The 144,179-nt window shown below is 40.7% G+C and overlaps 1 protein-coding gene and 1 long non-coding RNA gene across 6 annotated transcripts; one reads left to right on the forward strand and one right to left on the reverse strand.

The window, feature by feature from the left end:
* Positions 1-10,289: 10,289 nt before the first annotated feature.
* Positions 10,290-111,473, forward strand: LIN28B (lin-28 homolog B). 5 transcript variants are annotated; one of them, XM_056566208.1, is made up of 5 exons: positions 10,846-10,907; positions 13,253-13,443; positions 15,504-15,561; positions 72,494-72,678; positions 105,762-111,473. In XM_056566208.1, the coding sequence occupies exons 2-5, from the start codon at positions 13,427-13,429 to the stop codon at positions 106,129-106,131; spliced, it is 630 nt and encodes a 209-aa protein (XP_056422183.1). In that variant the 5' UTR covers positions 10,846-10,907; positions 13,253-13,426; the 3' UTR covers positions 106,132-111,473. The 5 variants fall into 5 exon arrangements, 4 of the variants coding, with proteins under 4 accessions (XP_056422182.1, XP_056422183.1, XP_056422181.1 ...); XM_056566207.1 differs by lacking the exons at positions 10,846-10,907; positions 15,504-15,561 and adding an exon at positions 10,290-10,456; XM_056566206.1 differs by lacking the exon at positions 15,504-15,561.
* Positions 50,267-76,714, reverse strand: LOC130362157 (uncharacterized). The gene is made up of 3 exons (XR_008891296.1): positions 76,598-76,714; positions 63,781-63,848; positions 50,267-50,443 (listed from the first exon to the last, which is right to left on the reverse strand). It is a non-coding gene; the product is annotated as an uncharacterized LOC130362157 (long non-coding RNA).
* Positions 111,474-144,179: the final 32,706 nt, after the last annotated feature.

The following is a 144,179-nucleotide window of genomic DNA, read 5'->3' on the forward strand; positions in this document are numbered from 1 at the left end:
CAACAACAGCATGGTCTAAGTTCTGCTATTTAAAAATCATTAAAAAAACAAAAGGTGAGCTTTTCAGCATTCAGACGCAGGTACGCAGGTAAGTAGGCGTTATATTGGAATTTACTGACATCAATATGTTTGCAGGTACTATGTATGTGTTATATGGTAAAAAAGAAAGAGATAGTGAGATATAGAATATTTATTAGTAAATTTATAAAGAATATTAAAGATAAACTATCAGCATGTTCACCTGCACTAAACTCAATATATTGGGTTAGAGTAGGGGTGAACAGGTTTAAAAAGAGTCATCACTTACATTAACTGGTGTATTAGTTGCAGAGTAATGGCCGTTTATTCTTTCACTGCTATTGTGTTGCTGTGCGCAATGGAGGTGGGAGGCAGCTTGCCGAGCACCCTGCCTCCTCAATATTCACCGCCTTGTCCAGAATATGCAACTATCTTCACTCTCATGTCACTAGGATGTGAGAGCTTGCTGGGGGTGAGCGCTCTGATCTCTGAGCAGAATGCAGGTGCCGCTGCCTTCAGGGTGCAGTGAGGCAGTGTCACCTGCACCTGTGCTCTGCTCATAGAGCAGAGCGCTCAGCCTCACAGGCTGGTGAATATATCTGCATATTCATCAAGGGAGCAGGTTGGGCAGGGAATATTGAGGTGGCAGAGGAGCTTGGCGAGCCGGCTTCCAACCTCCATTGAGCACAGCAGCGCAACTCTGCAACTAATACACCAATTTAAGTGAGTGAGGTCTCTTTTTAAAGCTGTTAACTGACACTATAACCCAGTATATTGGGTCTAGTGAGGGTGAACAGGCTGTCAATTTCTCTTTTAGTTTTACACAGATAAAAAATAACGCTACAGTATGTGCACAAATACAAAAAACGATGTGCCCCGAAAAATGTATAAAAATATTCATAAAATAATGAATAAAAATTATACATCACAAGACAGCATAGAATATATTGCTAGCTGTCCCAATATATTTCTATATACAGCTTAGCCTTAGGACAGCATGTGAAAAAGTCCAGCAGTCTTTGCTAGCTAGACACTTTATGTAAGTAATTAATAAGCAATCATAATCGATAAGTGTTATCATCCAATTTTGTGCAAAACACCACATCATGTTCATGTGACACTGCAACACAGAGTAACCAATGGGTATTCAACATATTCCCGAAGAGATTGTAGCGGTTCAAAGACTCTACTACACTATACTAAGTCTTTTTTCTCTTTTGCCTTGCTCTGATGACTGTTCAGCAACAGAAAGTGTGTCTGGATGAAATGTGCGTTACCGCCATAACGACTTACTTCTCTACGCATGTGTATAGTGTTGGAGATGCTGAGACTTGTGGTATGAACACAGTAGATACCAGCAGATATGGATGTATCGCTTGGCTGTTTTTGTAGAATATTCAGCCCTTCAATCTATAACCTGTGTAATACTTGCATCAGCCTTGGTCCAACACTTAGAACTACAAGGCTCAGCAGGTACAATACTGTTTACCCTGCATTTGCAGAGAAGTTGTTATGGCTGAAACGCACAATTCATCCAGATACACTTTCTGTTGTGGAAAAGTCACCAGAGCGATCCACGAGGCACAATAAAGAGACTTGTGAGCATAGGCAGGTTCCTGAACCGATATAACTTCTTGGGAAGTACATGGTACCCATAGGCTAGATACACTGTGTTACAGTGTAATATGAACAAGCTGATACACAAAATTGGATAACACTTACTGATATGCATGACTAATGATTACTTGTATAAGAGTGTCTAATTCTGCATCACTATCAGAAGGGACGACCTAACAATGACTTTTTTACATGCCATCTAAAGGAAAAAGCTGTATAAAGAATATTGGAAAGTCCAAAGAGAAAGTCAGCACACGACCTGTTATGCAAGCGACCAGCCAGCATGCCAATGCTAGAACAGCAATCCAACAGAAACTGTATAAAGTTACAGCACAACTCTAGAAATCCGGTGCTCAAATCATTTTCAACCCTGATTTGAACACCGCATCTCGAGTTGTGCTGTAAATTTATACAATTTCTGTTAGAAATATATTGGAACAGCTAGCAATATATTCTATGCTTGTAATGCACAATGTTTATATATATTTTATGAATATTTGTATATTTTGGGGACACAATGTCTTTTATTTGTATGTTTTGGTATGTGCACATACTGTAGCATTATTTCTTGTCTGCATAAAGTTTAATTATCTTTATACATTTATTCATAAATATTCTATATTATATAGCCTAGAAGTGTCAGCATCTATATATATTTTGTAACTTTGTATGTATACTTGAAGTATACTAACATTAACTAAAATAAACAATTTTAACATGACATACTTTATAGGGCAATAATGTGTTTACTTCACAGTGTGCTAAATTATGACCATTTTGCCATTAATACACACATAGGCAATGGAGTTATTTTGCTCAACTACTCAGAGGTACAGTACTAACCTATGCTAACATGCCTTGTTATCCTAGGTTAATTGAACTCTTCTGTATGGGAAATATATATTAAAAGGTGTCTTTTTGCTATCTGATTATTTACAGTTGTATCTAGGGATAATAACCACTGCATGTAAATTATCTGTTGCAATTGTTTTTAATAATCAATGCATTTACATTTTAGTCTATATTCAAAAAATTGGTATCAGTCAAGCCAAATGAAATGGGAGTCTTTTTATTTGTTAGCATAGGAATGAATGGCTTTCCAATGGTGGACTTTAGTGCTATGAATTCATACAAGCAGTTTTTGAGGCAGGTTATTTGTTATGTTTTTTTTTTCCAGTCAAAGCAAAGAAAAACTGCATATCTGAATCCAGCCTCATAAAGGAATCACTCAAATCCAATAGTATAATTGCTAAGTGTAAATGATCTTTGCCCATACATAATCATTGTTCCATCTTAAGGTGGATCTTCACAAAATAGTAGTTTGTTAATTCCTCTTTATTCTCTACTTTAAACCAAAAACATGTAAACAAGTAACAATTGCCCAGCAGCCACATGCTACAGTCTATAGCATTAAGATAAACAATTATTTAATACACAATGCTTATTTTCATACCTCCTTGTCATTCTGAAAAATATACAAATTTTTGTACTTTTCTATAGATATTGATGTTTTACACAAAATAAGTCCAGCAACTCTTGGATGAATTCTTCTATAAATACTCACCTGGATGGATACTTTGCAGTATGTTATTTTTTATAAGTTATTGTACCTGTGGATAATCACTGAATATAATGATACGTTGCATTTGTTTTCAAATCTCAATAACCAATGGTCGGCATTTATCACTGTAGGTGTATTGAAGCCTTTTTCTACACCTTTTTTTGTGTGCTGTGTAGGAGCACCACATTTATTAAATGGTCACAGAGCATTTGATAAATTTTGTGCAGGTCACATTTTCTGAAATTTCTCTCTTCACATACACCAAAAAGCTACACCAGGTCTGGGCTGGTGTAGTTTTAGAGACTTTTCAGCAGCTTTGCGCCTTTTCATTAAAAAGCGCAGTTCATAAAACCTTTCCATATTATGTGTATTGCCAAAATCCGTGGATTGCAACTCAAAATCAGCAGAAATGTGTAAACCAAAAGGTACAAAAAAGGTGCAAATAAACCCTGCTTGTGCCTTTTTGCGCCTTTTGTAGACAACAAATAAACAGTCTAAAGACAATGATAAATGTCAGCTAATGTCTTCAAAATTATTTCTATACATTAAAATTGGTATCAGTCAAGGCAATTTATATCATAAAGTGACATTTTAGTGTGTTTTTTTTTTTTTTACCACAGTAAGTGTGGTATGACAATTATAATATGAACAACATAATATGTAGTGTTTTGTATGTTTTATATTCTTTCATTGTTATTTTTTTCTGCTAAAGAAATGATGATTGTATAGTTTGATACAAAATGTATAAATATATCAAGCTAAAAAAAAAATTTTCTGAAGCTGAAATTGTAATTAAAGATGATAAAACAAAGAATTCCTGTTTTAATGAGAATATGTACTGAAATGTAGGAAATCCAACACAGCTCAACTTTGTTTAGAAAATATTTGTTTCTTATTGAATTTTTATTTTATTTTTAAATATTTCCGAAGCTATTACTAATTATTTTATTATGAAATACTGAGAATCACTGAAAATAATGTAAGACGCTCCAAAACCTAGACTATGACTAATAGGATGACAACTGTACTTAGTAGTCACATCACATGTGAACTACACACACATTTTATTGATCACTTCTATCTCAAAGGGTAAAACAATAAAATTCCATATATTGTCAAAAAACCTCGTTTACCTTGAACATGCTGCTGACATGATGTAACCAACAAAAACTGTAATCTTTAAATTGTTACAGAACTGCTACTGACAATAAAAACCACTATAAAAATATGTGACTTTTAATTTACATATTCTGTCAATATGATGTGAAAATCCTTATAAAGCAGCTTGATAAGAGCACTGTATACATAAACAAACCGTAGCTGAGAAATATAAACAGTATGAAATTACACTGTTGATTTACTGTAACATTTAAATATAATTTCACAAATCCCCTGTCCCTATAGCCTTTCCTGACCCTGACATTGAAACAGGACCTTCATACGGATCTACCTAGAAACTTGATTTTTGGCTATTTTGTCAACATATCTTCATGTACTTTAAAGTGGCAAAAAGAGGTTAATTTTTCTCTTTTTGCAACAAATTATCCCGCAGAAAAGTTGTGCATTTTACTAGTGGATCTGGGGAAGAAAATTTTGCAGTGAATTACTGTACCAAAACGTGGATAAAATGTATACAGATGTTATGAAATATTTCTTCACTGAAATTGACCTGCAGTGCAGATTTTACACAATGTGAATTTTGTCAGATTCCTCATGCATGAAAATAACCCCGTAATTCAGAGCTGTATTTACAATTATACTGTACATCATTGGGAACTGTGACAGGCTGTACAATTTGCTTTAAGAGCCCCCCCTCCCCCTCACTAAAGTGCCCACTGAACTATGCTAGCTACTTGTAAACATAGCAACACAGCTCAAATATGTACATGGGTGCCCCTCTCCCCCATTGTCTTTTCAATGCAGGTGTCACAGCTGTTTTAGAGCCCCTTTGTGCAAAGTATGGGTGTCCCATACACTGCACAAATAGTAAGGAATGTGATCAGTGTTTACATGCAGCTGCACTCAGTGGGCATCATAGGTTGGGATGGCATTTTGTTTAGAATTATGTTGTAAAGCCCTGTCATTTTTCAGGAATGAGTGGACTATATAAAAAGTTAAAGCCTAAACAATTCCTCTAACAGCTTAGCTGAAAGGGGTTATCCCCCATAAGGTGATTTTTAGTATGTACCTGCCAGACAGTAATGAACATGCTTAGGAAGGATCTGCACTTGTCTTGGGGCTAAATGGCTATGTTGTGAGATTACCATAACACTGTGAACTGGTATTTCCTGTTTGAGTTATTTTTTTTTTGCCCACAAATCCCATAATTCCATATTCCTCCCTTCCACACATCAGCCACCCCACCCATTGAAACATAAATGAGCGGCATCCATTCAAAAGACCTGTGGTTTTCAATCAGGGTGCCTACACCTGTTGCATTAGTTGCAGTTGATCTCTCCCCCACCAAGCGATCGCTCCACCCATTGAAGCAGACAGGCTCCCTGTCATCAGACGACTAGTGAGCCAGGTCTCGGCCGTATTGCAACCTGGGGAAAATCTGAGACAACAGTCATTTTGTATGTTGTTAAAAATAAATATTAGAGTGAAAATCACAGAATTGTGAGAAAACCGTCACACACAGGTACAGACACTATATTATGAACTACAGTAACTTTACAGCCCCTGTAGCATAGTCAAATAAAAAAAATTCCTGGAATACCCCTTGAACTACTATAATGCAGTGGGACAGTTAGTTTAACGTATATCAAATTACTATACATTGCCTGGTGTAAAGACAACACTTCTCATAGCTGAAATCTGAAGACAAACTCTGTGTAAAGCTAGCAGAGAATGCTGGGATATGTCAGACTTTAACTCGTGAACAATGTAATTTACTCTTACACTTACTATACATTTCATTAAGCCATAACATTAAAACCACCAGCCTAAAATTGTTCAGATCTTTTAGGTGCCATTAAAACTCTGACCCCTTCAGGCATGGACTCCAAAAGATTTTGAAGGTACCCTGTGTCACGCCCCCTCCATAGGCTTGCATTGAGGGGGCAGAGCCGTGACGTCACTATGCTCCGTCCCCGTGATAGCTATAATCAGACCCGGAGCGAGCATGCTCCGGGGGCTCATTCTATCGGGGTGCGGCGTGGAAGATCACGGGGGTCCCCAGCTGCGGGACTCCCACGATCAGGCATATTATCCCCTATCCTTTGGATAAGGGATAAGATGTCTAAGTGCCGGAGTACCCCTTTAATGGATCAGTCTTGTTTGTCCATAATATTTTTATGATGTTTGATCAACTTGAGATCTGGGGACTTTGAAGGCCAAGTCTTTGTCATGTTTCTAAATCCATTCCTGAAAATGTTTGCAGTGGCAGGGCGCAATATCCTAAAGCTAGGTGTACTTGCTCTACAGCACTGTTTAGGAAGGTGGTATGTAAAAATATTATCAACATGAATGCCAGAACCCAAGGATTCCAAGCAGAACATCACGTGGAGCACAGAACTGCCTCCCTGGGGCATGCTGTCTTCCCATACTGCATACTGGTGTCATCTCTTCCACAGGTAAGTCATGCACATACACCTGACCAATCACATCATGTAAAAGAAAACATCTTTCATCAGATCAAGCCCTCTTCTGCCATTACGTCATGGTCCTGTGCTCATGGTCCGTGCTCATTATATGCACATATGGGGGGAGATTTATCAAAACCTGTCCAGAGTTAAAGTTGACCAGTTGCCCATAGCAACCAATCAGCTCATTTCTTTAATTTTTAACAAGGCCTCTGCAAAGTGAAAGAAGTGATCTCATTGGTTGCTATGGGCAACTTTTCCTTTGCACAGGTTTTGATAAATCTCCCCCATGAAATGTACTTTGAAACCTTTCTATTATATCCAGCATTAATGTTTTTAGCAATTTTTGGTATAGTAGCTCTTTTGTGTGATCACACCAGATGGGCTAGTCATTGCTCCCCAAGGGTACCAGTAAGCCTTGGGTGTCCATGACCCTGCCTGCCTTTTACTGACTGTCCTCCAATAGATCTAGTTGAATACATACTAACCACTGCATACTGGGCTGACCCATCAAGACCTGCCATTTTAGGGATGCTTTGACCCAGTCATTTAGCCATCACCAAGTCGCTCAGATTTTTATAATTACCAATTTTTCCAACTTCAAGAACTGACTGTCCATTTGTCATCCAAGACCTCCCATCCTTTAACAGGCACCATTGTCACAGAGATTTTTTAACATAATTTACCTTGCCTTTTAGCAGTTGTAATGTTATGGCTGATTGATGCATGTAGATTAATTCTCTATGTAAACTGGGAAATGTCTAAGGGTCTATTCACACATACAGTATCCTGGGCATATTTGATGCACAGGATTTAAAGCGGAGTTCAGTCATTTAGTTTACATTAAAATCTGTAGCATAAAATCCTGCGCAGGATACTGTACATGTGAATAGACCCTAAGGGTCTATTCACACATACAGTATACTGCGCAGATTTGATGCGCAGGATTTCAAGCTGTGTTCAATTTACATTGAAATCTGCAGCAGAAAATCCTGTGCATCAAATCTGCGTGTCAAATCTGCACAGAATACTGTAAGTGTGAATAGACCCTTAAGATGGACACTGCATTCAGTGCATGTAAAGCCTAACTTATATTACTGTGGTAAGCATTGTGATGAATGAGCACAATCGCACAATAAACGCATATCTGAGAAAGTCAGAAGCATTCATACTTTTTACCAGTCCTTACCCCAATTATTTATAGGGCATCTATTAACAGATTTTTCAATTTTACATGAATAAGGCTTAGTTAAGTAGAAATATATATATATATATATATATATATATATAAATAAATGTGCTGCTTCTATATTTTTCTATACATTGAGGAACCAGTGGACCGAGGTTCAGAATATGCGGGCACCCCGATTTCTTTTCTTCTACGTATTCCTGGAGGTGCTGTTTTTATTGGATATCTATATATATATATTTATCCCCCTCACTACAACCACTGATTGGCTTAGCAGAAAGGTCCTCTTTGTGCAGACCCTGGCACAAGGAAGCGCCTGCAGTGGGAACTGACACCAAGACAGCTTCCACAGTGAGGGAGCAGGGAGGATAAGTATGTTTTGTTTTTTTTCTATTTAACAGTAACCTAAGTACAGTAAGATAGAAGAAACTTTCTCCAGATTATCCCTATAAGAAAAAGCAGTCAGACAGACTCTGGTTTCTCAATTTTAGAGATAGCAGCGAGGAGAGGAAGGAAATTACACATCAGCTTAAAGAGTGGATAGGGGAAGAAACCTTGGAGGATAGCTCTAACAGACTGGATGAAGGAGAGCCCACAAAGGTTGTTTGCAAGTATAAAAAGAAAATAAAGCTCACTGTACAGACTGGAGAAGCAAAAATAAGCAAAATTTGTAATAAAGAGCTATTTTGGCACCATAATTAACAGAGCAAATATTTTTTAAATGTGCTTTTCAAAGGTGTCAATAGCCTTTAAAGGGGTATTACTAACTTGTAAAGTGATAGTATATTGCTATGATATACCAACACTTTATTATAGGCTGTGGTCTGACCTCTGGGCCCCCCCTGCTAATTGTAAAAATGAAGGGGTTAGTGTTGCATCCCTGTCTAAGAGGAGAATAAGTGGCCAGGGATCTACTGTACGGTTCAGCCCCATTCAAGTTAAGATAACCAGCTGCCTTTTCCTGCACAAGTGGGTCGCTGGGAGTACAGCTGTTCAAAGAAAACTTAGAAGGGGATGCAACACTTAACCAGTACTGCCACTCCTTCTTTCTGGAGTTAGATGGGGTCTCAGAGGTCAGACCCCCACAGATCATAAAATAATGGCATATCCATACAATATGCTGTCACTTCACAAGATCGGAATACCTCTTTAATAACTGTATGATAAAAAGTTATGTGACTTAATAAAATACGTTGTATTTGAATGCAATTCCAGTTCTTAGATCTCTGTTTACTGTCTGAAAAGAAATACTCTTGTTAACATGGTTTGGCTGAATACCAGTGCAAAGTGTGTCACATCTCTGATTTCCAATTTTCCCTTCTGTGATAAGAACATAAAACAAAAAACAGCGTTACATCTGCCACATGACGGACATCGGCTGTGTAATATCGAGTCTAGGCAATTTTTGTATATGCTAAATACATCAGCCACCCAAAGCTGTTCATTCTTTACAATAGATACAATGATAACCAATTCTGGCTTGCACAGGCTTTCAGTTTGTGATAGTCAGTAAGAATATTTCTATTCACTGACAGCATACGATTTTAGGGGTAAGGATCTGAACTACCAAATATATATGAGAAATTGAATCATTCACATTTAAAAAAAGGATATTCTCCGTAGAACTAAACAACCTATTAAGAAATGTGAACAAGCTAGGGAAATGGCTAAAACAAAAATCCCTTTTCCTATAGGATTAGATAGTGCTGGTGATTGCCTCCATTTTGATTAAGTCAGCAAAGACCTGACTAGGTATGTATTTTAGAGTCACGTGCTCCCAGATGAAGTAGGTGAGTGCACAATCCTAAATCTGTAGGGTAGGGCTAAGGCTGGGTTCAAACATACTTTTTTGGGCAGTATATTCAGCCAAAACCGGGAGTGGGACCAACACAGACTATAGTGGAAAGATTTACAGCTTTTTCTGTGTGTAGAGTAGACTCCCTCTTTGTTTTGGTTAAAAATACTAAGCGAAATACTATGTGTGAAAGCAGCCTTAAGATAGAACCGCAAACGTTTTCCAGACTGTATTCCAAGGTATCCACAGGGGTAAGAATAGACACCTAAGACCTATTACACTATATGTAGTCGGCCACTAGTCTCTAGACCTTAAAGTAACACTACTAGAACAACAGATATACTGTGCTATGGGTGGTGCATGACACAGAGAATCCCTCAGGCCTTGCAGATCTCCAGTTTCAATTCCCTGCCCCCACCCCCCTTGTCTTTTAAGCAGTTTCCTAGCATAGTATTTAGAGGACACAACTTCACTATTTACAGTGTTTTCTCTCATGGGTCTTTGCATGTGGGTGTGTAAGGAACCAACCTGTTAAATTGGTCTTGTATGATGACAACCATTTACCACACTGCAAATACCATGAGGAAACAATAAGTGGCAGAGCTCTGTGGGAGGCACTCTCTATGAACTGCTCGCATAGAATCACTCGTTTCTGGTGAGATTGAAGGGACATACCCAGGAAAGGCACATAGGTAGGTGATGGTGTATGAGTGTGCAGCTTCCACAGCTATGACTACAGGGGGGCCACCTCACCCCCACCATGTGGAAGGACAGTCAGTGACCCTGACCAGTGTATGTATAGCCAGCAGATAACTTATCGCACGCGAAATAAAACGCAGCAGTTAATGGGTGAAGACGCGCGGGGACGGAGGATTTAGCGGGAATCTCGGTTCGGGTGGGGTGAGGCGCTGGGAATTCAAATTGAGCGGGAAAGTGCTGCGGCTTGGCGCTGCGCGGAGGATTTGCGTCCTATGCGATGGGTTAGTGTGTTAAGCATCGGACGATAATGGTTGCCCCGTTACGTCACCTCACAGTCTCGTCATAACTAGATTTTATTGAGCAGTGAGGTCACCGTGTGCACATATAATGTACCATCCCAGAACACTTGTGAGACCCTTACCCCACAGTCACACGGGTGACAAGGTGAGAGCCTGGAATCCATGCAGGAAACAAGCCGACTCCATGTGACGCCGAACCCGATAGAGACTCCTGTCGGGGAAGTGTTTTGGAATACAAGGCGGCAGTCACGATACTGTCACTCCGTCAGGGTCTCCAGTGACAGCTCCTCGGGGAGGAGGGGGATTCACAGACCCGCAGCATGCGACAAATAATTACCTGCAGACATTCGGCGACAAATAGCGGACACTGCTGCCAGATTTGTCGGGAATCCATTTCGGCCAGACAGCTGCTGTCGGGATAGCTCGTCCATGTGCATGGGCTATCTTATTTCACGCCGCGGTATCACGACACGGCCGTTTTCACGCAATTGTCGTGGCCAGCGCTATGTCCGTTAATATTTCGTTTGTATAGATTTCGTTTTGCCTGGCTCGCTGTAGACATGTCGGGTTATACTTTGTATAAGGTACAGACTATACATACATGGCAGACATGACAGTGTACTGTATAGGGGCGATCTCCTACAGACCAGATTGTGCCCACAGCTCCAGACTATTACTATAAGAACTGTGCCAAGCCAGTGCCACATCATCACAAAGTGTCACATTCTCCAAATCCTGCAAATATAAGTCATGTGGACGGGCAGCTTCAGATCATGAATTCAGACTGACACTATGTATCAGTGATCGGCCGCATTGCCCCCCGGACCCCAGCGCATCCCCCCCATGTGGGGCCAAGATCCGCCCACGTGATGACCGGAGGGGCCAGCTCCATATAGAACGCCTGAGGCCAACACAACCTAGTGCACATTTACGGTTCAAGACTGCAAAGGAATTTCAGGATTAGGCTTCTGCTTCACTTGTCTGATCGCTGGAATTCTGACCTGTATGTGTCCTCTTACACTTAGTCCAGGAAGATGATGTCTATGGCCACAAGATGCTCTGTCCCTTAGATCACGTGGCACCTCGATGTGTGGTTATTGAATTGTCGCCACTATAATACACTTTGAAGCACTTATAAGCGCCAACTTGTGCTGCCACCAGTTTATAAATACGATCTCCTATTAATCGCGACAAGGTGTTGGGTTGCTGATCCTGCGATCCCCTCTATCTGACAGCTGCTGTCTCATTGATTCTGTCCCTATGAAGAGACTGCTATTTGACAGCTCCCCAGTACAGTCCACTTGTCATAGGGAGAAGCTAGCCTCCCCCTCCTGCCCATACCAGTCCACCATGCCCTAAGGAACAATGTGTGATGCCTGAGGTTCCCTCTCCTGCTCCCTTCCCAATCCTAGGCTCGTATTTAGGAAGTCATTAATCACATCCCCTCCCCCGGAAAGAGATGGCGGAGCAAACCTGTGAAGTTCGATCCAGCACCCGCCTTCACCCCACCCCCTCCCCTAATACACACGCTGAAAACAATCCACGTTTTAACCCAATATCTCACTTCCTTATTTTCTGGTCCTGCTGAGGTTAAAAGTTCATAAACCATGCCTAGTGCTAGAAGACTGTAGCCCCCTGTTCACACGCAGCCGTGATCGCCCCGGGTGACCAGCACTGACACGCGTGTCTGCCATCCACCAGTGTATGTGTAGTGTGTGTAGGACTGGCAGGCGTGTTCAGGGCTTCATTCATAAATGATTTCCGTGCTGGTGCGGAATGAGCCGTCTATTGGCTGACGGCAGCCGCTGCCAGCCCCTACAGGCTCCGTGGTGAGATTAGTAACAAGGAGGCATGTAATTGACAGAGTCACGTGTGCGGGATGAGGGGGCCGGGGATCGAGCGCAGCGCAGGGAGCAGCACAGGAGGGAGAGCACGCTAGACCATGCGAGCTAAATTTGGGATCGCTTCAAATCAGGATGTCACATTGATGCAGATCACCCCCATCACCCAGGAAACTTCTCGTCTGGCGTTTGTGAAGCAGGCGGCGTCATGGCCGAAGGTTCATACCTCAGTATTTTCTTCTCGTCTTCTGTTTATCTGCTAGACAATCGCTGCTTTTGAGTCGGCCGAGCCAGGGGGAGGGAGGGGAGCTGCTCCAACCTACTTGTAACATAACGCGTGGATCGTGCAGACTCCGGCACCGGGCACGGGAGAAGGGCTATTGTCTGCAGTGTCCTAGGTTGCTTTCTGTTTCCTACGTAACCTTGAGAGCAGATGCTCCACCTGTGATCGGTGGATAAACAATGAGCGGAGGCTCCGCGCAATAACAAGTTGTGCAATAGTCCCTGCACCTCACAGCAGCACTGGTCACAATGTACGATCACCTACTGGGTGAGGGGAGGATATAGGCAGCGGGCAGGTAGGTGTCTGGAGATGGTACCCTTGCTGTGCTCGCTAGGCATCATGGTGTGTTTGTGCTCTTTTACCCAGGAGGGGCTGGTAAAGGTGGCCGAGAAGAGCAAGGGAAGCTGCCTGAGGAGGAGGAGGAGGAGGACATCCAGGTCCTGCGTGGTGCAGGCCACTGCAAATGGTTCAATGTGCGGATGGGATTCGGTTTCATCTCTATGACCAGCCGGGAGGGAAGTCCCTTGGAGAACCCGGTTGATGTTTTTGTACACCAAGTAAGTGGAACCTTTTCCTCCCCCTCCTTGCTAGCCACCCACTAGGAGATGGATAAACCACCCACTTTGACTCTTAATACACCAAGCGGTCCAGTGAGGCATCTGTTGTGCCTTTGCTGGGCTTCTCTTCATTCTTTCTCTGGGTAGTAAGGACGCTTTTATAAAGGAATACTTAGGTGGATGTTGACCACTGCTCCTATGGAATATCTTTGAAACAGAACAGGAGGTTGTAACCTTCTGTGGATGTAGTTTGGCAGGCTAGAGGTAGCAAGGGTACTCCTATACTTGTATAGTGTTTGTCTACATTTAATGTAGGTAACTAGTTAACAATTTGAATAACTCCTTCCCTAATTTCCTGGTTAAAGTGCCCCAATGAGTGCAGTGATTGATATAAACATGTGCTGCTTTATTTTATTTAAATCTGAGAACAAGATAACTGACTGAGAATGTTGGTCTAAGAAAGGCCTAACTGCCACCAAAAGAAGAGGAGTCAATAATAAACCTAATGGTAGCCCTGTAAAAGGCATATGTTGCATTTACTCTAGTTGTGAACAGTAGGAGTCCTATCGTTATCTCTTTAAGAGCATTGGAGTTTAGCAAGTTTGTGGCCAGAGGCAGTTCATGTTTATATTCTATGTGTGGACTGTGTACATGGTTTGTACTTACTCCCAGGCCCATGTAAGATGTTTGATACTGTAGTTTTCAACACATAGGTATTTCCAGATATAGTGGTTGGCTTATAAATCACTGTCTTCCAAGTGTAAACATAGGGGACATAGTTGTTCTTACCATTTCTCTGTGTATGGAGTACTAATACTTGGATATTTCAGAAGTGCGTATTCATATTTCAATCTTTTATAATTAGTAAAAAAAAGCATCAGGCTTCACAAACAGCTTGATCACATTTGGTGAAGGTGGGGCAGTCAATATAAAGCTGTTCAGGTATAGAAAATCCTAACTTCTAAATATGCATTGACATTTTTGGTAAGTTCACTTTATGTAAGTTTTTAACTATATAAACCATACACATGATTTCAGTAAGTATTAAAGCTTTTTTTTAGTTATAATGCTCATTGTCCGGTCTATATATTGTTCCAATATCCTCTTGTAATTGCTTTGATTAGGGCCATAATACAGCCCCAAAGAAACAAAGCTCTGGTGACATGGAGCTTGATGGGTCACATGGGGACATCTCTGCTCTTTGCAGTATAGCTTATGCGAAGGCCCAGCACTCTCTTTTTCAACAAATAGGTGTCCACTGTGAAATCAAATGCGTGGGGGATTTTTATTTCCCCTTTCACCCCCTGCCCCCCCCCACACACACACACACAAACACACACACACAGTTTTTGTCCTTCCTGCAGTTTGTGATATGAACCAGAACATAGTATTTTTTGTGTACATTTTTGTCCTTTTAGATCTAGTTAACTCAATCTTTAAGATGAGTTAACCATCAGTCTTTTAGCTTCCTTTTTATTTGAACCTCCCCAGAGTTGTTAAAGAGCTCAAATGCTGGCTGTACAATTTGCCTAATGTATGCAATGAAGATATTTGAGAGGAAGCTTTGGTTATTGGTCACATTACTAGTCTAAGAATGTATGACAACCAAATAGGTTAAGTTGCAGTTATATGCATATAGTGTGAAGCATCTAAGGGCCTGGTGTGTGGGACAGCTGGTATGTGTGTGGTAGTAAAAATGACTTGTCATCTGGTTAAGTTTGTTATAGACAGTGTTCTCTCTCTTTTTTTATTTTTTTATTATAAAATTCTATGCCTATATGTTGACAAATTTAATATACAATACTGTATTTTACTTGTTTAAGCAAGATTGTTTTATATATTGGCAGTCTACATTGTAAGCAACGTTTCAAAGATGAAAAAGGGTTAAGATCACTGGGTTTGGAACTTGTTCCTTCTGCTTGGTGTTTATTGCTATTTATTTCAGAGTAACCAGTTTATTTTTTATGCTGTCAGTTTTTTTTTTTTTTTTTACATTTTGCATTATGATAGAGTGTAATACAAAGGAAGGTTCTAAACGGTATATAATATTTCTGTTGCAGAGTTTGCTTTGGTGCTGCCATGCAATTTTATTGCAACAATTATCAGCAAATGATTACGGTACTTACATTATAGTTGTATCTAATATAGTAAAATAAAAATTTGGTTTGAGTGATAAATTCAATATTTGTATGTTTATATTATCTAGCAAATAATTAAAAAAATATTGTAATCTGCACTCCTATTCTGTTTAAAATTGTTCAATGTATCCAGGTACCATAGATTTTGCAACATTTTATTTAGCACTACTTTTTAATACATTTTCAAGTTTTACCTCCAATGCCATTGCCTTTTCAAATTCTAAACTTGTTTATAAGAACCTTAGTCATTAGACTGTAAGGAGGTTCTTACTAGATACTAGGTTTCTCTGTATAAAGAAAATCTATATTGTGGCCTTTTATTCAGTGTATCAGCTTTTGCAATATTAGTTTAGTAGCTAGAAGCCAGTAACCACAGAGTTAATGTATTAATGCATATACTTATGTTTGTGTTTAATTTGTATGATAATACTAGGTGATTGTGCATGATATATTGACTAGGATTTCAGTGAAGGAGACCACTTGTGTGTCTTATGTATTTTTTTTTACTATCCTTTTGGTGCTGTATCAGAATGACCCTTTTTCATTTTCACAGATTTTATCTTGTTTTGCCTAATTTTAGACAATTAACTTAATTTTAAAGGGCCATGGTACAATTTCTGACCTTGTTTTATTTATTTTATATTGTTATTTAATAAATGTATCAGTAGTATTCTGTAAACATCCTAGTGTATTTAAAATAGTTTATGTAGATAATTGAAACTAGTTACTGTCCTTTAAAAGTACTAACTAAATGGACATCCAAAACAGTTTTCTGGTGCAATGAATGAAGTCAGGATGTAAATAAGAACACGATCTATACAGATGTTTGTTCTTTAAGATACCTGCTTGCTGTTCAATAGGTAACTTGAATGCCTCCAAGTGGACCTTTTATGTTTAAATCTTAAGTTTAAATATAAAAAAAATACATATACTAGTGTTTTTTATTTTAAACATTTAGGAGTGGATGTTTGAGATGAATACTTCTAGAGCTGCCAGTAACACAAATCAGCCATGTTTCTAGACAGGAGTTGAATAATTTCCCAATTGGTATGTTGTGTGTGTTTTTTTTTTTTTTTTTTGTAAGAACCAGATATTCTCCCGTTATTTATAATATATTTGTTGTTCAGGAATAGATGTCTAGTTAGTTCTGTGGTGCTAATTACTTCTTGTTTGTTAGATTTATCTTTGTAACTGGCCAAACTGCTAATTACACATTAATAACACTTCTCTATGCATTTTCCTCTTAGCCAGACAATTTGTTTGGTTTACTGGTGGTGCCATTGATTGAAAAATGATAGCATATACATGAAGTAATGTAATCTACATAACTCTTTATATCCAAGGGAAATGACTTGCTAACTTCCTTGAAGCTGCAAGATCTTTTGACATTTTAATATCGGTAGAAACATCCAGAGCTCCACAGATCTGCCTTAGCCATACAGCCATGTGTTCTGTCATATGAACCAATTTGTTGTTAGTTTGTGCACAGCAGCACAAGGGTTAACATTCCTTCCCCCCACTCCATTGAAGATCTTTTGAATGGGAGGAATTTGCACCCTTTGGCTCAGGTTGCAGACTCTCTTGATCAAACTAGGAAAGTTGAGGGTCATGGCTGTTCATTGCTTACTACTTCCTTGGGCACTTTTATGTCATCTTTAACCATTATTTTGTTTGCAGTTGTAGGCTCGCTGATGCTTTTGGCAATATTTTATATATTTGAGGCATTTCTCCTGAATCACATATTTGATGATTTGCTCGTCCATTAACTATTTTATATATTTATGCAGCCATTCCTTTTAACCTATTAATCAGGTTTGATCAGTGTATAAAAGAACAGCCTAACTACATAAAGGTTAAACATTGCTACTTTTGTTGATAATCTGGTCTGTTTTAGCTGTTATATATTATTAGTTCTTAGATACTTTTTAACACACAGGTCATGTTCAAATCTAGCTTATTTTTTAAAAGGTTTTGAAAATCGCATATTCCAGGTGTTACACATGAGAGATTTATTAAACATACTGGTCCCAGTTTGGTTCAAAGCTTCATCAGAAGCAGAATGCATAAGAAAAATGGAAATGTGAATTTCCACATTTAGTCTGTTGGGTGGAAATTGAACACCTACCAGAAACATGGGGCCTATGGACTACCAATCATCCAAGTTTGTAGAAGCTTCTTAATAGAGATGAGCGAATTTACAGTAAATTTGATTCGTCACGAACTTCTCGGCTCGGTAGTTGATGACTTATCCTGCATAAATAAGTTCAGTTTTCAGGTGGGCTGGAAAAGGTGGATACAGTCCTAGGAAAGAGTCTCCTAGGACTGTATCCACCTTTTCCAGCCCAGGGGAGCACCTGAAAGCTGAACTAATTTATGCAGGATAAGCTATCAACTGACGAGCCGAGAAGTTCGTGCCGAATTAAATTTACTGTAAATTCGCTCATCTCTACTTCTTAACTATAGTACTGCATCTAAGTTGTAAAAATAACTAACAATGTAGTACACACGTGTGTGTGTGTGTGTGTGTGTGTATATATATATATATATATCTCACACACACACACCCACACATGCATATACTTATAGGACTACGAAAACATGTTTATGTCCAACTCTGAATGGGTTTGTGCTTTGAATGCTTCTGTTGGCTTATCATTGGGAACACTAATGTGTCAGGAAACCTGTTGGGGGAGGTGGATGCAGTATTCACGTTTTTGATGCATTGAGGAGTTTAAATTGAGGCCCTATTAAGCTTAACCTCAACCTATTACAGCTTTTTTGACATGCAAGCCCCACCCATGAATGTCCCTGGACAGCTAATACCAAGCTTTTGTTTCTCTTGCAGAAAGGTTTTTTTTCTCCTCTAGTCTGTGCTGAAAGGAAAGAAAACAGTTCTTTCTCAATGTTCTGATCAAGTGACTTCCCTCCAGTGAGTCACAGATAGGGTTGAAGGTGAATCACAGGATGAATCAGACATAAACATTTTTTACATTTTTTTTATCTACAAATAAACTTTACTAAAATGGCTCATTTTTATAAGTATGTAACTTTGTCGAACATATTATTATATATAGAGTTATTTATATATATATATATATATATATATATATATATATATATATATATATATTTACACATATACAGTAGTAGTAGTTTTTTCCCCTGCATGCTTAATCTAAAAATACATGCCCTTAATATTGCAACCTGATGATGAAAGTACATGAATTGTATGACTGTATTTACCAGTTAATTGTTTTTCCTTTACTTTATTTCTTTGTAAGATTTATGTAAAAAAATAAATAAATAAATAAATAAGAGTAGGTTAGAATAAATGGTTATTGTAAATTATTAATGGATGCTGCTATGTAAAATGGTATTGCCCTGGTTTAATACCATGTCATACTAGCTTTGTTTTTGAAGATAGTGAACGTTACCATATTTTCTCTGAACTCACATGGCAACTACAGTGGGGGAAGGGTCCCACCCACCAAGCTTCTGGTGGGGGCTGGGATTCTTGCCTGAGAATTGTGGTGATAAACACTCCAATCTTTAACAAAGCAACATAATTTATAGCCTACATCATGTAACTTTGAAAAACAAGATGGACTTAAATTAACGGTTACCTAGTCGAACCTTTTGTTAAATAAGGCTTATGTGAAAATCACCTTATTTAGACTTGCAATTCTGTGATTAAGGCACCTATCTGTCAATATGCAGTCTTCTACATGTGTGTTACTGAATGTTTATGTCTGTATTTTTTATTTATTTTTTTAAAGGAGGGGGGTAGTGGGAATGTGAATAGATATTCTAAGCAGTTATTTTTATTTATTATTACTGTGTCATTATCACTTACAGAAGTCACATTTTGATATATAGATCTAATGAGCAGCAATCCTGACATGGGACAGTTGTTAATAATGCCCTTTATGTATATAGCACCAAAATAGACAACAGTTTAAGTACACACAATGTGTAAAATGCTGTTTAATTGGATTTTTCTAAACCAGTATGCATGCAGCAGAAAAATACAGGGCATGCTCTGAATTAAAAAAAAATTACTTTATCCTCTATCTGTTGCTGAATGGCTACACATTTGTAAAAAAAAAAATAATAATAATTAACATAAGAAAGAAAATCTACTTGTTTATGCTGCATATTTTATCTATACTGTGTAAATTTGAGCACAAGCAAAGTGTTAAAGGGGTACTCCGGTGAAAACCTTTTTTCTTTTAAATCAACTGGTGGCAGAAAGTTAAACATATTTGTAAATTACTTCTATTAAAAAATCTTAATCTTAATCCTTCCAGTACTTATTAGCTGCTGAATGCTACAGAGGAAATTCCTTTCTTTTATGAACACTGATGACATCACGAGCACAGTGCTCTCTGCTGACATATCTGTCCATTTTAGCAACCATGCATAGCAGATGTATGCTAAGGGCAGCATGGTGGCTCAGTGGTTAGCACTGCTGCCTTGCAGTGCTGGGGACTTGGGTTCAAATCCCACTAAGGACAACAATAAATAAAGCATTATTATTATAATAATGTCAGCAGAGAGAACTGTGGTCGTGATGTCATCAGAGAGCATTCCAAAAAGAAAATAATTTCCTCTGTAGTATTCAGCAGCTAATAAGTACAGGAAGGATTAAGATTTTTTAATAGAAGTAATTTACAAAGATGTTTAACTTTCTGCCACCAGTTGATTTAAAAGAAAAAAGGTTTTCACCGGAGTACCCCTTTAAAGCAATATATACATCTTGAATACTGTAAAATTGTTCTCCTTAGGTTTTATGATGCAGTGTCCATCTGGCTATATATATTAGGTGTATTTACCCATGTATGCCTGTTGGTGATGTTTACAGAAAAAAAAAATATATATAGTACAGACCAAAAGTTTGAATACACCTTCTCATTCAGAGATTTCTTTATTTTCATGACTATGAAAATTGTAGATTCACATTGAAGGCATTAATTAAAACTATGAATTAACACATGTGGAATTATATACATAACAAAAAAGTGTGAAACAACTGAACATATGTGATATTCTAGGTTCTTCAAAGTAGCCACCTTTTGCTTTGATTACTGCTTTGCACACTCTTGGCATTCTCTTGTTGAGATTCAAGGGGTAGTCACCTGAAATGGTTTTCACTTCACAGGTGTGCTGGTGTGGAGGAGGAGGTGTGATGGTGTGGGGGTGCTTTGCTGGTGACACTGTTGGGGAGTTATTCAAAATTGAAGGCATACTGAACCAGCATGGCTACCACAGCATCTTGCAGCGGCATGCTATTCCATCCGGTTTGCGTTTAGTTGGACCATCATTTATTTTTCAACATACCTCCAGACCCCAAACATACCTCCAGACTGCATAAGGGCTATTTGACCAAGAAGGAAAGTGATGGGCTGCTGCGCCAGATGACCTGGCCTCCACAGTCACCGGACCTGAACCCAATCGAGATGGTTTGGGGTGAGCTGGACCGCAGAGTGAAGGCAAAAGGGCCAACAAGTGCTAAGCATCTCTGGGAACTCCTTCAAGACTGTTGGAAGACCATTTCAGGTGACTACCTCTTGAAGCTCATCAAGAGAATGCCAAGAGTGTGCAAAGCAGTAATCAAAGCAAAAGGTGGCTAGAACCTAGAATATGACATATTTTCACACTTTTTGTTATGTATATAATTCCACATGTGTTAATTCATAGTCTTGATGCCTTCAGTGGGAATCTACAATTTTCATAGTCATGAAAATAAAGAAAACTCTGAATGAGAAAGTGTGTCCAAAATTTTGGTCGGTACTGTATATAAGGGTTGTGTGTGTTTTTTGTATTGGCTCAACAGTCTGCTTGTTTCCAAAACAAAAATTCCAATTCATACCACCCAAATGGAGGCCAACAGGGCATGCTTTTGGCCTCTATTGGATCTCCAAGGGTCTATATATATGTTTAGCATATATGCAGTGAGTTTTCTCAGTGCATTTGGGAAGTGGGTACTGCCATAGCAATGTAAAAAAAGATATAAAATGCAAATCTCAAATATATTAATTTTAACAATCTTAATGTGTGCTACTGTGTACTTTTTTTATTTTTTTTGTTACATTTTCTGCTGCAAATACCTACTCTGAGGGGATGTTTCGCCCGATCCTGGTAAATGTTGTAAGCACACTGTGCTGCAGCTTTGTGCTGGTTTTCTAGCTAACCGTACTTAGCGTGAGATCCAGAGCCATTCCATTGTAAGGCTCTGAGTCTTATACTAGGTACAGTTATCTAGGAGACCATTGCAGGGCTGCTGCACAGCATGCTTATATCATTTACCAGGACTGGCTGAAACGTCCCCTTAGAACAGGTATTTGGAGACAGAATTAAAAAACTAAATTAAATGAATTTGTGCTTTGATTTGAGGCTATTCCCAGGTTTTTGTCTTCCTGACCATGCAAGCAGCAGATCAGGGAGGCCCTCTGTCTCAAGATGAATTGTACAGCATGCAGTTATGTCTCTGTCTGATGGATATTTGAGAGTATTCCTGGAAGTACACTTACTATTGAGTAACAGCTCCAGTCCACCAGAGTACATAGACTAGAATGATACTTAGTTTTGTTTTAGACTCCAGCTTGAAATGTCAAACTAAAGTCTACAATTTAGCCTCATCCCTAAAGAGGTCTCATATCTTTACATTTATATCCTGTGGATACGCCCTAAATCTCCAATAGGTGGTTCCACATTTGAAATGCCTACCTATTGTGAAGATTGGAGTCCCTTTGAACCCTTTTCCACCAAACAAAGCAACTGCAAACTTGTGAGAGGGTTCTTGTCATCCTAAAGGTGTATTCCCACGTACAGTATCCTGTGCATACAGTTTTGATGCTGCAGATTTGAAGCTGTGTTCAGTCATTTAGTTTACAGTGAAATTTGCAGCTTCAAACCCTGTGCATCAGATATGCACAGGATACTGTACTTGTGAATACACCCTAAGCGGTAGGACCACTCATGATCTGACACTTTATAAACAACTTTCCCTAACCAAGAGTGCTCTTTTAAGGTTTCCTTCTGTTAATTGCTGTTGTAAAGTAATTTGCAGTGTTTCTAGCTTAAAACTACATTTAATATTTGCTTTGCTTTCCTGTGTCCCCTTAGTTGTTACTGCAGCTTATTTGTGCTGGTGAACGCAACGTTTGGATACATTTAAGTCTTTACTCCTCTGGTAGATAAATGTAGTTCTTTCTTTCTTCCACTGCATGAAAAATCTATTCCGCTATACTGGCATGCTACTACAGGCGCTCTTATTTTTTTTCTGCCCTCCTTGTCAGGGAAGGAACTTTCTATTGGCTGCTCTATAGTGATGAAAGGATCGTTTTACAGAGATCTGGCTGTGAAAAGAGTGACTGAGCATGCGTGTCCACAAACATTTAGCTCTTTTGGTGAACTTGGTCACTGTTTTACACTTTGGACACCAAGTGGTGCCATACTATCTACATGGATTCCATGTTTTTTTTCTTTAACAGCATCTAAATCTATTATGATGTATATAATAAATATCACTTTTAAAGGGAATGTGTTAATCTGTCTAATCTGTTTTCTAGTTTCAGATTGTAATTTGGCATGTACCATCTTGCCTGAGCTGTTTTTAACAGCAGATAGAGATATGCTTTACAGCAGGACCAATTGACCATACATAATAGACAGGACCTGTTGCCATTTTTAGATGAATTTGAGACCCTACGAGGCATTCTCTGTGACCTTTTCAGAGGTCATTCTACAGGAAGTGGGGATGCTGCACTCTGTTGTAAATGGTGGGGCTCCAGCGTTACGGTGTCACCTTTCAGTGTACTCTTGTCTGTGTTAATATGCAGAGCATTACTGGGAAATGATCCTTACAGAAAAGTCTTAGCTAAATTTTAGACCTAGTGGTCAGAATAGAAACTACAAGATTTCAGGATATATTTTATAGTATAGATGTTAAAAAATAAAATAAAAGTTAACCTAAAAACTTTAAGTAATTTTCCAATAACTCATTGGCCCTGATTTCTCAAAATGTGTGATTAGAAAAACTTTAGAGGTTTTGCCCATAGCAACCAATCACAGCTCAGCTTTTATTTTACTAAAGCTTGTTAAGAAATGAAAGCGGAGCTGTGATTGGTGGTTGTGGTCAAAATCTCTCCAGTTTTTCTCTCACACGTTTTGATAATTTGGGACTATTTTTAATAATGGCACAACATCCTTTTTATACTTGTTTTGAAAACTGATTTGAGCGGGATTGTAGGATTTCTTTTTCTTTGCAGTTAGTCATTTCACATTGAAATCAGTGCAAGGTTTAAATGTTTTTGTTATCTACTTTTTAAAGTAAATCTGTGTTCATTTCTGCATTAAACATGAGTTAAAGGGGTAATTCACCCCTAGACATCTTATCCCCTATCCAAAAGGATAGGGCATAAGATGTCTGATCGTAGGGGTCCGGCTGCTCAGTGCAGGTTTATGAGCAACCACCATAGTCACGCCCCTTCATATATCTTCCATAGACAATCATGAAGGGGGTGTGACCACCACGGCCGCCTGAAGCCTAGTACAGCGGGCATTCTGAGCATAGACATTTAAAAAGGACCTCCAAGGTAATATTTACAGAAATCTTACCTGTGCCACACCAGTGAGGCAGTAGGAGATTAGGGAGCTAAACAAGTGGCTCAGGAACTGGTGTAGGAAGAACGGTTTTGGGTTTATAGAGAATTTGGATGACTTCTCTGTCGGATACAGTCTCTATGGTAGGGTCAGGCTGCACCTAAATGGGGAGAGTGCAACTGTGCTCGGGGAGAAAATGGGCAGATAGTTTGAGTAGTGTTTAAAATAGTGACTGAGGGAAGGGAAACAACAATACAGAGGAAGAAGACAGTGTTTATAGAGAGTAGGGCATTGGTAATAAAACTGGCGGAGGGAGGTGTTAGATATAGATAGACTTCATAGGGGAAAAAAAAACATACACCTCTGAATTGCATGTTCACTAATGCTAGAAGTCTGACCACTAAAATTGACAACCTGGAGTTCATAATGTCTGAGGAAAGTAATGACCTTGTAGGAATAACAGAGATATGGTTGGACGATAGCTATGACTGGGCGGGTAATAATCAGAATAATCTGTGAGGGGGAGGAGTTTACTTATGTAAAGTTCAGTCTGGCTTCTCTTCAGGAGGATATACTGTATGTAAAGGGAAATGATCATTTGGAATCGATATGGGTTGACATATATTGAGAGTAAAATAATAAAATGCTGATGGGTGTTTGCTATAAGCTGTCAAATATAATGGAAGCAGCAAGAGAACTATTATTGAGGCAAATTAACAAGGTAGCAAATCACAATTAGGTAGTTATTATGGGGGTCTTGATCACAGTATAAACTGGAAGACTCGGAACTGTAAATCTCACAATGTAAATATAGCTAAAGATAATTCTGTCCCAAACAGTGCAGGACCCGACCAGTGGGGGCGCCCTTCTGGACCTAATCTTAACCAACAGGCCTGACAGAGTAACAAATTGGTAACAGGTAGAAGGACACTTAGGAAATAGTGATCACAATTTAATGAATTAAAATTTGTCCTTCAATAGGGGAATCCTTTGGGGAGACACAAGAACGCAGGAAGGCAAAGTTTAATCAGCTCACCTTAGCATTATAAATTGGGATAATGTCCTCAATAACGAGTACAGACACTAAGTGAGAGTTTAAGATAATTTTTAAACATCTCCCCTTGTGAGAGATGCTTACCTTATGGGAATAAAAAGGTCAGGAACAAGGGAAAACCAATGTGGATGATTAAAAATGTAAAAGGAGCAAAAGATTAAAAACATTTACTGTATATACTAGAGTAGAAGCCAAAACATAAAATTTTACCCCCCAAAAAGTTGGGAAAATGTGTTGACTCGAGCATAAGCCTAGGGTGGGAAATGCAGCAGCAGCTACAGGTAAGTTTCACACATACACAGCCGTCATATATACACAGCCCCATATTCACACATACACAGCCTCCATAAGGAAATACCATAAAAGGATAACTCCTGTTGTAACTAAAAAAAAGATATACTGCCATAAAATAATAAAGGGGACTCGCCTGCCTTCACTCCCCCGTTGTCCCTTAAATGACCTGTTCCACTGCCGGCGTCTTCTTCCTGCTTTTGACATGGCTTGGCGGCCGAGGCGGGACATTGCTGTGGACGGTGATTTGCTGACTGGCAGCGTGATGCACTGAGCCACGTCAGAAGCAGGAAGAAGATGTCGGCGGAGGAACAGAGCCATTTACGGGACACTGGGGGAGCGAAGGCAGATGAGCCCCTTTTTATTGTTTTGTTTTATGGCAGCCAGGCAGTATATTTTTACTCACTCGAGTATAAGCCAAGGGGGGCGTTTTTAACACGAAAAAATGTGCTGAAAAACTGAGTATTCGGTAAGTTACTAAAACAGGAAGGCAGTGAAAGAGCTTTAAGGGTGCATTCACACGTGTATATTTTTGCTGCCAATTTGTTGTTGAAGATTTTGCCCATTGACTTCATTGGGTAGCAAAATCTGCTACAGCAAATCTTCAGAAGATCTGCAGTAGAAAATATGCACATGTGAACGTACCCATAACCCCTTAAGGACCGGGCCATTTTTCATTTTTGCACTTTCGTTTTTTTCCTCCTCACCTTCTAACATCTCATAGACATATATGGACGGGGCATGTCAGGTGGGGGCGAAACATGTGCCAGGGGGTTACACACCCTGTTCTCGGGGAGACCCAGTGTTACGCCGAGCGCTTCGGGTCCCTGCTCCTCCCCTGAGTGCTCGCGGCGTCCCTCTCTCTGCAGCGCCCCGGTCAGACCCGCTGACCAGGAGCGCTGCACTGACATTGCCGGCGGGGATGCGATTCGTATAGCGGGACTCGCCCGCTCGCGAATCGCATCCCAAGTCACTCACCTGTCCCTGTCCCCGGCTGTCACGTCCTGGCGCGCGCAGCTCCGCTCCTTAGCGCGCGCCAGCTCTCTAAGATTTAAAGGGCCAGTGCACCAGTGATTGGTGCCTGGCCCAATCAGCCTAATTAGCTTCCACCTGCTCCCTGTCCATATTACCTCACTTCCCCTGCACTTCCTTGCCGGATCTTGTTGCCTTGTGCCAGTGAAAGCGTTTAGAGTTGTCCAAAGCCTGTGTCCCAGATCTCCTGCTATCCTTATTGACTACGAACCTTGCCGCCTGCCCCGACCTTCTGCTACGTCTGACCTTGCCTCTGCCTAGTCCTTCTGTCCCACGCCTTCTCAGCAGTCAGCGAGGTTGAGCCGTTGCCGGTGGATACGACCTGGTTGCTACTGCCGCAGCAAGACCATCCCGCTTTGCGGCGGGCTCTGGTGAAAACCAGTAGCAACCCTAGAACCGGTCCACCGACACGGTCCACGCCAATCCCTCGCTGACACAGAGGATCCAGATCCAGCCTGCCGAATCGTAACAGTAGATCCGGCCATGGATCCCGCTGAGGTGCCGCTGCCAAGTCTCGCTGACCTACCCACGGTGGTTGCCCAGCAATCGCAGCAAATTGCCCAACAAGGACAGCAGCTGTCGCAGTTGACCGCCACGTTACAGCAACTTCTGCCACTGCTACAGCAGCAACCATCTCCTCCGCCAGCTCCTGCTTCTTCTCTGCAGCGAGTGGCCGCTCCTAGCCTCTGCTTGTCCCTGCCGGACAAATTTGTTGGGGACTCCCGACTCTGCCGTGGCTTCTTGTCTCAATGTTCCCTGCATATGGAGATGTTGTCGGACCAATTTCCTACAGAACGGTCTAAGGTGGCGTTCGTAGTGAGTCTTCTATCTGGAAAGGCTTTGTCTTGGGCCACACCGCTCTGGGACCGCAATGATCCTGCCACAGCCACTGTCCAGTCCTTCTTCGCTGAAGTCCATAGTGTCTTCGAGGAACCAGCCCGAGCTTCTTCTGCCGAGACTGCCCTGCTGAACCTGGTCCAGGGTAATTCTTCAGTAGGCGAGTACGCCATCCAATTTCGTACTCTCGCTTCCGAATTATCTTGGAATAACGAGGCTCTCTGCGCGACCTTTAAAAAAGGCCTATCCAGTAACATCAAGGATGTGCTGGCCGCACGAGAGATTCCTGCCAACCTGCAAGAACTTATCCATTTGGCCACCCGCATTGACATGCGTTTTTCTGAGAGACACCAGGAGCTCTGCCAGGAAAAAGACCTTGATCTCTGGGCACCTCTCTCACAGTATCCTTTGCAATCTACCCCTGTGCCTCCCGCCGAGGAGGCTATGCAAGTGGATCGGTCTCGCCTGACCCTTGAAGAGAGGACTCGCCGTAGGGATAACAATTTATGTCTGTACTGCGCGAGTACCGAACACTTCTTGGTGGATTGCCCTATTCGCCCTCCACGTCTGGAAAACGCACGCACCCAGCACACGTGGGTGTGGCGTCTCTTGGTACGAAGTCTGCTTCTCCACGTCACACTGTGCCCGTGCGGATCTCTCCTTCTGCCAACTCTTCCTTCTCTGCCGCGGCCTTCTTGGACTCTGGTTCTTCTGGAAATTTTATTCTGGCCTCTTTGGTGAATAAGTTCTGCATCCCGGTGACCCGTCTCGTCAAGCCGCTCTACATTTCCTCGGTCAACGGAGTTAAATTGGACTGCACCGTGCGTTACCGCACAGAACCCCTGCTCATGAGTATTGGACGGCATCACGAAAAAATTTTACTTTTTGTTTTTCCCAACTGCACCTCTGAAGTCCTCCTTGGTCTGCCATGGCTCCAACACCACTCTCCTACCCTTGATTGGACCACTGGGGAGATCAAGAGCTGGGGGGCTTCTTGCCATAAAAAATGCCTCACGGCCTATCTGGACTATGCTGTGTCTCCTCCTCATAGCCCCCGTCCTGGTAACACTTTGCCCCCTGCCCAGCTTCACCCTCTCCCCCCCCCCCCCCCCCCACTCCCACGCCTTCTGGTTTGCCCGCTGTTGATGAGGTTTCCCGGGACTTCTCCACCATCTGGAAAGAGACACAAAAATCCCTCATACAGACCTCATCCCGGATGAAGAAACATCCCGACAAAAAGAGGGGGAGACCTAAGGGGGGGGGGTACTGTTACGCCGAGCGCTCCGGGTCCCTGCTCCTCCCCTGAGCGCTCGCGGCGTCCCTCTCTGCAGCGCCCCGGTCAGACCCGCTGACCGGGAGCGCTGCACTGACATTGCCGGCGGGGATGCGATTCGCGTAGCGGGACGCGCCCGCTCGCGAATCGCATCCCAAGTCACTCACCAGTCCCGGTCCCAGGCTGTCACGTCCTGGCACGCGCGGCTCCGCTCCTTAGGGTTTAAAGGGCCAGTGCACCAGTGATTGGTGCCTGGCCCAATCAGCCTAATTAGCTTCCACCTGCTCCTTGTCCATATTACCTCACTTCCCCTGCACTTCCTTGCCGGATCTTGTTGCCTTGTGCCAGTGAAAGCGTTTAGTGTTGTCCAAAGCCTGTGTCCCAGATCTCCTGCTATCCTTATTGACTACGAACCTTGCTGCCTGCACCGACCTTCTGCTACGTCTGACCTTGCCTCTGCCTAGTCCTTCTGTCCCACGCCTTCTCAGCAGTCAGCGAGGTTGAGCCGTTGCCGGTGGATACGACCTGGTTGCTACCGCCGCAGCAAGACCATCCCGCTTTGCGGCGGGCTCTGGTGAAAACCAGTAGCAACCCTAGAACCGATCCACCGACACGGTCCACGCCAATCCCTCGCTGACACAGAGGATCCACATCCAGCCTGCCGAATCGTAACACCCAGATCCTATGCAGGAGATGGATAAGTTTTTCTGCACGATATATCTCCTTTAAAAAGCTATAGGGGAAAAAAAATAAAATGGGTAAAAAGTCAGATAAAAGCAGCAAAAGGGGAGTCAGAGACTCATTGTCAAAGAGAGTAAAACTAACCCCAAACTGTTCTTTAACAGTATATGGTATAAAGGTTAAAAATGAAAGTGTTTGCTCTTTAAAAGGTAATTCGGGAGCAATTATAGACGGTGATGGGGGGGAAAAAAGGGAACGTATTATACACATTCTTCTCCTCTGTATTCACAGAGGAAAATGAAATGCCAGATAAAATACAGCAGGATAAGGTAAACTCCCCACATGTCTCCTGTCTAACCCAGGAAGAAGTGCAGTGCCCCCTAAAAAAGACTGATGCACAGCAAATGTGGTGCCCCCGGGAATTATAGGCCTGTTAGTATAACCTGTTCTATGCAAATTGAGGATTTTCTAAGAGATGCTTTATCAGAATATTTCAGTGAAAATAATCAGCTTGAGTTTATGAGGGATCGGTCCTGTTAAACTTACCTGATCAGCTTTTATGAGAAGGTGAGCTCAAAACTAGACCTGGGTAAATCGCTGGATATCGTATACTTAGATTTTTCCAGAGCATTTGATACTGCGCCACTTTAAAGGTTGGTACATAAAATGAGAATGTTAAGGCTGAGGGGAAATGTGTGTATGTAAGGAACTGATTAGTGGATTATATTTTGCAGGTTTCATGCTGTATTCAGTTATACTAGAAAAGTAAATCCATATAAATAGTTGAACACCACTTAAAATTGCCAGCATATATGCATTGTGTGCACATACAAGAAGAATTTATAGGGGTACTCTGCTCTAAACATCTTATCAGGGGGGGGTCTCGCGGCCTGGAGATTGTGCGGGTCCCGCGGCCCACAGATTTCTGCGGCACCCCTGTCATTCGGTGCATGGAGCAAACTCCGCTCCGTGCCCGATGACTGGCGATGCCAGTTGCCACACCCCCTCCATTCACGTCTATAGGAGGAGGCGTAATGACTATGTACGAGAAGTCACGCCCCCTCTCATAGACATTATTGGAGGGGGTGTGGCGTGAACGCGGAAGCTAATGCCACAAACGCAGAATCTAACATCTTATCCCCTATCCTTTGGATAGGGAATTAGATGTTTAGAGTAGAGTACCCCTTTATGTTGATGCAGAGTTAAGGGTGAGTTTAGGAGGAGGGGGAGCAGTTAGTTTATCAGCTGAACAAAAAAGAATTTGTTCTGGTAAGGGTACACTACAAAGTTTCTAAAAGGTGTAAAGTTTCTAAAAGGTGTAAAAGATAATAAACCAGTGAAAAAGCAATAGCATACCTAAGCCCTTGCTGGGACTCATAGTCCTCCTTATAGTCCCCCCTATACCTTTTTTTTAAAGGGGTATTTCCGTGGAAAACTTTTTTTTTTTTTTTTTTAAATCAACTGGTGGCAGAAAGTTAAACAGATTTGTAAATTACTTCTATAAAAAATCTTAATCCTTCTTTTCTTTTTGGAACACAGAGCTCTCTGCTGACATCATGACCGCAGTGCTCTTTGCTGACATCTCTGTTCATTTTAGGAACTGTCCAGAGCAGCATATGTTTGCTATGGGGAGTTTCTCCTAGTCTGGACAGTTCTTAAAATGGACAGAGAAGTCAGCAGAGAGCACTGTGGTCATGATGGCAGCAGAGAGCTCTGTGTTCCAAAAAGAAAACCAATTTCTCTGTAGTATTCAGCAGCTAATAAGTACTGGAAGGATTAAGATTTTTTTAATAGAAGTAATTTACAAATCTGTTAACCTTTCTGGCACCAGTTGATTTAAAAAAAAAAAAAATTTACCACAGGAATACCCCTTTAATTGTGCGCTAAAATAAGCTGTGCAAAGTAAATCCTTACTGGTAGTGATATTGTACCACTATGTATATGTCCTACACTAAACAGTGTTACTTGCTACATGCAGCAGAATACAGATTGGCAAAACAACACAGATAATCCAATTATGAGGTCAACGATGTTCAAATAGAAAGGTTATGGTTAACAAAAAACTCAGAAATACCTGTTTTCCCACGTCTGTATTCTGTTTTTTTAAATAGAATAATGCTCCTTTCATGGTTCAGGGTTTTCCTGCTGCTATAGTTTTTCCACTGAGAGGAACTGCCCCGGCCAGTGGCATCCACAACCAGTATGTCTAGAAGTACAAACGTATGCACGAGTGATGTCACGTCGGTTGGTTGAACTGGCCAAATAACTCCAACATGTTTCAAAAGGAACACCTTCCTTCATCAGGGAATGCAGACTTATCCCTGATGAAGGAAGGGATTTCTCCTACTAAAACACATCAGTTTTTCTGTTGAATATAGCAAATAACACTGTTTTCAGTAGGACATATACATAGTGGTACAATATCACTGCCATGAAGGATTTAAGATTTACTTTGCACGGCTTATTTTAGCACACCATTAAGGTATAGGAGGACTATAAGGAGGGAATAGAAGTCCCAGCAAGCCCTTAGGTACGCTTAGGCAGGACTCCACTTTTCACCTTATAGCAGCCTGCTGGGCAACTTAATACATTTATTCCTTGTGCCTGTGATAATTCTTCATATAAAAATAATAAACTGCCAATGGGAAGAATTGGGAGGTTAAATAAAAATAAAGAAAACAGCCAAATAAACTAGCCTTTTATGTAGCTGCTCCACAGCCCTAGCAGAAGTGCACTGAAAGCTGCAACCAATTATTGGCCCATGTGCAATTCCTCTTGCATGTGACAGTAGATGCCAGTGATTGCCTGCAGCAGTGTCATGCTGAACTGAGTGACTGAAGAGGTGAGTATTAGTTGTTGTGTTCCCCCCCCCCCTTTCAATTTCCTCTTCCAACCACTGTCCCCTAGCTAGTTTTATGTAATTGAAAAACTTCCTTTAAATTAAAGGAGGATCCTAGCCCTTAAAACGTATCCCCTATCCACAGGGGATATGTGTCTGGGACTCCATGTGTTCTTCAGAACAGGGCCCTCTCCCTACTGCATGGAGCTGTGTGTTGGATCGTGTGTGGTGTCCAAGCACCAAAGGCTGTCCTGTGGGCTGTGGATTTCCTTGGGCATGCCTGCTGCTCTTGTGTTGCGCCCAGTGTGAAAAAGTTTAGTGTTCATTATGTTTAAGCACTTTTATTATATGCACTATATTTGTTATATTCATTGTTATTTGTGTACTGTGCCTTTAAAGGGGTTCTCCACTGGCAAGCGTTCAGAAGTAAATGTTTCAAACACAGTTTTTGCCCTGCGGGGGTCTGCCACACCCCTTGTGACATCACAGCCACGCCCCCGCAATGCAAGTGTATGGGAGGGGGCTTGACGGCTGCCACGCCCCCTCCCATAGACTTGCATTGAGGGTGTGTGGTCGTGATGTCATGAGGGGCGTGACCAACCCCAGCAGCACGAAAACAGTGTTCGGAACATTTACTTCCCAACACTGGCTGTGGAGTACCCCTTTAAGTAAGAGATGCAGTGATAATCAGGTGACCCTGTCTGCAATAGTGTAGGGGGGGGGGGGGGAGGAGTTGACCCAGTTGGAGCCTAGCTCTTGTTCAATGTTGAGTACAGTGTGGAAAGGAGGTGGAAGATGTGTGTGTGAAGAATCCTGAGGGAAGCGTGAGAAAATATCTTAAGTCAGCCCGCTATTCTACAAGTGTTCCCTGTACAGTGGTGAGTCAAGACCTGGCAGTGATAGTCAATTTACGCCTTGCCAAAACCCTAATCAGCGTGGGATATCTTCCAGTCTCAAATCTAAATTCTATATCAATCAAGTGTGTGAAATGCGCCGTAAGTCCCAGCAAGGCAACAGGGCACCCCTTCTACTCTGCTCCGTACTGTGTTGTACCATCTACACCTGCTCAGTAAAAGACAGTTATCCGTAACCCGATGTAGGTGTGTTTTTTACCCCCCCCCCCCCCCATCCCCGTGTCTGGCCCAGGAGAAGCTGTTTCCGCCTTGGACAGTGAATAGGCTAACTGTGCCCTGGCATCACGAAGTGATAGGGATTCCTTGCACCCCCCGTGTCACCACACATGATCCATGCATTGTCTGTGGGAGCACATGAGATACCAGAGTACAGCATGCTGTGGTTAGGGGACAAGTCTTTATGTGCTGTAATACCCCTTTTAACATGTACTATTAATTTATGCAGTGTTTATTGTAAGTATAGTGTCTGTTTAGAGAATATGGCATTCCAGCTCAATACAATGTGTTTTTCAATTGCCATGGCATAATTGCATTGATTTATTTTCCGCATTCAATTTACGCCACAGCAGCACACAAAGTCCTATTGGCGGCTGCTGTCCCCTTTTAATTATTACCAGGTTTGAGGAGCTGATGCCATATTGCTGCTCCTGTGTGAATGATCTGTGTGTGAAGCAGTGTACGTTTACTGTTATAGCAAAGCAGTGTTCTGGCAGCTCCTAAATATTAATAAATAAATACAATAAATAAATACATACAATAAATAAAATGGAACCTATGAAAGTTTTATGCTACCTGACTCACATGCAGGATGCTAGGTTACGACACAGCTTTTTACTGGCTTTCTTTTATTTTTATTTTTTTATTGGAAAACTGCCACTGCAGCTTTTGAGCCAAAGCCTGAAGTGTATTCAGAAGGAATGGGAAATATAAAGGAAGGACTTATACTTTTACTTCCTGTTGGATCCACTTCTGACTTAGGCTCAAACACTGCAGTTGAAGTTTTTCAGAGAAATCGGTGTTGAAAGCTAGGCTCATAGTTATAAAACTCACTGTTAACAGGGCCCTGAGTCATCAAGGTTATCCCTGTCAGCTTTCACCCCACCCCTCCTGCCTTGATTGAGAAGTATAGGGAGGGATCTATCAATGAAGACTGGTAGGAAGAACCTGACAGGGATTGCTCTGATGAGTTGGAGCCCCATTTCCCAGTTAGTCTTATAACTTTCCCTAAACTTCCCCTAAAATGCCACAGCACGGTTCCAGCAGCATGAAGTAGATGACAGGTTCTCTTTTAAAGACACTCTGTGCAGGCAGAATACTGCCTAAGGGCATGTTCACACGAGTGGATTTATATGCAGGTTTTCTGCTGCAGGTTTAAAAAGGGTAGGCTCCCTGCGGCTGTCCGTAGGAGATTTTTGGCTGCAGAATTTTATATGCAAAAATCCATTGCAAGACCATTGAAGTCAGTAGGATCTGCGGCGGAGATTTCGCAGCAAAAATTCTACAGCGGAAAATCTGCTGCGAAGTGCCTGTCCCCTTTCTAACATGCAGCGGGAAACCCACAAATAAATCCGCTCATGTGAACGAGCCTTAATTGTGCCCCTGCATTGCTGATGACACTGTAGGCTGAGCAGAGAGCTGACTGCCCTGCTCAATCCAGTTATGCCACTCTGATATTCCCTGGTGCCGCTGTTTATTTACCTGATGACTTTTCATACCCACTGTGGCCAGCCATTGGCTAGTTTTTTTTTCCTGTCTGAAAACTCTGGTTTAAATACAAAATGTGATTGAGATTAGGTGCTTAATTTAACCCTTTCCCCTAGCATGCACTCTGGACCTTTATGCTCAAAATGCCATATATATATATATATATATATATATATATATATATATGTATGTATGTATATATATATATATATATATATATATATATATATATATATAATGTTTTTTTTTTTTTTTCTCCATAGAGCTGTAATTTATTTATTTATTTATTTATTTATTTATTTTTTACATCATAGTTTTATTATATGGGTCAGTTTTAATTACAGTAATACACAATATATTTAACTTTCTTCAGTCAGGAAATATCCAGAGCAGTAGAGCTTAGCTATGGGGATTTGCTCATGCTCTGGACAGTTCCTGATGTGGACAGAGGTGTCAGCAGAAGAGCACTGTGTTCAGACTGGAAAGAACTACACAACTTTCTCTGGAGCATACAACAGTGGATAAATACTAGAAGGCTTAGAGAGTACCTGTCACCAAATAAAACTTTTAATATAGCATTCCTTGTGTAGTTAGCAGACACTTTCCCATTCACTTGCTTTTAAAATTATCAACATAAATATGTTTAAAATGTAATAGAAGAAATGGCCACTAGGTTGCTCTGTTCTGTTCCCTGCCACATTTTATACAGTGAGTTTGGTCTCCTCACGACCTGGTAGTAGACCAAACTCAGGAAGTGTTTCCCTGCAAAGAGCCTGATTGAAAGCTGCAAGTAGCCTCACTGACAGCTGCACAGAGCCTTAGTGAAAGCTGCAAGGAACCTCACTGAAAATGCTCCGAATGCTGGCCAGTGGAGTACCCCTTTAGCAGCTGCACTGTTTTCCACCCAGTAAGAAGCGTTCTTGCGGGTGACCCTTATGGAGGGACAGAATTTCACTTATAGGGGACGGAGTTATTGCCAGAGCGGGTGGGAGAAAGCATTGCGCATACAGTAGTAGCCTCTTCCATTGCAGTTAAGAAGAAATTACCCACACTAACCTGAATAGGTAGGTAGGTAGTGCGGGTGACTATGTATCTAACTTCCTGTATATTCAGGTTAGTGCAGGTGACCCTGCTGTCAGTTTCACTTTTAACATATAATATTATTTAGCCCTTGTAGTAAATGCCATCTGATAAAAAAAATAAAAATACACTATGTCAAAATATATATATATTTTTTAATCTTAGTCCCTGTTAACAATAACCTGTCATGATCTTGTTAAATTTTTTAATCCTCCCAGTTAACTGCCCCCATCATGATAAACCACCCCATGCCTTTGTTTTTATAATTTTTTTGTTTTCTACCTTGATGTTGCTCTTTTCTGCTTTGTCTGTCAGATTTACAGACTGGGAATGGGCGTTCCCCAGCAGGCGTGACATCATCTGAAGCCATATAGGGAGAACTTCCTCCCTCACTCTGCTACACACAGCCCAGCCAGAGCAGGTCAGTGTGAGATGCGCTATGATTGGCTAAGGCTGCACACACCCCTCTTAGCACTCCAGACTGCATTTCCTAATTTTGGACTTCTGCCAGGCCAACAGGAGCCCAAAGTCTGTGCAAGAGATAGAGGGAAATGTGCTCTGGACAAGTAGGGAGACACCTAGTGGCAGCTTTTTTAAACACAAAACATTTGAAAACTTAATTATTATTATTTTTTTAAACAAAGTACCGTACATTAGAAAGATTTTTATTTTATTTACCATAAGGCGTGCAATAGCAAAAACTAGGTTTAATGAGAGTGCCCATTTAAGACACAAGTAATCGCTGGAAATGCTTGAGGAGGCAGGTCACTGCTGTGGACAGTGATTGGAATAGAAAGAGCGTGGGATTGGTGAGGCAAGTGTTGTTTTTTGTGTTGTTTAGCAAGAACAGTCTCATGCACACAGGGATCCAATCAGCTTGTGTGTCAGCAGCAGGTCCCCTCAACTGCTCCATACGGATCCCGACTCTGATCTGCTGGTAGAGTCTGCTGAGCAAGGCTCAATCAGCAGATCGCTGATAACAGTGAGTAATACTGTGCAATAGTATTTTTCAGTGTTACCAATCTAAATATTGCCCCTATGGGGAATTAAAAAGTGTAAATAAAATTAACATTAATATAATAAAATTATTATAATCACTTTTTTTTTTTTTTATATAAATAAGACTTTCCCCTAATAAAAATGTAAAAAATTCCCCCTCTTTACAGTTTTCAAATAAAAAGCACATATTTGGTATCGTTACATACTTAAATGTCCAAACTATATAAACGTAATGTTTATGATTCCATATGGGAAGAAAAAAAAAGTCCAAAATAGCAAATTTTTGGTCACAACCCAGATACAATGAAATAGTGATTAAAAAGTCATATGCGCAAAAGTATCAATAAAATACAGACCATGGGCGCTCATACAGCCTCATATATGGAAAGATAAATTGTAGGGGTCAGAATGCAGCAATTTTAAGCATACTTATTTTGTTTCAAAATGTTAACTACTTTTATTTAAAAATAAAAAAAACTACAAAATAGAAAGGCTCTTTGGTGGGAATGTACTTTTCGCCAGCGGAATGTCCGAAGTGTGAACGAGCCCTTAGGGGTAACAAAAAAACTCAAACTATCTGTTTAGAGGAAACAATGCACAACTAGTGATTTGCTTGGATCTATTTGTTTTGCTTTGCTAGGAGTGGCTGACCAACTTTATTTTTTAACTATTCTGAGGAACATTTTGACGTGGAAAGTGCCTTGTATCCATCCCCTAATGGGTGTTTTCTTTAGTAACTTTGTCACTGAGTTAACACAAGTGCCCTCCATTTGATCTCAATGTTTGTAGGCCCCCTGTAAAACTAATTATTGCACTGTCATGTCGAAATCTTTATGGTAGCCCACTTTCCCTCCCCTCTCCCTGGTGGCAGGAAGTAAAGTACTATCAGATGCTCACAGACTGATGGCATTTAGCTTCCTCTTTCTGCATTGCACTCTGAAGGTGGTGGAGTATAGAATTAATAGTGTACCCCTATTACCAGTTTTCTCTGTGACTTTACTAAAATACATAGACTTTATAGTTCTTCTGCGAGTTAGTATCATGCCTATCCTCAACTATATTTTATATTATTTTATCACCTATATATATTATATAATTTTTTTTTTTTATTATACTTTTTGTTCATAATTGTGGGGGCAGCTATCTAACTTGTGATAATAAGATAACTGCTGAAGTAATAGTCGATTATAAGAGTGAGTGGCTAGAGTAAAAACTGCATATTTTTAAAGGATTTTTGTTCTTTTCGAACTATAGATGGTGACGTGGAGAATGTGTTTATAAAAAAATTTCTTTTTAAAACCTGCCAACAATTCGGGTGTGTTTAATATAAAAAACTTGATTAATCTGAGACAAAAACTCTGATTTGCCCATAGCAACCAATCACAGTTCAGCTTTCATTTCTCATATTGTTTGGGTAAAATGAAAGCTGTTCTTTGCTATGAGAAAATCAAACGAATTGGTTAATTTGATGAAACATTTTATAGTGACCCTTTAACCCCATACACCATAAATGTACGGTACTGCATTGAATAACTCCGCACATTTTGCCTTACATTTATGGCGTGGCTATGAATCAAGTGTAGGAACAGTGCTTGCTACATAGCTGGTAAGTCCCAGCAACTATCAGCAGTCGTGACTCACAGATAATGGCAGACATCAGCGATCGCACTGATGTCTGCCATTAACTCCATAGACACCGTGATCAATTCTGATCATCTATAGGGAACAGAGAGATTTCACCGGCTTAACTGTGTGCAATCGCGGGGGTTCCATTAAGTGCAGATGGCCACCGGAGGACTCCGTACTTCCCTCCGGCATCAGCCTGGAGATCCAAGCTGTACAAAAAGATCGCCGATAGTACTATGTTACAACATAGGACTGAACAGTACATTGCAATCTTGTCCGTTTGATTAAGAGCGTTTTTTTCTGCTTGAAACATGTCACTGTGGTTTTCACCTATCCTTGATGTGTCCTGGATCACATTAAAGACTAGCATACGTTTATACGGGTGCTGTTCTGGACTTCCATTTTTTTTTTTCTCAAGTATGTTGGACTTTATTCAAGTTGGTCCCTGCTGCAGCTGGCATAATTGAGGTGAGCTGATTCTTTGGACTGTGCTCAGATAACAATCTAATCATGGCTATTAATAGTCCCCTATGGGGACTTAAAAAGTGTACAATAAGTATTAATAAAGTTTTTAATAATGCCTAAAAGCCCCCCCCCCCCCAATAAAAATATAAATCGCCCCTTTATCCATTAGAAAAATAAACACTACGTATCTGGTATCAATGCGTGCATAAATCTACGATCAGTGAAATAAAATGTTTGGTCTCCCGCATGGTGAATGGCATAAATTTAAAAAAACAATCACAAGAATTGCTGATTTTTGTCAAATCATATGTCAGAAAAAAAGAGGCATCAAAAAGTTCCATCCAAACAAAAAATTATTATTTTTTATTTGTGCCACCACTTTTACTTTGTAATGACCTCAATCATTTCACCACAAAATCTAGGGTGGAACAAGAAGAAAAATTTGTGGGCATAATAAAAAAAATCTATTTTTGAAACTTTTGGGGGCTTCCGATTCTACGCAGTGCACTTTTCAGTAAAATTGACACCTTTATCTTTATTCTGTAGATCCAAACAGTCGCAAGGATACCTAATTTATATAAGTTTTATTTTATTTCACCATACAAAATAACTACATGCACCAAAATTAGTATGTTTAAAAAAAGTCCTCTTCTGACCCCTATAATTTTTATTTTTTTCTGCATACGGGGACTTTGGAATTTTTTACATATATACGCCATTGGCCATGCGGTTTAATTAACATTATTTTTATAGTTCAGACATTTACCACATGTTTATTTATGTTTCCATATGCTTTACTTTTTTTTTTTTTATGGGAAAAGGGGGGGGGGGGGTGATTCAAATTTTTATTAGGGAAGGGGTTAAATCACATTTAAAATTTTAAATTTTTACTATATTTACACCTTTTTTTGTCCTCATAGGGGACTATTACTTGCAATCTACTGATTGCATACACTGTTGAATGCTATGCCTTGGAATAGCATTGATCAGTGTTATCGGCACTCTGCTGCTCCAGCCTGGATCTCAGGCATGGAGCAGCAGAGCTCCCATCGGACAGAAAAGGAGGCAGGTGTGGACCCTCCCCCATCCATACAGCTGTTCAGGATGCCGCAATTTCACCACGGCGGTCCCGAACAGCACGACTGAGCTGCTGGGAACGGTTTAGTTTAGTTTTAGATGCGGCGTTCAAAGTTGAGGCGATCAAAGTTGATCTAAGTTTAAGGGGTTAATGCTGGGCATCACCGTGATTGGTAATGTTTGTCATTAGCCACGGGTCCTGGCAGCTTATAGCCACTGGGACCACCCAGCTATGACGTGGGGTCAGCCTGTACCCCGCGTTATAGCACGGGAGCGGGACTAGGGCGTACAGGTACGGCCTTGGTCCTTTTAAGGTGTTAATTATAGTATACATATTTTGTTAAAAAATGCTAATAAAAAAAAAATATATAACAATAATAGAAAAGCATGTAAACATGGATATAACTTTTATCTTATTGATCCACACAATAAAGATAACATGTCAGTTTAACATTAAAGTGCACAGTGTAAAAATTAAACCCTCCAAAAGTTGCTAAATTTTTTTTTCAATTTCCCTACACAAATAATAATTTTTTGGTTTTGCCACACGTGTTATGGTAAAATGAATAATGGATTTACAAAGTACAATTGGTCGTGCAAAAAACAAGCCCTCATATGGGTCTGTGGATGGAAATATAAGAGAGTAGAAGATTCTAAAAATTCTATTTTTTTTTTTTTGTGGGCTGTGTTTTTGAGGGGTTAAAATCCCATTCAGAACTTTTTTGTGTCATTATGCCTGGGCTGCAAAAATCTAAAACAAACTGGGCTTACCTGCCACTGCTCCCTCTGTATCGCCACTCTTTTCCTCTGCTGCCGTCTTCTTCCTGGATGCCGGTTATCAAGGTGCCACTCTGCTGATCAGCTAATTGCCAACAGCAGCAATGTCCCACATCGACCGGCGATACGCGACAGTGTGATGCATTGAGCCCTTGCACTGGTAAGGGTGGTGTCACTGGTCAGGGTGTATATTGTCTTGGACATCAGTCACATTGTATCCTCCTGAACCTAGGGTCATTGTCCTGTAAAGGATAATTTGAAACCCCACCACCTTATATAAACTCTCTATGTGGTTGTTGTACAGGAGGAAATTAAAGGGGTACTCAGCTGCTCAGCGTTTGGAACAAACTGTTCCAAACACTGGAGCCGGCGCCTGGAGCTTGTGATATCATAGCCCAGACCCCTCATGACCTCACGCCCTGCCCCCTCAATGCAAGTCTATGGGAGGGGGCGTGACAACCAAACTTCCAAACGCTGAACAGCAGAGTACCCCTTTAACATCTGTGTTCTTTGAGGGGTTTTTACATCCGTCCGTCTGCTTGATATTATGTGGTTCTGAAATGAGCATTTTCTATAATTTACTTCTAGGTGTTTAGTTTTCCAGTTAAGGCTACTTTGATGTGCTTGTCTCAACTGGGCAACCACTTCTCAGAAGGCTCTTGGCTGACCTCAGAGGTGAGATGCTGTCACTGTGGTTGACTGCAGTCATGCACATGCTTTCTTCCTGGAGCATTGGTAAGAAGAAGACTGGATCTTCTCCTGCTTCTAACAAACAGAGTTGTTCCTTATAGATGTATGTAATGCCCTTTGTGAGCCAGAGCAGAGAGCTACTGCAAAAATTAACTCCTACTGTGATGGACTCAATGTAACTATGTATTACATCTGAGCATGACATACTGTCTCCATGGTGATCAGTTAATAGCTAGGGTGGCTTCATTCTCTATTTTAGGCAATTACTTTAGGATGGAATCACACAGCATGCATTTTATATGGTATTAGTCTTACATTTCCTTTTGTCTAGATCCACTTTTGGCTTTGGCTCAAACAATTGCATCATAAACCATACACATAAACTAAATGTGCAATTCCAGGTTGTTTTAAAGGGGTTTTCTGAGTCTGTTAATTCAAATATTGTGATATGAAATTAGAGGCTAAACCCTCTAGTTTAATTCCGTGCTGCTATCAACACCACTGTTCTGGTCCTCTCCACTGCAGTGAGTTTACTTGACTGCAGCTGAGATGAAGATATACAGGAACATAATTGCAGCAAGTAAACAAAGCCTGACAATGAGGACCGGAAAGATCACTGTGGAAGCAGCCAGGGATTAAAGGGGTTGTTTGCCTCAGTCTGGTCCCCCAATCTTCTTTCTTCTTCCTGCTCTGAGATGAGTGGTTAGTGCAGAACTGCTCAGCCAATCACTGGCAGAGACTAAGAGAAGCTATTGTCTCCAAAGCAGGAAAAGGAGAGAGATCAAGGGACTGAACAGAGGGGAACCAGAGTTGCAGAGGCTAGGTAAGGCTTATTTCACACTACTGTCATGTTCCTGCATTTTGACAGCCGTTTTTCTTGCTAAGAGGTCAAAAATAGACAAAATAACGGAACATAACAGATGACAACGGATGACCAATGTCCACATTCTATCAAAATAAGGACATGTTCCATTCGTTATCATCTGTTGTAGTCTGTTGTTTTATGTCTGTTATTTTATTTCCATCTTCTGAGCATGCACAGTACAAATAACTGATCATAACAGATGTTAAAATAACAGGCACTAACGGATGTCAAATGTGAACATCTGTCACCCATAGACTTCAATGTTAACATTTTAACGGCTGTTGTTCCACCACTATTTTTGACGGGACAAAAATGACTGCTGGCACCTTCTTTTGTGTCGTCAAAAATAAAGGCAGTTAGTCATAACGGGACATAACTGGTGCTGCAGGATGGTCAAAAAATCCCACTGACATGAAAAGGATATTTTGACGGCCATATTAGGGACCTTCAGATGGGAGTTCTTGACGGAAGATGTTGCATGGTGACAACGGTAGTGTGAAAGGGGCCTAAGTGGGGTTTCAGGTTTTTTGTGTTTATTTAAATATATAATTTTTTTATTCCTTCATTATGCTAGAACTGTCGTAATTAAACAATTAATCTTTGACTTGCATTCTACCACTCCCCCCGATGCTGCTGGATTTCTTATACCTCTGTGTTGTCATTGGTCTGTTCTTCTTACTAGAAATGTATGACTAAATAGCCAAATTGGTGCTTCCAATTGGGGGTGTATACCTTTACAACCGGTTGGGAAGTTTGAATGGAACAGTTCTTGTAGATGCTATAAGAACATAATGGACAATGTACAGTCCTTTTCTAGTCAGACTACCAGCAAATGTTACACAGTTGAGTCACACATTGATCACCCCATAAAATGTAAAAGCAAGCTTTAATGTATCAGCAGAACAAAACAGCAGGGGAGCTGTATGAATATTCAGACACACAAATCAAGGCTTTGTGAAGGACAGTGTCTCTTTCTCTTTTTTTTACTTTCTCTTTCTCTCTCTCTCTCTCTCTCTCTCTCTCTCTCTCTCTTTTTATTGTCTAGGCCTTATATACCGTATTTATCGGGGTATAACACGCACCCTCATTTTACCAAGGATATTTGGGTAAAAAATGTTTTTTACCCAAATATCCATGGTAAAATGAGGGTGCGTGTGCGCGTGTATACCCCGATATACCCCCAGGAAAGGCAGGGGGAGAGAGGCCGTCGCTGCCCGCTTCTCTCCCCCTGCCTTTCCTGGGGTCTAGAGCCCTGCTGCCGGCCCTTCTCACCCCTTGGCTATCGGCGCCGCTGCCCGTTCTGTCCCCCTGACTATCTGTGTCGGCGCCGATAGCCAGGGGGAGAGAAGCGGCGCCGACAGCCAGGGGGAGAGAAGGGGCAGCGGCACCCATTGCCGGCACCGCTGCCCCGTTGCCTCCCCCCATCCCCGGTGGCATAATTACCTGGGTCGGGTCCGCGCTGCTGCAGGCCTCCGACGTGCGTCCCCTGCGTCGTTGCTATGCACGGCGCGGCGCACTGACGTCATGCACTGCGCCGTGCAGCGCATAGCAATGATGCCGGGGACGCACGCCGGAGGCCTGCAGCAGCGCGGACCCGACCCAGGTAATTATGCCACCGGGGATGGGGGGAGGCAACGGGGCAGCGGCGCTGGCAATGGGTGCCGCTGCCCCTTCTCTCCCCCTGGCTGTCGGCGCCGCTTCTCTCCCCCTGGCTATCGGCGCCGGCAATGGGGCGCCGGCACCGATAGTCAGGGGGACAGAACGGGCAGCGGCGCCGATAGCAAGGGGGAGAGAAGGGCCGGCAGCAGCGCTCTAGACCCCAGGAAAGGCAGGGGGAGAGAAGCGGGCAGCGACGTCCTCTCTCCCCCTGCCTTTCCTGGGGCTGTATCGGCGTATAACACGCACATGGACTTTAGGCTAAAAATTTTAGCCTAAAAAGTGTGTGTTATACGCCGATAAATACGGTACATTTGTTTTTATGGGCTATATTCACTATGGGGGAGATTTAACCAATCAGATTGTTACTTTCATTTCTAATAAGGCCTGTGAAAAATGAAAGAAGCAATCTGATTGGTTGCTATGGGCAACTTGGCAAATTTTCCTATGCACAGGTTTTGATAAATCTCCCCCTATGTTGCTATTAGCACAATTGTAGAGGTTATGATTCTTGTTTTTAGCTATAACAATGCATATATTTCCCCTCTGATCGTACTACTTAGGCTTCAGTATGAATGCATACATTCACCATACTGTTTTATAGCGAGTCATATACAGTCCAGCCCTATCCTCTGCACTATTACTCTTTTCGGACAGAGCATTACACATCGGATTTCACATGGCATCCTGAGACTTTATTCCATTCGGACCTGTTGTGGCTGGTCATGTTAGCTACACCATTGCGTCCCTTATCTCAACTGCATGAACCCATGGATTGCAAGAATGATGGGCTGCTTCGGAAAATCTGAAAAGCCTTGGCAGTGCTGCTAATGCCCAACAAGTGTAGCAGAGTCTGCCGGAATAACAGCCAGATCTACAGTTCTCTCACACTACTCCAGAAAAGCCATTCGGGTAAAATACTTGCAGGGAGATACTACTTAGAAATCCAAGATCGGTTTTATTCCATTCACTGGTAAATCTGCGTTTGGTCCTATCCTGAACGATAACCTGGAAATAGTGGCAGTTAAGAAAAAGGGCTTTCCATACGAAAGAAATAGAATACTTTTACTTCCTTAAGGAGGGGTTTGAGAGAGGCTCAACACCCTGAAAGTTTAGGTGGCAGCGTTTGGCTCTCTTTTTGATCAGCTAATTGTAGAACATTGTTAGATCAAATGTTTAGTCAAATAGTGACAAGAATTATACCTTTTTTTTTTCTTGCAGTTTTGGGAAAACTGCCACTGAAGTTTTTGAGCCAAATTCAGAAGTGGATCCATAAGGGAGGAGAAGTATAAGTCCTTCCTTTATATGTCCTATTCTTTTTGAATACACTTCTGGCTTTGGCTCAAAAACTGCAGTGGCAGTATTCCAAAAACTGCCAGAAAAAAAATCAAGTGGAAACTTAGCCTCAAGGGGTACTCCATGGTACTAAACCCATAGCCCATACTTTCCCTCTCGCCAACCTATTAATTTGTCTAAATATCATTTATTAGCTATATAGAGCAGTTTCCCGCTTTTAGCTGTCACTTACATGCAGGGAGTGAGAGGGAGTTGAGATCATTATCAGATCCACTTTTTGTCTTTGTGCAAAGCCCTCACTGAGACTAGACCCCACCCTCCTAAGACAAACACCACATGATTTCTGTCTTGTCTAGGGGTCTGATTTCAGAGCCACACCCTCCCCTCCCCCTCCCTGTGTGAGGATCTTGCCGGCAGAGACGTCTTGTGAAGATTCTTGGTCAACTGCTAGGAGTGGAAGTCTGGGCTTGAAGCAAGGAAAAAGATCATAGTTTATTAACCGTATAATAAAAAGATGGTATACAGAGGGAATCTGATAACGGCAACAATTGTCATACCTTCTCATGTCTGTTGCTCTCTGTTATCTGCCTATAGACCCTCTTTACTGTGCTGCTCCTGTGACTACATGTACAAATCCCATGGGCAGTGGGTGTGGAGTAAGGATAGAAGGTGAAACTATGTACAGAGCCAAAACTATGGAAGAAATGCAACACTGAGCTCCAACATTCATGTGCTAAGCGGTAGAATTTTTACATACACACATTTATTTATATACAGGGTGGGCCATTTATATGGATACAGCTTAATAAAATGGGAATGGTTGGTGATATTAACTTCCTGTTTGTGGCACATTAGTATATGTGAGGGGGGGGGGACTTTTCAAGATGGGTTGTGACCATGATGTGTTTGGTTTTAACATAACTTTATTCTTTTTATTCTTTCATGATTTATTTACAAGTTTCTGACCACTTATAAAATGTGTTCAATGTGCTGCCCATTTTGTTGGATTGTCAATGCAACCCTCTTCTCCCACTCTTCACACACTGATCGCAACACTGCAGGAGAAATGCTAGCACAGGCTTCCAGTATCCCTAGTTTCAGGTGCTGCACATCTCGTATCTTAACAGCATAGACAATTGCCTTCAGATGACCCCAAAGATAAGTCGATGACCAATCCACTTTCCAGGAAATTGAAAAACTCAGGGAATGTGCCAGCTTCAGTGCATAAAGAGGGAAACACATGATCATGTAGCAATTTTGCATATCCAGTGGCCTTGAGGTTTCCATTGATGAAGAATGGCCCCACTATCTATGTACCCCAAATACCACACCATACCATCAATTTTTGTGTTCCAACAGTCTTGGAGGGATCTATCCAGTGTGGGTTAGTGTCAGACCAATAGCGGTGGTTTTGTTTGTTAACTTCACCATTCACATAAAAGTTTGCCTCATCACTGAACAAAATCTTCTGCCTAAACTGAGGGTCATTTTCCAATTTTAGTTTTGCCCATTCTGCAGCACCTGAAACTACGGATACTGGAAGCCTGTGCTAGCATTTCTCCTGCGCTGTTGCTATCAGTGTGTGAAGAGTGGGAGAAGAGGGTTGCATTGACAATCCAACACAATGGGCAGCACATTGAACACATTTTATAAGTGGTCAGAAACTTGTAAATAACTCATGAAATAACAAAGTTACGTTAAAACCAAGCACATCATTGTTTTTCTTGTGAAATTCCCAATAAGTTTGATGTCACATGACCCTCTTCCTATTGAAAAAACTAAAGTTGGATTCAAAATGGCCGACTTCAAAATGGCCACCATGGTCACCACCCATCTTGAAAAGTTTCCCCCCTCACATAAACTAATGTGCCACAAACAGGAAGTTAATATCACCAACCATTCCCATTTTATTAAGGTGTATCCATATAAATGGCCCACCCTGTAGATTAGTCTCAAGAAGTGTATGAAGCCCAGAACCCTCACTCTCAATCAATTTGAGAGTACTGAGGTGCAAAGTGAAATTGTCAGTGACATACATATACCGTATTTATCGACGTATAACACGCATTTTTTAGGCTAAAATTTTTAGCCTAAAGTCTATCTGCGTGTTATACACCGATAAGCCGCTGCAGTTAAATGATTTAAAATGGGCGCTTTAAATCAATAAACTGCAGCGGCTTTTGCAGGTGGAGAGAAGTGGCGGCTGCAGGGCTCTAGACCCCAGGAAAGGCAGGGGGAGAGAAGCAGGTAGCGACGGCCTCTCTGCTCCTGCCTATCCTGGGGTCCAGAGACTGCCGGCGCTGCTGCCCCATTTCCTCCCCCCATCCCTGTTTTTTCTGACCCCGCACAAGCCCCCAGGAAAGGCAGGGGGAGAGAGGCCGTCGCACCCTGATTCTCTCCCCCTGCCTTTCCTGGGGTCTAGAGCCCTGCAGCCGCCGCTTCTCTCCCCCTGGCTATCGGTGCCGTTGCCCCATTGCCTCCTCATCCCCGGTTTTATAATTACCTGTTGCCGGGGTCGAGTCCGCGCTGCTTCTGGCTCTGGTGGGGCGTCCCCTGCATCGTTGTCACGTTGAAGACGTCACTCGTCATTGCGTCTCGCAGCGCATAGCAACAACGCAGGGGACGCCACACCGGAGCCAGAAGCAGCGCGGACCCGACCACCGGCAACAGTTAATTATAAAACCGGGGATGGGGGAGGCAATGGGGCAGCGACGGCCTCTCTCCCCCTGCCTTTCCTGGGGGCTTCTGTGGGGTCAGAAACAGTGTATTGGGGTATACACATGCACACACACGCACCCTCATTTTACCAAGCATATTTGGTTAAAAAAACTTTTTTTACCCATATAACCTTGGTAAAATGAGGGTGCCTGTTATGGGCCGGTGCGTGGTATACCCCGATAAATACGGTACTTTTCTCAAGGCTCTTAAACTGTGTAATTACTTACAAAAAAAAGTATTTCATCCAGATGAGGCATATTATACCTACAGTATATACGGTGCTGAGTAAGAAATGAAGAGGAACTGAGAAATCTGACTAGAAAATCATTTATCACATCCAGGACTCCGCTTTGAAGTACCCTAGTTGGTATTCTCATGGAGTTGTAAAACCTTGCAAATATTCCACAATACACTTGTCTATACATTGGATAGACTAAATAGTGTTGCCAGTAGTATTATCAACCACACTTACACTGGCTATTAGAAAGAGCCATCATTTCACAATTGCAGTTTTCCTGTATGGAAATCAGAAACATGACCCCCAAGTGCAGCATAAAGTAAGCATGTTTTCTATGACGCTGTTTTAGCGAATCCACATAAAAATTGGTAAACAGAAGTTTCCTTGTGCAACACCATTGAGTGTGTACAGAGAATGGTGTGATTGCGTAAATGCATCCAGTGAAAGGGAATCTTGGTGAAGTAAACAGCATGTTGACTTAACCCCTTAAGGACTCAGCCCATTTTGGCCTTAAGGACTCAGACAATTTAATTTTTACGTTTTCATTTTTTCCTCCTCGCCTTCTAAAAATCATAACTCTTTTATATTTTCATCCACAGACTAGTGTGAGGGCTTATTTTTTGCGTGACCAGTTGTCCTTTGTAATGACATAACTCATTATATCATAAAATGTATGGCGCAACCAAAAAACACTATTTTTGTGGGGAAATTAAAACGAAAAACGCAATTTTGCTAATTTTGGAAGGTTTTGTTTTCACGCCGTACAATTTATGGTAAAAATGACGTGTGTTCTTTATTCTTAGGGTCAATACGATTAAAATGATACCCATTATTATATACTTTTATATTATTGTTGCGCTTAAAAAAAAATCACAAACTTTTTAACCAAATTAGTACGTTTATAATCCCTTTATTTTGATGACCTCTAACTTTTTTATTTTTCCGTATAAGCGGCGGTATGGGGGCTCATTTTTTGCGCCATGATCTGTACTTTTTTTTGATACCACATTTGCATATAAAAAACTTTTAATACACTTTTTATATATTTTTTTTTTAAAAAAGTAGGAATTTTGGACTTTTTTTTATTTTTTTTCGTTCACGCCGTTCACCGTACGGGATCATTAACATTTTATTTTAATAGTTCGGACATTTACGCACACGGCGATACCAAATATGTCTATAAAAAATGTTTTTTACGCTTTTTGGGGGTAAAATAGGAAAAAACGGACGTTTTACTTTTTTATTGGGGGAGGGGATTTTTCACTTTTTTTTTACTTTTACTTTTACATTTTTTTACATTTTTTTTTTACACTTGAATAGCCCCCATAGGGGACTATTCATAGCAATACCATGATTGCTAATACTGATCTGTTCTATGTATAGGACATAGAACAGATCAGTATTATCGGTCATCTCCTGCTCTGGTCTGCTCGATCACAGACCAGAGCAGGAGATGCCGGGAGCCACACGGAGGAAGGAGAGGGGACCTCCGTGCGGCGTTATGAATGATCGGATCCCCGCAGCAGCGCTGCGGGCGATCCGATCGTTCATTTAAATCGCGAACTCCCGCAGATGCCGGGATCTGTATTGATACCGGCACCTGAGGGGTTAATGGCGGACGCCCGCGAGATCGCGAGCGTCGGCCATTGCCGGCGGGTCCCTGGCTGCGATCAGCAGCCGGGATCAGCCGCGCATGACACGGGCATCGCTCCGATGCCCGCGGTTATGCTTAGGACGTAAATGTACGTCCTGGTGCGTTAAGTACCATCTCACCAGGACGTACATTTACGTCCTTCGTCCTTAAGGGGTTAAGGGGTTGTGATGCGAAGGCATTGCACAGTCAAGCGAATTGAAGCCAGAGACATTGCTGGAGCACCAACGATCTTGTCATTGGCTTAACACAGGCAATCTGCCCGCCAGATGGTGGCAAACAGGACCTGTGGAGGAGACCATAGGTAGGTTAGTACAGGTTTCTATTTTTTTTACAGCCCAAGCAGGATATTTAATTTTGAATAACCCTTTTCAATCCTAAAGTAGATCTCTGAGTAGAAGTAGAATGGGACGAGCTAGCATGAGCATGATGGTGCTTTTTTATCTACTTTGCCTCCTGCAGACAGGATAGCTTCTTACAGTTGCTGCTTTGTTCCTGCAAAATAATGTCAGCACTCGGTAAAATCTAAACCACCACAAAGAGCTTTGGTTCTGAAGTCCAAGGGGGTTCAACTTACTACAGGATGGGTGTCTCTAATAAAGTGGCTATTTAGTGTAATTATATAATTACATATAATATACTAAGTAGTATAATAGTGTGGCTAATGCAGGAAAAATGTAATGTTTGTACATTTTTATTGAAAAAATAAAACTAAAAGTATTTAGTATATACTCAGTGAAAACAGGTTCATTAAATTGTAAGCCTCTTACATTTTTCCTGTTGGTATTCTTTGTCATGGTAGCATGTAGCAATCATGTAAAATAAATACTGTATATACTCGAGTATTAGCCGAGGCCCCTAATTTCACCCCAAAAACCCAGGAAAAGTTATTGACTCGACTATAAGCCTAGGGTGGGAAATACATCATCCCCCCCCCCTTCATCATCACCGCCTGTCATCATCCCCCCCCTTCATCATTACCCTGTCATCATCCCCCCCCTTCATCATTACCCTGTCATCATCCCCCCCCTTCATCATTACCCTGTCATCATCCCCCCCTTCATCATTACCCTGTCATCATCCCCCCCTTCATCATTACCCTGTCATCATCCCCCCCCCTTTATCATTACCCTGTCATCATCCCACACCCCCCCTTCATCATTACCCTGTCATCATCCCACACCCCCCCTTCATCATTACCCTGTCATCATCCCACACCCCCCCTTCATCATTACCCTGTCATCATCCCACACCCCCCCTTCATCATTACCCTGTCATCATCCCACACCCCCCCTTCATCATCACTGCCTGTCATCATCCCCCCCCTTCATCATCACCGCCTGTCATCATCCCCCTGTCCCCCGGTGAAGATTGACAGCCCGGAACGACTATCCCTCCCTACCGGACGGTCCCTGCAGCACAGATGGCCCGGACCAGCTCACCCTAACTTCCCGCCTAGGGGAGGTGAGTACAAAACAAAAAGGGGGGGGGGAGCTGGATGATAACGAAGGCCGCAGTGGTCTTCAACCTGCGGACCTCCTGATGTTCCAAAATTACAACAGCCATCGGCTGTCCAGGCATGCTGGGAGTTGTAGTTTTGAAACATCTGGAGGTCCGCAGGTTGAAGACCACTGAGGGTGGAGAGTTCACTCGAGTATAAGCTGAGGGGGGTGTTTTCAGCACGAAAAATCGTGCTGAAAAACTTGGCTTATATACGGTACGTTTATTATGTTTCATCATGTTGCTAACATGTAGAGGATGTTGGCTGAAGTTACTGTTCGTAGATAAACTTGAGACCAGTGGAAAAAATATTCCAATGGTCTTGCTTAAATAATTTAATGCCACCTGATAGCGCTGTACACTTTTGTGATGGATCTTACAGGATATGAACAGTAGGGAAACAAGATATGGTTATTGTTTTTAAGGTACAGTAGTCTCAAATTTTACAGCTTATATATTTGGGAACACACTCGGGTTACTTTGTATAAAGACTAAAGTAGCTTGTGTACTTTTAATTGTCTATATGTACAAGGCATTTGGAAAGTTTTCAGACCCATTCACTTTTTTCACATTTTGTTATGTTGCAGCCTTGTGCTGAAATTCTGCACTTAATAATTTTATAATGACAAAGTAAAAGTGTGGAGGCACAGATCTGGAGAAGGGTTCAAATACATTTCCGCTGTCTGAAAGTTCCCAAAAGCTTAGTGACCTCCATATTTCTGGAACAGCCAGGACTCTTTCATAAGGTGGCCATCCCACCAAACTAAGTAATTCGAGGGAGGGGGACTTTTGTATGCAGACAGGAAAAACTTCCAGAAGGTCAATACTCACTGTAGCACCCGACCAATCTGGGCTTTATGGTCGGAGTGGCCAGAAAGAAGCTGAAAGGACTCTATGAGAAACAAGATTCCCTGGTCAGATTAACAAAGATTGAACTTTCTGGCCTCAATTCTAAGCATAATGTCTGGAATAAACCAAGCACTGCCTAGCCCTACAGTGAAGTATGGTGATGCAGCATAATGCTGTTGGAAGTGTTTTTCAGTTGCTGAGACTGGTCAGGATTGAAGGAAAGCTAAATGGACAGAGATCTTCTTAGGCTTCCTACACATATGTGTGTCATCCAGCATAGTTTCCCTCTGGCACTGTAGAGAAAGCACCAGAGGGAACTGAATGTTGAACTGATCCCATTCATATGAATGGGACAGTTCATGTTCATCTGGAGTCTCAGGTTCAACGCCAGATGGTGGAACATGCTGCATGGACTCTGGACAAGGGAACGCATCTTGCTGCATTCCCCTGTCTGACATGCACGATGATTAAATGTTGGATGCTAGTCAACTGATGTACTTTTATCCTCAATTTTGACATCAGTTGCTGCAAGTTTTTTCCGCTGGGCTTACTGAGATGGACATAAGTTCCGTCTTAATGAAAACCTGATCAAGAGGGCTCTGGACCTTCGGCGAAGAGGAAGGTTCATCTTCCAACAAGACACTAACCCTAAAAAAAAATAGCCATAACAACACAGTTGTGGCTTAGGGACAACTCTGTGAATGTCCTTCAGTGGCCCAGCCAGAGCCTTGACTTGAACCCAAGCAAACATTTCTGATTAGACCTAAAAAGGCTGCCAACTGAGTCCCTACTGAGTTGATCCAGAGGAAGGCAAAAAAAAACTCATACTAGAGGTAAACATTCCTTTCCAACTCCAAATATGCCAATCAGAATAGATCCCTGGATAAACGTTCTGTCCCTATAAATCTAGTATACATAACCGGTGATGATGTTCTCAAAAAATGAATCCAGACCCCTTTTGAACTCTCTCTTACAGAGTTCACAATGACCACCTCCTCTGGCAGAGAATTCTACAGTCTCACTGCTCTTACAGTAAAGAACCCCTGTCTGGTGTAGAAACTTTCTTTCCTCTAAACATAGAGGATGCCCCTTGTTATAGATACAGTCCTGGGTATAAATAGATCATGGGAGAGATCTCTGTAAGGTCCCCTGATATATTTATACATAGTTATTAGGTCTCCCCTAAGCCTTCTTTTTTCTAAACTAAATAACCCCAATTCTGATAATCTTTCTGGGTACTGTAGTCCTCCCATTCCCTGTATTACCCTGGTTGTCCATCTTTGAACCCTCTCCAGCTCCACTATATCTTTCTGGTACCCTGGTGCCCAATACTGTATACAGTATTCTATGTGTGGTCTGACTAGTGATTTGTACAGCAGTAGAATTATATAAATTTACTGTTATCTAAGACTCCCAAGTCCTTTTCCACGTCAGTCATCCCAAGTGTGCTCCTATTTTATACATAATCCCAGCCTGGATTTTTTTCTCCCCATGTGCATAACCTTACATTTATCAGTGTTGAACCTCATCTGCCACTTCCCAGCCCAAACCTCCAACCTATCCAAATCCATTTGAAACAGTACACTGTCCTCTATAGTGTTTACCGCTTTACAGAGTTTAGTATCATCTGCAAAGATTGCTACTTTACTATTCAACCCCTCTACAAGGTCATTAATGAATATATTAATTGGACAGGACCCAAGACTTACCCCTGTGGTACCCCACTAGTAACAGTCACCCAATCAGAATAAGTACCATTAATAACCACACACAGATATACGACATCCAGCGATTCCCCCTGGTCCAGTCTGGAGCTCACCTCCTTATAAAAGCTGATCAGGTTAGTTTAACATGACCGATCCCTCATAAAGCCATGCTGATATGGAGTCATACATTTATTTTTATCAAGATACTCCAAAATAGCATCCCTTAGTTTAACCTCTGTTGTATGTAAATTGTTTGAGGGTTTTCTAACAGGTCTATAATTCCCAGGGTCACCTTTTTGTCCCCTTTTTAAATATTGGCACCACATTTGCCATTAATTCCTTTAGAACACGAGTGTGAATGCCATCTGGACCTGGTGATTTATCCATTTAGATTTTTTGTATGCGGCACTGTACTTCTTCCTGGGTTAGACAGGTGACCTGTACAGGGGAGTTTACCTGATCTCGCTGTATTTCACCTGGCATTTCATTTTCCTCGGTGAATACAGTGGAGAAGAATTTGTTTAATATATTTGCTTTTATTTTAGACCTTTTTGCTATTTATATAGTTAGTTTTACTCTCTTTGGCAATGGGTCTTGCTGTCCCTATTTTTGCGACTTTTATCTGTTTTTTTTTTTTTTACATATTTTATATTTTTCTCTATAGCTTTTTAATGCTTCTTCACTACTGTCCTCTTTTAGTAGTTTTAATAAAGATCATTGAACCCCTTCCCTAATAAAAGTTTGAATCGCCCCCTTTTCCAATTTAAAAAAACTGTGAAAATAAAAATAAACGTGGTATCGCCACGTGCGGAAATATCCGAATTTTAAAAAATATATCTTTAATTAAACCGCACGGTCAATGGCGTACGTGCAAAAAAAATTCCAAAATAGCATATTTTTGGTCACTTTTTATATCATGAAAAAATGTATAAAAAGCGATCAAAAAGTCTGAGCAATGCAAAAATGGTACCACTAAAAATTTCAGATCACTGTGCAAAAAAATGAGCCCTTATATTACCCCGTACACGGAATTTTTTTTTTATAGGGGTCAGAAGAGGACAATTTTAAACGTATACATTTTCGTGCATGTAGTTGTGATTTTTTTTTTCACCAGAAGTACGGCAAAATCAAACCTATATAAGTAGGGTATCATTTTAATCATATGGACCTACAGAATAAAGAGAAGGTGTCATTTTTACCGAAAAATGTACTGTGTAGAAACGGAAGCCCCCAAAATTACAAAATGGCATTTTTCTTCAATTTTGTCGCACAGTGTTTTTTTTTCTGTTTGCCATAGATTTTTGTAAAAAAAAGTTTAAAAAATTTAATAAACCCACTCCCCTAATAAAAACCTAAATTGTACCATTTTCCCTATTTCACCTGCAAAAAGTGTAAAAAATAAATAAATAAAAAACAAAAAAAGTATATACATATTTGGTATCGCCGCCTGATTAAATATCGAAACTATTAAAATATAATGTTAATGATACCGTACGGTGAATGACGTTAACATAAACAAAAAAAATCCAAAATTGCTGCTTTTTTATAACATTTTATTCCCTAAAAAATGTATTAAAAGTTTTATATAAGCCAAAATGGTATTAATAAAAAGTACAGATCGCGGCTCAAAAAATGAGCCCACATCCCGCGGCTTATATGGAAAAATAAAAAAGTTATAGGTCTTCAAAATAGGGGGATTTTAAACGTACTAATTTGGTTAAAAAGTTAGCGATTTTTATTTTTTCAGCGCAACAGTAATAAAGTATGTTATCATGGCTATCATTTTAATCGTATTGACCCAAAGAATAAAGAACACATGTCATCTTTACCGTAAATTGTACGGCGTGAAAACAAAACCTTCCAAAAATTTTCACTTGCGTTTTTCTTTTCAATTTCCCCACACAAATAGTATTTTTTTGGTTGCGCCATACATTTTATGGTAAAGTGAGTGATGGCATTACAACGGACAACTGGTCGCACAAAAAACAAGCCCTCATACTAGTCTATGGATGAAAATATAAAAGAGTTATGATGTTTTTTAAGGCGAGGAGGAAAAAACGAAAACTTAAAAATAAAATTGTCTGAGTCCTTAAGGTCCCAAATGGGCTGATGCCTTAAGGGGTTAAACCTTAGCACAAGGCTGCAAAACTTTCCAAATGCACTATATCTAACCTATCCCTCACACGACTTTAACCACTTAGGGACCCAGGGCGTACCTGTACACATGTGTGGAATTTCAGTCCCCGCCGCTAGCCGGGCACGGATCGGACCGGGATGCCTGCTGAAATCATTCAGCAGGCACCCCGTGCAAAAAAAAACACTCTCACCGGAGGCTGACACCCCCCCCCCATGTCGGCAATCACTGCAAATCGCCGGTCAATTCAGACCAGCGATCTGCGGCAATTCGGGTCATACGGGTCTCCGACGACCCACGATCCCCCTGAACGGATAGGAGTGAGGTGGCAGCCCTCCTATCCCTGCTATTGGTCGGTCATAAGCAATAGACCAATAGCAGATCGCGCGGGGGGGGGGGGGGGGGGGGGTTAAAGTTCGGTTCCCCCCGTTCTACCTACTCACGGTAGTCGGGGCAGAGCGGGGGAACTGTGGTGTGACCGGCAGCGGCGGTGGAGGTCACTTACCGGTGGCGATCCTCTCCCTGGTGCGGCGATCCTGCAACTACAGAAGCCGGTGAGTTGTTGCCTAGCAACATCTGGAGGGCTACAGTTTGGAGACCACTATACAGTGGTGTCTAAACTGTAGCCCTCCAGATGTTGCAAAACTTCAACCCCCAGCATTCCCAGACAGGGCATGGCACTCTCTCACTTCGGAGCCCTGTTGTATTTTAAGGAAACAGTTTAGTGCCACATAAGGGGTATTTCCATACCCCGTTACAAATTTTGGGGGGCTTTTTCTTCTTTTACCCCCTATGAAAGGAAAAGTTGGGGTCTACACCAGCTTGTTAGTGTAAAAAAAAATTACACTAACATGCTGGTGTTGCCCTATACTTTTTTATTTTAAGAGGTAAAAGGAAAAAACCAACCCAAAAATTTTTAACGCAATTTCTCCTGAGTAAGAACATACCCCATATGTGGATGTAAAGTGCTCTGCGGGCAAACTACAATGCTCAAAAGAGAAGGAGCGCCATTGGGCTTTTGGAGAGAGAATTTGGCTGGAATTGAAGGCCATGTGCATTTACAAAGCCCCCATGGTGCCAGAACAATGGACACCCCCACATGTGACCCCATTTTGGAAACTACACCCCTCACGTAATGTAATAAGGGGTACAGTGAGCATTTACGCCTCACAGGTGTCTGACAGATTTTTGGAACAGTGGTCCGTCAAAATGAAAAGTGTGTGTGTGTGTGGGGGGGGTCCACTGTTCTGGCACCACGGGGGGCTTTGTAAAAGCACAAGGTCCCCAACTTCTATTCCAACCAAATTTATGGCTCACTGGACCCCTTGTTAAGTTCCTTGAGGGGTGTAGTTTCCAAAACAGTATGCCATGTGGGCTTTTTTTTTTTTCTTCCCTGTTCTGATACCATAAGGGCTTCCTAAATGTGACATGCCCCTCAAAAACCATTTCAGAAAAGCTCAATCTCCAAAATTCCATTGTCGCTCCTTCCGTTCTGAGCCCTCTAGTGCACCCCCAAAGCACTTGACACACACATATGAGATATTTCCTTACTCGAGAGAAATTGGGTTAAAAATTTTAGGGTGATTTCTCTCCTTTTACCCTGTCACAGGCAAACTGCGACGTGAGTTACATGAGTTCGGAACAACTTGTACTATTAAAGAAAAGTGTTATTTATCCTGCTCGGTGAATGCCTAAAAACTTTTTTATAAATAAATAAAGTAGAAATTAATTGTTAATTTTGGTGAAAAAAAAGTGGAATGAAAAAATGATTAAAAGGTAGCATGTATTTGCGAAATAGGAACCAATAAAAAGTACAGCTTGTTCCCCAAAGAGTTATGGCTTTTGGAACATGGCAACACAAAAAAGGTTGGGGGTGGAAAAGGATCTTATTTTGTAAAAGAAAAAACCCATAAACTATAATGAATTGAATATCACCATAATTGCAACAACCCACAGAATAAGAATAATAGTACACCTTTTACCAGGCAGTGAACACCATAAAATAACATTTTTAAATGACAGAAATTTTCACATTTTTCACAATATTTAGAGGTTTTTCCACATATAATATAAAGTACAATATTAATGTCACATATATGCACGACTATGTGTATATACTCTAGTATAAGCTGAGTTTTTCAGCACGATTTACGTTCTGAAAATGCCCCCCCGGCTTATACTCGAGTGAACTCTCGAGTGAATGCCTGTCAATCCGGGGCTTTTGTCATCATCCAGACCCCCCTTTAGTTTTCTACTCACCTCCCCTCGGTGGGAAGGAAGGGCGAGCTGGTACAGGCCATCTATGCTGCAGGGACCGTCCGGTGGGGAGGGTTAGTTGTTCCAGCCTGTCCATTTTCACCGGGAGGCCCTCTTCTCCGCTCCAGGCCGGCCCCGGCCTAGTGACGTGACCTTGACAACGACGCACAGGGATGTCCATGCGCAGCAGACATCCCTGTTCATGAACGTCCCGGTGCGTCGTCGTCAAGGCAACGTCACTAGGCCGGCCCGGAGTGAAGAAGAGGGCCTCCCGGTGAAAATGGACAGCCCGGAAAGACTAACCCTCCCCACCGGACGGTCCCTGCAGCAAAGATGGCCGGACCGGCTCATCCTTCCTTCCCACCGAGGGGAGGTGAGTAGAAAACTAAAGGGGGGTCTTCAACCTGCGGATCTCCAGATGTTTCAAAACTACAACTCCCAGCATGCCCGGACAGCCGATGCTGGGAGTTTTAGTTTTGCAAATCTGGAGGTCCGCAGGTTGAAGACCACTGATGAAGGGATTGACAGGTGGTGATGATGAAGGGGTGGATGATGACGGGTGATGATGATGGAGGGGTGTTAATGACGGGGGGTGTTGATGACGACTGGGGGATGATGACATGGGGGGATGATGTATTTCCCACCCTAGGCTTATAGTCGAGTCAATAACTTTTCCTGGGTTTTTGGGGTGAAATTAGGGGCCTCGGCTTATATTCGGGTCGGCTTATACTCGAGTATATATGGTACACCAAAAAGAAAAAGGTACCAGTGCAACAAATTATAATCCAACATGAATAAACTTTATTAGAATGAAAACAGATACTTTTAAAATACTATAAAAACCAGAATCATATAGGCACTTAAGATGAAGGTATCAAATAGGTACTCGTAAAAATGAAGTGATACAGTGGAAATAAAATATATTGTTGCACTACCCAAGTAAATAAATAAATAAATAAATAACAGCTTACAGAAAAAATAGCAAAGAATAACACAGTTACGGAACGTGCGTAGTGACAAAAGGACTAACTCGGATGAAATTAAACCTCTGCAATATACCTGAAATGTACCCAAGTAGATACCATACACCTAAACCATCGCACGTTTTGCGTATGAGCTTTGTCAGGGGGCGTCCTTTTGTATTTTTCATTTTAAGTATAATATTTTAATTGTATCTGTATTCATTCTAATAAAATGTATTCATGTTGGATTATAATTTGTTGCACTGGTACCTTTTTTTCTTTTTGGTGTATAAAGTACAATATGTCACAGGGGGGAAAAAAAAGTTAAAGTATTCCAAAGTAATTATCCTTTAATGTACGTCATGGTGCCCTGGTACTTAATGCACCTGGTACTTAATGCAGCAGGTCCTGGCTAGCAGCCAGGGACCCGCCGGTAATGGTGGACATCCGCGATCGCGCGGATGTCAGCCATTAACCCCTCAGATGCCGTGATCAATACAGATCACAGTATCTGCGGCAGTGCGGTACTTTGAATGGATAATCAGATCACCTGCAGCGCTGCCCCGGCGATCCAATCATCCAGCATGGCTGCCGGAGGTCCCCTCACCTGGCTCCGGTTGTCTCCGGCTGTCTCCCGGGGTCTCCAGAAGATCACCGATAATACTGATCAGTGCTATGTCCTATGCATAGCACTGAACAGTATTAGCAATCAAGTGATTGCTATAGATAGTCCCTATGGGGACTATTAAAGTGTAAAGATGAAAGTAAAAAAATGTGAAAAATCACCTCCCCCAATAAAAATGTAAAATGTAAAAATATAAAAAAAAAATGTAAACGTTTTATATACACAAATGTGGTATCAATAAAAAGTACAGATCATGGCGCAAAAAAATGAGCCCTCATACTGCCGCTTATACGGTAAAATGAAAAAATTATAGGTCATCAAAATAGAAGGATTTTAAACATACCAATTTGGTAAAAAAATGTAAAAAAAATCACACTTTTTAAAGTGCAACAATAATAGAAAAGTATATAATCATGGGTATCATTTTAATCATATTGACCCACAGAATAAAGAACACATGTCATTTTTACCATAAATTGTACAATGTGAAAACGAAACCTTCCAGCATTTGCTAAATAGCGGTTTTCTTCTTAATTTCCCCACACAAATAGTATTTTTTGGTTGCGCCATATATTTTTTTGGTAAAATTTGTGATGTCATTACAAAGGACAACTGGTCGCGCAAAAAAACAAGCCCTCATACTAGTCTGTGGATGAACATCTAAAAGAGTTACGATTTTTTGAAGACGAGGAGGAAAAAACGAAAATGCTAAAATAAATTTGCCTGGTCCTTAGGATCAAAATCGACTTGGTCCTTTAAGGGGTTAAAGAGACACATGTCAGGTTTAAAAAGAATTCTATTAAAAAATATTTATCCTTACAGTACTCTTTAGCAGCTGTATGCTTCAGAGGAAATTCTTTTCTTTTTGAATTTCTTTTTTGTCTTGTCCACAGTGCTCTCTGCTGACATCTGATGCCCGTATCAGGAACTGTCCAGAGCAGGAGAAAATCCTCATAGCAAACCTATACTACTCTGGACAGTTCTTGACACAGACAGAGGTGTCGGCGGAGAGCACTGTGGACAAGACAAAAAAGAAATTCAAAAAGGAAAGAATTTCCTCTGTAGCATACAGCTGCTAATAAGTACTGGAAGGATAAAGATTTTTTAATAGAAGTAATTTACAAATCTGTTTACCTTTCTGGCATCAGTTCATTTAAAGAAGAAAAAAAAAAAGCTTTCCACCAGAGTACCGCTTTAACCTGTTGGGGACGTAGGGTACTTAAGGACAGAGGATCGGATCGGGATGACTGCTGATATCCCCCCAATGTGTGCGAGCGCTGCAAATCGCCGGTAACTCTGGGCCAGTCGGGTGACCCCCATCACCCCGAAAATAACAGTGATCGGAGCTGTCAGAGACAACTCCTAATATGCCTTATGGCGGTCAGTGCATGCTGGGAGTTGTAGTTTTGCAACAGCTGTAGGCACACTGGTTGGGAAACACTGAGCTAGAGTCTGTTTCCTAACTCAGTGATTCCAACCCTTGTGCTTCCAGCTGTTGCAAAACTACAACTCCCAGAATGTCAGACCTTATATATGCTGGGAGTTGTAGTTTTGAAACAGCTGGAGGCACATGGGTTGGAATCACTGAGCTAGAGTCTGTTTCCTAACTCAGTGGTTCCCCACCAGTGTGCCTACAGCTGTTGCAAAACTAAAACTCCCAGCATGTATGGTCTGTCAGTGCATTCTGGGAGTTGTAGTTTTGTAGTAAATTTTTCGCAGCAGCTCAAACACCCAATGGAAAACTCACTGTGAACCCCCGCCTGTGTGAATGTACCCTAAAAACACTACTCTACACCAACACAAAATAAAAAGTAAAACACTACATATACTCCTACTAAAGTTAAAAACTTTACACTAACATGCTGGTGTTGCCCCATACTTATTATTATTTTCACAAGAGGTAAAAGGAAAAATCGACCCTTAAAACGCAATTTCTCCTGAGTACGGAAATACCCCATATGCGAGTGTAAAATGCTCTGCAGATGCACAACATGGCTCAGGAGTGAGAGCGTTATGTACATTTGAGGCCTAAATTTGTGACTTGCACAGGAGTCAGCAGTTCTGACATGAATGCAAAAAAAATACAATTATAAAATCACCTACATGTGACCCTGTTTTGAAAACTACACCCCTCACGGAACATAACAAGGGGTATAGTGAGCCTTAACACCCCACAGGTCTTTGACAAATTTTCTTTAAAGTTGGACGTGAAAATTAAAAAAAAAAATTCTCCCCCTGAAATGCTGGTGTTACCCCAAATTTTTTCATTTTCACAAGGGGCAATAGGAAAAAAGCCTCCCAAAATTTGTAACCCCATTTCTTCTGAGTATGGAAATACCCCATATGTGGATGCAAAGTGCTCTGCTGACGCACTACAGGGCTCAGAAAAGGAGTGCCATTGGGCTTTCTGAGAAAGAATTAGGCTGGAATTGAAGGCCATGTGCGTTTACAAAGCCCCCATGGTGCCAGAACAGTCGACTCCCCCCCCCCCCCACATGAGACCCCATTTTGGAAACTACACCCTCACGGATTGTAACAAGCGGGTTAGTAAGCATTTACACCCCACAGGTGTCTGACAGATTTTTGGAACAGTGGTCCGTGAAAATGAAAAATTTTATTTTTCATTTGCACAGCCCACTGTTCCAAAGATCTGTCAAACGCCAGTGGGGTGTAAATGCTCACTGCACCCCTTATTACATTCCGTGAGGATGTAGTTTCCAAAATGGGGTCACATGTCGGGGGGGGGGGGGGTTCCACTGTTCTGGCACCACGGGGGCTTTATAAATGCTCATGGCCCCCCGAATTCCATTCCTACCAAATTTTCTCTCCAAAAGCCCAATGGCGCTCCTTCTCTTCGGAGCATTGTAGTGCGCCCTCAGAGCACTTTACATCCACATATTTTCTTTTTTTTATGTGTCACTTTAACGAAAGTTATGTGGGGTGTTAAGACTCACTTTGCCCCTTGTTACCTTCCTTGAGGGGTATAGTTTCCAAAATATCATGCCATGTGTTTTTTTTTTTTTCTGTTCTGGCACCATGGGGGGGCTTCCTAAATGCGACATGCCCCCAACAACCATTTCAGCAAAATTCGCTCTCCAAAATGCCATTGTCGCTCCTTCCATTCTGAGCCCTCTAGTGCACCCACAGAGCACTTTACATCCACATATGAGGTATTTACTTACTCGAGAGAAAATGAATTACAAGTTTTGGGGGCCTTTTTACCGTTTACCCCTTGTAAAAATGAAAATAATGGGGCTACACATGTTAGTGTAAAAAATGGAGATTTAGATTTTTCTCCTCCATTTTGCTGCTATTCCGGTGAAACACCTAAAAGGTTAACAAACTTTTTGAATGTCATTTTGAATATTTTGAGTGGTGCAGTTTTTATAATGTGGTCCATCATAGGGAATTTCCAACATAAAGAGCCTCAAATTCACTTCTAAACTGGTCCCTGAAAAATTGATTTTGAAATTTTCGGGAAAAATTTGAAAATTGCTGCTATACTTTGAAGCCCTCTGATATCTTCAAAAAGTAAAAACATGTCAACATTATGATGCAAACATAAAGTAGACATATTGTATATGTGAATCAATATGTAATTTATTTGACATGTCCCTTTTCCTTACAAGCAGAGAGCTTCAAAGTTCTAAAAAATGCTAAATTTTTCCTGAAATTTTGGAACTTTTCACCAAGAAATTATGCAAATATCGACGAAAATTTACCACTAACTTTCACTCCTGTTATGGCTTTTTACTATTAATAGAGAACTTTACTTTTGCACGAATAGCTGTGGTGGATACCTTTTATCTTTTGCTCCTGCATGAAGTGGTCTGAGGGTGAGCTTGAATCTTGTTCATTGCTTGGATTTCTATAAAGTAGAATATGTCACAAAAAAACTATCTCGGAATCAAATTTATAAGTAAAAGCATCCCAGAGTTACTAATGCATAAAGGGATAGAGGTCAGATTTGAAAAAAATGCTCCCGTCCTTAGGGTCATAATGAGCTCTGTCCCCAACAGACAGCGTCATTAAGAGGTTAAATTATTTGTGATTGTCACCTGACTAGAGTTTTGGCCAAAGAACTTAAACTTAAATTTAATGTTTAGGCAATATAAGTTGATGTTTACAGTTTACATCATGTTGTTACTTTTCATTTGGTCTAACGCTGGCAGTGTGTAGTAATATACCTCAGCATCCTGTTTTGACAGGATACTTAAGTTTACCTAAATGGAGGGGAAAAATGTGGGGAGAACAGACCCTTTTTAAAGGTACGAAACATGTTTTGAATACAAAATGCACAATGTTTTTTGCACCTGTTGCACATAATAAATACCCTAAAGACATAAAGGGGTACTTCTGCCCTAAGACATCTTATCCCCTATCCCAAAAATAGGGGATAAGATGCCTGATCGCTGGGGACCCCCACAATCTTTCATGCAGCACCCCGCTATTATCAGCCTCCGGAGCGAACATTGCTCCGGGTCTGATGAATCACGATCATGGGGCTGGAGTTTGGAGATCACTGGGCGGTGGTTTCTAAACCGTGGCCCTCTAAATCTTGCAAAACTACAACTCCCAGCATGTACGAACAGCAAATGGCTTTCTCGCCATGCTGGGAGCTGTAGTTGAGTACCTCCAGCTGTTGCATAACTAAATCTCCCAGCATGCCCTTTTGCAATCAGTACATGCTTGGAGTTGTAGTTTTGCAACAGCTGGAGGCACACTGGTTGGAAAATACTGAGTTAGGTAACAGAACCGAACTGTAGGTTTTCCAAACAGTGTGCCTCCAGCTGTTGCAAAAGTACAACTCCCAGCATGCACGGTCTGTCAGTGCTTGTTGGGAGTTGTAGTTTTGCAACAGCTGGAGATTTGCCACCACATGTGAATGTACAGGGTACATGGGCGGGTTTACAGTGAGTTTCCTGCTTCAAGTTTGAGCTGCGGCAAATTTTCCGCCGTGGCGCAAACTCACCATAAACCCTCGCCTGTGTGAATGTACCCTAAAAACACTACACTAACACAAAATAAAGGGTAAAACACTACATATACACCCCCTAACACTGTCCCCCCCCCCCCCCAATGAAAATGTATCGTACGGCAGTGTTTCCAAAACGGAGCCTCCAGCTGTTGCAAAACAACAACTCCCAGCATTTCCAGACAGCCACTGACTGTCCAGGCATGCTGGAAGTTTAGCAACAGCTGGAGGCACCCTGTTTGGAAATCGCTGGCGTAGAATACCCCTATGCAATCCCTAATATAGTCCTCAAATGCACATAGTGCTCTCTCATTTTGAAGCCCTGTCGTATTTCAAGGAAACAGTTTAGTGCCACAAATGGGGTATTTCCGTACTCTGGAGTAATTGCATTACAAATTTTGGGGGGCTTTTTCTCCTTTTACCCCTTATGAAAAGGAAAAGTTGGGGTCTACACCAGCCTGTTAGTGTAAATTTTTGTAATTTCTTTTTTACACTAACAGGCTTGTGTTGCCCCATTCAATTTATTTTCACAAGAGGTAAAATTTGTAACGCAATTTCACCTGAGTACGGAAATACACCATATGTGGGCATAAAATGCTCTGCGGACGCATAACAAGGCTCTGGAGTGAGAGCACACTATGTACATTTGAGGCCTAAATTGGTGATTTGCACAGGGGTGGCTAATTTTACAGTGGTTTTGACATAAATGCAAAAAAATAAATACCCACATGTGACCCCATTTTGGAAACTACACCCCTTACGGAACGTAACAAGGGGTATAGTGAGCCTTAACACCCCACAGGTATTTGACGAATTTTTGGACGTTTTTTTTACTAAAATGCTAGTGTTACCCTAAATTCTTAATTTTCACAAGGGAAAATAGGAGGGAAAAAGCCTCCCCAAAATTTGTAACCCCATTTCTTCTGAGTAAGAACATACCCCATATGTGGATGTAAAGTGCTCTGCTGACTCACTACAATGCTCAGAAGAGAAGGAGCGCCATTGGGCTTTTGGCCACATGTGTTTACAAAGCCCCCATAGTGCCAGAACAATGGACCCCCCCCCAAATGTGACCCCATTTTGGAAACTACACCCCTCACGGAATGTTATAAGGGGTGCATTGAGCATTTACGACCCACTGGTGTCTGACAGATTTTTGGTACAGATTTTTGCTCAGCCCACTGTTCCAAATACCTGTCAAACGCCAGTCGGGTGTAAATGCTCACTGCACCCCTTATAAAATTCTGGGAGGAGTATTGTTTCCAAAATGGGGTCACAAGTGGGGGGTCCACTGTTTTGGCACCACTGGGGCTTTGTAAACGCACAAGGCCCCCGACTTCTATTCCAACCAAATTCTGTCTCCAAAAGCACAATGGCGCTCCTTCTCTTCGCATTGTAGTGCACCAGCTGAGCACTTGATGTCCCCACAATGGGTTGCAAATTTATTTTTAGTTTTTTTGGGGGGGGGGGGGGGGGGCATTTTCTCCTATTACCACTGGTAAAAAAAAATTATTTGGGGGAAAAACCATCATTTTAGTGAAATTTTTTTTTTTTCCCATTTACACATCCAACTTTAACGAAAAGTTGTCAAACACCTGTGGGGTGTGAAGGCTCACTGTACCCCTTATTATGTTCCTTAAGGGTTGTAGTTTCCAAAATAGTATGCCGTGTTTTTTTGTTTTTGTTTTTTGTTTCTTTTTTTGCTGTTCTGGCACCTTCCTAAATGTGACAGGCCCCCCAAAAACCACTTCAGAAAAACTCACTCTCCAAAATCTCATTGTCGCTCCTTCCCTTCTGAGCCCTCTAGTGCACCACAGAGCACTTGACATCCACATATGAGGTATTTGCTTACTCGAGAGAAATTAGGTTACAAATTTTAGCGTGATTTCTCTCCTTTTATGTAAAAATTCAAAAACTGGGTCTACAAGAACATGCAAGTGTAAAAAATGAAGATTTAGAATTTTCTCCTTCAATTTGCTGCTATTCCTGTGAAACACCTAAAGGGTTAACACACTTACTGAATGTCATTTTGAATACTTTGAGGGGTGCAGTTTTTATAATGGGTTTACTTATGGGTTATTTCTAATATGAAGGCCCTTCAAAACAGAACTGGTCCCTGAAAAACTCAGATTTTGAAAACTGAAATTGAGAAATTGGAAAATTGTTGCTGAACTTTGAAGCCCTCTGATGTCTTCCAAAAGTAAAAACACTTCAACTTTATGATGCAAACATAAAGTAGACATATTTTATATGTGAATCAATATATAATTTATTTGGGATGTCCATTTTCCTTATAAGTAGAGAGTTTCAAAGATTAAAAAAAATTAAAAAAAATTCAAATTTTTTATCAAATTGTGATGGAAGTGAAGTGATGGAAGTATCAACTAAATTTTACCACTAGCATGAAGTAGAATATGTCACGAAAAAACTGTCTCTGAATGAGAATGTAAAGTAAAAGCATCCCAGAGTTATTAATGCTTAAAGTGACAGTGGTCAGATATGGCACCATGATATACTATAGGAAAATGCTCTGAGAAGTATTCAGCAGGGAATCATTGGGTCCTAATATTTGTGGATGCTACTTTGACATGTATCACATACCTAAACATTGTTGCAGACCAAGTAAACCACTTCATGGCAATAGGATTTCTTAATAACAGTGGCCTTTCTTAGCATAATAATGTCCAGGACAGGACTTCAGCAAATCACTGGCCCCAGCAGTCATGTACAAGATAAAAAGGGCCAGGAAACCTCTTTTAAAGTGGTAATATATTCCAGTACTCTATTTTTTTATATTTCCACAGACCCATATGAGGGCTTATATTTTGCGGGACCAATTGTACTTTGTAATTACACCTTTTATTTTGCCATAAAATGTATGGAAAAACAAAAAAACTAAAAAATATTATTTGTGGGGAAAAATGTAAATAAAAACAGCAGTTTTGCAGATTTTGGAGGGTTTTGTTCTTACACTTTACAATTTACGGTTAAAAATGACATGTTTTCTTTATTCTGTGGGTCAATACGATTAAAAGAATTCCCATGATTACATACTTTTCTATTGTCCTGCTTTTAAAAAAAAATTTTTTTTTTGTTTTTTTTTACAAAAAAAGGTATGTTTAAAATTGCTCTATTTTGACCACCTCTAACTTTCTAATTTTTTTCGTATACGAGAGCTAATTTTTTTCGCCATGATCTGTAGTTTTATCGGTACCATGTTTGCATGTATTTAATATAATAGTTTTTTTTTTTTTTTTGGAATATAATGTGTCAAACCACCGTTCACCATACGGGATCATTATATTTTGATAGTTTGGATATTTACGCACGCGGCGATACCGAATGTTTATCATTTTTTATTTTAACGCTTTTTGGGGGTAAAATGGGGGGGAAAAGGGACGATTTAAATTTTTATTAATCTTGCCCTTACACTTTTTATGTCGCTATAGGGGACTATTAATAGCAATCATTTGATTGCTAATACTGTTCAGTGCTGTGCATAGGGCTTAGCACTGATCAGTGTTATCAGCGATCTTCTGCTCTGGTCTGCTCGATCTCAGACCAGGGCAGAAGACCTCAGGAGACGGACATAGGTGGGTGAGGGGACCTCCGTCCGCCATTTTGGATGATCGGATCCCTGAGACCACGCCGCGGGCGATCCGATTATTCATTTTAACGCCCGCATTGCCACAGATGTATCTGTATTGTTCACGACATCTGAAGGGTTAATGGCGGACATCAGCGCGATGGCTGATGTCCGCCATTACTGGTACTGCCAGTACCAGGGCTCCAGGATGTACATTTATGTCCTATGTCGTTAAGGGGTTAAAAACTGTTGTCACTTACTTTAATTGGGGGAGTGGTTTCAAAGTTATGCCTGTTTCCTCATCTATTGCTACTGCGGTGCTGTGCGCAATGAAGGCGAAATTTTTTTTTATTGGGTTGCTCTTACACAAGTTATATATTGTGACTTTTTAAACAAATTACAAGTCATTAACAGGTTTAGGTGGTCAGAGATCATTATTGTATTCAAATGATATGTGTAAATGCATTTGCCCAAGCACAGGGAAGCATGATTTCAAAGAAGACTTCAGAATAAGGACCCAGGTCCAAGAGTCCAAATCCGAGCATAGTTTTCCAAATAAATAACATTGGTGTTTTATTCAGCAAAAGCAACAGGTAAAGTGCACCAAGCATGACGAAACATGTCAGTTTCCTCCCTGGGCACATTTCAGTTGTGAGAATGTACATAATGGCCCTTATTTACTAAGAGTGTTGTGTAGGTTTCTTTGTGGGTTTTAATTCCGTACAATATATTTTCCACAGTATTTACTAAAGTTTCCCTACATTTTCCACTTTCCCTACATTTTCCTTTTTTTTTTTTACACATGCTCTGATCTGTCTGGTTTTCCTCAGTTGAAATCCACCACATTTTCTTTGAAAGCCTTAGTAAATATGTTGTTTTTTTTTATTGAAAATGTCGGGACATGCCCCTTTTCTGTGACCACGCCCCTTTCCCCAATGGTCATGCCCCTTTTTCGGGTTTTCCTAGCAAAATGGAGAGTTAGTTTATTTATTTTTTTTTCCAATTCTGGCGCAGACAGAATTTCTGGCGCAAATTCTGGCGCAGACAAAATTTTCTGGCGCAATGCTCCAGAATATGGTGCACGTCCTGACAAAACATGTCGGGGTTGCAGTAGTAAATGAGGGCCAATATACATAGTTATGTTTTCAAGTGATTATTATTGCGAGTCATACAGTGTTGAGTAATCCTAATAATCATTTTCCAATATTTTTTTTTTTTGGCATAAAAGCTAAGGCTGAGTGATCTGCAAACAGTGATAGTCCTAGTTTACTATATACTGCATTGCTGGTGCATTTTCATTACCAAATATTCTTGTACATACTATTGTAGTGAAGTAGATGTTTATCTTTTGCATGTTACAACTGTGTGCATTAAAGGGGTACTCCGGTTGAAAACTATTGTTTTCAAATCAAGTGGTGCCAGAAAGTTAAACAGATTTGTAAATTACTTAAAAAATCATAATCCTTCCAGTACTTATCAGCTGCTGCATGCTCCATAGAAAGTTCTGCAGTTCTTTTCAGTATGACTACAGTGCTCTCTGCTGACGCCTCTTTCCATGTCAGGAACTAACTATCCGAAGCAGGAGAGGTTTGCTATGGGGATTTGCTTCTACTCTGAACAGTTCCTGACACAGACAGAGGTGTCAGCAAAGAGCACTATGGTCAGACAGAAGAGAACTCCACTTCATCTGTAGTATACAGCAGCTGATAAGTACTGAAAAGATTAAGATTTTGTAATAGAAGTAATTTACAAATATGTCTAACTTTCTGCAGTCAATTGATATGAAAACTTTTTTTGTTTTCCACCGGAGTACCCCTGTAACATGGTTTTCCAAGATAAGAATTGAGATTAGGTTGAACAATCAATATCCGGTTGCTAGATGGGCCATTTGGATCATTAGGCATAAGTCCTATGAGTTCTGTTGGTGTAGTGCGGTAACTGTGTAGTGCGGTAACTGTGCCTAGCTTTTTGTGAACTGGTATTTCCTTTTTGAGTTTTTTTTTGCCTACAAATCCCATAATTCCATTTTCCTCCCTCCAACACCTCACCCACCCCACCCATTGAAACATAAATGAGCTGCATCCATTCAAAAGACCTGTGGTTTTCAATCAGGGTGCCTACAGCTGTTGCAATAGTTGCAGATTGATCTCCCACCAAGCGATCGCTCCACCCATTGAAGTAGACAGGCTCCCTGTCATCAGCTGACTAGTGAGTCAGGTCTCGGCCGCATTGCAACCTGGGAAAAATCTGAGACAGCAGTAATTTTGTATGTTGTTAAAAATAAATATTGGGGGGAAAATCACATAAAAATTGTGAGAAAACCATCACACACAGGTACAGACACTATATTATGAACAACACTAACTTTACAGCCCCTGTAGCATAGTCAAATAAAAAATAATAATTTCCTGGAATACCCCTTTAACTGCTGCTAAATTTGGAAGAAAGCCTTAATTTACACTGTAGATCCTATAGAGGATGGATACAGGCTTAGATTGCAGTTACACAGCCCTGGCTTGCTTTACCCCCTCTCCTGCACATTGTACTAGCTAAACCCCTCCCAACTTCCTGCATTCCATCTTTTGCTTTCTGATGCTAAAGATGGATTTTCCCTAACAGGCAATGAATAGCAGATTGCAAAGACATAAGGCACCTAGTGGACATTACTTTTTAGTTTTTCTTTCTGGCATATAGAGTCCTTTTTGTTAAATGAAGGGAGTTACAAATATGTTAAGAATCACACAGGCTATCCAGGGCTGATGCAAGGATCTTTTTCTACCCTAAGCGAAAGCTAATATTGCCACCCCCTTGACCCCGTCCATTGTGAAACGCCCCACCTTACTACTTATGTAACACACTGTAACAAACCCCCTCCCCATGTAATCACCCTTCTATTGGGGTGACACACTATAACCAACCCCCTCCTCATGTAATCTCCATACTATTGAGGTGACACATCGGGAGGGGGGATGGCAAAGAGACGGACGTGATGCAATGCAAGCGCCGTCAGGATGCTGGACAGATCTCAGATAGGAGCCTACACTCCTCTTGCAGACTGTAGAATGCTAATTATTATGGTACTGAGGGGGGGGGGGGGGGTGTTATTTGGTGTGCGCTGTTAGGATGCTGGACAAACCTGACGCGGGGGAATCACACCTGTGTGCTTCATAAAGAAGAAGTGCAATGCTCCTCTGACAGGCTAAAGAATGCTAATTATTATGGTACAGGGTGTAGGGGGCATCGGTGGGAGTGGTGCTGGCTTTGAGCGGGTGGTTCAGATGCTGACTGGCTACGTTTCTTGCAGGGGGCAAAGCAGTGCCACCCTCAAGAGGGCGCCCTAGGCGGATGCCTTATTTTCTTATAGGCAGAGCCAGCCGTGATGCTATCAACTTAAAGGCAGTTGTGTGAAATAAGTGACCATTTCAGTAGTGTTTCCAGTCTTTTTGTTCCTGCTGCTTAGAGCCAGATACTGAAACATGCTGTTTTTTTTCTTTTTCTTTTTTTTATCTGTTTCTATTTTCTGATTGTAGGTTTTCTCACTTTATTTGTATATCATTATACCGACAGCCATTTTGCATGAGCTGTTTTTAATAGCATTTAGAGATATTCTTTACAGCAAGTGCTGTGAAAATGGGCAACAATAGACAGAAGCTGTCCCATTTACAAGAAAAGGTTTCTGGGCATGCTCTGTGACCTTTGCAGAGGTAGTGTCACAGGGAGAGGAAAGCTGAACTGTAAATCTATTCTATTCTCTTATCTATCTACTAGTGTCATGTGTCACTATATTCCCAGCTGTGATAAGTAGGAGTCTGCTGCAAAGTGATTTGTGCACAACAGAAAATGTCAGCTTTATTTTCGGCTTAGTGATTAAAGAAGCTTCATTTTTTTTACTTTTGCTAAGCTAATGCAATATGAATGTGAGAAATAATATTTATTATTAATTTTTTTGCAGAGCAAACTTTACATGGAAGGTTTTAGAAGTCTTAAAGAAGGAGAGCCAGTTGAATTTACATTTAAGAAATCTTCTAAAGGTCTTGAGTCATTACGGGTAACTGGCCCAGGAGGGAATCCCTGCATAGGAAGTGAAAGAAGACCCAAGGGTAAAATGATTCAGAAACGAAAACCAAAAGGCGATAGGTATGAGGATTTTCTTTATTTCATAACTGAGAAATGTCATACCCGGCGTTGCCAAGTCTTCCTACTTTAACCTTGTGGAAGAGGAAAAGCAACAATGGCACTAGCATCCTTGTATCCAGTCCCCTGCACTAACAATTTTCTGCTCCTGCCTTCCGGACGGTTGTCAGGATGTTTAAAATCTTTGCAGACCAAGAGTATCCCGATCAGGAGATGTACACAGACGTGCGTGGAACTTCAGCCAAAAAACCCTACCCTCACATAAGGGGGTGGGGCAAAGTTTGAGCTGGGGCAAATTATCCCGCTGCAGCTCGAACTCCAATCGGGAAACTCGCTATAAACCCCAGCCAGAGTGAATGTGCACAAAGGCCGATACCTGCTGCAGTGCAGCTGTCAAATACCCTGCTCCGCTGCCCCGTTCTGCTGTCCGAATCCCCGTTCTTCCGTCCGCATCATGGCATCCTATGGAGGATCATGTGAAACACACGTCACTCCACCTCCTCCACTGCTCCCAGTGTAACGCTACGGAGGAAGCAGAGTGACGTATATGTCACATGATCCTCCTTAGGACGCCATGATACTGGAGAACGGGGCAGCAGAGCGGCAACCGCAGGTGAGCAACTACCGTGGGGGCGCTGTCTAGAAGGGGTGCACTGTTTACAAGGGGGCACTTTCTACAAGCGGGACCTGTTTTCAAGGAGGGGCCTGCTGTTTACAAGGGGGCACTGTCTACAAGGGGGGCCTGCTGGTTACAAGGGGGCACTGTCTACAAGGGGGGGGGCTGCGGTTTACAAGGGGGCACTGTCTACAGGGGGGGGGGCTGCGGTTTACAAGGGGGCACTGTCTACAAGGGGGGGGGGGGGCTTGCTGTTTACAAGGGGGCTCTGTCTACAAGGGGGGGGCTGCGGTTTACAAGGGGGCACTGTCTACAAGGGGGGGGGGCTGCGGTTTACAAGGGTGCACTGTCTACAAGGGGGGGAGCCTGCTGTTTACAAGGGGGTGCTGTTTACATGACGCTGCTACTAATGTCTGCAACTATCTATACTACCTACAAGGGGCTACTACCTGCTATTGAAGGCAATCTTACTGCAGAGTCACCTGCACTAACTTGAATTTATAGGTAGGTAGTGCAGGTGACCCGGTTTTTACCGCTGCTCACCATGTGAACATCAGCGCAATCGCTCCGGAGACATCGGTCTCGACGCCAAATCAAATTCCCTGTTCTGTCCAATGGAGAAGAGAAATCTTGGCTCATACTACAGCAGCCGCCTCCATTGTACACAACAAGGACCCACATATCAGCACGGTAAGCAGCGCCAGAAACCGCGTCACCCTGGTGTCAGATTACCTTTGAAATAAAAGTACTTGTGCTTGGTACAATGTCTTGCTGTTTCCTAAATGGAGCCTCCAGCTGTTGCAAAACAACTCCCAGCATTGCCGGAAAGTTATTGACTGTCCAGGCATGCTGGAAGTTTTGCAACAGCTGGAGGCACCCTATTTGGGAGACACTGCCTTAGGGTATTTTTGGTGGAGGAGGCAAGCGCCATGCTTGCATCCGGGTCTGTCCCTATGCAAATCCCTAATTTAGGCCTCAAATGCACATGCCGCTCTCTCACTTCGGAGCCCTGTCTTATTTCAAGGCAACAGTTTAGTGCCACATATGGGGTATTTCCTTACTCAGGAAAAATTGTGCTGCCAATTTTATTTTTATTTTTTTCTCCTCTCACCCCTTATGAAAAAGAAAATTTGGGGGCTTCACCAGCATGTAAAAAAAATAAAAACATTTACACGCTGGTTTTGCCCCATACTTTTCATTTTCAATAGAGGTAAAAGGAGAAAAAGACCCCCAAAATTTGTAGCACAATTTATCCGGAGTACAGAAATACCCCATATGTGGACTTAAAGTGCTCTGCAGGCGTACAACATGGCTCAGGAGTGAGAGGGCACCATGTACATTTGAGGCCTAAATTGGTGATTTGCATTGGAATGGCTGATAGTTACAGTAGTTTTGACATAAAAGCAAAATGTGGCCGCATTTTGGAAACTACCCCCCTCACGGAATGTAGTAAGAGGTTCGGTATGGATTTACACCCCACAGGTGTCTGACAGATTTTTGGAACAGTGGTCCGAGAAATTTCATTTTTCATATGCACAGCCCACTGTTGCAAAAATCTGTCAAACGCCAGTAGGGTGTAAATGATCACTGCTTCCCTTATGTTCTTTAAGGGGTGTAGTTTTCCAAACATTTTTTTTACTATGGAGGGTTCCTAAAGGCGACATGCTCCTCAAAAACCATTTCAGGAAAATTTGCTCTTTATGGGGGGGCATTTTCTCTTATTACTACTTGTGAAAATAAAAAATTTGGGTTAACACCAGCATTTTAGTGAAAAAAAATAACATTTTTCATTTTCACGTCCCACTTTAACGAAAGTTAGTCAATCACCTGTAGGACATCAAGGCTCACTATACCCTTTGTTGCGTTCCGTGAGGGGTGTAGTTTCCCAAATGGTGTGCCATGAGGGGGGGGGGGGGTTTCCTGTTCTGGCACCATGGGGGCTTCCTAAATGCGACATGCCCCCAAAACCATTTCAGCAAAATTTGTTCTCTAAAAGCCCATGGCTCCTTCCCTTCTGAGCCCTCTAGTGCACCCGCAGATCACTTTACATCCACATATGAGGTATTTCCTTACTCGAGAGAAATTGAGTTACAAATTGGGGGGTTCGCCATGAAAAAAAAAATGGGGCTACAAGAACATGTTAGTGTAAAAAAAATTTAGATTTAGATTTTTCTCCTCCACTTTGCTGTTATTCCTGTGAAACACCTAAAGGGTTAACTAACTTTCTAAATGTCATTTTAAATACTTTGAGGAGTGCAATTTTCATAATGGGGTCAATTATGTGGGATTTCTAACATAAAGACCCTCAAATGCAATTCAAAATTGAACTGGTCCCTGAAAAAAATCAGATTTTGAAATTTTAGAAATCCCGGCTGGTACAGACAATAGTGTGGGTGACGCTGATTCCAAGGCTGCTTACCTTTTTTTTTTCCTATTTGCCCCCTTCTGAGTTATGCCCAAAAATCCAAATATGCAAATAAAGTGTTCTGGTGCACTAGCGGCATTCCCACCCCCTTGATGCACGTTGTCTCGGCCTTGTCCAACGTCACCTTCATAAATATTCATGGACATGATCTCCATTGTATACAAGAAATGTGTAACTCTAGAGCTGCTCCGCCCACTCTTGTCACATGATAATCAGCGGACTCTGTTAAATTTTATTGTCCCCACATGTACTGCATCTAGCAGGTCCTGGTCAGACATGATCTCCACATGAAACACTACAGCAGTGACTGCCCGACTAGGACCTGCCCTGTATCTGCTAAATGCTGAAGCTTATGAAGGGGCATTGTCACCGGGTCAAGCAAAAGAGTTCACCAAGGGGCTGTTAACACACTTCTTCTGCATATTTGGATTTTTAGCCATAACTCTAGCACAGGGAGGCATCCAAAAGTCCAAACCTTAGCATACTAAATACATTTAAATCAGTGTTTTATGGGGCCACATAGGAAAAAAGGTATCAGTCTTTCCCTGCACTATTGCCCTTCACCAGCAGGTTAGTGTAGATGATACTGGGGTCAGGTTTCCTCTTAATGGCACTAGGTAACCTAAAATTTAGTAAAGTGGCTTTAAACACCTGTAGTGAATTTGTTGTGGAATTTTGCAAACTTTGTGTAATAAGCATTTTTTGTTTATCATTTTAGTTGGCAATGCAACATTTTTGGCATTTATAACCTGAAACTTCAGATGGACTTTTAGCCTTCTGTTTAGTCAGCTTTAAACTATAAAGCCAAAGAAATCATAGGTCTAAAAATTGCCCTGTTCACGTATTCTCTTCTCTTCCTGGTAGACATATTATCTACTTACATTTTTCGTGCAGCATCTCCAAAAGATTTTATAATGTAGAGGTTGCTTGGCAACCAGAAAATGCAGGTCCTGCGTGATCTACAGTGTCAGGTAGAGCTTTTCAGTCCTCAGTGCTTGTTGCTTAGTAACTGAGGTAATCACAAGGCCCTCATAAAATGGATGCTATTGAAAATAAACAAGATGCTGAACACCACAGCCACCAACCTACCGTAAGAGCTTATGACAGAGTATTGTGTATTTATTCAGCAAATATTTTACCCATTTGTATTAAGTGAATATTACTCCAATTGATTGAGCCAGAAAACAAAAATCTGTGTTTGTTACATATTTTTGCCTTTTGTGTGCAGTGCTATGCAGTCCTTTTATATCTGACATGGTTTTATGCTTTACTTAGACACCCTGTAACCACCCCATTGCTATTATGTAATGAAAGAAAGAACTACTTGTATGGAAGGTAAAAAATGACATTTTTTTTTAACCCCTTAAGGATGAAGCCCATTTTCACCTTAAGGTCCAGGCCAATTTTATTTTAGCGTTTTTGTTTTTTCCTCCTCACCTTCAAAAATCCATAACTCTTTTATAGTTCCATCTACAGGGCTTGTTTTTTGCGTGACCAATTGTACTTTGTAATGAAACCTCATTTTACCATAAAAGGGGAGGAAATTTCAATGAAAACTACAATTTTGCACATTTTGGAGGGTTTTGTTTTCACACTGTACACTTTTCGATAAAACTGACATGTGTTCTTTATTCTGTGGGTCAATACGATTAAAATGATACCCATGGCTAGATACTTTTATATTTTTGTACCGCTTAAAAAAAATCTAAAACTTTTTGTACAAAATCAGTAATCTAAATGCGCCCTATTTTGACCACCTATAACTTTTTCATTTTTCCATATATAGGGCGGTATGAGGGCTCTTTTTTTGCGCCGTCATCTGTACTTTTATCGATACTCCATTTGCATATATAAAACTTTTAGATAATTTTTTTATTTTTATTTTTTAATAAAATGTGACAAAAAAAGCCGCATTTTTGGAATTTATTTTTTATGTTTACGCCATTCACCGTACTGGATCATTAACATTATATTTTGATAGTTCTGACATTTACACACGCGGCGATACCAAATATGTTTATTTTTTTTTAAAAATATGCTTTTTGGGGGTAAAATAGTTTTTATTTAACTTTTATTTTTTTTTTTTTACACTTTTTATTTCCCCATAGGGGACTATCTATAGCAATCATTTGATTGCTCATACTGTTCAGTGCTATGCATAGGACATAGCACCGATCAGCATTATCGGTGATCTTCTGCTCAGGTCTGCTCAATCTTGGACCAGAGCAGAAGACCCTGGGAGGCAGCCGGAGCCAGGTGAGGGGACCTCCGGCCGCCATGCTGGATGATCGGATCGCTGCGGCAACGCTGCGGGCGATCCGATCATCCATTCAAAGTACTGCACTGCCGCAGATGCCGTGATCTGTATTGATCACGGCATCTGAGGGGTTAATGGTGGACATCCGCACGATCGCGGATGTCTGCCATTACCGGCGGGTCCCCGGCTGCTGCTAGCAGCCGGAACCTGCCATGTATGACGCGAGCACCGTTCCGATGCTCGCGGTCATACAGAGGACTTAAATGTACATCCTGGTGCAGGAAGTACCGCCAAACCAGGACGTACATTTACGTCCGTGGTCGTTAAGGGGTTAAATTGTACCTTTTAAATGAAAACTATATGCTTTTAATTGCCCCTGAATATCTAAGTTTATCATGACTAAATTTAAAACTCTTACAGTGAACACCTATCTACACATACTGAGTGAGATGCAGCCAAGTTGTCAGACATGTTGGCCTAGATTTACTAAAGCTGTCTAATTATTAGGAACAAAGCTCTTATGCATACTGTGGAAACTACAATACTCTTACTGGCTATATGCTTTCAATGGAAAATATCGTCCAAGATTTACTAAAGGTGTTTAATTCTTAAATGTAGACTAGCAAAGACAGATCCCTCCAAGGACAGCACAGGATAGAGCTGGCACACAAAGCTTCTCCTCGCCTCTGACCTTCTCCTCGCCTCAGAGGCAAGGAGAAGGTCAGAGGAGAAGCTTTGTGCGCCAGCTCTATCCTGTGCTGTCCTTGGAGGGATCTGTCTTTGCTTCACTTTGTGTTGCCAGGAGCGGCTGCCGAGTCTCGTCGGTCGAGGGTTTTATGCCTACACCGTAGTTGTACTTGGTCGCAGTACAACCAACATTGGTGAGCAACATTGCTTTAGCTTTACCTTTTATCCATACGGTATCACACTAGAAGCGCTGTCTCCCTTTGTCTATAGGTAAATGTAGACTAGACAGTCTAATAATGCTCCAGAAGAAAGGAACTCAAGATTTTTAATAAATTTTCTTAGGGTATGTTCACACTGAGGAATTGGGGCGGAAATCAAGCAGAAGTTTTCTGCCTCAAAATATTGTTACTTTTCCACAAGAACTCAGATTTCGGGCGGAATTTCACGCGGAATTGGCGCGGAATTCGAGCGGAAATGAAAATTTCAAGAGGAGGGGAAGAGTATAATATATATATATATATATATATATATATAATATATATATATATATATATAAAATATATTATCCTCTCTTTTTTTTTTTTTCATGCGGAAATTCCGCGCCAATTCCGCGTGGAAATGATTCTGACTGAAAAAAAATAATTAACATTGATCTCTATGGGAGTAAGACGCTGATTCCGCCTGAAAGAAAGAACATGTTCTTTCTTCAAGCGGAGCAGACTTCCTCGTCAGAATTCTGCTTGAGGGAAATTCCTCAGGGTGAACTGAGGGCCAGAAATTCTGCAAAATATGCCATACTTCCGTCATAGCAATAGTAATTCTTCCCCATTATGATGTGGAAAATCCCAGGGCTAACACTTTTTTAAAGGAACCTTGTGGAACAGGGTCTGTAAAGGCATTGTCTCCCATTTCAGTAAAGTCATATTCCTAATGCTAATAAACTGATCTATAATCTGTAAAAATTAGGAAGATATTAATAGTGAAGCACCATGCCAGCAAATTTTGGTTCTTGTGGTCTCTGAGGGGAGGGGTTAAGCACATAAGATGTGCCTAATGCCCAACTCTTCTAGGCCTCTGTAAGACTTGTAGAGGAGGCTTGTAGTGAAGATAAGGGTCTTCCTACAGAGCAGGGGGAGTGAAGCACACACTCATGGGGAAGGGCCCAGCCAGTCCACCACCAGATAAGAAAGCCTTCTGGCAGTGGCGAGGTGTTGTACAGGATGCAGCAAAGACTGAGACAGAGCTCTGATAACCTAGATCTACCCCTGATGCTGGACCGGTTTGGTGGTGTATGAGAAGTATATTATATTATATATATTATATTTAACTGATGTACTAATTGGGAAATGACCACGGTCTTGTAAGTTAAGCAGACACCTAGAAAGGGCAAGAGCAATAATTTCCCTGCAAGAAAAAACTTCGCAGTTCTTAGAGTAAGACCCTATGCAGCTTGTATCAGTAAGGTCCTGGTTGATGAGTCCCCTTCATGAGGAATGTGAAAGATTCTCAGAGGAGAAATTAGGTCCCTTTCCTTAGGACGCCAAGGAAAGGGACAGTCGCATGCTGAGACTAAATCTACGGAGAGATCCCAAGAACTTTTAGGGAGGGGGCTAGAGCTTCAAGACGTAGAGTTGAGCCCCTTTAGAAGACTATGAACCCTTATCTGGGTTGGAAGAGGATGGTGATATAGGGGGACATTTATCAATGTTTGCTTATGTATTCCTTTTTTTAGTAATTTTTTTCTTACAATTTTTTTGCTTATGTGTGACTTCTTTATCAACTGCTTTCAGCCTGTTGATACATTTCTTTCACTTTTTGCTTTGGTAGTGTTTTTTTCTGCTCCATGTCTGAGATGGAGTAAATTTAGTAGGTTTTTTTTCATGCAATGCGACTTTTTTGCGACTTTCGCACTTGATAAATCTCTGACCACTGCAAGTCAAAAATCACTTTTTGCTTTGGTAAGCAAGATTTTTATTTTTTGCTTAGGACACTGAACATGCAAAAAGTCGCAGGAAAAAGAGCGTAGGCGCACGTGCAACTTTTTTGCAACAATTTTAAGCAAAAAAGACCTACTAAATGCTTTGATAAATGCCCCCCATAGAGATTAAGACTGAATCTTTTTCGCCAGGTGATGTGGGACACAAGCCTTTCTTCCCAGAAGAAGTTCTTAAGCAAATGGTTTAGGGGATCAGAGCCAATATGAACATTAAGGACAGTAGTTTTGAGGGTTTGACAATTAGAAAGAGGAGCGTGTTTCCTATTTATGCTATTATACAGGCATTAATAGAGAGTGGGCTAACTCAGTCAGAGATTTATTAATTTTTTGTCCCCAAGACTCTGAAACCTATATACCTGTTTGAGGAAGATACAGCCACCTAGAATAGAGCCCCAAAAATGGACCCTTCAGTGATCTCAAAAAGGCAGCCTTACATTTTGAGGATGCTGACTCCCTGAAAGATCCTATGGACAAAAGAGCAGAAGTCTTTAGGAAGGAAATAATCTTGGAGGCTTCATCATTTAAACCTGTTATTTCCATTACCTTGATGGCTAGGTCCCTTATTGCGTAGCTAGAGCCAATAGAGACTCGCATTACTGATGGTACTCCCAGAAAACAGGGGCGGTCCTCTTTGTCTATACTCACCATTGCTGTCACCTTTATCCATTTGCATATGAGTCTGCTGATGATTTGCATCGATCTGCTAGGTCTTGTGCAGGGCGGTCTGGCTGATGGAGTGAAATGGGGACATTACCTTAAAATCCAAGTCTCCCTTCCTTTCCCCCTGTGAAGGAGAATTTTTTTTTATCCTTCTCTGACACTGCTAAAAGGAGCCCACAATGACCCAAGGGTTCCAGTTGTGTCTGTTTGTTTCTTTACCCATGAGTGGGAAAAGAGTTGTGCCAGTAAATTTTAAAGCATGGTCTAAAAATCAATGTTGTGTCTCATGCATATTACCATGATCCCTTCTTTCTGGAACACCAGAGGTTTGAGAGTAGCAGTGTTCTTTCGCAATGTTCTCCTAAACCTCCAGTACAAAGCTCTCATCTTTTGGCATCTTTTAGACCTCAAGAGCATGTCCCAAAATCATTGCGGAAGTTAGGGAAAAAGATGTGGCCAGGGACCCACCGGTAATGGCGGATATCCGTAATCGCGCGGATGTCCGCCATTAACCCCTCAGATGCCGTGATCAATACAGATCGCGGCAGTGCGGTACTTTAAATGGATGACCGGATCGCCCGCAGCGCTGCCACAGGGATCCGATCATCCAGCATGGCAGCCGGAGGTCCCCTCACCGGGGTCTTCTGCTCTGGTCTGAGATCGAGCAGACCAGAGCAGAAGATCACCGATAATACTGATCAGTGCTATGTACTATGCATAGCACTGAACAGTATTGGCAATCAAATGATTGCTATAAATAGTCCACTATGGGGACTATTAAAGAAAAAAAAAAAAGGAAAAAACTGTAAAATAAAAAAATTTGAAAAGTCCCATTTTGCCCCCAAAAAAGCGTAAAAAAAATAATGAATACACATATATGGTATTGCCACCTGCGTAAAAGTCTGAACTATTAAAATATATTGTTAATTATCCCATATGGTGAATGGCATAAACAAAGTTTTTTTTAAAAAGTCCAAAATTGCTGCTTTTTTATCACGTTATTTGAAATTTTTTTTATAAAAAAGTGTACTGATAAAAAAACTACAGATCATGGCGCAAAAAATGAGCCCTCATATCGCCTCCTATATGGAACAATGAGAAAGTTATAGGTGGTCAAAATAGGGCAATTTCAAACATACTAATTATGTTAAGGGGTACAATTATAGAAAAGCATATAACATGGGTATCATTTTATTCGTATTGACCCACAGAATAAAGAAAACATGTCATTTTTACCGTAAAGTGTACAGCGTTAAAACAAAATCTTCCAAAATTTGCTTAATTGCGGTTTTCTTTTCAATTTTCCCACATAAATAATATTTGTTTGGTTGCGCCATATATTTTATGGTAAAATACCGTATTTATCGGGGTATACCACGCACCGGCCTATAACACGCACCCTCATTTTACCAAGGATATTTGGGTAAAAAAAGTTTTTTACCCAAATATCCATGATAAAATGAGGGTGCGTGTGTGCGCATGTATACCCCGATATACCCCCAGGAAAGGCAGGGGGAGTGAGGCCGTCGCTGCCCGCTTCTCTCCCCCTGCCTTTCCTGGGGTCTAGAGCGCTGCTGTCGGCCCTTTTCACCCCCTGGTTATCGGTGCCGCTGCCCGTTCTGTCCCCCTGACTATCGGTGCCGGCGCCAATAGCCAGGGGGAGAGAAGCGGCGCCGACAGCCAGGGGGAGAGAAGGGGCAGCGGCACCCATTGCCGGCGCCGCTGCCCCGTTGCCTCCCCCCATCCCCGGTGGCATAATTACCTGAGTCGGGTCCGCGCTGCTCCAGGCCTCCGTCGTGCGTCCCCAGCGTCGTTGCTATGCATGGCGCGGCGCTCTGACGTCATGCGCCGCGCCGTTAAGCGCATAGCAACGACGCCGGGGACGCACGACGGAGGCCTGGAGCAGCGCGGACCCGACTCAGGTAATTATGCCACCGGGGATGGGGGGAGGCAACGGGGCAGCGGCGCCGGCAATGGGTGTCGCTGCCCCTTCTCTCCCCCTGGCTGTCGGCGCCGCTTCTCTCTCCCTGGCTATCGGCGCCGGCACCGATAGTCAGGGGGACAGAACGGGCAGCGGCGCCGATAACCAGGGGGTGAAAAGGGCCGACAGCAGCGCTCTAGACCCCAGGAAAGGCAGGGGGAGAGAAGCGGGCAGCGACAGCCTCTCTCCCCCTGCCTTTCCTGGGGGTGTATCGGCGTATAACACGCACACAGACTTTAGGCTAAAAATTTTGGCCTAAAAAGTGCGTGTTATACGCCGATAAATACGGTAAGTGATGTAATTACAAAGTACAATTGGTGATGCAAAAAACAAGCCCTCATATGGGTCTGTGGATGGAAATATAAGAGAGTTATGATTTTTAGAAGGGGAGAAGGAAAAAACGGAAATGCAGAAATAAAATTGGTCTTGTGCTTTTAAGACCGAAATGGGCCTGGTCCTTAAGGGGTTAAGGATGAAGAACACAAAAATTTGTTGCAATGTGGGCTTTAGTTTTTGAGATATTTGATGCCCCTCATATAATACTTTCAACTCCACACAAACCACTGTTAAAAAGATTTTAATGATGTTGAATTTTTTTTTAACCTGGAATAGTGTATCAAATTCTTGGGTAACCACCTATTGGTGCAAAATATGCTCAAATCTTTCAAAACTTAGATTATAATATGACAAAGGTACCTTTTTTCTCCATGGTCATTGATGGTTTCAGACAGGAACAAGGGGAGAGGTTCAGTCAAGTTATTAAGGTTCTGCAGGAATTATACCAAGGCAAATGTTCTGATGAGCCACATCATAGGAGATCATGCAAGCAAGCAGCCTTTCTTATGCATTAATTGTGATTATATGAATCAGCTTACTTTGTTGTTGTCCTCTTACTGTTCTAAATTCAATGTCATTAGATGATTCATGTATTTACTTTCATATGATTTAAGCTGTTCAGTTTCAGACCATTTGCATATGAATCGTAAGTAGGCTATGCCTGACCAATAATTATTCGGCCTTTTTGTGTTTTTCAATGGAGCATCCATTTCCTCTAAAAACGGAGGCAATTGAGCAAACCTATATTTGGAATCCCCACCATAAAATTGCCCTAAATGTAAGTGGCATACCATAAGAAGTACCTCACGGTACGAACAGCTGTTTCCTATCCACAATCCCCACTCTCTCTCCATTGCCATTTGTATCATTGTGATATGAAATAAACACTCGGTGAGTGCTCCATCCTGCTTTTTATCTTGATATCACATATACATATATGCTCTACTATGGACTGCTAGGTGTTAAACACCCTGTACACGCACTGATGTCCAGATTTTACCATCCGATGACTTTTAAAATGGATGTTAGCCATCACGCTGTGCCTGGTTGTTTTCATTACCTCTTTGTAGCTGAATCTGTTCTAATATTTGTAAAGATTATTTACATTTTGGGGTACTTATAGAATAATTTACATTTACATATGCGCCAATACCACATATGTTTGTTTATTTTACATTATTTTTTATTAAAGAAATGGGAAAATATGGTAATTCAAACTTTTATTAGGAAAGTAACTTATTTACATTTATTAATTATTTTTATACACTTTTTTTCACTATATTTTTTAGCCCCAATAGGGAGCTATTACATGTAATCTTGTAATTGCATACACTAAACAATGCTGTGCGAAAGCACAGTGTTATGAGCGCTCCAGTAGTGCAGCCTGTCCAATCCGACAGGACAGAGATAGTAAGGGACCCTCTGCTTGTCCTACCTTCTGATCAGTTTCGGTGCGGTGGTCCTGTTCAGCAGACTGAGCTAACTGGGAAGTAAATTACCTGCATTTAGAAATTGATTGCGGCAACTAAGGGGTTAATGTCAGCCATTGGCTTGATCGCTGATGTTTGGCATTAACCGTGGGGCCTGTTTGCTGATACCTGTTGGGACCCACGGATATGAAACGTGCTCAGCTTCTATGTCCTTAAGGGGTTAAAATGTGGATGGCATAGCATTGAGCAGTGTATGCAACCTTCAGATTGCATGGTATAGCCCCCCCCTATACAAAAAAAAAAAACCTGAATTAACCCCTTCCCTAATAAAAGTTTGAATCGCCCCCCCCCTTTCCATTTTTATAAATGAATGTAATTAAAAATAAATATAGTTATATGTGGTACTGCAATGTGCATAACTGTCCGAACTATTAAAATATAAGGTTAGTTAAAGGCCATCTGTGGCCGGAAACAACTTATCCCCTATTTGCATGATATTGCAGTCGGCAACGTCTCCTCCAGGTAGTTCTATGGGAGAGGCGGTGAGGCGGCGTTCTGTTCTCCCCGCCTCTCCCATAGAACTGTATGGGGTGGGGGTGTACCATTGACCTCTCTAGTTCGACGCTATGCACATTAGTGGTCTCAATTAACGCCAATTCAGGGGCCCCATTCAGGAGGTCCCAGCGGTCAGACCCCCTGTGATCAAACACTTATCCCCTACCTTTGGCTAGGGGATAAGTGTTATAACGCTGCAGTTGTCCTTTAAACGTCACGGTTGATGGTGTACACGTAAAAAAAAAAAACCAAAGTGTCCAAAACTGTCCATTTGTGATCACTTCGTACACCATAAAAAAACTAATAAAAAGTGATCAAAAAGTCCCATCAAAATAAAAATGGTACAGATAAAAACTGCAGATCACGGCACAAAAAAATAGCCCTCATACAGCCCCATATGCAGAAAAATAAAAAAAAGTTATAGGGGTCAATTTTAAACATACTAATTTTGGTGCATGTAGTTATAATTTTTTTTTTAAGAAATAAAATGAAACCTACATAAATTGGGTATCCTTGTAACTGTAAATAACTGTAAATAAATAACTGTAAATAAATATAAGGTGTAATTTTTACCGAAAAATGCACTGCATAGAAACGAAAGCTCCCAAAATTTACAAAATGGCGGTTTTTTGGGTTTTTTTTAATTTCACCCCACAATTACCGGTATATATTTTTTGTTTTGCTGTAGATTTTAATTGCTGATGTTATTTGAAAGTACAATTGGTGATGCAAAAAACAAGCCCTCATATTGGTCTTTTAGGTGTAAAATTGAAAGCGTTATGATTTTTAGAAGGGGAAGTGGAAAAAAAGAAAGTGCATAAACAAAAATTGGCCTGGTCCTTATTGTCAAAATGGGCATAGTCCTTAAGGCGTTAAAAATATAATCGAACCCCCACCCCAATTAAAATCAACCCAATAAAAATATAAATCACCCCCTTTTCTCTTTACAAAAAAAAATTATAGAAATAAAAAACACAACATATTAGGTATATATGACAAAATAGTATGACATGTGGCGTTATTTTTTGCTGTTCTGACACCATAGGGGCTTCCTAAATGTGACATGCCCCCCAAAAAAACATTTCAGAAAAACTCAATCTGAAATCTTCAAAATCCCATGAAAGCCCTTCAAATCGACATCAAAATTGAACTGGTCCCTGAAAAATTCCGATTTAGAAAATTTTGTGAAAAATTGCTGCTGAACCTTGAAGCCCTCTGATTTCTTCAAAAACATGAAATGCTACATGTAAAAAAAATGCTACATTTTTCATCAAATTTTTGAATTTCTTTTTACCAAGATGTGATGCAAGTATTGACGAAAATTTACCACTAAAATAAAGTAGAATATGTCATGAAAAACTATCTCAGACTGAAAAGTAAAAGCATCCCAGAGTTATTAATGCTTAAAGTGACAGTGGTCAGATGTGCAAAAAATGCTCAGGTCCTTAAGGTGAAAATGGGCTGAGTCCTTAAGGGGTTAACATTGTTTAAAAAAAAAAAAAAAACTTTTTACAACAGTATTGAGTAATATAAAAAGGAACACAGTGAAGACTTATCAGAAATTTTACAGTTGCCCATAGCAACCAATCAGATAATCTTAATAAAAAAAAAGTCTCTAAAAAATAAAAGAATCTGATTGGTTGCTATGGGTAACTGGATAACTTTTCCACTGCACATGTTTTGATATATCTCCCCCCCCAACCCCCCCCCCCCCCCCCCCCCCACACGGGAAGACCATTGTGAACAGAGCCTAACAAAGGAAGTGTGTTCTATAACGGTGCCTAAGGCACATAAATTCCTACCCTGGCAGGGACGAGGTAAGTAGTACCTCTAAGTAGTAGTTGTAACTAGTAGTAAAGTGTTATAAAAAAAAGTTGAGAAAATCCCTATTTCAAATCTTTCTAGTTCTTCTACAACGCAGAATATTGATATACATGTTTGGTAAATCTGGGCCAGTGTGATTTTGCCATACCAACTAATGCTCATGTTTAACATCTTAACAGAAAACAGACAGCCGGATCACCCGCACTTAACCCAATTCATTGATTGCGCAATGGAGGTGGGACAGGGCTTTCCCAGCAAGCCAGGACCCGCCTGCATTGTGCAATGCTGGCGAATACAACAGGTATCACTGGAACAGGATCACAGATCTGGTGTGATATCTCGTTGTAATGCGGTTCAACCACACTATAACCCTGTATGTTGAGTTTAGCGCAGATAAACCGGCTGTCAGTTTTCCCTTAAGGACACAGCCAGTTTTCATTTTTGCCTTTTCATTTTTTCTTTTTTTGCCTTTTAAGAGCCATAGTTTATTTTATTTTATATTTTTACCATAAAATGTATGAAGCAACTCCCAAAATGTATTTGTGGCAAGGTTTTTGTTTTTACGCAGTGCATTTATGGTAAACTGACATGTTCTCTTTATTCTCTGGGTCAATACAATAAAAATTATACCCATGGTTACATGCTTTTCTACTATTGTGCAACTTATAAAAAAAAACTTTTTTTTAAATATTTACAATTCCCGAAGTCTGTCCTTATAACTTTTTATTTCTCTGTATACTGGACTGTATAAGGGCTAACATTTCATCCTTTAATCTGCAGTTTTAATCACGATCACTTCTGAATATATGTGGCTTTTTGATCACTTTACATTCTTTTTTTTCCAGGGATGTGATGTGACCAAAAATCTGCAGTTTTGGACGCAATCATTAAAGGGTACCTCTCATCAAAAAAACTTTTGATATATTATAGATTAATGTATGCAGAATAACTTTACAATTGCATGTTATTAAAAAAAATATGCTTCTTTCTATTTAATTTTCCACTTTGAAGAAATGACCACTAGGGGTCTCCCTACTAGTCCTGGCAGCAAGCATTTCAGACTCATGCTGGAGTCCTAAACACTACGAGCTGCCACCTTGCTTTGTTCACAGCCTGTTTGGCTGTGAACAAAGCAGGCTGGCAGCTCTGAGTGTTTAGGACTCCAGCATGAGTCAGAAATGCTTGCTGACAGGACTGATCGGGAAAAATACAATAGAAAGAAGCATATTTTTCATTAACATGCTATTGGAAAGTTATTTAACAGTCATTAATCTAAAATATATCAAAAGTTTATTTGATGAGAGATACCCTTTAAAGGGGTATTCCAGGCCAAAACTTTTTTTATATATCAACTGGCTCTGGAAAGTTAAACAGATTTGTAAATTACTTCTATTAAAAAAATCTTAATCCTTGCAATAGTTATTAGCTTCTGAAGTTGAGTTGTTGTTTTCTGTCTAACTGCTCTCTGATGACTCACGTCCCAGAGCTGTGCAGTTCCTATGGGGACATGACATCATCATTGAGCAGTTAGACAGAAAACTTCAGAAGCTAATAACTATTGAAAGGATTAAGATTTTTTAATAGAAGTAATTTACAAATCTGTTTAACTTTCCGGAGCCAGTTGATATATAAAAAAAAAGTTTTGGCCTGGAATACCCCTTTAAAAAGGACAATGGTTTTTTCATTTTTGCACTTGAGTTTTTTCCTCCATGCCTACTAAAAATCATAACGCTTTCAATTTTCCACCTACAGACTTGTAGGAGTGATTAGTTTTGGCACCACCAATTTTACTTCGTAAAAATTTTACCACAAAATCAATGCCATAATCTCTGGGAAAAATTGTGGGAAAAAATGCTTCTGCTTCTATGTAGTGCACTTTTCTTTATTCTTTAGGTCTATACAATTAAAATGTTTTACTTCTTACAAATTTTTTACTTACATTTTTTTAAGTTTAAAAATGTCCCCTTCTGACCACTTTAACTTTTTAATTTGTACATATACAGGGATGTATGAGGGCTCATTTTTTGTGGCCTGTTCTGTAGTTTGTATTGGTACCATTTTAGTTTCAATGGGACTTTTTGATCAATTTTTATAAAAAAATTTTAACCTCGCGGTGAAACCACGTTTGTTTATTTTTGTTTACATATATATATATTTTTTTTTATAGAAAAAGGGGGGTGATTCAAAGTTCAATTAGGGAAAGGGTTAAATAAATAACTTTTATTAACTTTGTTCCAAATTTTTTTCAGTATTTTTTTGTCCCCATGGGGGCCTATTACATGCAAACTTCTTATTTGCATTTACTGTTTAATTCTATGCCGTAGCATAGCATTGATAAGTGCTATCGGTGCTCCAATGATCCAGCCTGCCGTGGCTGACTGGAGCTTTGGAGAACCAATAGGATGGTGAGGAGGAAGGTAAGGGCCCTCCCGCCCTTACCTGCCTCCTCGCGGTAGTCCCAAGTAGCTCCAGCTGGGAGTAGTTTATTAACATTTTAGATGCTGTAATCAACTTTGATTGCAGCGTCTAAAGGGTTAATGCCAGTCAGCACCACGGTCGGTGATGTCCGGTATTAGCCACGGGTCCCGGGGGCTATCAGACCATCCCGCTATGACTCAGCTCCTGTGCGGACAATGGACTTAATCTACGTCCATTGTCCTTAAGAGATTAACATATTTCAATAGTTAGGAGATATCCACATGCGGCAATACCAAACATGTTTTTATCTTATTTTTTTATTTGAAAAAATTGGAAAAGGGGATAATTTTACTTTTTTATTGGGAAGGGGACTTATTCACATTTATAAAAACTCTTAACATAATTTATACTGCACAGTAAATGTCATAAAAAATTATTTAAATGCCAGAAATTTTAAAATTTTTCACAATATTTTGGAGTTTTTCACAAAAAATGCTGCATGCATCAACAAAGATTTACTACTAATATAAAGAACAGTATGTCACGAAAAGCAATCTCAGAATCGCTTAGTAAAAGCATTTCAAAGTTATTACAACTTAGGGACACAGGCCAGATTAAAATAAATTGGGCTTGGTCCTATAGATAATAACAGGCTGCGTCCTTAGTGTTGTGTTCACACGTACAGTATTCTGCGCAGATTTGATGCGCAGGATTTCTGCTGCAAATTTCAATGTAAACTAAATGACTGAGCTCAACTTCTGATCTGCAGTTACAAATCCTATGCATCACATCTGCCTAGGATACTGTACGTGTGAACGTACCCTTAAGGATTAAAAAGATGGAACATTTATAGGTGGAAAGGGGGGAGTATGATCGAGTGAATAAAAACAGATCTTCGCTTCAGTTAGCATTTGATGTTGAAATCTAATGTAGGGACGAGGCTTCTCCAAACGTTTTGAAACCATTTGTTTTTAAGCGCTGACAGTTTCAGTTGGTGAAAACAGCATCTGCTTCGCTTCTTGAAGATGCTGCTCATGCATTGTTTGCAGATGCAAATGATTCATTGGATAAAATGGCTAAAGCTCCATATTTCATTGAATAGCGTTAAAATCATGACTGCTGTGACAGATGCGCTGCCTTTTAGGAGTTAAATGTATACAATGAGTGGAAAACCTAGTTTGTACTGAAGTGAAATGCATCTGTTTTTAGTATAAAATATATTGGTAAGAAGATTCAAACCAGTTTGACCATTTAGGGTGGATTTATGTGTTTCTGTGTGTTTGTATCTGCATATATACTTATCCATTATATCAAGATTTACATGTCAGAAAACTGAGTGAATGCGTTAGATATCTGCTTTCTAGTTGATTTTTCCAATAAAAAATAGGTATCTACATGCATATCTATTTATTACGTAATTGTATTTATTGTATGTTTATGTTTACATTTTGCATGCTGAAAGTATGGGAGAAATAAAACGTCTAGTAATTGCAGTAAAAATGAAAGTATATGCCTGCATTCAATTCCTTTTTGAAGACTTGCATATCTGTTGTACAGTAGTTGCTTTGACAACAGTGTACAACTTAATAGGCAATCTGCCAGACTATTGTAGCCATCACAGCAAAGACAAGAAATCCTCATTGTTTTGATGCCAGCAACTCCATTGTAGAATGAATGCGGATTTATATGCAACAATGAAGGTAATACAGTGGTCCCTCAAGTTACAATATTAAAGGGGTATTCCAGGCAAAACCTTTATATATATATATATATATATATATATATATATATATATTTATAATATATTAACTGGCTCCGGAAAGTTAAACAGATTTGTAAATTACTTCTATTAAAAAATCTTAATCCTTCCAATAGTTATTACCTTCTGAAGTTTTCTGTCTAACTGCTCAATGATGATGTCACGTCCCGGGAGCTGTGCGTGATGGGAGAATATCCCCATAGGAGCTGCACAGCTCCCGGGACGTGAGTCATCAGAGTGCAGTTAGACAGAAAACAACAACTCAACTTCAGAAGCTAATAACTATTGGAAGGATTAAGATTTTTTTAATAGAAGTAATTTACAAATCTGTTTCACTTTCCGGAGCCGGTTGATATATATATATATAAAAAAAAAAAAAAAAAGTTTTGGCCTGGAATACCCCTTTAACCCCTTAACGACGCAGGACGTATATTTACGTCCTGCGCCGGCTCCCGCGATATGAAGCGGGATCGCGCCGCCAGTCACCGGACACCAGTCAGTGCATACGCTTCAGTAATACAGGGGTTTTACCAGTGAATGCCCATTTTGATTGGTCGGTTCTTCCGGCCATTGACACTTTTCACAGATCTGGACTGCCTGTAGCATTGTATGTTGAGTCTGTTGAGGCCATTGTAAGTTGAGTAATAACTGTATTATGCTATTACACTAGGTTTGCTAAGTTTGTCATGTATATTTTTTATATTGGCTTGGTACTAATAGAAACATTTAACGTTAGATTTTGGTTTTAGAAGCTTATCCAAAATGTGCGGTTCCTTTTATGCAGAAATGCTTTCATATTTATAGATGATGCGATTCTAAATACAGTGTAATGCTGAAGAATTACCTATTCTTATCTACTGTGTTTATATTGTTTGGCTTTGTGATGCTTGTCAGAGTCTTTTAGTTTTTTTCCTTTTTGTTTTTTTCCTTTCTGTATTAGGCATTACTGTGGGTAATTCCATGTATTGAACAAGTTTTGCAGTTTCCTATTGATTCAGTATTTTAAAGGGATTATCCAGGAAAAAAAACTTTTTTATATATATATCAACTGGCTACAGAAAGTTAACCAGATTTGTAAATTACTTCTATTAAAAAATCTTAATCCTTTCGGTACTTATGAGCTTCTGAAGTTAAAATTGTTCTTTTCTGTCTAAATCCTCTCTGATGACACCTGTCTCGGGGAAACGCCCAGTTTAGAAGCAAATCCCCATAGCAAACCTCTTCTAAACTGGGCGTTTCCCGAGACAGGTGTCATCAGAGAGCACTTAGACAGAAAAGAACAACCTTCACTTCAGAAGCTCATAAGTACTGAAAGGATTAAGATTTTTTTATAGAAATAATTTACAAATCTGTTTAACTTTCTGGAGCCAGTTGATATATATAAAAAAAATTTTTTTCCTGGATAACCCCTTTAACTATTGGTGCTCAAACAAAATATCAAATGGCAACAAAATGATACAGTAAATTTTATATACAGGTTGCATTTTTTTTTTTTACATATTAGCATTGCCTTGTCATAGAAGTTGTAAATAGATGCCATTTTACTCTGTAGTATTCTTTCAGGCAGAAGTTGATGGTCTCAGTCTTTTGAGGCCTGTCTCTTTATAACCCCTGACCTTTGTTCTTATAAAGTCAACATCCGAGGGCAGGAGATTAAGGCAGTTTAAAGACTAGAGTGGGAAGTGAAATGGAAAAATTAGCCTGCATATTTAGGGTGCAAACATCAAAGTCCAAAAATGTGCTTGTTGTGAATCTTACGTTGGAGCTTAATAAAGTTTATTTTTTGTCAGCTTCAAGGTGGCTAACTCTTTTAGAAAGAGACGTATGTTCATACAAGAAACATTGCCATCTGCAGCCATTGTGTGAACATTAATGATTACCTTTTGTGATAAGCTGAGAAATGTATGCTTATAGTAATGTATAGCACAACGAACAAAACTTTTTGTAAACTGTACATGTTCGAAAAAAGCAACACACGTGCTTTATTATATTTAATTCATAACTCTGTAGTATGGCTGAGTGTGCATAATTGGCAGAAATATTTTGGTACTATAAATTCTACTCTCAAGACCCAAGATAAAATTGTTGTCATTGATTCATTTGTTTTGAAAGAATATGATTTCAGAATTAGTTTTCATGAATATACATGTGCAGCAGGCGAACACAGGATTTTGGAATGAACAGTTGTGAAATAACATTGTTCTACTAAACATTATGGGGGAGATTGCCAGATTTTTGAAACATTGACAGGACTCCATTGGTCCTATTGGTCGATTATTGGGAACAAGCCTTCCTAGGAACATTCATTTGCCTGATAAAGAAGTGCTGAACATCTTTTTACATGAAAGACCCATATTGGGATTAGTCGTATGGAGAGAAATTAACCCCTTAACGACCACGGACTTAAATGTACGTCCTGGCTTGGCGGTACTTCCCACACCAGGACGTACAGATCACTGCATCTGCCGCAATGTGCATGTTAAAATAGATGATCGGATCGCTGCAGCGCTGCCGCGGCGATCCGATCATCTGTAATGGCAGACGGAGGTCCCCTCACTTACCTCCAGGCGTCTTCTGCTCTGGTCTGAGATCTAGCAGAGCAGAGCAGAAGATGACCGATAACACTGATTAGTGCTATGCTCTATGCACAGAACAGTATTAGCAATCAAATGATTGCTATAGATATTTCCCCTATGGGGACATAAAGAGTAAAAAAAAAAAAAATAGTTGAAAAATGTAAAAAAAAAAAAAAAAGTGAAAAATCCCCTCCCCCAATAAAAATAAATTGTCAAAATGTCCCAATATTTTTTTTTTAATAAACATATTTGCCATCGTCGCATGGGAAATGTCCGAACTTTCAAAATATAATGTTAATGATCCCCTACGGTGAACGGCATAAACGTAAAAAATAAAAAGTCCAAAAATGCAGGTTTTTTTTTTGTCACATTTTATTCCCCAAAAAATGTATTAAAAATGATCTAAAAGTTTTATATATTTTCAAATGTGGTATCGATAAAAAGTAAAGATGACAGCACAAGAAATGAGCCCTCATACCGCCCTATATACGGAAAAATGAAAAAGTTATAGGTGGTCAAAATAGGGCGATTTTAGATTACTGATTTTGTACAAAAAGTTTGGATTTTTTGTAAGCGGTACAAAAATATAAAAGTATCTATCCATGGGTATCATTTTAATCATATTGACCCACAGAATAAAGAACACGTCATTTTAACCATAAATTGTACAGTGTGTTAACGAAACCCTCCAAAATGTGCAAAATTGTGGTTTTCATTTCAATTTTCTCCCTAAAAAAAATTATCCTTTGGGTTCGCCATACATTTTTGAGTAAAATTAGAGGTTTCATTACAAAGCACAATTGGTCACGCAAAGAACAAGCCCTTATATGGGTCCGTAGATGAAAATATAAAAGAATTATGGATTTTAGAAGGCGAGGAGGAAAAAACGAAAACGCTAAAATAAAATTTGCCTGGTCCTTAAGGTTAAAATGGGCTTGGTTGTTAAGGGGTTAAAGCAGTCTGATCATGTAGTCTTGTGTATCTGTACCCTCTTGTTGTGTAGCTGATGAAAGTGGCTAACATCTTATTGCCGGATTAGACTACAGAGAGTTTGTTTATAGTCTGTAATCTTAAAGACTCCTAAATCTGCAAAGAACCTGCATGCACAGCGTTTTAGTGTAGCCTGTAAACGACATGGTAATGTCTGGGTCTTAACATTGGTCAATGTCCTTGCCAAAAAAGTTTTGTTTTTGTTGGGCAAATAAAATACTTTAGTGTTTTTAATACACAGGGAAGCACAGATTGAATCTTTACACCCCCCACTACCCCAACCCACGCACACACTTACACACTGCTGCTGGCAGATCATCTAGTATGCACTGCTGTCCTGGTTTTGCTCCTTCCGCTGGTGTTTTACTACCTCAGGAACCGCTCCCTTTTGAGCAGGAGAGAAATGTTATCAGAAGAAGAAAGAGCAGGAGCACAGTGGGGACTGAAAGATCTGATGGTGGCATTGGTGAGGGAGCAGGGGAGGTAACGCTTTTAATACAGAGGAAACAAAGTATTATATTTATCTCAAAAACTTTTTTTTTAAATGTATTTCCATTGGTGTCCTGAAGCCAGTAAAGCAAGAAGCGAAGTACAAAAGGGGGGCAATTCTGTGCAGTATTTGTAGCTTAACATAAGCCTCTTCTGTTCAAAATGCTTTTCCAGCTATACCTACCTAACTAGGGGTGCATAAATGGTGAGTTTGAAAAGCACTGCCCTGTGTGACGGGAAAAAGTCTAAAATTAACCTCAGTGACCCAAAGCCATGTTTAGTAGTGGACTTTGTGAAACCTCAGCCAAATAATATTGTTACTTAATGACATATTTTTCTAGATTAAGTAGAGTTAAAAATAATTAAAGGGGTAGTTCAATGGCAAACTTTTTTTTTTTTTTTTTTAAATCAATTGGTGCCAGTAAGTTAAACAGATTTGTTAATTGCTTCAATTAAAAAATCTTAATCCTTCCAGTACTTATCAGCTGCTGTATGCTCCACAGGAAGTTCTTTTCTTTTTTAATTCCCTTTCTGTCTGACCACAGTGCTCTCTGCTGACACCTCTGTCCATTTTAGGAACTGTCCAGAGCAGGATAGATTTGCTATGGGGATTTGCTCCTGCTCTGTACAGTTCCTAAACTGGACAAAGGTGTCAGGAGAGAGCACTGTGGTCAGACAGAAAGGGAATTCAAAAATATAACAACTACTTGTGGAGAATATAGCAGCTGATAAGTACTTGAAGGATTAAGATTTTTTAATTAAAGTAATTTACAAATCTGTTTAACTTTCTGGCACCAGTTGATTAAAAAAAAGTACCCCTTTAAAAAAGGTATAGGGGGACTATAAGGAGGACTATGAGTCCCAGCAAGTGCTTAGGTATGCTATTTTTCACGAGTTTATTATCTTTCTTTTGTAAATCAAAACACACCTTTTAGAAACTTTGTAGTGTACCCTTACCAGAACAAATTCTTTTTTTTTTCAGCTTATAAACTAACTGCTCCTCCTCCTCCTAAACTCACCCTTAACTCTGCATCAACATAAAGGGGTACTCTACTCTAAACATCTAATTCCCTATCCAAAGGATAGGGGATAAGATGTTAGATTCTGCGTTTGTGGCATTAGCTTCCGCGTTCACGCCACACCCCCTCCAATAATGTCTGAGAGGGGGCGTGGCTTCTAGTACATAGCCATCACGCCTCCTCCTATAGACATGAATGGAGGGGGTGTGGCAACTGGCATCGCCAGTCGTCGGGCGACATTTTCCAGCAGAGTACCTCTTTAAATCATCAGTATATTCAACATCTAACTGATTCCAACTTTCTCAATGGACAATTGGACAATTAAAAGCTTTCCAGGTCATGGAACAATGTTTTATTTCTACCTTTTAGGGTGTATTGACACATACAGTATCCTGTGCAAATTTGATGCACAAGATTTTATGCTGCGGATTTCAGTGTAAACTAAATGACTGACACTGCATCAAACTGCAGCTTCAAATTCTGCGCATCAAATATGCGCAGGGTACTGCATGTGTGAATACGCCCTTAAAGTTTGAATAGATTGAGGTCTGGATTGTTTGTTGACCATGCCATCGACTCTACTAAAGAAAAGCTTTAACTCCTTCCTGACACTTGACATACCTGTACATCATGGGTCAGGTGAGGGGAATATGGTCCGGGTCCGTTTCATAACTGGCAGGTGCTCGCTGCTGACATCTGCTGTCAATGGCCGACATCAAAAATTGCTCCGATGGCCGTCACTTAAATGCCACGATCAATAGAGATTGACATTAAATGATGGTAATCCCTAGTGTCTCATAGTCCGAATAGCATTGCATTGATTTATGTAAGCAATCTACTTAAAAGTAAAAAAAAAAAAATGTAATCCCGCCCAATAGAAATCTGTGCATGGATGACTGGGGTGCTGCGCCGGAGATTGCGGAGGAACCCCTGCAATCAGACATCTTATATCCTATGCCTTTGGATAGGAGATGAGATGTTTTTCAGCGGAGTACCCCTTTAAATCCTGTTGGATAGTGATTGTGCAACATAAGTCCAGTTGTGAATGAACAGAGTGGAATGAAAAGTAAATGGAATATCTGCACAGGACTGTCTCATGAAGACATCTCATCTCCATATTGCCCTGCTTGGGCAAGAATTCCCTTTACAAAATCAGCTTTTTACCATGCGTTAGACCCCCAGGGATCCAGCAATTACCATGGTTGCTGCTTTGCAAAAGGGGGTATTTCTGTACAAAACTTGTAATATTACCTAGGTCTTGAGCTGCTTCAGGGGGATGGTGCAACTTTCTAAAGAAATGTTTTCCATCCATGGTGCCTCCAGCTGTTGGAAAACTACAATTCCCAGTTGTCTGAGCATGCTGGCGATATCCTGGATGGGGGAAACATTTGTAAAGGCAAGACTACCTACCGCTGATAGACTTAGTAGAAAATAATTTGGGATACCACATATTAAATGTTAAAGGGGTACTCCAGTGGGAAAACATGTTTAGGAATCAAGTGGTACCAGAAAGTTATACCGATTTGTAAATTACTTCTATTTAAAAATATTAATCCTTCCAGTACTTATCAGCTGCTGTATGCTCCATAAAAAGTTGTGTAGTTCTTTCCAGTCTGACCACAGTGCTCTCTGTTGCATCCTCTATCCATGTCAGAAACTGTCTGGAGCAGGAGAGGTTTGCTATGGGGATTTTCTCCTGCTCTGGACAGTTCCTGACATTGGCAGCAGAGAGCACTGTGGTCAGGCTAAAAAGAACCATGCAACTTTCTGTGGCGTATACAGCAGCTGGTAAGACTTTTAAATAGAAGTAATGTACCAATCTGTTTAACTTTCTGTCACCAGTTAATTTGAAAACCCTTTTTTCCTTTGGAGGTATCACTGCAGTATAGAAGACAGAGACGCGCTCTTTCCATGGGGCAGTAGTTGCTAGTGTAGTATATTCACATGTATATGTCTTACTAGAGTATGGTTGGGGTTTATTTTTATCCTTTTTTTTAATAACTTACAAGGACTGAGATCATTTCACACTTTGTTCTCTGGTTTCAGTTCAGATAAATATTTCTGAAATGGTATTATAAATGTTAAAAAGGAATTGTGTAAATGAAAGCATGAGGGATGGGGATGAGATTGAGTGTAGACAAATCAACCTACTTCTTAGGATAAGGAATCTCAAAGGGAAGGACAGTGTTTAAAAAGCACTTGAAACATATAAAGGCATTGGATCTTCTAAGATATTATCGTCATTTTAAGAGCTCACAGAATGGGGCACACAAATGTGAAATATAATTTGTCTAAATTTGTCATTTATTCTGTATGAATTTGGAGAGAAGCAGACGTGTGTCTAGAAGAAATGACTGGTAGCAGGAGCTAAGATTGACTTGAATTCTTTCTGCCCTTCCCCCTCTCATTTCAGAGGAAGATGCCGCCATGCATGACCTTAAGCAGCCTTTCTAAATACTTCCCTTTTTTTATTTACAGGCTTATCTATCTAATACCAATAACAATATTTTTCAGTATTTAAGCAAAATTAAAGTTTGTATATAGTGACATTTAAATAGTTAGAAATACGGTACCTCCTATAAATAATAAAAATGTTTAATTTGAAAAGAAAGTACATAAGACTTGTGAGAGCTGTGCAAGCACCATTAGCGGCAAGTGCTTGCTGTACTTTGTATCTGACACTCCACTGTAACACCTGGGGGTAGCCCCTTATTCCAGCCTTTTTATGTCAATAGCGACTGCAGTATCTGAGTTGGACAGAGGGAGGGGGCTCCCTCTGCCTGTCAGCCACCCGCAACGCATTCCCAGGGTTATAGGGTTCCCATGCCAGCCAGTAGTCCCAGGTCTGCCAGAGGTATGACTTATTAGTTTGCCTACCACTGTTACATTGAGGGAACCTTGAACAGGTTTTCATATATACATATGTGTTAAGAGTAAAAGAGTTTTGATATTCAGAATGTGAATTTTTTAATTGTACTGAGCCAAAATAATAAGTTTTACATGTAATCTGTGTCCTGCTACAGCTATTCTTGTGATAAGACATCTATTTAGGCATTTGTTTTTTTATTTCCATATAGATCAGTGTATACTTTTCTATATACTCTTCTATTTCAATAGAAGTACAGAAAATACAATTCTATACGCTCTCAAAGTATGTGCGGAACCAACAGCAACAGTTCATGGAAAATGATTGTTAGCATAATATGTGACTGCGCAGAAACTGGTTATACAGTATGGCATTGAAAAAATACTTTCCTTCATGCAATACGTGTTTGCAATGCTGGCAGGTGCATACTAATAGTTACTACATATAATAGTTTTATGTGGAAACAAAGTAATCCTAAGTGGCATTGTACAGTGATCCCTCAACTTACAATGGCCTCGACATACAATAGTTTCAACATACAATGAATGGTCTTTTCTGGACTATTGTAACTTGAAACCAGACTCAACGTACAATGCTATGGAATCTGCGAAACATGTCAATGGCTGGAAGAACCGACCAATCAGAATGGGCATCTCACTGGTAAAACCCTGTATTACTGAAGTGCATGCACTGACTGGTGTCTGGTAGCGCCCCCTACAGTACAGGGAGGTATTACATGTTCTGTACTCTTTACCTATACCAGGGTTAGCTTCTCCTTTGGGCATCTGGTGAGGGCGACTCCATTTTCCTTTTTTTTTTAGGACATTGCGTGTTCTGTACAGGACCCTGAAGAAGCTCCTGTCCTTTACATAGACCAGTGTTTCCCAAAGAGGTTGCCTCCAGCTGTTGCAAAACTACAATTCCCAGCATGCCCGGACAGCCTTTGGCTGTCCGGGCATGCTGGGAGTTGTAGTTTTGCAACAGCTGGAGGCACCCTGGTTGGAAAACGCTGACATAGACAGTGATTTACAGCTCCCAGCAGATCTTTCTTACTTTTATATGTAATAATTTGCTTTATCTATATTAGTTATCTACTTATTTTTTTTTAATCCTCACTTTTTCCTATTTTTGGATGACATTTTGGTGGCTTCAGGACCAATTACCACGTTTCCATAGAGTTCTGGTCTCAACATACAATGGTTTCAACATACAATGGTCGTCCCAGAACCAATTAATATTGTAACTTGAGGGACCACTGTATTGATATTTCTTTAGGCTGGGTGGGTTTAGTTACCGTATGTACAGCTCCATATATCTGTAGACAAAAATTCCCATGTTGTCATATTTCAGATCTGAACACTAGGATTGCCATGGACGTTGCTTGGACTTGTAGTCTGAACTAGAGATCTCTGACAACTGGAGTTTTGAGGCTTGGAACAAAATAAACAAAAGAAATTACAAAGCAAATTACTCATATTCCTTAGCAGTAAATTAACAGTGACACTGAAAAGACATTTTTTTCCCCTTCCCTCCCCCTCAGGAATGTTGGTTCTTAAAGCTCCTCTTTGCTTCCTGCTACTTTCATTTAATGTGCACTTTTGGTGCAATCATGTTATTGCATGTTCTCCACTCACAAATGTTTGGGCTTTGAATGCTTTAAGGGTCCCACCTAATACTTAACTGATGTAATATTACAAATAATTAAGTGTTGGATTCCATCGGCTGAAAAGCCTCAAACATGTTGTTTTGTTTGCTACCTATACGTTTTCACTTGCTTTTTTTTTTACTCTGACTCTTGCTATACATCTTAGGCGGGCATTATTTCCCACCCATCTTATTGCCAACAAAAATTTACACAGCTTCTGCTTTTAGAATTATCTCTAAAAATGTACAGAGCAGTCAGGTGAGCTCTATAGAAGTCTTTGTTCACAAAAATTTTTGCATACAGTCGCAGTACTGTAGGGGGCGCTACCAGACACCAGTCAGTGCATGCACTTCAGTAATACAGGGTTTTACCAGTGAAATATCCATTCTGATTGGTCAGTTCTTCCAGCCATTGACACGTTTTGCAGATTCCATAGCATTGTATGTTGAGTCTGGTTTCAAATTACAATGGTCCAGAAAATTGTATGTTGAAACTATTGCATGATATTAGTTTTTCTGTTGGATGCCTATGCAGTAAACTAGTAGAGTAGGCTACACTATTCAATACAGTTTACAGTGTATCCACTAGTATTGCACTGGCATATTCAGTCCATGTACAACTGTACATTTTATAGGTTGTTTAGTCTTTACAATCTGAAAAAAGGCACATGATTATTCTCTGTCAAAAAAGATGGTAGTTCAACTGATGTCTACTTACAAAGCTGTCACATGTGCTCATGGTGCGCCATTAATACGATGTATACATATATTTGTTATCCCCTTAAAGACTAGCCCATTTTCGGTCTTAATGGTAGTTTCACATATGGAGTTACAGAAGGAAGAGCAGCTGTGGGGCACCAACATCTGCCCAAACAAGTTATATACCATTTAGAGTAAGGGAATGGGTAAGAGTGTTATTTATTGGCCAGACGTGTTTGATTTAATCTAAAGCCACAATACCAGTAAATAGTATTAATACAAATAAGTGTAAATGAAGGCTTAAGTGTCTGAATGATTTATATTTCTAGCTGCTTGTGATGTAAATGTTGGCTAAAGCCAATAATGTAGCAGGTAGTCAGCAATACACATTTATAGCAGATAGGTTATAGGTGGGTACTGTCTGGATGGTTTGCCAAAGAATGGGAAATGGAAAGGAAGGATTTAGGTTCTCCTTCTTGCTGGATTAAATTCTGGTTTTGGTGGCTTAAACTGCTTTGAAAACAGTCATGGCGTTTGGTTGGGATGGTGTCCTTGGTTTTTATTGCATGTAAGCAAACTGGATATGCAATTTGTTTAGCCATAAAGATGGAGATGTCAGTGTATGCATAAATCCATCTTTGTGAAATAGAGGTTTTTGGAAAGCATCTGGCTCTGTTACACGTGTTACAATTGTGGGAGTAAGCGCTGTTTTAGCTAGCTGGTTTATTATATTAATATATTAGTAATAATTGTATCAAATCTTCCTGTCCTTAAAATTTGTATTGTGGCTAGTCTCTAAAATAAAAGTAAAAGTGTACCTGTCGTCAGCAAAAAAAACATTTTATGTAATGTAGATTATATCATTATATGTGTATTTGTAATATACATTGGTTAAAAATTGCTTGTCCTCAGTGCACAGAGCCCTGCTTGTCCTGTCCTCACTTCCTGTACTTGGACTCCTCATAGAGACACACAGGCAATAGCTGCAGGGACAAAAATATTAAATTTTTTTTTAACCATTGTATATTACAAATATAATGGTATTATCTACATTATATAAAATATTTTTGTTGCAGACACTTCCACTTTAAAGAATAATTACTGCTTCTTTTTAGTAGTGCGTTACACACACCATTAAACCTCTAAAGTTAGAGTGGTCTTAGCAGCACTCTGTAAAATGAACATGTGACTACTATCATACATTAGAGACACTCCTGCTATTTCAGAAGTACCAGGAAGTATACGCAATAAAATGACATATCTGCTACTTAAGTTACAGGCTGTAATGTCAGTCAGTCATTTGGCTTTTCTAGAATGGTGAGTTTTTAACTAAGCATTTTATTTTATTTTTTAAACCTGATCTATTCTGATACAGTTTTTTTTGTGTGGAATAAGATTGAATGTCTCTTTTTACTCCAGTGTGAGATTTGGGATCCACACTTGATGGTTTACAAGTATGATGCTTTGGCTTTATTTGAAGAAAATGTTAATTGTTTAGTTGTAGTCTACTTTTATATATACCAAATCAAGATGTTTGCTTTTGTACTGGTTTATCACAAGTTATAAAAGATGTATTTCCATGAACATGAATAACCATAAACCTAGGTTATCTTCTGCTGTATCTGGTCACTATTCAATGTGTGTGCCATTCATCAATTAACTCTTTTAACTCTTCAATTTACTGTTGGTCCTCATGCTTCTTGTTTGTTTTGTCTTCTGGCCAAGTTAGTTGGCTACTTATATTTCGTATCATTTAACTCCAGTATATGTGGCCCTGGAGTTTGATACACCTATTTCTTTGCTGTTTTTTCTTCGGAGGCATGTGCAGATCTGATAAAAGATTGATTGCCATGACCAATTATATTTTCCAACTGGCAGCTGTGCTACTTGAAGGCCTTAGAAGCAGCTGAAGAGAAGTTGCTCTGTATGTGTGCTACATAAGCTCCCATTAATAGGTTCTGTCAATGACTGATTTTCTTTTCTTTTTTCCTTTTGTGTACCTAACACCTAACCAAAAGGTAACGTAAACCTGTTATTTTTGGAGATGATAATACAGAGCTATATTAACTCCTGACAAATAAGGAGCGTTTCCATTTTTGCTGCAAATCCTTAATTTAAAAAAAAAAACCTGAGAACTGGCATGATTTGTGTTGCTGGTAAGAATGATTGACACAAAGCGAATACATACTCAAAAGGATGGAATAAATGCCTCCCATCCCCCCTTTGGCCAACACTCATAAACAGGAGCAGATAGCATCTAAGGCATTGCCTCAGCAGGGAAGCAAATGTGATGGGGGTTAGGAATCCGGAAGACAACACTGTGTAGCAATTAGAATTTTGTGTGCAATAATCAGTACGTGCTATGAAAACTTGATGCATCAACTTCAAGACCTCTGTTAAAATGCAGCAATAAAATCTCGCAAAGGGTATGTTTGTTAATTGAAAGTGTGGAGCTGGACGGCAGGTTTTTTGGTGACGTAAAATGGTTCACTGAATGGCATAACATAGTGCATACCATACTGACTGATTTAAATTGATTTGTCCATGACTGCAGGCAGCAAAACTTCTGAAGCCCTTTAACCTTTTTTCTCTTGGAGGATGAGGTGTTTGTGAATACCTTTTAGCAAAAATGTCCATGTTTATAAAAATTAGTGTTAAGAGGCAACATTAATAAAACATATATTGGACTTTAATAAGTATATTTGTTAGTTGTGTTTTATATATTTTTTTATTTTTTGTGTTTGGCTAGTTTTAGATAAATATGAAATTATAGGAAATGTAAAGGCGTTCATTCTTCCATTCCCTCTTCTTTCTTACTGTTTTAATGAAGGTTGTATTCTAGATTTATTTAAGTAGCTTTTCTTTTTAGTGCTAAAAAAATTTTTTGAAAAGTTGAGGTGTACAACAAAATTTACCAAAAAGTTTAGTCTAGTTTAATTTGATTATGCATTAATTAATTAATTAATTTATTCATTCATTTTAATATATCTGAAGTAGTTTGCTTAATGAAATGAAAGTTTCCCTAATAAGAATATATTGCAATTTGATTAAGAAGATGTATATATTTCTAGTCTCTCTTCAGGACTATGTTTTTTACATAGATTTTATTTGCATAAGTGTCTGCCTGTTTTTATTCCCCTATAATATCCACTATATCCAATTTCATAAAGAAGGCTAAAAAGAAATGCACGTGTAGAACATTCTTAATACTGCAATACCAGAAATCTGCAGAATTCCATATTTAGATGAATGTCGCCACCTTGTGGAATTCAAGTTACTTCTTTCTTTCCCCCTTATTAAATGCATTTAATTTTTTGCATTGGAAAATGTATTTTTACTGATGAAATCTTATCTTAAAGTACCATCTTGTTTGTTGGTTAATAATAATCGTATTTAACAATCTTATTTGCAGGTGTAATGATTTTGCAAAAGAAAACTTAATTTTGTAATAACCACTGGAAGGCAAATTATAGTGTTTTGAGATTTTTTATTTATTTTTTCATTTAAAGGAGTACTCCCATTTTTATCACTATCACGTACAGTGTTGATCCCAAAAATTAGCTCCTGGCTGATCATGATATATTCTACCAATATGATATTACTTAGAAATGGAAACACTCTGTGAACATTTTCTCCGTCTTTTCTTGTTTAAAATATTACAATTTGGTGTTTAGATTTAGTTTAAAAGCATAATGCACGTGGTTGGTATATGCCCCCCAAGATGACTGTAGTATACACACTTTATAGGTAGAAGTTAAATCTTTTCATATAAAATATAATGGGCAGTGTATTATATGCACAAATTGAATTACTAACCTAATTCCCTAGACTGATTTAGTCTATCTTTTCTATTTTACAGATGCTACAACTGTGGTGGCCTTGACCATCATGCTAAAGAATGTAATCTACCTCCTCAGCCAAAAAAGTGCCATTACTGTCAAAGCATAATGCACATGGTAGCTAACTGCCCTCACAAGACGGTTCCACAACATCCAGCAGCCTCTCAGGGAAAATATGAAGCAGAACAGCAGCCCTCCACCTCTGCTTTTCAACGGGAAGGAGGAGGGTCCTTTGGCTATTCATCTCCATCATATTCTCAGGAGGGAAGATCGGAGCACTCAGAACGTTCAAGCAGGTCACCGCAAGAAGCTTCCTTAAGTAAGACATCTACGTCGCCTGAAGAACAAAGCAGAAAGGGGCCTTCTGTTCAAAAAAGGAAAAAAATGTAGCTTTGTCTCAGTGTCTCCCTTAAACTTGCCTATTCTGGGAAGTTCTACCTCATATAAGTACAGGGGAAGTCATTTCATTATTCGCAACTGACCTTGAATTTTAACTACTGTTGAGGAACTGTGAATTTAAAAATGAAAATAATCTGCTAATGGACAAATCACTCCAGGCAAACTGACCATGCAGGGTGTTATGCATTATACCTCATTTTGTGTGTGTGTGTGTATGAATGTGTGTGTACGTCATGCCCTTTAGTACACACGGTTGTAATTTCAAAACGGAGTATATATGGACATGTGTATATATTCGCAACCGTTTGCATTCCCAGCATTCATCAAAGTATGAAACAATATCCATTGTTACCATTTTCCTTTGAACACTCCTGCTATTTATTTTTCGGCACAATCACGTTTGTGATGTGTTTTAGTGTGTTTTAATGGTGTAGATGGCTGACACCAGTAGTATTAATACATCCCAGAAAGGAGAGTATTACTTCATTAAAGCAATATTGTCAGCTATTTCTAATGCAAGCATACTGAAATGGTATGTTCAGATGTGAGAAATGCCAAAACGTGCACCAAAGTGCATAATATAATGAATGATAATGTGTGGATGAAGTGAAATAATGCAGTATCAAAATGAATAGTTTCTTTGGGTTGGTTTTGGGAATTCAAAAGCCAGTAGCACTGTATAATGTTTGTGCCAGCTATTATTAGAAGTGAAATTATACCAGCACATAAATCTTTTAAGAATATACAATGTGCACAGTGAATGTAAACCCCTCCATTTAACAGCTGTATAATGTGTTAGCATAAGCACATGGTGTTATAGCCCTTACATGAAAACTACCCCATACTCAAAATGATCTATGCACATCACACCACATTACGCCACCTGCAACCTTACAGCTGCACTGTCTGACATCATATGCTTTAGTTATATAGACTAGGTAAGGCAAAAAGTGGTAGTTATGTATACCAAACAATGTGTTAATTTTTAGGATATTTTTATACGTAGTATTTTGAGCCACAAAATGACTACTTTTCAGCTAAAAAAAGGCTTAAAAAAATTGCTAAAAAAAAACCTGATTGGAAGCATTGCCTAATCCTGGGCTTAAAAAAAAACAATCCCCCTATTTTGGTACAACATCCAGTTGCCATGTAGGATTGTGTATGTAGTATAAAAGCATTGTTTGAACAGAACCTAAAGGCTAGGAGATTCAGTTAAATGGTTACACATTTAAGACAAAAAATTATTTTATATATTTTTTTTTCTTGAAACTAGGCTTTCTTGGCATCACCATGACATGTTTGTTACCCTGTCCCAGATGATTATTAAGGGGCAGATAGGCTGTAATGACATTCTTTCTTTAAAGCCCCAACCTGCAGCATATGAGTTTCGTAGCAAGCTCATATCATTCTAATGTTTTTTTTTCTGGTTGTTAGGGTAAATGTACTTATGTCACATTTACCTGTATGGCAATGTTTTTATTCAAAAGGTTTTATCTCTAGCAGAGGAATATGACATTAGATTTTCACCATATTGAGTAAAAAAAAAAAAAATATGCTAAAATTAGCATTTATTTTGAAAGAATATTACTATGAAAGAGTTTAACAGCAAGTGATATGTCAAATACTTTATGGCCATTAATGCCCATAAGAACCAAGCAAGCCTCTTGTCCAGAAAACATTCATTTAAATTGAAAACACACATTGGATTTTTTTTTTTTTTTTTTATATTTGCAAGAGATTTCTTGTTATGAAAAACTGGAGTATTTTCTTTAATTCTTTGTATGAATTTCTAGTCTGTAGAAATAACCATCCATTTGGATTTATATAGTGCTGCTGAGGATTTTGGATATGTTTTGCATTTAGTAACTAATTATTGTAGTGAGCTTTGCTTCACCTAATTTCTCTACTTGCTCGGCATGTATTTGCTCAAGGCAAAGCTACATTGGGCAACTATTCACATCTGAAAAGGCATCCATTTCAATATGAAAAGTATCAAGATGTGTATAAGACTGATTGACTTTGCGATATTATGGTAATATTGCTGCTGCTCATGATTATGATATCCACTGGCACGTATCAAGTCACTACACTTGAATACCATGACTGTGCTTTTTTTATGGTTATATAGTACTGGTAATTGTATTTTATTTCTCATTGTGGTCTAATGCAAAATTTAACTTTTGACGATATTGAATGTGATGAATTCATGAAATGCTTCCTTGCATTATGTAAGGAAAACATAGTCTTATTTAAGTTATGTAGACAAATCAAAGTAAAGTTGCATAACCTAAGACCGTGTGCTGTTAAGAGCACTTGGAATTGTCCTAATGCTTCTGTACTGTGGGTTCTACAATAAGTGCTTGATAGAAAATCATATTGGGGGACATTTATCAAAGCATTTAGTCATTTTTTGTGCAACTTTTTGATTGTGCAGTGCCCTAAGCAAAAAAAAAAAAAGAAAAATAAACTTGCTTACCAAAGCAAAAAGTGATTTTTGACTTGCAGTGGTCAGAGATTTATCAAGTGCAAAAGTCGCAAAAAAGTTGCATTGCATGAAAAAACCTACTAAGTTTACTCCAGCTCAGACATGGAGCAGAAAAAATGCTTACGTGAAATTTATCAACAGGCTGAAACAAGTTGATAAATAAGTCACACGTAAGCAAAAAAAATTGTAAGAAAAAAAATAACAAAAAAAAAGGGATACATAAGCAAACATTGATAAATGTCCCCCATTGTCACTGTCTATGAAACCAAAGTTTCCTCACTTTCTGCCAATAGAAGATTTCTGGAATTTGAAAAGTGGGCATTCCCTGTTTACATAGAGTTCAGAGCCGGAATCTAGCGGTCAGTCAGACTGTCACTTTTTTTATTTTTTGACCCTTCCCCTGTGCATCCCTTCAGTCTGAACTACATTGAGCACATACCAAGCCTATGTTAACTCTAGGTTTTATTTTTGTATATGAGAATATTATCACTAATTCAAGACCTACTCAGGACTAAGAACTTTGCTCAGGGAATATACCATGTGATATTTCACTTCCCATTACCGAATCGTCTACAGACCCATTGTATTGGAGAGAACCAAATAGATGTAGAACGTATATCTAATATATTAAGTGTTATATTCTGGTATTAGTAACTACCTCTCATATTACATATCAACCCACAATTCTGGTTATCGTATAAATATTTTTGTATTTTTATTTCATGTGTTAACTATAAAACTATGTGTTCATATTCTAATTATTTACTGTATGTGAATATTTGTGATTTTGAGTTTTATTTTCGGTTGTATTCACAATGCTTACATTTTTGGTGTGTTATTTTTTTTTTTATTCTGTTTACAGCAAAAGGCTACCTCATTCAACCATATAGCATTTTATATGCTGCTTCAGACTTAATAGGTAAATGTCATATCAGTGGTACATTTTTTTTTTTTTTACCTGCTTTAAGTTTATTCATTAAAATAATGCAATTAGAGTAGGGCTGTGTTTGATTACATAATTTTCTATTTAATAATTCCTATTGAGGTTTTTATGATTTTGTTTAGAAAGAGGCCTTTAGCTTTGCATATTTTGTGAATGTTGAGACATTCCACTAGGAGACTGATCAGGTTGTTGTTCATGCCCATATTATTCACCTGTTAAATCATTATCAAGAATCTACCTCTTACTTTCTACCCCTTTTGTTGGAAATGTTACGTTGTTTAGTTGTGCTAAGATAAGGTCCTTTGTAAGTCTTCTGCAGTAGAGTTGCACTTTGCATAAACACAAAGATACCAGTGTAGTAAAATCTCACAAAATTTACACCCTTTCAAAGTGCCTCCATATATCTCATAGGTTTATTTTACTAAATTTTGCCTTCACTTGGCTCCTCATTGCATCCAAGTAATTTTAAAAGCCAAGTAGTTGTGTTCAGTTCTTTTGCCAGTGTTTGGCAGTTTGAGTATTTAACTTTTAACTCTTGTCAGTTAAGGACACGCCATGGCATAACGTAACATTTAGTTAATCATGTGGCAATGTTTTTTATTTAAGTAGTTTTCCTTGTTATAGCATTTTGAGGATTTTTTTTTAATTAAAATTATACAACTAATAAACCCATTGTGATTTTATTTAGAATCTTTTATTCAGCAAATAACATTCTTTATTAAAACAAGTAATGAACTGAGAAATTTCAATAACTGTTGAAAGTAATTTAAGTTAATTTATCTCCTGTAAAAAAATGTTTATCATTAAAGTTATATATGTCAATATGACCCATTTATTAAATAGACCAGGGTTGGGAAATATGTGCATGTGCACTGATATCTTTATATAGATGTATTTCATGAACAAGGCATGTTTTAGGAAAAAATCTGACCTTTTCTTTGTTTACACCTTTCTAGTAATGTGCCCACTACTTATTTTGCAATAACACAAATGTTGTGCTGACCTGTTCTAAAAACAAATACCAAGAGGTTTGGCAATTGAAATATAAATGCTTGTTCATTTAATAAGCACTTAAAGGGGTTTTCCAGGATTTTATAATTGTTGGCCTGTCCTTTGGTTCCTTTTTGGTACCAGTCTGGTGGGGGTCTGACTCTTAACACCCCCATGATCAGCTGATGAAAATGGCTGCAGCACTTGGGCAAACACAGTGATCTCTTCATAACCAGACACTGCTCATTTTGTAGCAGTTGTGCTTGATACTTTACCTAGCCGAGTGCTTGCCTGAATATTGCAGCCGATTCAATTAACTGATATGTCTAGAGTCAGCCCCCCCAACAATCTAATATTGATGTATTAATAGTCCAAGAAAACCCTTTTAAAGTACAATATTGTTGTGTTTTCTTATATTGGGCTATAACTGTTACTGAAGCCAATAGTAGAGGGATGCTGAAGTTAAGCCTTTTTTTTGCTAGCGTTAATATTAGAATAGTGACTACCTCTTAAAGTTTCAGATACAGATATTTTGGGGATCTAGAATGTTCTCAGTCTTTAAGCATTCATTGCTTTAGAATAATTGTTAAAATCACAATGAAGAACAAAGTAAACACTGACTTCCTGGTGTACTAGTTAATCTTTGTAGAATAGAATACGTTATTTCTCTTTTTTTTCTTATGAAAACACGTTTACAAGAACATAAATATTGCTTGAATTATTTGTAATATTTCTTTCAATGAAATGTTGAAAAACAGTGAATTTGAAGTTAAGGGTCATAATGGCTGTTTACTGTCTTCTCAATGGACTAAAGCACTGATTGCCTTTCTGCATAATATCATGTATTTTTATTTTTTTTTCATTTCATGTCTTTTTATAACTGTCAATCATGGAATTGTGAGGTTTAATATGAATTACTTGATTTAAAAAATAAAATGTATAACTTTGACATTTATCTAATGCATGTGTATTATTGTTTTGTTTCTAGGTCATGCAAAATCTAAATCATGTTATACAATAATATGTATACTTTGAGTGTCCTCCCAAATGATTAGGGATGAGCAAACTTTTCAAAAGTAATTTCCATGTAACTTGGCAAAAGTAGCTTAACCCCTTCTCGACCCATGATCTACAAGGACATCATGACCGGGAAGGTTTTCAGACATGTACGTCATGCATGTACTGGCCGCTACTAGCGGCATCCCGCTGAGCCCGGTAAGATGGTGGCCATCACTGATAGCCAGCCATCTTAGGATGGAAACCTAGGGGGGTTTCGTTCCCCCCCCCCCCCCCCCCCCCCTCACAGCGATTGCTCCGATCAGCTAGTCAAATCTGATTAGCTGATGGCAGCATTTTGCATAGAAAAATCCTGAGCAGCGCAGTGTGTGTTCCACACACTTCTCTACTAGGAGGCACCAGTGTCCCTTATCTGTCCCCCTTCCCCCGGCGTCCCTTACCCGTCCCGAGCTGCCGACGCTGTGTCCCGCCGTCATGCTTTACATTCACTTTAATTTTAAATTTTTTTTCTTTCTTTTTTTTTATGTAAAGGAGCTGTTTGGTTGTACAACAGCTCCCCCATGTGTCCTAAACCAGGTACTGCATGTTTTGTGCACTAGACACTGGGGAGAGCTGTTGTACAGTAGTAAAAAAAATATATATATATATATGTGTGTGTGTGTGTATATATATATGTTTGTGTGTGTGTGTGTGTGTGTGTGTGTGTGTATGTATGTATGTATATATATAATATATATATACGTGTATATATACATACACGTGTATGTGTATATACACACATATATATGGGTGTGTATATTATATATGTGTGTGTGTGTGTATATATATATATATATATATATATATATATATATATATATATATATAATGTATGTGTGTTCAAAATATTCAAAATGTTATTGTTCCCAAAAAAGTGATTTTTGAACTTTTGTAGAAAATTTTTAAAAACTCTAAGCCTTCTAATGTCGTTAAAAAGTAAAAGAATGTTTAACAAATGATGCCAGCATAAAGTAGATGTTGGGGATGTGAATTAATATCTAAATTTTTTTGGCATGACTATTTCTCATACAAGTAGAGAGTTTCATTTAAAAAATTGTAAAAAGAATTAAAGTAAAAACTATACTTGCCTCTTCTCTCCAGTGTTGCAGAAGCAGAAAGTTCCTGGCACACAGCTTACTTTCTGCTTCTGACTGGGAAACCCAGTGGCAGTTGACAGTGGAACTCACCATTGATACTTAATATCCCATTTCTTTATTACAAAAATATGCAAGTTACATCACTGAGATGCAGGAGGGTGCGAAATGGAGCAGGCAATGTTCATTTTGCAGCTCTACGCTGCTTTATCTGCCCCCTCCAGGGACCTAATCCAGGGTTGGTTTGCTCAACACTACAAATATCTCAGATGTTCATTCTTTATGTCCAAATTATTTAACCAACAGGTTGAAGCCACATGTGAATTGCATGCCATTATGTTATGCTTAAAATATAATGATGCATTTGTTTTTATAAACTATTCATTCTATTTAAGCTAACAAAATAAATTGCACATCACATCTTGTTCTGTGTCAGTAGCATGCAGTTAAATTTCTTAATCAGACTAGTTGAGCTACATTCAGAAAGAACTGCATTTAATTGAAAAATATACAGTATATTACTTTATTCTGTATAGTCCAACTTACCCAGAGTAGCCATGGGTATGTGTTTCATTCCTTATACTCCCATTTCTAATGAAGCAAATAACAATATGATGGCAATGTAACACACAAATATCCATGTGAGTGCTTCATTATAATCTGCCTTTTGTGTACATATAACTTGAGTCCTGTAAAAAATGAAATCCTTAGTCACCTGCATGCCTTTTCATAATTTCTATTTAAAAGCTGCTGCTATTCATCATGTCATCTCTGAGCAGCTGTGACTAGGCACCGTAATTTCCTTATTTCTGAATTTGTCAAATTACAAGCATCTGGGTCCAAGTCTCTGAGGACTACGTGACATTCAGTTCACTGTCAGGTACCAAGTTCAGTTTGTTCATTCATATCAATTATATGATTGGAAAAAGAACACAAATGGGCCAGGTGAATTTCTTGCCACATGACTATGTCATAAATGAGAACTAGCTTGCCTGTGGGATATTATTTAACACTGATTCAGTTGTTCTAAGAATGTATTAAGTGGGATGTGTCCCCTAGATAATTTTTTTCTACTGATCAGGACAAGGAACTGAAACAGGTTTTTTTTTTCCTGTTTCTCTTTTCTGATTATTTTATTTTTTTTCTATTTTTTATCCTGGATTTTAGAAATAATTAGACCCTTATCCAGGCAGTCTTGTAGGGACTGAAGGTAGAGGAGGCTCTGAGGTCTTAAGCCTCCATGTTTTGTTGATATAGAGTATAGCCATCATGTTGTCCAAATGAACTTCACAGCTTTTCCACTGATCAGAGGGGAAGAGTGAAGAAGTGCCAGACTAACAGTTCTGAGTTCTCTCAAATTCAATGTCAAAGTAGCTTGTACTGGAAGATCTTTTAGATGGGCTTCACAGCCAACTAGTTACAAGGTATAATCAAGGACCTCCCATTTCTTGGATGACTGCTCCAATGAAGAAAAGTGACATGCTCTTAGAAACAGGGAACACTTTCTGTCCAGCCCAGAAGTGCTGCAATTCCACTTGCCATGGACCTCTGCTTGAGAAGGACAAAGGTTCCAGAGCACCCATAGCATCTGCGTTGCTGACATAGGCAAGAGCAGTGTCATGTAACTGGCCTGGGCAGCAGGGAGAAGGCGGGGCCCAGGCCTGTTATATGACACTGCACTCAGCGTATCAACTGCTGAGGCGGACATCACTGCCGCCGGCAATAAGCTGATTGAAGTGTGACGTGTCAGACTCCAGGATGCAGAAGATTGGGCCCAGAAGACCCATATCGGCGCATCGGAGGAGCGGTGGAAGGTAAGTTTAAAGTTTGTTGTTTTACTTTTTGTAGGCTGGGCACAATGGATGAATAAAATGTTTTTGCAGAGTTCTCCTTTAAGCTACTGAGTTGATACTCCAGAGTAATAGATTTAAAAGAGGCTAGGTTAATGTCCCTATGGACAGCGGAGTCAATATCTGCTTGTTGAAACCTCTTTCTAAGGAAGTTTGACATTTCAGACATCGCTATGGATACTGATGCTGCAGCAGAGGCCACAGAATAGTTTTGCATCAAAGTGCATTCTGCTCACCAGTCCATAGGGTCCTTAAGAGAGGAACCGTCATCTGCAGGGACCACTGTATATCTGGACAACTTGGCTATGGCCATGCACACCTTTTGCGATAGACTCCAACTGACTGATGTTATCCTCCTTCATAGGGAACATAGAGAAACAAGAACAACAACAGAGTGCTCCCCTGTGTGAATTCTTCCAATTGCTAGGTGAGGTTTTATCATAAAAAAGAAAAAAAAATATTTTCGAGTTGTTCAAATGCTGGCACAGCTCGCATAACTGCATTTGTGTTCAGGCTCCATCCATGTACTTGTGACAGGAAAAGTATCCTACATACCTATACAAAGATCTTACCCTAGTACAGTGGTCTGAGTTGTGCCATAACTGCGTAATGAGGGCACGCCTATAGAGGGCATGCCCTATAGTGAAGGAATAAAATAAGGGAGGGTTCCAAAAACATCACGTGCTCCGCCCCTGTAGGAGAGGGGGGGGAGTTATACATACACGTGCAGGAAGTGATAATTACTTCCTCCCTCACACAAATACAGCCCTGCGGGCTTTATACTTGTGTTCAGGCTCCATCCATGTAATAGTGACAGGAAACGTATCCTACATACTTATACAAAGATCTTACCCTAGTACAGTGGTCTGAGTTGTGCCATAACTGCGTAATGAGGGCACGCCTATAGAGGGCAAAAAGCAACCATGCTAGGATGAATACAATTCCTGAAATAACGTGTCTTACACCCAGCATCAATCTTCACATACCTAAAGTAGACTATTCCTTGTGTGCTGAAAGAGTAGCCTCGACCAACTAGTGGCTACTAGAGATGGTAACCATACCTTAGAAACTGTGGTAGTAACGACCAGGGCTGTGGAGTCGGTAGATAAATGTTCCGACTCCGGAGTTTTCTGTACTTCCAACTCCGACTCCTCTGTATTAACATGCAAATGTATTTTATACATTCCTTGAAGGAAAGAAAGGTAACATACCTGTCATTACCACAGGACTACTGGCTGGGAAGCCAACAGTCTACTGTATTGAACAGTTTGTGTGCTGATCTACTGCTGAAGATAGGGCAGTGGGAGGATCAAGGAAGGGGCATTTATTATAAAACATGATTTCCCTAGTAGAATCCCATAGTCATGTTTAAAGTTTAAAGGGGTACTCTGCCCCTAGACATCTTATCCCCGGGTCCCGCTGCTGGCGACCCCTGGGATCGCCACTGCGGCACCGCGCTTTCATTACTACACAGAGCGAGTTCGGGGGACGTATACAGAGCAATACAGTGGACGGAGCAGCGTAATGTCATAGCTCCGCCCCTCGTTACATCACGTCGTGAAGACCGCCACGCCCCCTCCCATAGACTTGTATTGAGGGGGCTGGCCATGACATCACTAGAGGCAGAGCCATGACGTAACGGTGCTCCAACCCCTGTATCGCCCGTCATTACGCACAGAGCGAACTTGCTCTGTGCAGTAATGATAGCGCGGTGCCGCAGCGGCAATCCCGGGGGTCCCCAGCAACGGGACCCCGGCGATCTGACATCTTATCCCCTATCCTTTGGATAGGGGATAAGATGTCTAGGTGCGGAGTACCCGTTTAAGTTAACAATCGAGTTTACAAGTTTTTATAGCCTTAGCTGAATGGCAGCAGTTTTTCCAATGGTTTACAGCTTCTTTCTTGAACTATTGACCCTCCATTCCCTTCACTTATACAAGTGTCTCTAGTCCTGCAAAAAACATATTTCCTTAACCCCTTATCAGTGAGAGGCTAGGTTACCCATGGGTTCCCTGTAACAGCAGAACACAACACTATGGAAAGTATAAGTATTGCCACTCCTAATTGTGCGTTGTGTGCCATATAGTAAAGCACATGAAAAGCATGCTTCTTCACGGTCACTTAACTTGTTCGATTTGCGGTTACGTGAGGCACTGCATGCATTGGTCTTTATTCATAAAGTAGAGAAGTCATTAATTATAACTTTTTGTGAATTGGGACATTTAAACTTGCTTTTTTTTTTTTTTTTATTCCAATCTAAATTTAGTCGGAGTCGGTGTATTGTTTGCCGACTCCAGATACCCAAAATTTCGTCCGACTCCACAGCCCTGGTAACGACCATTTCAAATGGACATTGAAGGGCTAACTTTGTGGCAGGTCTGACAAGCACCACTCCCCAGCTATTTAAGAGGCAAAAGTAAACTGACAGGTAAATGACAAGAAATACCTGATAGACCGCGTGGGTCATGTCGCCTGACAAGGTTCCCGAAGCCACCTTACCTGATTGAAACTGTACCGACAGACGAACCTAACTAGCCAATGTACTGACCCAACTGGACTTGGGGGTGATGACCTGTTGCAGATGAGAGGTCCCTGCGTGAGCAACGTACCTTACCTGCAGACGTGACCAGATGAACCATCGTGCCTGTAGACCTGACAGGTCTTTGTGACACCGTCTTGCCTGTACCCGTCACAGGTTCCCTTGAGACCATCGAGCCTGTAGACATGATAGGTCTTAAAGAAATCATCATGCCTGTAATCGTGACAGGTCTTTGTAAACCATTTTTTCATTTTTTTTCTGTTCTTTTACTTCTAATACGCAAGTGTGAAATACAATAGTGAGATTGTATGAGATCTGAAAACGCTTCAGATTACCTCCACACCACGTCAAAAATCAGTTGTTCTGACATGAGTCAGCAGCAACCACGATTCGATCCCCGATCCTGAAAAAGCATCATGAAACTGAGTATTAAATAGACAATATATCTGCAACTAAATACCGGTCATCCTTAAAGGGAACGTGCAACTATGCCGGATAGTTGAATCCGTGTACTATAACGAAATTATAACGTAATCGAGAAATACAACAGACGAGGTTGTATCTGACCTGAAAACGTGTCAGGTCATAATATAATAAACGATAAAATTGCTCTGAAATGAGTCAGTAGCAACAGACATTACCCCTCAACCTGAAGGCAGTCAGGTAAAACTGGGCATATTGTTCTGAAAGCGTGTCAGTAACAACAATGTCCAATTGTATCCAATACTCTAACCAAATATCCTACGTCCACTGTATGCACCGCATGAAATATGTTAAGCGTATATACGGCATAACCTGTTAATAGTATACCCAAATACAACTCGTTACTCGATATGTTACTGCTCTGAAGACATGTCCGTAACAATAACCCATGTGGCTAACAAATATACTATCGATATAGCTGCTATGAACGTAAGCACGATATGTATACTGTAATCACGAATTATAAAAATATGCACAGCAAGAGATGCAACTGCTAATCGACACTGGGAACATACACACATAGTAATACTACACGCATACAACTATGGTCGCATGCAACAAATGCTACGTACTGGTGCATATCTCATACCCAAGCTGGGAGCGCAAGTACCGAGAGAATGTAAAGGACATAATGAATTATGGCCTGACACCATTATAAGTACAGCTTTAATGGAAATATTGAAAGACAACGTGCAACTATGCTGGATAGTTGAATACGTCTACAATAACTAAGTGATAAGGTCATTACGAACACAACAACGACGTTGTATCTGAACTGAAAATGTCCAGTCCTCACTATGTAACAACGACGAAAGTGCTCTGAAAATGAGTCATTAACAACCGACATTAACCCCTTTAATCTGAAGAGGAGTCAAATAAGTGGGTAACGACATAAGTATTGCTCACAATAAGCCTGTATGAAGCTAGCGTGTTGCTCCGAAGGCGTGTCAGTAATAACAATGACCCAATTGTGTCAAATACCCTACCAATGAAACCTACGTCCCTGTATACACAGCATGAAACATGCTAACTGTAAGTACAAAATATCCTGCTAACAGCATGCACAACCCCACTGGCTACTTGAGATGTTATTGCTCTGGTGCTATACCCGTAACAATAATCTATGTGGTGCTACCCCCTTGCAGTAGTGGCAGGTTTTAAGAATATGCGGTCAATATGCTGCTCTAAACTTCAGCACGATATGAATACTGTAAACGTGTATTATAATATATATGTACGCAAGAGCCTCAACTGCTAGTCAAGACTAGGAACGTATGCACATAATAATCCTACCCGTGTAGAAACTACGGTCGAGTGCATCAATGCTATGTATGGTGCAGACAAATAGTATAAAACTATGAGCGTATGTACGGCATGAATTAAATGAGCATATGACCAATATAATTGCTACAAGCAATATAACAGCACAACACTATGAGCATATGTACTGCATGACGCAACGCTCGTATGAACTGTGTGACTTTTATGACATGTAACAGTGTGAGCTACCAGCGTATGTACGGTATAACTGCAAAGCGCATATGAACAACAAAACATATCAGCACTTAAGCAGCTCACTATGAGCGTATCTACTGTATGAATGTAAAGAACGTAAAACAGTATTGAACCATAAGCATATCGACAGATTAAAGCCATGAGCGTAACCCGACTACCTACATAACCACATGAAATTGGTTGCTCTGACAATGAGACAGTAACAACCGCAGTCCAACCCCTGATCCTGAAGGACAGAGTCAGGTGACCGGGTATTGAATAGATGATTAGTGCAACTAAACTGACGGCCACCCTTGAACGTGCACCTATGCCGGATAATTGAATATGTGTACTATAACTAACTGCTAACGTAGTCGTGAACAACGTAGTCGTACAACAGAGGAGGCTGTGTTTGAGCTGAGAACATGTCAGGTCATGACAGTAAAACAATGATGGAATTGCTCTGAGAACGAGTCAGTAGCAACCGACATTAACCCCTTAACCTGAAGAGGAGTCAGGCAATATGGCAACATCCTAACCAACATGTATGAAGCTATCGTATGAATACTGTGCATGAATATACAGTAAAATGCTATGGATGTTAGTGCAGAGAACATAACAGAATAAAAGCTACAAGTACACAGAATAAATGCTACGGCGTTTCAGCAGAATGACTGCTACAATTGTATAAGCAGAAATAAATGCTGCGAGTGTGTGTAGTGTATTGCTACAATAATATGTGCAATATAAACGACATGAGCATGTATATGGTATAATACAACGAGCTTATGTGCGGTATAAATGCTATGAGCGTATATGCGGTGTGATACTATGAGCAGTATAATGCTATGAGTATACTTACGATATCAACGCTAAGAGCGTATGTGCAATATAACGCTAAGTGAATGTGCAGTATGACTACTAAGAGTATACGTACAGTATAACGCCTATTAGCATGTGCAGCCTAAGTGCTACAAATGAATGCGGTATAATTCTATGAGATATAAATACTATACGCAGTATAATGCTGTATACCTGCTACGAGCGCATGCCACAACCGCATGAAACAGCATGACACTATATGTGTGAACCCTGAGTGTACGAAGGCCATGCGCGTGTCACCAATTTAAGAACCGTGAGCATATGACAAATAAAACCATGAGCGTGTGAACAAAGTAACTGCCATGAGCGTATGAACCATATAATTGAGCATGGGCAGTATGACGCTGTAACCAGTATGAAATACCCTTAGCAAATAAACAGTATGAGGTTTGAGCGTGTGAACCAGTAATAAAGTATGAAGCGTTTGGCTGTCATGAATGTAACATCGTATGAAATGAACGTAAGACCACGTACATGCCAAGAACATGTGAACAGCATGAAAGTCAATGGTTTGTGGACCATATAAAAACACTAAAGCGTGTGGGAGAACAACCACCATGAGGTGAGCAGAATAAACGAGTTTTCCAAGTATAAATGCTATGAATGCATCATCCATAAGTATATGTACCGTATAAATGCTATGGCATATAAAACTGTATAACTACTATGAGCGTATGAGTAGTGTGCCATAAGCTTATGAATTAAACCATGAGCGTACGGACGATAAGCACGTCATGGAGTTTACAAAACGTGAATATGCTCTACCCGTGTGCACATTATAAAAGTAATGCGTGTATGACCAGTATAAGCCAAAACGTATGAATTGTATGGATACCATGATCATACAATAATAAGTGTTAATAATCCGCACACTAGAAGCGTATGCACTGCATGAAAGCAATGAGCGTATGAACAGTATCAACTGTAAGCATGTAGACAGCAATGAGAGTGTGAAACAGTATAATATTATGAGCATATATACAGTATAAGCTACCTATGTATAGGTAAATGCTACATATGACGTTTAGTGATTCTACAAGCGTGTGAACCTAAACTGTTAAAGGGGTACTCCGGTAAAAACCTTTTTTCTTTTAAATCAACTGGTGGCAGAAAGTTAAACATATTTGTAAATTGCTTCTATTAAAAAATCTTAATCCTTACAGTACTTATTAGCTGCTGAATGCTACAGAGGAAATTCCTTTCTTTTTGGAACCTTGATGACATCACGAGCACAGAGCTCTCTGCTGACATCTCTGTCCATTGTAGCAACCATGCATAGCAGATGAATGCTAAGGGCAGCATGGTGGCTCAGTGGTTAGCACTGCTGCCTTGCAGTGCTGGGGACTTGGGTTCAAATGCCACTAAGGGCAACAATAAATAAAGAGTTATTATTATTATAATAACGTCAGCAGAGAGAACTGTGCTCGGGATGTCATCAGAGAGCATTCCAAAAAGAAAATAATTTCCTCTGTAGTATTCAGCAGCTAATAAGTACAGGAAGGATTAAGATTTTTTAATAGAAGTAATTTACAAATATGTTTAACTTTCTGCCACCAGTTGATTTAAAAGAAAAAAGGTTTTCGCTGGAGTACCCCTTTAACCCCTTAAGGACCCAGCCATTTTACACCTTAGGACCCGGCCATTTTTTGAACATCTGACCACTGTCACTTTAAACATTAATAACTCTGGAATGCTTTTACTTATCAATCTGATTCCGAGATTGTTTTTTCGTGACATATTCTACTTTAACATAGTGGTAAAATTTTGTGGTAACTTGCATCCTTTCTTGGTGAAAAATCCCAAAATTTGATGAAAAATTTGAAAATTTAGCATTTTTCTAACTTTGAAGCTCTCTGCTTGTAAGGAAAATGGATATTCCAAATTTTTATTTTATTCACAAATACAATATGTCTACTTTATGTTTGCATCATAAAATTGACGTGTTTTTACTTTTGGAAGACACCAGAGGGCTTCAAAGTTCAGCAGCAATTTTCCAATTTTTCACAAAATTTTCAAACTCACTATTTTTCAGGGACCAGTTCAGGTTTGAAGTGGATTTGAAGGGTCTTCATATTAGAAATACCCCACAAATGACCCCATTATAAAAACCGCACCCCCCAAAGTATTCAAAATGACATTCAGTCAGCGTTTTAACCCTTTAGGTGTTTCACAGGAATAGCAGCAAAGTGAAGGAGAAAATTCACAATCTTCATTTTTTACACTTGCATTTTCTTGTAGACCCAATTTTTGAATTTTTACAAGGGGTAAAAGGAGAAAATGTATACTTTTATTTGTAGCCCAATTTCTCTCGAGTAAGCACATACCTCATATGTCTATGTAAAGTGTTCGGCGGGCGCAGTAGAGGGCTCAGAAGGGAAGGAGCGACAAGGGGATTTTGGAGAGTACGTTTTTCAGAAATGGTTTTTGGGGGGCATGTTGCATTTAGGAAGCCCCTATGGTGCCAGAACAGCAAAAAAAAAAACACATGCCATACCATTTTGGAAACTAGACCCCATGAGGAACGTAACAAGGAATTAAGTGAGCCTTAATACCCCACAGGTGTTTCACGACTTTTGCATATGTAAAAAAATAAAAATAAATTTTCACTAAAATGTGTGTTTCCCCCCAAATTTCACATTTTTGCAAGGGTAAATAGCAGAAAATACCCCCCAAAATTTGTAACCCCATCTCTTCTGAGTATGGAGGTACCCCATAAGTTGGCATGAAGTGCATTACGGGCGAACTACAATGCTCAGAAGAGGAGTCGTCATATTTGGCTTTTTGAGAGCAAATTTTGCTCGGGGGCATGTCGCATTTAGGAAGCCCCTATGGTGCCAGGACAGCAAAATAACCCCCACATGGCATACCATTTTGGAAACTAGACCCCTTGAGGAATGTAACAAGGGGTACAGTGAGCATTTACCCCCCCACTGGTGTCTGTCAGATCTTTGGAACAGTGGGCTGTACAAAATTTTTTATTTGCACAGCCCATTGTTCCAAAGATCTGTCAGACACCAGTGGGGTGTAAATTCTCACTGCACCCCTCATTACATTCCGTGAGGGGTGTAGTTTCCAAAATGGGGTCACATGTGTTTTTTTTTTCTTTTTTGCGTTTGTCAAAACAGCTGTAACAATCAGCCACCCCTGTGCAAATCACCTCAAATGTACATGGCGCACTCTCCCTTCTGAGCCTTGTTGTGCGCCCCCAGAGCACTTTGCGCCCACATATGGGGTATCTCCGTACTCGGGAGAAATTGCATTACAAATTTTGGGGGGCTTTTTTCCCCTTTACCTCTTGTCAAAATGAAAAGTATAGGGCAACACCAGCATGTTAGTGTAAAAAATATTTTTTTTTTACACCAACATGCTGGTGTAGACCCCAACTTCCCCTTTTCATAAGGGGTGAAAAGAGAAAAAGCCCCCCAAAATTTGTTAGGCAATTTCTCCCGAGTACGGCGATACCCCATATGTGACCATAAACTGTTTCCTTGAAATACGACAGGGCTCCGAAGTGAGAGCGCCATGCGCATTTGAGGCCTGAATTAGGGATTTGCATAGGGGTGGACATAGGGGTATTCTATGCCAGTGATTCCCAAACAGGGTGCCTCCAGCTGTAGCAAAACTCCCAGCATGCTTGGACAGTCAACGGCTGTCCGGCAATACTGGGAGTTGTTGTTTTGCAACAGCTGGAGGCTCCATTTTGGAAACAGTGGCGTACCAGACGTTTTTCATTTTTATTGGGGAGGGGAGGGGGCTGTGTAGGGGTATGTGTATATGTAGCGTTTTTTACTTTTTATTTTATTTTGTGTTAGTGTAGTGTAGTGTTTTTAGGAGACAGTCACGCGGGCGGGGGATTACAGCGAGTTTCCCGCTGCGAGTTTGAGCTGCCGCGCAAAATTTGCTGCATCGCAAACTTGCAGCCTGATACTCACTGTAAGCCCCTGCCCATGTGAATGTTCCCTGTACATTCACAGGGGGGGGGACCTCCAGCTGGTGCAAAACTACAACTCCCAGCATGCACAGTCTATCAGTGCATGCTGGCAGTTATAGTTTTGCAACAGCTGGAGGCACACGGGTTGGGAAACACTGAGTTAGGAAACAGACAATGTTTCCCAACCAGTGTGCCTCCAGTTGTTGCAAAACCACAACTCCCAGCATGCCCAGGCAGCCGAAGGGCATATTGGGAGTAGTGGTTACGTAACAGCTGGAGGAGAACAGTTTGGGGACCACTGTGTAGTGGTGTCCAAGCTGCAGCCCTCCAGATGTTGCAAAACTACAACTCCCAGTATGCCAAAACTGTCCAGGCATGCTGGGAGTTGTAGTTCTGCAACATCTGAAGGGCCAGATGTTACAGAACTACAACTCCCAGCATGCCTGGACAGTAAGGGCATGCTGAGGATGTGTAGTTTTGCAACATCTGGAAGGGCACAGTGGTCTCCAAACTGTGGACCTCCAGATGTTGCAAAACTGCAACTCCCAGCATGCCCAGACGCCAAGGGCTGTCTGGGCATGCTGGGAGTTGTAGTTTACAGGGTCCCATTACAGCAATGCACGTCGCTTTACGGCGACGTGCATTGCTGTAAAGGGCCCGACCGCGGCTGAAGATCTACTCACCTGTCGCCGCCGCCGCCTTCTTCCTCGCCGGGATCCGGGTCTTCAGGGACGAGGTAAGTACCGGGGCCGGTCCCCAGCACTCCCCCGTCCCCCGCCGCGTCCTCCGGTCTTCCTCCCGTCCTCTCCGGACTTCAAGGGGCCGGGCAGGACGGGAGGAAGTAACCGCCCCCCCCCCTGCGATTGGTCGGTTAGTTAACCGACAGATCGCAGGGTATAGGAGGAGGTGGCAGGCTTGCCACCTCGCTCCTATACGTTAGCATGGTCCTGGCTGTCTGTGACAGCCGGGATCATGCGAAATTACCGGGCGGTCGGGTCCCAGAGACCCGATCAGCCCGGTATCGCCGCAGATCGCAAGGGCGATTTCCCTTGCGATTTGCGGCGATCGCCGACATGGGGGGCCTACATGGCCCCCCTCGGCGTTTGCCCTGGATGCCTGCTGAAGCATTTCAGCAGGCAATCGCTTCCGATCTCTGCCCGGGGCGCGGCAGAGACCGGAGAAACACCAGGACGTACTAGTACGTCCTGGGTCCTTAAAGCCCAGGGTGCCAGGACGTTCTAGTACGTCCTGGGTCCTTAAGGGGTTAAGGGGTTATGTATGGTAACCGCTACGAGCGAGTAAACATCGAGACCACTAAAACCCCTGCCAGTGGAGACTACGAGCGTGTGAATGATATAATGTCATGAACGTATGAACAATACTAAACCGCACAAAGCTATGGCCATAAAGTGATGAGCGTATGAACAATACTACAGGCAAATAACCAGCACAAGCTATGACCTTACGAACTGCATTTAATACCATGAGTGTATGAACCGTATACCTGTTATACGTGTATAACAAGAAAACTAAGAGCATATGTACCGCCTGACTGCAATGAGCATATGAGCGGCACAAAATGCTTTGTGTATGAACAAAATAAATCTAATACATTTTTTTTTATATATATTTTTTGCTGTAGTATAGTTACTGTAAAGGAGTGTACAGTGTATGATACTAAAGAACGTGCGTGCAGTGTGCAATGCTGAGTGAGTACGTGCATTGTATTTTACTGGGAACGTGCATGCCTTACAAGTGCTATGGGCGTGTATGGTTGCTATGGATTTTGCTCTGAGCGTATGTACCGAACCACTACGAGTGTGTGAACCAAATAATTTAACTGGTATGCGGAATGCTACGGTGCGTGCATGAGTAGTAAGAGTGAAAGCGCAGCACCAATCTCCCAAGCAGAGCAAGCCACGAGTGCATGAGCTGTACAGAGACTATGGTACGTGCCATAGCAACCGCTGGAAGAGTGGAAAGCTGAGAGTGCATCATGGAGCGGAAAGCCCAGATCGTGGGCGTAACTCCTGGTGACTGCAGCGCTTGTGAACACCTTGATATGTCTGTCTATGTGCAGTGGGCAGGTTACTGTTATTTGCAGAGCAGGGTGAGTTTGCTTAATGCATGTGTACTGGAGGCGGGCGGCCAGGATTCCCGCTATGAGGCAGCTGGCGGGCTGCGCGAGGTGCCGAGACCGCACCACCTCCAGTAATAACTTACCTGCCTGCTGCTGCTGGACCCCGACACTGCTGCGGGCAGAGCCAACCGGCAGCTGATTCATGCCGCACGTATATTACCTTTCAGTCCATGGCAACACAGCATCCCAATATGAGGCTGCCAGCCGTGCTATCAGGATACTGAATACGCATTTTATATCATTTTACAATATGTATCAATGCAATCCATATTATCAATATGTATAATCTAGAACAGTGGTTCTTAACCTTGTTGAAGGTACTGAACCGCACGAGTTTCATATGCGCATTCAACAAACCCTTCTTAATTGGAAAAATAAAATATGATTTTTTCAAATTCAAAACATAGGAGGTATATATTTATACATAGGTGCACAAAATGAACAAAACCATTAACCCCTTAAGGATCCAGGATGTACTAGAATGTCCTGGCACCCTGGGCTTTAAGGACCCAGGACGTACTAGTACGTCCTGGTGTTTCTCCGGTCTCTGCCGCGCCCCGGGCAGAGATCGGAAGCGGATGCCTGCTGAAATGCTTCAGCAGGCATCCAGGGCAAATGCCGAGGGGGGATCGCCGCAAATTGAGAGGGAAATCGCCCCTGCGATCTGCTGCGATACCGGGCTGATCGGGTCTCTGGGACCCGACCGCCCGGTAATTTTGCATGATCCCGGTTGTCACAGACAGCCAGGATCATGCTAAAGTATAGGAGCGAGGTGGCAAGCCTGCCACCTCCTCCTATCCCCTGCGATCCGTCGGTTAGCTAACCGACCAATCGCAGGGGGGGAGGCGGTTACTTCCTCCCACCCTGGAAGCCCGGAGAGGACGGGAGGAAGACCGGAGGACGCGGCGGGGGAGGGGGGAGTGCTGGGGCCTGGCCCCGGTACTTACCTTGTCCCTGAAGACCCGGATCCTGACGGCGGCGGTGGCGACAGGTGAGTTGATCGGCGGCGGCGCGGGACCTTTGCAGCAGTCCAGACCGCCGTAAAGCGATCTGGACTGCTCCATCTGGTCCCCTTACACTACAACTCCCAGCATGCCCAGACAGCCCTTGGCGTCTGGGCATGCTGGGAGTTGCAGTTTTGCAACATCTGGAGGTCCACAGTTTGGAGACCACTGTGCCCATCCAGATGTTGCAAAACTACACATCCTCAGCATGCCCTTACTGTCCAGGCATGCTGGGAGTTGTAGTTCTGTAACATCTGGCCCTTCAGATGTTGCAGAACTACAACTCCCAGCATGCCTGGACAGTTTTGGCATACTGGGAGTTGTAGTTTTGCAACATCTGGAAGGGCACAGATTGGGAACCACTGTATTAGTGGTCTGCAAACTGTAGTCCTCCAGATGTTGCAAAACTACAACTCCAAGCATGCTGGGAGTTGTAGTACGGCAACATCTGGCTCTAAAGATGTTGCCGAACTACTACTTCCAGCATGCCTGAGAATGTTTGGGAGTTGTGGTTTTGCAACAACTGGACGCACACTGGCTGGGAAACATTGTCTGTTTCCTAACTCAGTGTTTCCCAACCCGTGTGCCTCCAGCTGTTGCAAAACTATAACTACCAGCATGCACTGATAGACTGTGCATGCTGGGAGTTGTAGTTTTGCAACAGCTGGAGGTCCCCCCCCCCTGAGAATGTGCAGGGTACATTCACATGGGCAGGGGGCTTACAGTGAGTACCAGGCTGCAAGTTTGCGATGCAGCAAATTTTGCGCGGCAGCTCAAACTCGCAGCGGGAAACTCGCTGTAATCCCCCGCCCGTGTGACTGTACCCTAAAAACACTACACTAGACTAACACAAAATAAAATATAAAGTAAAAAACACTACATATACACATACTCCTACACAGCCCCCCTCCCCAATAAAAATGAAAAACGTCTGGTACGCCACTGTTTCCAAAATGGAGCCTCCAAAACAACAACTCCCAGTATTGCCGGACAGCCGTTGACAGTCCAAGCATGCTGGGAGTTTTGCAACAGCTGGAGGCACCCTGTTTGGGAATCACTGGCATAGAATACCCCTATGTCCACCCCTATGCAAATCCCTAATTCAGGCCTCAAATGCACATGGCGCTCTCACTTTGGAGCCCTGTCATATTTCAAGGGACAGTTAAGGGACACAAATGGGGTATTGCCATACTCGGGAGAAATTGCCTAACAAATTTTGGGGGGCTTTTTCTCCTTTCACCCCTTATGAAAAGGTGAAGTTGGGGTCTACACCAGCATGTTAGTGTAAAAAAAGAATTTTTTTACACTAACATGCTGGTGTTGCCCTATACTTTTCATTTTGACAAGAGGTAAAAGGGGGAAAAAGCCCCCCAAAATTTGTAATGCAATTTCTCCCGACTACGGAGATACCCCAAATGTGGGTGCAAAGTGCTCTGGGGCGCACAAAAAGGCCCAGAAGGGAAAGTGTACAATGTATATTTGAGGTGATTTGCACAGGGGTGGCTGATTGTTACAGCGGTTTTGAAAAACACTAAAAAAAAAACACATGTGACCCCATTTCGGAAACTACAACCCTCACAGAATGTAATGAGAGGTGCAGTGAGAATTTACACCCCACTGGTGTCTGACAGATCTTTGGAACAGTGGGCTGTGCAAATTAAAAATTGTGTACAGCCCACTGTTCCAAAGATCTGACAGACACCAGTGGGGGGTAAATGCTCACTGTACCCCTTGTTACGTTCCTCAAGGGGTCTAGTTTCCAAAATGGTATGCCATGTGGGGGTTGTTTTGCTGTCCTGGCACCATAGGGGCTTCCTAAATGCGACACGCCCCCGAGCAAAATTTGCTCTCAAAAAGCCAAATATGGCCCCTTCTCTTCTGAGCATTGTAGTTCGCCCGTAGTGCACTTCAGGTCAACATATGGGGTACCTCCATACTCAGAAGAGATGGGGTTACAAATTTTGAGGGGTATTTTCTGCTATTAACCCTTGCAAAAATGTGAAATTTGGGGGGAAACACACATTTTAGTGGATATTTTTTTTTTTTTTTTTACATATGCAAAAGTCGTGAAACACCTGTGGGGTATTAAGGCTCACTTTATTCCTTTTTACGTTCCTCAAAGGGTCTAGTTTCCAAAATGATATGCCATGTGCTTTTTTTTTTGCTGTTCTGGCACCATAGGGGCTTCCTAAATTCAACATGCCCCCGAAAAACCATTTCAGAAAAACGTACTCTCCAAAATCCCCTTGTTGCTCCTTCGCTTCTGAGCCCTCTACTGCGCTCGCCCAACACTTAACATAGACATATGAGGTATGTGCTCACTCGAGAGAAATTGGGCTACAAATATAAGTATAAATTTTCTCCTTTTACCCCTTGTAAAAATTCAAAAATTGGGTCTACAAGAACATGCGAGTGTAAAAAATGAAGATTGTGAATTTTCTCTTTCACTTTGCTGCTATTCCTGTGAAACACCTAAAGGGTTAAAACGCTGACTGAATGTCATTTTGAATACTTTGTGGGAAGCTGTTTTTATAATGGGGTCATTTGTGGGGTATTTCTAATATGAAGACCCTTCAAATCCACCTCAAACCTGAACTGGTCCCTGAAAAATTGTGAGTTTGGAAATTTTGTGAAAAATTGGAAAATTGCTGCTGAACTTTGAAGCCCTCTGGTGTCTTCCAAAAGTAAAAACACATCAATTTTATGATGCAAACATAAAGTGGACATATTGTATATGTGAACCAAAAAAAATTATTTGGAATATCCATTTTCCTTACAAGCAGAGAGCTTCAAAGTTAGAAAAATACTAAATTTTCAAATTTTTCATCAAATTTTGAGATTTTTCACCAAGAAAGGATGCAAGTTACCACAAAATTTTACCACTATGTTAAAGTAGAATATGTCACGAAAATACATTCTCGGAATCAGAATGATAACTAAAAGCATCCCAGAGTTATTAATGTTTAAAGTGACAGTGGTCAGATGTGCAAAAATTGGCCGGGTCCTAAGGTGTAAAATGGCTGGGTCCTTAAGGGGTTAAAGAACATAACCATTAAGACACATTAGGCATAGGCAGCGTTCCCTCACAGACATACAGCCTCCAGCCATATACAGTGTATGGCTGGAGGCTGTATGCCTGTGTACTTCCCACTTCAGTGCTCTGGCCACCGCTCCGGCTATAGCAGTAGGTCCCGGGACCGGTGGTCGGAGCACCGAAGATGACGTGTCACTTACCAAGCTGGCCAGCGTGCGTTTTCCTCCTTCTCGATCCTCTGCACCTTTGTTTCTATGGGCGCACGCACGGGACGTTTTTAAACTTAAAGCGGGGACGCAGGGAGTTAATAGTGATGGGGGGAATTTCTCTGTCTCTACAGGATGGGCAAACACTGGCTCTGCTCGGGGCCCCGGGCCAGCTCGGAGCCCCAAGCAATTGCTTGGTTTTCCTGTCCTGTTGAGACGGGCCTGGAGTCGGGAGTGTGTCTTGGCCTCCGCCGAACCCGTGAGACTGACTAACCAAACCCCTGGGGTTCGATCGATCCCAGGGTAAGAACCACTGATCTAGAATGATGAATTTGTGCAATTCCATAATTTTTTACATTTTGCCCTACATACATTTTTTTTCTGCCGTTGTAATACATTGTATGATAAAATAAAGTGTGCCCATGGAAAGTACAAAGTGGAAAATCAAAAAGGTTATGGGTCTTAGAATGTGAGAGGATTAATTTATAAATAGGGGTGTGGCTAGTGTGATTTGCACCAACAAGCTACTCTGTTAAGTACAGGATATTTAAAGGGAATACTTTGATTTTCAGCCATTTTTACAGACTTTACATTTTCAACCTTTTTCTTTTTCAATTTTGACAAAAAAATGGCTGTGGAAAAAATTATGTAAATAAAAAAATAAGCTTATATTTTTATGCTGTGGGTACTTAGCCTTAATGTAAAGTTTGACTAGATTTATTGAAGTGGCTCATGCTGTTTGATAAATGCATTGCATCTTTATACTGTCTAGTCAATGTTTACTATTAGTTGCCCTAACCCCTTAATGACCACGGATGTATATTTATGTCCATGGCTGGAACCCGTTATGTGAAGCGTGCTTCATACCTGGTGAGTCCCGGTTGCTATCAGCAACCGGGACCCGCAGCTAATACTGGATATCGCCGATCAGGCTGATGTCCGGTATTAACCCTTTAGACACTGCAATCAAAGTTGATTGCGGCGTCTAAAATGGGAGAAAACACTTGCCGGTTAGCTCAGCGAGCTGTTTGGGACCGCTGCGGTGAAATCACGGCATCCAGAACAGCTGAAAGGACAGCGGGAGGGCACTTGCCTTCCTCCTCGCAATCCCATCAGTGTTCTATTTCTCCAAGCTTGCCATGCAGGCTGGAGCAGCAGAGTACCAACAACACTGATCGATGCTATTCTATGGCATAGCATTGATCAGTGTATGCAATCTAAGAATTGCATGTAATAGTCCCCTATGGGGACTAAAAAAAAGTGTAAAGAAAAGTAAAAAAAAGAAAAAGTTAATAAATATGATTTAACCCCTTCAGTTATAAAAGTTTGAATCACCCCCCTTTTCCCATTTAAAAAAAAATGTAAACAAAAATAAACATATGTGGCATCACCCCATGCGTAAATGTCTGAACTATAAAAATATAATGTTACTTGAACCGTATGGTCAATGGCGTACACGTAAAAAAAATTCCTAAGTACAAAATTACGTTTTTTTGGTCACTTTGTGGACCCTAAAAAATATATAAAAAGTGATTAAAAAGTCCCATCAAAACAAAAAATGCTACCAAATGGTATGAAAACACGGTGCAAAATATGAACCCTCATACATCCCTGTATATGGAAAAATAATAGTTATAGTGGTCAGAAGATGAAAATTTTAAACATACCAATTTTGGTGCATGTAGTTATAATTTTTTTAAAGTAGTAAAATAAAATAAAACCTATATAAATTGGGTGTCTTTGTAACCGTATGGACCTATAGAATAAAGATATGGTAATTTTTACAGAAAAGTGCACTGTATAGAATCGGAAGCCCCTAAAAGTTCCAAAATGGCATTTTTTTTTACATTTTACCCCACATATTTTATTTTCGGGTTTCGCCTTAAATTTTGTGGTGAAATTATTAACGTTATTACAAAATACAATTGGTGGCGCAAAGTACAAGCCCTCATATGGGTCTGTAGGTGCAAAATTGAAAGAATACTGATTTTTAGAAGTTGAGGTGGAAAATACGAAAGTGCAAAAATGAAAAAAACACTGGGGTCCTTAAAGGGGTACTCAGCCCCTAGACACCTTATCCCCTATCCAAAGAATAGGGGAGAAGATGTCTGATCACGGGTGTCCCGCTGCTGGGGACCGTTGGGATCTTGGCTGTAGCACCCCGCTGTCATTACTGCACAGAGCAAACTCCACGCCATGCCCCCTCTCATAGACTTGCATTAAGGGGGCAGGCCGTGGCATCACGAGGGGCGGAGCTATGACATCACGTTGCTCCGGCCCCTGTATCGGCCGTCATTACATACAGAGCGAGTTTGCTCTGTGCAGTAATGACAGTGGGGTGCCGCAGCCAAGATCTTGGGGGTCCCCAGCAGCGGGACCCTCGTGATCAGACATCTTAGTACCCCTTTAACCCCTTAAGGATGCAGGACGTAAATGTACGTCCTGGTGCGGTGGTACTTAACGCACCAGGACGTACATTTACGTCCTGTGCATAACCGCGGGCATTGGAGCGATGCCTGTGTCATGCGGGGCTGATCCCCGCTGCTGATCGCAGCCAGGGACCCGCCGGCAATGGCCGATGCCCGCGATCTCGCGGGCGTCCGCCATTAACCCCTCAGGTGCCGGGATCAATACAGATCCCGGCATCTGCCGCAGTACTCGGTTTGAATGAATGATCGGATCGCCCGCAGCGCTGCTGCGGGGATCCGATCATTCAGAAAGCCACACGGAGGTCCCCTCACCTTCCTCCGTCCGGCTTGCGGCGTCTCCTACTCTGGTCTGAGATCGAGCAGACCAGAGCAGAAGATCGCCGATAACACTGATCTGTTCTATGTCCTATACATAGAACAGATCAGTACTAGCAATCATGGTATTGCTATGAATAGTCCCCTATGGGGACTATTCAAGTGTAAAAAAAAATGTAAAAAAATGTAAAAGTAAAAAAAAAGTGAAAAATCCCCTCCCTCAATTAAAAAGTAAAGCGTCAGTTTTTTCCTATTTTACCCCCAAAAAGCGTAAATGTCCGAACTATTAAAATAAAATGTTAATGATCCCGTACGGTGAACGGCGTGAATGAAAAGAAGTCCAAAATTGCTACTTTTTTAATACATTTTATTTTTAAAAAAATTATAAAAAATTTATTAAAAGTTTTTTATATGCAAATGTGGTATCAAAAAAAGTACAGATCATGGCGCAAAAAATGAGCCCCCATACCGCCGCTTATACGGAAAAATAAAAAAGTTAGAGGTCATCAAAATAAAGGGATTATAAATGTACTAATTTGGTTAAAAAGTTTGTGATTTTTTTTAAGCACAACAATAATAGAAAAGTACGTAAAAATGGGTATCATTTTAACCCGATAACGACCAAGGACGAGTATAGACGTCCAGGTTGGCGGCCGTTCCCGCACCTGGACGTCTATACTCGTCCATTCTTCTCGTGGGTGCTGCCCAGTGCACCCACGAGATCGCGGCAGGGACTCGGCTGTATCACACAGCCGGGACCCTGCTGCACTGCCAGGACCGAAGTAAACTTCGGTCCCGGCAGTTTTAACCCTTACAGCCGCGTTCGGAAGTGACCGCGGGCTGTAAGTGTTATGACAGAGGGAGGGAGCTCCCTCTGTCACTCCTGCAGCACCCCGCATCGCGATCGCAGGGTGCTGTGTGTGTCCGCGGCTGGCCGGGACCTGCCGCACTGCCGGGAGTGAAGTTCACTTCACTCCCGGCAGTTTAACCCTTACAGCCGCGGTCAGAAGTGACCGCGGCTGTAAGGAGTTCTGACAGAGGGAGGGGGCTCCCTCTGTCTCCTCTGCAGCACCCACGGAGCATCGCGGGGTGCTGTGTGTGGCCGCACTGCCGGGAGTGAAGTTTACTTCACTCACGACAGTTTAACCCCTACAGCCGCGGTCAGAAGTGACCGCGCGCTGTAAGGAGTTCTGACAGAGGGAGGGGGCTCCCTCTGTCTCTACTGCAGCACCCCGCATCACGATCGCGGGGTGCTGCTGCATACCTGGGCTGCCGGGGGTCCTACAAAGACCCCCAGGTCTGCCCTGGGTATTGCCTGCCAGTGAAATATGCTGCCTGCTAGTGAAAACTGGCAGGCAGCATATAACTACAATGCTTTGGAATACTAAGTATTCCAAAGCATTAAAAAGTGTAAAAAAAAAATATATATATATATATATATATTAAATATACATTTATTAAATGAATCTAATAAAAAAAAAAAAAAGCATAATGTGTAGGATCGCATTGGCGGACATCCGCAGCATGTAATATGCTGCGGATGTCCGCCACGTGATCCTACACATTATGCAGCAGTCACGGTAATGAGCTCGCTGCTGCGGCTGGGTAGCTTTGTGCGTCCACTCATAGCGGCGGATTTTCCGCCAGCAGTCATGAGCGGACACACTGAGCTACCCAGCCGCAGCAGTGATGGATATATTCGCCATGAGCGGGTGCTTATTCCCACAACATGGCGGATATATCCATCAGGAGCCTTAACTGTCACAGACAGACGCGTTATACTGCCAGCCGACCAGCCAATAACTTGTAGGGGTGCGGTATATAAATGGGGTCACTTGTGGGGGTGGGGGTACTGTTCTGCCCTGAAAGCCAAATGGCGCTCCTCTCCTTCTGAGTCCTACCACGCGGCCAAGGAACCATATATGGCCAAAGCGGGGGTATTTCCGAACATGGGACAAGCAGCTAAATAAAATATAGGGTGCATTTCTTTCAATATCAGAAGTGATGTACAAAAAATATGCCCCACAAATGATGCATTAGTGAAAAATTGCAATTTTCGAATTTTTAACACTGACTTTGTAATAATTCCTGCCAAAAAACTATGGTGTTAAAATACTCACTGTACCCCCTAGCGAATACCTTGAGGGGTCTAGTTTTTAAAATGGGGTCATTTGGGGGGTGTTCCTATGTTCTACTACCTTTTAATTTCTGCAAACCTTGCATAGCACATAAAAAAAATTTACTTTTCAAATTTTCAAAATTTCAAATTAAATTGTTAGGGTTCTAACTAATTTAAAATGTTAATTAAAAACTAAAAAATGACGTTAAAATAAAGTAGACATCTGAAAGTATAAGTTTCATGAACTATTTGGTCAGTAAGTATAAATATATGCAACCAATTAGTGTTACAATAGCAAAAAATCGTAATTTTTTTGTAAAAATTTCATGATTTTTTGCATTGTAAAAAAAAACTACAAATGATATCGGCTTACTTTTACTATGTACATGAAGGACAACTTGTGACAAAAAAACAATGTCAGAATTATCGTGATTCGCAAAACGTTACCAGAGTTATTCTCTAATAAAGACAGACATCCCCGATTTGAAAAAACAGGCCTGGTCTTTCAGGGGCGTACAGGTTTATTTGCATTGGTCCTTAAGGGGTTAATCGTATTGACCCTCAGAATAAAGAACACACGTCATTTTTACCATAAATTGTACGGCGTGAAAACGAAACCTTCCAAAATTAGCAAAATTGCGTTTTTCTTTTTAATTTCCCCACAAAAATAGTGTTTTTTGGTTGTGCCATACATTTTATGATATAATGAGTTATGTCATTACAAAGGACAACTGGTCGCGCAAAAAACAAGCCCTCATACTAGTCTGTGGATGAAAATATAAAAGAGTTATGATTTTTAGAAGGCGAGGAGGAAAAAATGAAAACGTAAAAACTAAATTGTCTGAGTCCTTAAGGCCAAAATGGGCTGAGTCCTTAAGGGGTTAAGGGGTTACAATGCTTACAGGGCCAAAATGTAGGTGCAACGACGCCCCTTAGTTGTATGCTACAGAAAATGTGTCTGAAACACATAATGGGATGCACAGCATATGCCAGCATTTCGGAGCATTTTCAATACTGATCCTGACAATTGTGTCTGTTTATTGTTATATATGTTGCAGCTGTTTATTTATTTTTTAGAAATGGGCACTGTCAAATTTAAAAACTTTTTATATGTTGTAACTTGGAAGAACATTAACCTTTCTAATATACTTCATAAAATGTTCTATTTTTTTAATATATAAATCATGCTAGCTTTCATTGTATTTGCAACAGTGTAGTGTTATAAACATTAGAGCTAATCAGCTGGTTGCTTACACTTTTTTTCCTGGCTGCTCTGTCTGTTGTACCATACGTGTAATATTTGTATCTGTTTTATTGCTACAGTTTATGGAAAATGGGTGGGGAAATGAAGCAGCACACATGTTCCAGTAAAGTGAAACCTGCAGCTGCATGCCCCTAAGGCAATTAAAATAATGTAAAATTTATGGTTGATAATTTGTTAGGGTAGGAAGTGGAAAGGATTTACTGTAAAAGACAGAGTTGTATTCTTTACTGTGTTAGATATATTGGTCACAAGTGTCTTGCCACTAGAGTGTTTGAAACATGTTCATTCCCACCCATCAATATAAAAACCATTTGTTTTCAATCTCGGAAATTGATCTCTTCAGCACTATAAATAATATCATGGGAATGAACATGGACTTACTTTAGGAATGTGCAAATGATATTACTTGCTATTCAAATGCACCAAATAATTGATTGTGTCAATGTAAAACTTTTGCAATATTCTCTAAAACAGACAAACCAATAATTAGAAGAGACCACCCATCATTTTAATTGCCCACCTTCTGTACATGCTCAGGAATCCTGTGGCTTACATGTAGAGGGTCTTTTTTTATATATAACTAGTTTTTGCCCGCGGCGTTAAATTTGGGGTAACATAGATCTACTTTTTACACTTTTTACGAATTTACCAGAGGCCGCTCTGGGTAAAGTCTACGGGCATCCAAACAACCCGAATTCTTTCAACTTTGATTGCCGTGTCTAAAGAGTTAATGCTGGACATTTGCGGGAACGTTGATGCCCGGCATTAGCCACGGGTCCTGGCTGCTTATAGCAGCTGTGACCGTGCCGGGTATGATGCATGCTCAGCTCCTGAGCTCACTTCATAACCCTTGCATGCCGCAGCGCCGGGTATACCCGGCGTTCTGCGGCAAGGGGTTAATTCATACAAACTTTGAACCCCCTTTTCACCCCTTCAGGGGTGGAATTTTATAAAACGTTAAAACACGTGTTTCTTTGTCTCTAATTGTTAGCCTAAAAACAAAGTTTCATGCTTCTAACTTCAAAAATGATGGACTTCCATACAGACTTTCAGCCCCTTTTTCACCCCCTTATGGGTTGAATTTAAAAATCCTTTCTTATTGCTCGTCTACGTCTTAAAACCAAAACGCCTGTGAAAAAATTCAGCTTTCCAGGTCCAAGGATTTAGGCTGGGCGTTGATGAGTCAGTGAGTCTCTCACAGTTCCACCCACAGTATTAGTAATGTTACATCTTTGTAATTATTGGCTAGAAAAGAGTGGGTGACACATTCTGCACTTTTTTTTACTTGCGTGCAATATGAGCCAAATTTGTACATACAGCCTTAAAAATCTGGCAATATGGAAAACTTCATTAAATTGTGGTGCGAGAGCATTGAAAATCTGGCTCATTTGATGTCAGCATTACCTTTGATAAACAATAAGCATATTCTCTGGCACAAGAGGTTTTGTTTATTCTCCGTAATATGCGTACAAAGCAATTATATTCTGTATACAGTACCATGCATAAGTAGTCACCCCCTTTATCCTGAGCTACTCATCTTACTTCTTATGGGCCCAATAGCAACTTAATAATATTTCTTTATGGCCTTTTTTTTTTCTTTTTCTTTTTTCTTTTTTTTTTGTTTAGCTTCATCTTCTTATGACGACAGCATACTGGTTCACATATTTCATCCCTTATGCCACATACTAGTGTTAAAATATTGTGAATTAATTCTAGTGTTACTTTATGTTGGATAGCCTTTATGGGGTAGGAAAACATTTACTGAATTAATTTTAGGAAACAGGTAATCAATGTACAATCTAGGCTGCATTTTCAATGTCACGGTTAGAAAACATATGTGGGCTCAGCGTATTGGTTAAGGTGGCGTTTTGATTACATTTGTTTTAGGATGTCACTGAAGGCTTGTTCTCATTAGTGCTTGTGTAAAGTGCTTCTCTTCCTAATTAAAATCCTTCCAGAAGTTCATGTCAAGGTCAAAGTGAACAAAACCAAATGTGCAATATGACTTTCGTCTGTTTAGAGGGGACCCTTTCAGCATAGCTTTTAAAGAAGGACTACAATTCAAACACTGAAAAAAAAAACAAATACTTACACAACATTTTGCAAAGTGTGGCACTTGGACATAGTTTAAATTCATGAACTATGTCATACAGCATCGTGCATGTGTAATACAACATGCATTTTTTATCAATATGTATTTATCAATATTTTTTTTATAAATATACTAATATTTATTAATACATATCAAAAATGACAAAAGACATGGACACGACTCCTATCCCATAAAAAATTGATTTGCCAATTATTATAGACCATTCATTCCAAATTTTTCCTCCTTGATTGATCCGATTGTGGCTCTCACCAAGAAAAACAGTAATCCCAAGTCTTAGTCCACGGAAGCAGAAGAGTCATTTTCCCAATTAAAGTCCGCCTTCGCTTCTGCACCTGTTCTGTCTAGACCTGACCCAGAAAATCTGTTTTTTCTTGAAGTAGATGCCTCATCTATAGGAGCCGGCGCCATCTTAACTCAAAAGTCCTCCAGGGGTAAAATGGTGAATTGTGGTTTCTTTTCTAAGACATTCTCACCTGCTGAAAGGATCTATTCTATTGGAGACTGGGAACTCTTGGCCATTAAGCTTGCCTTAGAAGAGTGGCGGTACTTATTGGAAGGATCTACTCATCCTGACAGTATCTACACGGACCATAAAAATCTTTTATATCTTGAGTCTGCACAATGTCTCAACCTCCCCGGCAGGCCAGATGGTCTCTTTTCTTTTCTCAGTTTAACTTCTTTATTCATTTTCGACCTGCAGACAAGAATGTTAGAGCGGATGCTCTCTCTAGAGCTTCTGATGTAAAAGGTCTGGACTCTACTCCTTGGCATATTGTCCCTCCTGAACAAATTATTACAGTGGCTCCTGTTGATGTTTAACAAGTTCCTCCAGGGAAGTCTTTTGTGTCTCCTCGTCAGAGATGCAAAGTGTTGTTTTGGGGCCATTCTTCTTTACTTGCAGGACATGCTGGAGTACGGAAGTCCATTCAATTGATCACCTGACACTACTGGTGGCCAAATATGGAGCGTGATGTCACTGGTTTTGTATGTTCCTGTATGGCCTGTGCCCATGACAAGACTCCTCGGCTCAAGCCCGCGGGACTTCGACTGCCTTTGCCTATCCCGGAGTGCCCTTGGTCCCACATTGCTATGAACTTTGTTACCAATCTGCCTCCCTCTTGCAACAACACAGTCATTTGGGTGGTTATTGATCGTTTTTCCAAAATGGCTCATTTTGTACCCCTCCCTGGACTTCCTTCTGCTCCACAACTGGCGGATCAATTCCTTTGGCATATCTTTCGTTTGCATGGCTTACCACCTCACATTGTCTCTGATCGTGGGGTTCAGTTTGTTTCCAAATTCTGGAGGGCTCTCTGCTCTTGTCTTAAGATCAAGCTTGACTTCTCTTCTGAATATTACCCCCAGTCCAACGGACAGGTAGAGAGGGTGAATCAGATTCTCTGAGATTATCGGTGTCATTTTGTTTCTGCTCGGCAAGTCGATTGGGCCAATCTGCTTCCTTGGGCTGAGTTTTCGTATAACCACCTGGACTCTGAAGCTACTAAAACTTCCCTGTTCTTCATCGTCTACGGCCGTCACCCTCGTTCTCCTCTTCCTCTACCTGTTCCTTCTGAAGTACCTGCGGTGGATATTCTGTTACAGGACTTTTCTTCTATTTGGCAAGAAACTCTGCACTCTTTAATTCTTCTATCCTCCCGCATAAAGTCCCAGGCTGACAAGAAGAGAAGACCTCCTCCGATCTTTTCACGTAGAGTCTGGTTCTCTGCCAAGTATATTCGTTTTAAGATTCCCAGCTACAAATTGGACCCCCACTTCCTGGGCCCTTTCAAAGTCATGCAATGCATTAATCCTGTGTCTTACAAACTCCATCTGCCTCCTCTTCACCTCTCTCTCCTCAAACCCATTATTCTTTATCGTTTTTCTCATGCGGATGTCTCTTCCACTCCTGTCTCTGGTTCCTCTGACATCTTTGAAGTTAAGGAGATTTTGTCCACCAAGATCGTCAGAGGAAAACGCTTCTTCTTGGTGGATTGGAAGGGGTTGGGGCCTGAAGAAAGATCTTGAGAACCCGAAAAGAACATACTGGACTAATGTCTGATTCATCGTTCCTGCAGCACAAAAACAGAGGGAGACCTAAGGGGGTACTGTTACTGACAATGCTGTGGTCAGACTTGCTGATCGCAAGTGCATCCTTGTCCCTGCTGCTGGCGCCGCTGTTGTTCGCATCCCGCAATGCGAACGCCGGGTCTCCCCTCACCTTCTGCCCGTTCTGTCTCCTCCATTCCCTGTTTCTGCCGGCGCGCGCCACCGCCTCCTAGGGTGCCTGCGCACCGGCTCTTTAAAATTTAAAGGGCCAGTACGCCCTTAATTGTTGCCACCTGTACTGACTCTAAGTGTTGGCACTTCCTATTCCCTGTGCTGGATCTTTGTGCCTAGTTTGCCTTAGAGATACCATATACCTGTGTTTTGCCTCGCCGTATATCTGACCCTTTGCTACGTATTCTGACCTTGCTCCTGTGCTGCCTGCCTTCTGACCTTCTTGCTACGTGACCTGACCTTGCTTCATTGCCGCCAGCCCTAACCTCCTGCCTATCTATGCCTGTGCCTCTACCTTCCTGTGCCACATTATACGTCAGCTGCCTGAGGGGACAAGTCGTGCCGGTGGTAGAGACCTGGGTGACACCTGCCGCAGAAAGTCCTTCCCGCTTTGCGGCGGGCTCTAAACCAGCGGCACCTTAGACTCCGCTCCCTGGTACGGCCCACGCCATCATCCTCACAGGTCAGTGGATTCACCTTATCACAGCTGTAACACTTATACACCAGAAAAGAAAAATGTTGAAAAATTAAAGAAGCTACCTGATTGGTTGCTATGGGCAACTACACTTTTCCTCTACACAGTTTTTGATAAATCTCTTCCATTGTTTTGCTGAAAGATGAACCTCCATCCCAGTCTAAATTATTCTGCAGATTGAATCTGTATTTGGCTCCATCCATATCCCTTTTTCCATCAGTTCTGACGAGTTTTCCTATACCTTTTGAAGAAACGTATCCCCACAGCATGATGCCATCACGACGTTTCACTGTGAGGGATGGTGTGCTTAGGGTAATGAGCAGTGTTGGGTTTCCCCACACATAAGGTTTTGCATTGAGGCCAAAAGGTAACATTTTTGTCTCATTGGACCAAAACACCCTCTTCCACGTTTGCTATGTCTCCTACATGGCTTGTGGCAAACAGGATTTCTTCAACAGTTTTATGCCTTGTGACTCTTCCACAGGACAACTTTGTGGGGTACAGATTTGTGGGGTACACAACTAATAGTTGTCCTGTGGTCAGATTCTCCCACTTCAACTGTTGATCTTTGCAGCTCCTCCAGAGTTACCATGGGCTTCTTGGTTGCTTCTCTGATTAATATTCCCCTTGCCTGGCTTGTCTATTTGGGTGGATCGAAGGCGAATGACCAGGGAGTCAGGAGTTTATCTGGCGCAGAGAGGAACCATCAGACAGCCAAGTAAAATCAATGGATTTATTAGATGCAACGCGTTTCGCTGCGCATGCGCAGCTTCATCAGGCATGACAAAGGGAGGCTGGTAACAGGTATATATACCTCCAGGAATTAACCATTAGAGTGCTTTTTGAAAAGAATTGTTACATAGAGTTACATATCCATATGACAATATATAAAAAAGATACATAAATACATATAAACAAAAATCACAAAAATAGTAATAAGACAGCAATATGAAAGCACAATGCAATCCTATAAATATATATATAAATATATATAACATGATTATAATTATCGCATGTGATGTGAATATGACACCAAAACGACTCAAGAAATCGCTCCGCTAAATCGCCGGTGCGACACTCAACAACACAAGTTGGATATTATTTCAAAAAATATATATGGTATAAAGAGTCATGTCAATTGGTTCAAGAGATAGAAAAATTATTATTTAATTGTATATCGCTACCTTATTAAAAAATAATATAATAAAAAATAAGTGACAGTGCGATAAACCAAACCGCAACTGATCAGAGGGGAATGTATGAACACTACTTAGAGAATAAGATAAACTCAATTAACTAATGCGGTATTGAATATAGCAACCGGCGAAAACGCAGGGTGTGAATATTCGTACAAGAATCCGGATTAACAAACAATAAATGAATTAAAAATACAAAAATGTTTATATGTAAAAAAGAAGAAGGGAAAATCAACAAAATTTAGATAATAAAACATAAAAAAATGAATAAATAAATAAATACACCGTGGGGCGCTCCAGGGTGAACAGTACAGAAGGAGCAAGGAAAAAATCAAGGTATGATGTTTTCAAAATTAATCCATATGGAACGATGGGAAATTTTTAAATCCCAAATTATCAAATTATTTAACTGTATCAATACATTCATTAAAACCTTGAGGGTGCAAAGTATGTAGTTTGTGAATCCAAAAGGATTCGCGATTATTAAGTCTTTGTATTCTATTAGGTAAATGAATGGGGATAGTTTCTAAAATAATTAATTTTAGAGTTTCAGTGTTTTTTTGATGATAGAGAGTGAAATGACGGGAAAGACTATGCAACAAAAAACCATGTTTTATGTTCCATCTGTGTTTGTTCATCCTGGAGCGCACCGTTTGTGTGGTACGGCCAACATATTGGCGATCGCAACCACAGGTTAATAAATAAATAGCAAAAGTGGTGTCGCAATTTAATAAATCCTTAATTTTGAATGTTTGTTGTGTAAAAAAGGAAGAAAAGGTATCAGTTTGGATAATCCATTCACAACAGAGGCAGCGACTTTTTTTACAAGGAAAACAATATGGTTTAATAGAACAGGAATTCTGTGGTATACGATATTCGGAAAATCTGCTAGGGGCTAATAAATTGCTGAGATTTTTGGAGCGTCTGTAGGTGACATTAGGGACTGGGGGAATTAATTGGTTTAAAATTTTATCATTTTGGATAATGGGCCAATTTTTAGTTAATATTTTTCTAATATTAGATGCCTCAATATTGAAATTCGTAACAAAATTGTATCTAAAGGGGTTAAGAAGCTGATTAGAGCTGGATTTTTTAGAAATAGATGTAACCAAATCAGATTGTTTTTTATCTTTCACCTTCAGATATGCCTTAGTAAGAAGCGATTTGGGATAGCCTTTTTGTATAAAGCGTTGTTTTAAAACCTCAGCTTGAGAGATAAAATCTGAATCAGAGGTGCAATTTCTACGAATTCGTAAATATTGGCCGAAAGGCACCCCTCTTAACCAGCTTGGATAATGTGCACTGTCGAACTGTAAAAAACTGTTAATATCGACAGATTTGAAAAAAGTCTTCGTCGAAATAGTGCCATCGACTGTTTTATGGATGTCAAGGTCTAAAAATTGGATGGAATTTTCTGCATAATGCATAGTAAATTTAATACCCCATGTGTTAGTGTTCAACTCTTGGACAAAGAGGTCAGCTTCATGTTTGGTACCTACCCAGATCAAAAAAAGGTCGTCTATATAACGACGAAAGAAAAAAACGGACTTAAAGAACAGGGACTGCGCCATGACAAGGGACTCGAATCGCCCCATGAACAAATTAGCGTAACTAGGGGCGAATCGAGTCCCCATGGCACAGCCCCTACTCTGCCGATAGATGGTATGATTGAATTCGAAAACATTATTAAGAAGAATAAATCTAATGGACTCCAGTAAAA

This window comes from Hyla sarda, chromosome 3 (genome assembly GCF_029499605.1).
Source record: "Hyla sarda isolate aHylSar1 chromosome 3, aHylSar1.hap1, whole genome shotgun sequence".
NCBI classification, from domain to species: Eukaryota; Metazoa; Chordata; class Amphibia; order Anura; family Hylidae; genus Hyla; species Hyla sarda.

Coding starts and splice junctions, on each gene's coding strand:
- LIN28B (XM_056566205.1), top strand. Junction 13,444..72,493: donor TTGATGTTTTTGTACACCAA/GTAAGTGGAACC, acceptor ATTTTTTTGCAG/AGCAAACTTTACATGGAAGG. Junction 72,679..105,761: donor CGAAAACCAAAAGGCGATAG/GTATGAGGATTT, acceptor TCTATTTTACAG/ATGCTACAACTGTGGTGGCC.